Source organism: Phocoena sinus, chromosome 13, assembly GCF_008692025.1.
Source record: "Phocoena sinus isolate mPhoSin1 chromosome 13, mPhoSin1.pri, whole genome shotgun sequence".
NCBI classification, from domain to species: domain Eukaryota; kingdom Metazoa; phylum Chordata; class Mammalia; order Artiodactyla; family Phocoenidae; genus Phocoena; species Phocoena sinus.
The window spans coordinates 65,198,841-65,343,019 of record NC_045775.1 but is presented as its reverse complement, the minus strand read 5'-3'; the positions used below and the strand labels follow the sequence as shown (position 1 = coordinate 65,343,019).

At 39.1% G+C, this 144,179-nt stretch overlaps 1 protein-coding gene across 1 annotated transcript; it reads left to right on the top strand.

Annotated features, from left to right (window-relative positions):
* Positions 1 to 32,738: 32,738 nt before the first annotated feature.
* Positions 32,739 to 133,731, top strand: TACR1 (tachykinin receptor 1). The gene is made up of 5 exons (XM_032653077.1): positions 32,739 to 33,127; positions 54,859 to 55,053; positions 124,500 to 124,650; positions 131,693 to 131,889; positions 133,440 to 133,731. The coding sequence occupies exons 1-5, from the start codon at positions 32,739 to 32,741 to the stop codon at positions 133,729 to 133,731; spliced, it is 1,224 nt and encodes a 407-aa protein (XP_032508968.1).
* The last annotated feature ends 10,448 nt before the right edge of the window (positions 133,732 to 144,179 follow it).

Genomic DNA, 144,179 nt, shown 5'->3' with positions numbered 1-144,179 from the left:
ACGTTGGGCCCTCCAGCCCAAGGATCCTGCACCAGGAAGATGAGCCCCCAGAGCATTTGGCTTTGAAGGCAAGCTGGGCTTGATTTCATGAGTCCCACATGACTGGGGCAAATAGAGACTTCACTCTTAAAGGGTACACACAAAACCTCACTTGTTCTGGAAACCCAGGGCAAAAGCAGTAATTTAATAGGAGCCAGGGCTAGACTGACCTGTCTTGGAGATTCTTCTGGAGAGGCATGGTGTGGCTATGACTCACCCTGCTGAAATAGATGCTAGCAGCCATTCTTGAGAGATTCATTTACTGAATAAATGCTGGTGCTGGTGGGTGTCACTGTGGAACCCTCACTCTAGCTTATTTGTTCCAAGACCTGGCCCCACTCAATAGCCTGTAGGATCCAGTGCTGAAATGCCTCAAGCTAAGCAACTAATTGGATGAGGACACAGCCACCCACCCCCCCCCCCACCACCAAACCACATTAGCAGACAAGCTGCCTAAAATCCTCCTGAGCACACATCCACCTCTGGACATGGCCCAGCTCACCAGAGGGCCCAGAACCAGCTCCACCCACTAGTGGGCAGGTACCAGCCCCAGACTACCCTGGGCTCAAGCCCTGCACTCAGGAAGCTTGCTCTAAGCTCTGGACCAGGCTTACCCACCAAGGCTCAGACACCAGATGCAAGAAAACCACAAATTCACAGCCTGCAGACTCAGCCTGCCTATAACATGTGAGAACCTGCCATGGGATCACCTGGGCCACGCCCTGCCCACTAGCAAGCCAATACAAGCTTTGGGACACACTGGACCTCACACAAGATGTGTCAGGAACAGGTGCACCCCCCACCAGTGATCTAAAACAAGCTCTTGGATTTCTGGGCCATGTAAACAGACTCCAGGACTTGGCTCTGCCTGTCAGTAGTCCAGCACTAACCTCAGAATCTGACTTCACATACCAGTGGATGGGAAACAGCCCCAGAATCTTTGGACTCTGACTCTACCACCAGTGAGCAAGCATTAGCCCTGGGGCCCCCAGGGGTTCTGCAGTCAGCCACCTTGTGAACTTGCCCACCAACCAGCAGCCTCCACACAAAACCAGCCTTGGAAACCAACCAGAATGGGGGCCAACCAAGCCTACCAAACTGCCCATATAGTCAGCATGCCACAACAGAAAGACCCATGTCACCCTCATGGGGGAACCCCCTAGAGCATATAGTTTGGGTTACAAGAAGTGAGTGCACTGCAAGGACGCATAGGACATCTCCTACAGAAGGAACACTTCTCCAAAGTTGGAAAGCATAACTAGCCTACGAGACACACAAAAATAAAAGCAACAACTTAAGCAAACTGAGGAGACAGAGGAACATGTTCCTGATGAAGGAACAAGATAAAACCCCAGAAGAAGAACAAAGTGAAGTGGAGATAGGCAATCTACCCAAGAAAGAGTACAGGGTAGTGATCATAAAGATGTTCAAAAACTTGGGTGAAGAATGGGTGTACAGACTGAGAAGTTAGAAGTTTTTAATGAAGAGTTAGAAAATATAAAGAACAACCAAACAGAGATGAAGAATACAATAATTGAAGTGAAAAATACACTAGGAGAAATCAGCAGTAGACTAAATGATACAGAGGAATGGATCAGTGAGCTGGAAGGTGGAGTAGTGGAAATCACTCAAGCTGAACAGAAAAAAGAATGAAAGGAAATGAGGACAGTTTAAGAGACCTCTGGGACAACATTAAGTGCACTAATATTTGAATTATATAGGTCCCAGAAGGAGAAGAGAGAAAGGAGCTAAGAACAAAAAAACCAAAAAACCCAATCCAAAAATGGGCAGAAGATCTAAATAGACATTTCTCCAAAGAAGATATACAGACTGTCAACAAACACATGAAAGAATGCTCAACAGCATTAATCATTAGAGATATGCAAATCAAAACTACAATGAGATATCATCTCACACCAGTCAGAATGGCCATCATCAAAAAATCTAAAAAAATAAATGCTGGAGAGGGTGTGGAGAAAAGGGAACACTCTTGCACTGCTGGTGGGAATGTGAATTGGTACAGCCACTATGGAGAACAGTGTGGAGGTTCCTTAAAAAACTACAAATAGAACTACCATATGACCCAGCAATCCCACTACTAGGCATATAACCTGATAAAACCATAATTTAAAAAGAGTCATGTACCAAAATGTTCATTGCAGCTCTATTTATGATAGCCCAGAGATGGAAACAACCTAACTGTCCATCATCAGATGAATGGATAAAGAAGATGTGGCACATATATACAATAGAATATTACTCAGCCATAAAAAGAAATGAAATTGAGCTATTTGTAATGAGGTGGATGGACCTAGAGTCTGTCATACAGAGTGAAGTAAGTCAGAAAGAGAAGGACAAATACCGTATGCTAACACGTATATATGGAATTTAAGGAAAAAAATGTCATGAAGAACCTAGGGGTAAGACAGGAATAAAGACACAGACCTACTAGAAAATGGACTTGAAGATATGGGGAGGGGGAAGGGTAAGCTGTGACAAAGCGAGAGAGTGGCATGGACATATATACACTACCAAACATAAAATAGATAGCTAATGGGAAGCAGCCACATAGCACAGGGAGATCAACTCAGTGTTTTGTGACCACCTAGAGGGGTGGGATAGGGAGGGTGGGAGAGAGGGAGATGCAAGATGGAAGAGATATGGGAACATATGTATAACTGATTCACTTTGTTATAAAGCAGAAACTAACACACCATTGTAAAGCAATTATACTCCAATAAAGGTGTAAAAAAAAAAAAAAAGACATAATAAATGAAAAATTCCCTAACGTGCAAAAGGAAACAGTCATGCAAGTCCAGGAAGCCCAAAGTCCTATACAAGATTAACCCAAAGAGGAACATACCAAGACATATTGTAATTAAAAAGGCAAAAATTAAAGATAAAGAGAGAATATTAAAAGCAGCAAGGGAAAAGGAACAAATAATATACAAAGTAACTCCCTTAAGGCTATCAGCTGACTTTTTAGCAGAAACTTTGCAGGCCAGAAGGGAGAGGCATGATATATTTAAAGTGATGAAAGGGGAAAACATACAATCAAGGATATTCTACCCAGCAAGGCTATCTTTCAGAATTGATAGAGACAATTCACAGAGCTCTTCATTGGGGTTTAGGTTCAGGACATCTGACTCCAGAGTCTGTGTGTTTAACCATCCTTCTCTTTTGCCAAACAGTCAAAACTGCAAACAAACAAACAAAAATGCAGATTTGATAGAGAGATTAAAAGCTTTATACACAAGCAAAAGCTAAAAGGGTTCAGTATCACAAAACCAGCTTTATAATACATGTTAAAGAAATATCTCTAAACAACAAAGAAAAGGCCACAACTAGAAACATGAAAATTATGAAATGGAAAACCTCATTGCTAAAGGCAAAAATACAGTAAGGTAGGAAATCATCCACACACAAAGCTAGTAGGAAGAATAAAAGACAAAATTAGTAAAATCATCTATATCCCCAACAAGCTGTTAAACAGTACACAAAACAATTAGATGTAAAATATGATATCAAAAACAGTTACCATGAGGGGAGGAGAGTACAAATTCAGGGTTGTTAAAATCCATATGAAATTAAGAGATCAGCAACTTAAAACAATCATGTATGTAAATAGATTGCTATATAAAAACCTGATGGTAACCACAAACCAAAAATCTGTGATAAATATATACAAAAAAAAGACAAAGGAATCTAAACATAAAAATTAAAATAGTCATAAAAGCACAAAAGAAGTAAACAAAAGAAAAAGGGGAAAAGATACCTGAAAAAATAATCAAAGAACAATTAACAAAATGTCAGTAAGAACATATATATCAAAAATTACCTTAAATGTAAAAAGACTAAATGCTCCCATCAAAAGACAGGGAGTGGCTGAATGGATACAAAAATGAGACCTATATATATATATATATATATGCTGATATATCCCTATAGAAGTTTCACTTCAGATCTAAAGACACACAGATTGGAAGTGAGGAGATGGAAAAAGGTATTCCATGCAAATGGAAATCAAAAGAAAGCTGGGGTAGTAATACTTACATTAGGCAAAATAGACTTTAAAATAAGGACTGTTAAAAGAGACAAAGAAAGACACTATATGATGATCAAGGGATCAATCTAAGAAGAAAATAAGACAATAATAAGTATATATACACCCAACATAGGAGCCCCTACTTACATAATGCAAATATTAACAGACATAAAGGGAGAAATGGACAGTAACACAATAATAGTAAGGGACTTTAACAGCCCATTTACATCAATGGATAGATCATCCAGACAGAAAGTCAATAAGGAAACACAGACTTTAAATGACACATTAGACAGGATGGATTTAATTGATGTTTATAGAGCATTCCATCAGAAAGCAGCAGAATACACATCTCTTCAAGTGCACATGAAACATTCTACAGAATATATCACGTGCTGGGCCACAAAGCAAGCCTTGGTAAATTTAAGAAAATTGAAATCATATCAAGCATCTTTTCTGACCACAGTGCTATGAGATTAGAAATCAACTACAAGAAAGAAACTGTAAAAAAAACTCAAACACGTAGAGGCTAAACAATATGCTACTAAACATCCAATGGATCACTGAAGAAATGAAAGAAGAAATTAAAAGATACTTAGAGACAAATGAAGAAAACATGAGTTCCAAAACCTATGGGTTGCAACAAGACAGTTCTAAGAAGGAAGTTTATAGCAATACATGCTTACCTCAGGAAACAAGGAAAAGCTCAAATAAACAACCTAAACTTATACCTAAAAGAATGAGAGAAAAACAAGCAAAACCCAAAGCTAATAGAAGAAAAGAAATCATAAAGATCAGAGCAGAAATAAATGAAATAGAAACTAAAAAATCAATAGAAAAGATCAATGAAACAAAAAACTGGTTCTCTGAAAAGGTAAATAACACTGATAAACTTTTAGCCAGATTCATCAAGAAAACAAAAGAGAGCAGGCCCAAATCAATAAAATCAGTAATGAAAACTGAGAAGTTATAACCAACACCACAGAAATACAAAAGATTATAATAGAGTACTATGAACAACTATATATCAATGAAACATAAAACCTAGATGATATGGACATATTCTTAGAAAATCTACAGGCTCCCAAGACTGAACCAGGAAGAAACAGAATATTGAACAGACAAATGATATTGAACAAATGGTATTGAAAAAATGGTATTGAACAGACTAATGGAATTGAATCAGATATTGAAAAATTCCTCAGAAACAGAAGTCCAGGGCAAGATGGCTTCATAGGTGAATTCTACCAAACAGTTAGAGAATATCCTGAAACTATTCCAAAAAGATTGCAGAGAAAGGAATGCTACTAAACTCATCTTATGAGGCCTGCATCACCCTGACACAAAAACCAGAGAAAGATATCACAAAAAAAGAAAGTTATAGGCCAATATCACTGATGAATATAAATGCAAAAATTCCCAACAAAATACTAGCAAACTGAATCCAACAATACATTACAAGAATCATACACCATGATCAAGTGAGATTTATCCCAGGGATGCAAGGATTTTTCAATATCCACAAATCAATCAATGTGATACACCATATTAACAAATTAAATAATAAAAATCATAAAATAATCTCAAATAGATGCAGAAAAAGCATTTGACAAAATTCAACATTCATTTATGATAAAAAAAAAATCTCCAGAATGGGCATAGAGGAAACATATCTCAACATAGTAAAGACTGTAGAAGACAAACCCACAGTTAACATCACACTCTTATGAATAGTTGGAAACATTTCCTCTGAGATCAGAACAAGTTAAGGATACCCACTATTGCCACTTTTATTCAGCATAGAATTGGAAGTTCTAGTCACAGCAATCAGACTAGAAAAATAAAGAAAAAAATCTAAATTAAATAGGAAGAAGTATAATTGTTGCTGTTTGCAGGTAACATGATACTATACATAGAAAATCCTAAAGATGCCACCAGAAAACTACTAGAGCTCATCAGTGAATTCAATAAAGATGCAGAATATAAAATTAATATAGAGAACTCTTGTATTTATATACACTAACAATGAACTATCAGAAAGAGTAATTAAGGTAAAAATCCAATTTACCATCATGTCAAAAATAACAGAATACTTAGGAATAAACCTACCTAAGGAGATAAAAGAGCTGTATTCAGAAAGTTATAAGATACTGATGAAAGACAATGAAGAGGACACAAACAGATATACTGTGCTCTTGTATAGGAAGAATTAATATTGTTAAAATGACCATACTACCCAAACCAATCTACAGATTCAATGCAATTTCTATCAAGATACCAATTACATTTTCACAGAAGAACAAGTAATTTAAAAATCTTTATGGAAACACAAAAGACCTTGAATAGCAAAAACAATCTTGAGAAAGAAGAAGAGAGCCAGAGTAAACATGCTCTCTGACTTCAAACTATACTACAAAGATACAATAATCAAAAGAGTATGATAATGGCACAAAATCAGACACAAAGAACAATGGAACAAAAGAGTGAGCCCAGAAATAAACTCACAAAATTATGGTCAGTTAATCTATGACAAAGGAGGCCAGGGTATACAATGGAGAAAGACAGACTGTTCAATAAGGTTTGCTGAGAAGATTGGACAACTACATGTAAAAGAACGAAATTAGAACATTCTCTAACACCATATATGAAAATATGCTCAATAAAATAACAGTGACCCTGCGATTCCACTCTTGGATACATATCAAAAAATATATATATTCAAAAACATTCAAGCAGAGACCTTCAAGATGGCAGAAGAGTGAGACTTGGAAATTGCCTTCCTCCCCACAAATACATCAGAAATACATCTACTTGTGGAACAACTCCTACAGAACATCTACTGAACGCTGGCAGAAAACCTGACTTCCCAAAAGGCAAGAAACCCCCATGTACCTGCGTAGGGCAAAAGAATAAAGAAAGAACAGAGACAAAAGAATAGGGGCGGGACCTGCACCACTGGGAGGGAGCTGTGAAAGAGGAAAAGTTTCCACACACTAGGAAACCCCTTCACTGGCGGAGATGGGAGGTTGCGAAGGGGAAGCTTCGGAGCCACAGAGGAGACCACAGCAACAGTGGTGCAGAGGGCAAAGCGAAAAGATTCCCGTTCAGAGTATAAGTGTCAACCAGCACTCACCAGCCCAAGATGCTTGTCTGCTCACCCACCGGCCAAGATGGGTGGGTGCTGGGAGCTGAGGCTCAGGCTTCAGAGGTCAGATCCCAGGGATAGGACTGGGGTTGGCTGAGTGAACACAGTCTGAAGGGGGCTAGTGAGCCATAGCTAGCTGGGAGGGAGTCTGGCAAAAAGACTGCACCTGACTACAAGGCAAGAGACCATTGTTTCGGGGTGCATGAGGAGAGGGGATTCAGAGCACTACCTCAACGAGCTCCAGAGACAAGCACTAGCCATGGCTATCAGTGCAGGAACCAGACAGGGGCATGAAACACTAAGGCTGCTGCTGCAACTACCAAGAAGCCTGTGTGCAACACAGGTCACTATCCACATGTCCCTTTCTGGGAGCCTAGGCAGCCCGGCACTGCCAGGGTCCCAGGATCCAGGGACAACTTCCCAGGGAGAACACACGGCACAAATCAGGCTGTTGTAACATCACACTTCTGCTGCCACAGACAGGCCCCACATTCCATACCACTCCCTTCCCCCGGCCTGAGTGAGCAAGAACCCCCTAATCAGCTGCTACTTTAACCCCATGCTGTCTGAGAGAAGAATAGACGTCCTCAGGCAACCTACACACAGAAGCAAGGCCAAATCCAAAGCTAAACCCAGAGCAGTGCGAACGAGAAAGGGAAATCTCTCCCAGAAGCCTCTGGAACAGAGGATTAAATCTCCACAATCAACTTGATGTACCCTGAATCTGTGGAATACCTTAATAGACAACGATTTATTCCAAAATTGAGGCGGTGGATTTTGGGAGCAACAATATTTTTATTTCTCTTTTTGTGAGTTTGTATGTGGATGCTTCTTTGTGTGCTTTTGTCTGTATAGCTTTGCTTTTAGCATTTGTCCTAGGTTTCTGTCTGTCCATTTTATTTTTTGGTTTTTTTTGGAGGGGAGGGGTTAGTATAGTTTATAGCACTTGTTATCATTGGTTGGATTTGCTTTTTGGATTGGTTGCCCTCTACTTTCTTTCTTTTTTTTTTTCCTTACTTTTTAATTTTTTTTATTTCTAATAATTATTTTTTTTTATTTAGTTTATATTTTTCTTTCTTTCTTTCATTCTTTCTCCCTTCTCTTCTGAGCCGTGTGGCTGACAGGATCTTGGTGCACTGGCCGGGTGTCAGGTCTGTGCCTCTTTGGTGGGAGAGGTGAGTTTAGGACCTTGGTCCAACAGAGACCTTCCAGCTCCATGTAATATTGAATGGTGAAAGCTCTCCAAGAGATCTCCATCTCAATGCTAAAACCCAGCTTCACTCAACGACCAGCAAGCTACTGTGCTGGACACCCTATGCCAAACAACTAGCAAGACAGGAATACAAACCCACCCATTAGCAGAGAGGTTGCCTCAAATAATAATAAGGTCACAAAACACAGCACCAGATGCAGTCCTGTCCACCAGAAAGACACGATCCAGCCTTATCCTCCAGAACACAGGCACAAGTCCCGTCCACCAGGAATGCTACACAACCCACTGAACCAACCTTCACCACTGGGGGCAGACACCAAAAACAAGGGGAACTATGAAGCTGCAGCCTGTGAAAAGGACACCCCACACACAGTAAGTTAAGCAAAATGAGAAGAAAGAGAAACACAAGGCAGATGAGGAAGCAAGGAAAACCCGACCAGACCAAAAAAATTAAGAGGAAATAGGCAGTCTACCTGAAAAAGAACTCAGAATAATGATAGTAAAGATGATCCAAAATTTTGTAAATAGAATGGAGAAAATACAAGAAATGTATAACAAGGACCTAGAAAAAGGAAAGAGAAAACAACAATGATGAACAAAACAATAAAAGAAATTAAAAATTCTCTAGAAGGAATCATTGGCAGAATGACTGAGGCAGAAGAACTGATAAGGGACCTGGATGATAAAATAGTGGAAATAACTACCGCAGAGCAGAATAAAGAAAAAAACATGAAGAGAATTGAGGACAGTCTCAGAGACAACTGGGACAGCATTAAATGCACCAACATTTGAATTATAAGGGTCCCAGAAGAAGAAGAGAAAATGAAAGGGACTGAGAAAATATTTGAAGAGATTATAGTTGAAAACTTCCCTAATATGGGAAAGGAAATAGTTAATCAAGTCCAGGAAGCACAGAGAGTCCCAAACAGGATAAATCCAAAGAAAAACATGGCAAGACACATATTAATCAATCTATCAAAAATTAAATACCAAGAAAAAAATATTTAAAACAGCAAGGGAAAAACAACAAATAATATACAAGGGAATCTCCGTTTTCAGCAGAAACTCTGCAAGCCAGAAGGGAGCGGCAGAACATTTTAAAAGTAATGAAAGGGAAAAACCTACAACCAAGATTACCCTACCCAGCAAGGATCTCATTTAGATTCGATGGAGAAATTAAAATATTTACAGACAAACAAAAGCTAAGAGAAATCAGCACTACCAAACCAGCTTTACAACAAATGCTAAAGGAAATTCTCTAGGCAGGAAACACAAGAGAAGGAAAAGACATTCAACGACAAATCCAAAACAATTAAGAAAATGGTAATAGTAACATACATATTGATAATTAATGTAAATGTAAATGGATTAAATGCTCCAACAAAAAAGACACAGACTGGCAGAATGGATAGAAAAACTAGACCCATATATAGGCTATCTAAAAGAGACCAACTTCAGACCTAGGGACACATACAGACTGAAAGTGAGGGAATGGAAAAATATATTCCATGCAAATGGAAATCAAAAGAAACCTGGAGTAGCAATTCTCATATCAGACAAAACCGATTTTAAAACAATGACTATTACAGGAGACAAAGAAGGACACTACATAATGATCAAGGGATCCATCCAAGAAGATATAACAATTGTAAATACTTATACACCCAGCATAGGAGCACCCCAATACATAAGGCAAATGCTAACAGCCATAAAAGGGGAAATTGACAGTAACACGTTCATGCTAGGGGACATTAACACCCCACTTTCACCAATGGACAGATCATCCAAAATGAAAATAAATAAGGAAGCACAAACTTTAAATGACACATTAAACAAGATGTATTTAATTGATACATATGGGACATTGGATCCAAAAACAAGAGAATACACTTTCTTTTCAAGTGCTTGTGGAACATTCTCCAGGATAGATCATATCCTGGGTTACAAATCAAGCCTTGGTAAATTTAAGAAAATTGAAATAGTATCAAGTATCTTTTCTGACCACAATGCTGTGAGTCTAGATAACAATTACAGAAAAATAACAGTAAAAATACAAACACATGGAGGCTAAAATATACACGAGTAAAATAACCAAGAGACCACCGAAGAAATCAAGAGGAAATTTAAAAATACCTAGAAACAAATGAGAAGGAAAACACAATGACTCAAAACCTATGGGATACAGCAAAAGCAGTTCTAAGAAGGAAGTTTATAGCAATACAATCCTACCTCAAGAAACTAGAAACATCTCAAAAAAACAACCTAACCTTACACCTAAAGTAATTAGAGAAAGAAGAACAAAAATCCCCACAGTTAGCAGAAGGAAAGAAATCATAAAGATCAGATCAGAAATAAATGAAAAAGAAATGAAGGAGACAATAACAAAGATCAATAAAACTAAAGCTGGTTCTTTGAGAAGATAAACAAAATTGATAAACCATTAGCCAGACTCATCAGGAAAGAAAGAGAGAAGACTCAAATCAATAGAATTAGAAATGAAAAAGGAGAAGTAACAACTGACACTGCAGAAATACAAAGGATCATGAGGGATTACTACAAGCAACTATATCCCAATAAAATGGACAGCCTGGAAGAAATGGACAAAATCTTATAATAGCACAACCTTCCAAGACTGAACCAGGAAGAAATAGAAAATATAAACAGACCAAACACAAGCACTGGTATTGAGACTGTGATTAAAAATCTTCCAACAGGGCTTCCCTGGTGGCGCAGTGGTTGAGAGCCCGCCTGCCGATGCAGGGGACACGGGTTCATGCCCCGGCCCAGGAAGATCCCACATGCAGCAGAGCAGCTGGGCCCATGAGCCATGACCGCTGAGCCTGCACGTCCGGAGCCTGTGCTCCGCAATGGGAGAGGCCATGACAGTGAGAGGCTCGCTTACCGCAAAAAAAAAAAAAAAAACCTCCAACAAACAAAAGCCCAGGATCAGATAGCTTCACAGGCAGAGTCTATCAAACATTTAGAGAAGAACTAACACCTATCCTTCTCAAACTCTTCCAAAATATAGAAGAGGGAGGAACACTCCCAATCACATTCTATGAGGCCACCCTCACCATGATAACAAAACCAGACAAAGATGTCACAAAGAAAGAAAACTACAGGCCAATTTCACTGAGGAACATAGATGAAAAAATTCTGAACAAAATCCTACCAAATAGAATCCAACACCACATTAGAAGGATCATACACCATGATCAAGTGGGGTTTACCCCAGGAATGCAAAGGATTCTTCAATATGTGCAAATCAATCAGTGTGATACACCATATTAACAAATTGAAGGATACAAAACATATGACCATCTCAATAGATGCAGAGAAAGCTTTCAACAAAATTCAACACCAATTTATAATAAAAATGCTCCAATAAGTAGGCATAGGGGGAAATTACCTCAAGATAATAAAGGCCATATATGACAAACCCACAGCCATCATCATTCTCAGTGGTGAGAAACTGAAAGCATTTCCACTAAGATCAGGAAGAAGACTAGGTTGCCCACTCTCACCACTATTTTGCAACATATTTTTGGAAGTTTTAGCCACACCAATCAGAAAAGAAAAAGAAATAAAAAGTCCAAATCAGAAAAGAAGTAAAGCTGTCACTGTTTGCAGATGATATGATAATATACATATAGAATCCTAAAGATGCCACCAGAAAACTACTAAAGGTAATCAATGAATTTGGTAAAGTAGCAGGATTTAAAATTAATGCACAGAAATCTCTTGCATTCCTATATAGTAATGATGAAAAATCTGCAAGAGAAATTAATGAAACACTCCCATTTACCATTGCAACAAAAAGAATAAAATACCTAGGAATAAACCTACCTAAAGACGCAAAAAACATTTATGCAACAAACTGTAAGACACTGATGAAAAAAATTAAAGATGATACCAACAGATGGAGAGATATACATCATTCTTGGATTGGAAGAATCAACATTGTGAAATGCCTATACTACCCAATGCAATCTACAGATTCAATACAATCCCTATCAAACTACCAATGGCATTTTTCACAAAACTAGAAAAAAAATTTCACAATGTGTATGGAAACACAAAAGACCCCTAGTAGCCAAAGCAATCTTGAGAAAGAAAAAGGGAGTTAGAGGAATGAAGCTCCCTGACTTCAGACTATACTACAAAACTACAGTAATCAAGACAGTATGGTACAGGCACATAAGCAGAGATATAGATCAATGGAACAGGATAGAAAGCCCAGAGATAAAGCCATGCACATATGATTACCTTATTTTTGATAAAGGAGGCAAGAATATACAAGGGAGAAAAACAGCCTCTTCAATAAGTGGTGCTGGGAACACTGGATAGCTACATGTAAAGGAATGAACACTCCCTATCTCCATACACAAAAAGAAACTCAAAATGTATTAAAGACCTAAATGTAAGACTGTATACTATAGAACTTTTAGAGGAAAACATAGGTAGAACATAGGCAGAATCACAGCAAGATCCTTTTTGACCCACCTCCTAGAGAAATGGAAATAAAAACAAAAATTTTAAAAATGAGACCTAATGAAGCTTAAAAGCTTTTGCACAGCAAAGGAAACCATAAACAAGATGAAAAGACAAACCTCAGAATGGAAGAAAAAATTTGCAAATGAAGCAACTGATAAAGGATTAATCTCCAAAATTTACAAGCAGTTCATGCAGCTCAATATGAAAAACACAAACAACCCAATCCAAAAATGGGAAGAAGACCTATAGAGACATTTCTCCAAAGAAGATATACAGATTGCCAACAAACACATGAAAGAATGCTCAACATCATTAATCATTAGAGAAATGCAAATCAAAACTACCATGAGTTATCACCTCACACCAGTCAGAATGGCCATCATCAAAAAATCTACAAGCAATAAATGCTGGAGAGGGTGTGGAGAAAAGGGAACCCTCTTACACTGTTGGTGGGAATGCAAACTGATACAGCCACTATGGAGAACAGTATGGAGGGTCCTTAGAAAACTAAAAATAGAACTACCATATGACCCAGCAATCCCACTACTGGGTATATACCCGGAGAAAACCATAATTCAAAAAGAGTCTTATACCACAATGTTCATTTCAGCTCTATTTACAATAACCAGGACATGGAATCAACCTAAGTGTCCATTGACAGATGAATTGGTAAAGATGTGGCACATATATACCATGGAATATTACTCAGCTATAAAAAGAAACCAAACTGAGTTATTTGTAGTGAGGTGGATGGACCTAGAGTCTGTCATACAGAGTGAAGTAAGTCAGAAAGAGAAAACACATACCGTATGCTAACACATATATATGGAATCAAAAAAAATGGTTATGAAGAACCTAGGGGCAGGACAGGAATAAAGACACAGATGTAGAGAATGGACTTGAGGACATAGGGAAGGGGAAGTGTAAGCTGGGATGAAGTGAGAGAGTGGCATGGACTAACATATACTGCCAAATGTAAGATAGCTAGTTGGAAGCAGCCACATAGAACAGGGAGATCTGCTTGGTGCTTTGTGATTAGCTAGAGGGGTAGGATATGGAGTGTGGGAGGGAGACGCAAGAGGGAGGCAATATGGGGATATATGTATATGTATAGCTGATTCACTTTGTCATAAAGCAGAAACTAACACACCATTGTAAAGCAATTATACTCCCATAAAGACGTTTAAAAAAAAATTAAAGCATCTCAATGTTCATAGCAGCATTATTTACAATTGCCAAGATATGGAAGCAGTCTAATTGTCCATCAACAGAAGAATGGATTAAGAAGTTGTGGTGTATACACACACACACACACACACACACACACACACACACACACACAATGGATTATTAGCCATAAAAAAGAATGAAATTTTGCCATTTGAAGCAACATGGATGGACTTTGATGGTATTATGCTAAGTGAAATAAGTCAGACAGAGAAATACAAAAACTGAATGATATCACTTATGTGTGGAATCTAAAAATTAAAACACACTAATGAATATAACAAAAAAGAAAGAGACTCATGGATATAGGGAACAAATTAGTGGTTATCAGTGTGGAGAAGGGAGTGGGAACAGGTGAGATAGTGGTAGGGGATAAAGAGGTAAAATCTATTATGTATAATATAAGCTACAAGTGTATATTATACAACACAAGGGATATAGCCAATATTTTATAATACTATAAGTGGAGTATAACACTTAAAAATTATGAATCACTGTATTGGATATCTGTAACTTATATATTATTGTTTTTCAACTATACTTCACTTTATAAAAAAAAACACTCTAGAAACAATGTATAGTAGACTAAAAGAGAAGAATGCATAAGTGATCTGGAATATAGAGTAATGGAAATAAGCTAATCAGAACAACAGACAGAAATACAAAGGAAACAAACAAATAAAAGCAACATACAAGATCTATGGGATAATATCAAGCATACCAACATTTGCATTATAGGGGTTCCAGAACGAGAAGAGAAGAGAAGGGAATTAAAAAATGCATTTGAAAAAAAAAATGCATTTGAAGAAATTATGGCTGAAAACTTCCCAAACCTAAAGAAGGAAACAGCCAGGTACAGGAAGCACAGAGGGTCTCAAACAAATGAACACAATAGACCCACACCAAGACATATCATAATTAAAGGGGCATAAGTTAACGATAAAGAGAGAGTTCTAAAGGCATCAAGAGAAAGACAAAGAGTCATATACCAGGGAATCCCCACAAGGCTATCAGCTTCTTTCTCTGCAAAACTTTGCTGGTGAGATGGGAGTGGCATGATATATTCAAAGTACTGAAAGGAATAAACCTGCCACCTAGTATACTGTACACAGCTAGATCATAATTTATAATGGAAGGAGAGATAAAGAGCTTCTCAAACAGGTAAAAAATAAAATAATACAGCAATATTGCATTTACGCTAAAAGAAACATCGAAGGGTCTTCTCTAAATTGAAGAAACCTAAGAATCTATAGGAAAGGGAAAATCCTGTTAGGAAAGGTAAATATATAGTAAAGATAGAAGATCACTTAAATAAGCCTACACATCCATTAAAAGACAAAAAATTGTAAACCAAATGAAATCTCAGTAAATAGTAAATGGATAAGCTATGACATCAAAAACACAAAATGTGGGGGAGAGGAATACAATATCTTTTAAAATGTGTTTGAAACTTAAATGACAATCAGTTTAAAGCAAGTAGATACAATTATGGGCCAACATATATGAACTCCTTGGTAACCACAAATCAAAAACCTACAATAGATAAACAAAAACTAGCAAGAAAGGAACCCAAACACACTATTAAAGAAAATAATCAAACCATAATGGTATAAACAATAAAAGGGAATGAATAGAGAACAACTACAAAAACGACTGGAAACAAGGAATAAAAAGGCAATAAAGACATACCTTTCAATAATTATTTCAAATGTCGATGTATGAAATGCTCCAATCAAGAGACACAAGTTGAATGCACCTACGGTCACCTTATCTATGAAAAAGGAGGCAAAAATACACAATGAAGAAAAGACAGCCTCTTCAATAAGTGGTGTTGGGAAAACTGGATAGCTACATGTAAAAGAATGAAATTAGAACACTCTCTAACACCATATACAAAAATAAACTCAAAATGAACTAAAGACCTAAATGTAAGGTCAGACACTATAAAACTCTTAAAGGAAAACATAGGCAGAACACTCTTTGACATAAATTGCAGCAAGATCTTTTTTGACCCACCTCCTAGAGTAATGAAAATAAAAACAAAAATAAACAAATAGCACCTAATGAAACTTAAAAGCTTTGGCACATCAAAGGAAACTATAAGCAAGACAAAAAGACAACCTTCAGAATGGGTGAATATATTTGCAAATGAAGCAACTGACAAAGGATTAATCTCCAAAATATACAAGCAGTTTGTGCAGCTCAATATCATAAAAACAAACAACCCAATCAAAAAATGGGCAGAAGACCTAAATAGACATTTCTCCAAAGAAGACATACAGACAGCCAAGAGGCACACGAAAAGATGCTCAACATCAGTAACTACTAGAGAAATACAAATCAAAACTACAATGAGGTATCGCCTCACACTGGTCAGAATCGCCATCATCAAAAAAATCTACTAACACTAAATGCTAGAGAGGGTGTGGAGAAAAAGGAACACTCATGCACTGTTGGTGGGAATGTAAATTGATGCAGCCATTATAGAAAACAGTATGGAGGTTCCTTAAAAAACTAGAAATAGAATTACCATATGTCCCAGCAATCCCACTACTGGGCCTATACCCTGAGGAAACCATAATTCAAGAAGACAGAGGCACCCTAGTGTTAATTGTAGCACTATTTACAATAGCCAGGACATGGAAGCAACCTAAGTATCCATCAATAGATGAATGGATACAGAAGATGTGGTACATATATACAATGGAATATTACTCAGCCATTAAAAAGAAAGAAATTGGGTCATTTGTAGAGATGTGGATGGACTTAGTGACGGTCATGCAGAGTGAAATACGTCAGAAAGAGAAAAACAAATGTCATATATTAACACATATATGTGGAATCTAGAAAAATGGTATAGATGATATTATTTGCAAAGCAGAAATAGAGACACAGACATAGAGAACAAATGTATGGGTATCAAGGAGGAAAGAGGGGGGCAGTGGGAGGAATTGGGAGATTGGGATTGACACATATACACTACTGATACTATGTATAAAATAGACAACAAATGAGAACATACTGTATAGCACAGGGAACTCTACTTAATGCACTGTGGTGACCTAAATGGGAAAGAAGTCCAAAAAGAGGGGACATATGTATATTCATAGCTGATTCATTTGGCTGCACAGTAGAAACTAACACAACATTGTAAAGCAACTATACTCCAATAAAAATTAATTTAAAAAAAAGACACAAGGTGACTGATTGGATTTAAAAAAAGCACAAGACCCTTCAATATGCTGCTTCCAATAGACTGACTTCAGGGCTAAAGAAACACACAGACTGAAGGTGTGGGGATGGAAAAAGATATGCAGATGGAAAAGAAAAGAAAGTGAAAACAACATTGCCCATACCAGAAAAAAAAATAGACTTTAAAACAAAGTTTATAACAAATAAAGGCATTGTATATTAATAAAGGGAATGATAAAGGGATAAATACCAGAAGAGGATATTACACTCGTTCACATGTACACATTCAATACAGAAGCACCGGGCTTCCCTGGTGGCGCGGTGGTTGGGAGTCCGCCTGCCAATGCAGGGGACACGGGTTCGTGCCCCGGTCTGGGAAGATCCCACATGCTGCGGAGTGGCTGGGTCCGTGAGCCATGGCCGCTGGGCCTATGCGTCCGGAGCCTGTGCTCCACGACAGGAGAGGCCACCAGCAGTGAGAGGCCTGCATACCACCAAAAAAAAAAAAAAAAAAAGTCAGAAGCACCTAAATATATAAAGGGACAAATTGACTATAACATAATAATAGTAGGGAAATTTAACATCCCATTGACATCAATGGACATATCATTCAGGCAAAAAATAAATAAGGCAAGAGCGGTCTTAAATGACACAATAGACCAATAGTATTTAATAGATATCTACATGACATTACATCCAAAAATAGCAGAATAAAAATTCTTTTCAACTCTACATGGGAGTTTCTCCAGAATAGATCACATACTATGCCACAAAATAAGCCTCAACAAAATTAAGAGGATAGAAATTATATCAAGCATTTTCTCCAACCACAATGGTATGAAACTAGAAATCAACTACCAAGAAAAATGGGGGAAAAAAACAAGCAAGTGGAGACTAAACAGCATGCTTCTAAAAAATACCAATTGGTCAATGATTAAATCAAAGAGAAAATTTAAAAATGCCTCAAGATGAATGAAAATGGAAATATCACTTTCCAAAATCTATGGAATGCAGCAAAAGAAGTTCTAAGAGGGAGGTTCATAGCAATATAGGTCTTCCTCAAGAAACAGGAAAAATCTCAATCAGTCTTACCTACCACCTAAAAAAACTAGAAAAAGGAAACTAACAAAGCCCAAAGTCAGCAAAATGAAGGAAATAATAAAGGTCACATAGGAAATAAAATAGAGATTGAAAAAACAATAGAAAAATCAATGAAACAAAGAGCTGATGTTTTGGAAAGATAAACAAAACTAATAAAACTTTAGCCAGAAGAAAAGAGAGAGGACACAAATAAACAAAAAAAGAAATGAAGCAGGAGAAATAACCAATACCACAAAGATACAAAAAATCATGAGAAAACATACAGATGGCCAACAGGCACATGATATGATGCTCAACCTGGCTAATCATCAGAGAACTGCAAATCAAAACCACCATGAGATAGCACCCTACACATATCATAATAGCTATCCTCACAAGGTCTACAGATAACCAATATTGACAAGGATATGGAGAAAACATAACCCTTGTACACTGTTAATGGGAATGTAAATTGGTGCAGCCACTATGGAAAACAGTATGGAGGTTCCTCAAAAAACTAAAACTAGAACTACCATATGATCCAGCAATTCCACTCTTTGGTATATATCTGAGAATAAAGAAAACATCAATTCGAAAAGATACATGAACCACAAATTTCAGAGCAGCATTATTTACAAGAGCCAAGATATGGAAGCAACCTGTGTCTATCAACAAATGAATGGATAATGAAGATGTGGTTTATATATATATATATATATATATATATATATATATATATATATATATATATATACACACACACAATGGAATATTAGCCATAAAAATGAAATTCTATCTCTTGCAACAATATGGATGGACCTAGTTTTATTATGCTTAGTGAAATAAATCAAAGATAACACTATGTTATTATTTATATATAGAATCTAAAAAATGAAACAAAGAAATCAATATAACAAAACAGAAACAGACTCACATATATAAAGAACAATCTAGTGATTACTAGTAGGGAGAGAAAAGGGGGAAGGGGAAAATTAGCAGTGAGGATTAAGAGGCACCAACTACTATGTATAAAATAAATAAGCTACAAGGATATGTTATACAGCACAGGGAATATAGCCAATATCTTATAATAACTTTAAATGGAATGTAATCTGTAATAATATTGAATTACTATGTTATATGCCTGAAACTAATATAAATTTGTAAATCAACTATACTTCAATTTTTAAAAAGACACAGTATGTGCCATAAGGGAGTGTAGATACTAAAAGTAAGACGTTTAGGTAAGCAGTGTTACATTGCTATTACCATCATTTACGTAATCAATGCAATGTTAAAGACATACACATTATTTTCTTTAGTTCTCAAACTGCCCTTGAGGAAGGTAATACGCATATCATTTTATTGTTGGACATCTTTATGATCATTGCCTTGATCTCTTTATTGGGTAAATTGCTTATCTCTACCTCATTTAGATCTTTTCTGAGTTTATGTGTTGTTCGTTTGTTTGAAGCATACTCCTCTGTTTCCTCATTTTGCCCAATCTCTGAGTTTATTTCTATGTATTAGGTAGGTTGATTACATTTTCCTCTTTTAGAGAAATGGCCTTATGTAGGCTACATCCTGAGGGACCCAGCAGCATGCTCCCCTCTGGTCACCAGAGTCTGTGTTGGTAGGTGGGGTTGACCCCTGTCCTGATTGTCTGTGAAGCTGTGCTTCATGCAGTGGCTGCAGGCACAGTGGATGGTGGGGTGGTCTTCCCATGCAGTTGGCTGCATGGCCCAGGGGGCTCGGAGTTGGTGCTGGCCCACTGGTGGGTGGGGCGGGGTCCCTGGTACTAATATACTAAAGGGGGGGTTCCAAAATGGCACTTGCCAGTGATAGCTCCTCATAAGGAGCTCCCCAGAAAGGCTGCCACCAATGACTCTATCCCCAGCACAAGTCCCAGTTGCCTCCTGCCTCTCTGGGAGGCTCTCCAAGAAAGCAGGAAGGGGGTCTGACCCAGGTCACTTCTAATTATTGCCTCTGCACTGGGACTCCAAGCATGTGAGATTTTGCATGCACAATTTAAGAAAGGATTCCCCATTTCCTATAGGCCTCAGACTCTCCCAAATGCAAGTTCCACCGGCCTCCAAAGCCAAATGTTCTGAGGACTCGTCTTCCTGGTGCAGGACTCCCTGGCTGAGGAGTCTGATGTGGGGCTTGGACCTCTCTTTCCCTGGGGAGGGCCTCTGCGATTGTGATTATCCTCGCATTTCTAGGTCACCTTCCCAGGGGAGTGAGTCTTGACTATACCATGTCTCCACACTTCCTACCCATCTTGTTGTGGTTCCTTCTTTATACCTTTAGTTGTAGAAAATCTTTTCTGCTAGTCTTCAGGTTGTTCTTATAGTTGCTCTGTAAATAATTGTAATTTTGGTGTGTCCATGGGAAGAGATGAGTTCAGGGTCTTCCTACTTGGCCACCTCCTCTAATACCCTATACTTTAGAAAGAGGTGACAGCAAATGAAAATATTGATCAAGCCTGAGATTTTTTCTGTTAAATGTGATATGTGTCACAGATGACACATTTTTATATATTCACATCACTTATCCCAAGAGGACATCACACAGAAGCCATAAATCCTGGCAAATAGAAGTAAAAGCAGAACCATAATTGATAATGTATTAATTTTTCATCTACCCTGTATATTAGCTAGAATTTTACTCTTTAGAGAGGAATGACTATTTTTTATTTTAGTCCTTCTTTCTCTTCCACTTTGCAAAGAAACATTCAGACTCTCATAATCACTCTGCATCTACTTCAGCTGTTCATATACACTATCCTTAAAAAATTTCCCAGATAGATACACTAAAATTACTATCAGCCCTTGACCATGCTAATTTTTGTTTCCATCTCAGTAACTCACAATTATATTCTGTTCCCACGGATGTCAGTACATCCATTGTGTGTTCTTGCTCTTTCTCGCAATACAGCATTTTTCTTGCAATCGTTAACTAAATAACAACTCTTGTCCAATTCATCTAAAATGAAATAACTTGTTTCAAGGCTTTTTGTGACCAATCATCCTTTAAAACTACTTTGGATGACCTTTAGGTCATTACCTCTAAAGACATGGTGTTGCCTGCCTCTCTTTAAAAAATAAAATCAGTAAGGTTAATATCCTCATAAAGTTCCTATATTTGTGACTTCCAAGCTTGGGGAATGTTAGCTCATCAGGTCAGGGTCCCAAATGCAACACCTGCTCCTAGTGGTTGCCTCAATCACTCCTGGCGCTCTATAAACACTGGATCGTAAGAGTCTAGGGCCTTCAAGGTGGGTTGGTGGGAAGTGCAAACCAGAGGCATTTTATAGCAGGAGAAAGAGGTGCCAAAAAGCCTAAAGACTTCCCCACAGTCACCTGATGATTCAGGCTGAACCACAAACAGAGCCCAGGCACGCACTCCAGGCTTTGGAGAGGAACCAACTGGGCGGTGGTGGCCACAGGCCATTAAGAGATGCTTTGTAATAACAAGGACCATGTCCTGGAGCAGTTCTTGGGGCCTCCACAGTGCTGTGAAAGAGGACTAGCACCTCTTCCAAGCCACTGGAGTGAAAGGAAAGGGAAGAGACTGGATAGGACTTCACTGCACAAGTTAGGGATCAAAAATTCAGAGAAGAGCTTTCCTAAGGCAAGTGTTTACTAAGGTCCTACTGTGTGTGTGGCATCAGATATGGGGAGACAAAGGAGACAGTTGACCCCCTCAGGGAGCCCACCATTAGGTGGCAGCCCTGCTGGGTAAACAGCAGGCTCTGAACAAGGAAGAATGGAGTGAGTGTTATGACAGGCATGGAGGGGGTCTGCTCACTTTGGGCCATCTTCATCTGAGTCACCAGCACCTCCCATCTGACCTCTGCATTGGTCTATCAACTGCTTTCCTGCAGCCACCACACAACAACCAGAGAGTGAAAAAACACAACACTCCCCTGTGTCAATATCCTCATGGTTTCTCCCAGCACGAGTTAAAATCCTAACTCCTTATTGCAGCCTGCAGGGCTCCAGTCTGGCTCCTGCCTCTCTCCCAGACCTCTTCCCCTATCATTGCCTTTCTAATTCATTATTCCCCCAACAACATGCTTTTCTTTGCTCCAGGGAAACGTTGCCTCAACCCTCCCCACAGTCAGCATCTTCTAATCAATCAGATGTTGGCTTACCTCTCTCCTCCTCAGAAAGGCCTTCACTCCGCTTCTTGTATATAGTAGCCTGTGCAAGTCCCTCTCCATTATGTGAACCTGTCTTATTTCCTTCATGGCAGTTGTCCATATCTGAACTGCTTACTCTCCCTTATATATTTGTTCACTTACGTATTGCCAGTCTTCCTGCATTCGTTAGCTGTTGTATAACAAGCCACCTCAAAATTCAGTGGCTTAAAATAATGATTGACTGTTTTGTTCATGAGTCTGCAGGTCAATTGGATGATTCATCTGGTATTGCCTGGGCTCATGTGGCTCTGCAGATCTGGGTACCCACACGTGTTTGGAGATTGACGGGCTGTGATCTGGTCTAGGAGGTTCTTGGTTGGGACAACTGGGTTCTCCTGTACATGGCCTCTTATCTACCAGCAGGCTAGTCTGGGCTTGTTTTAATGTGGTTAGCAGAGTGTGTGTGTGAGAGAGAGAATGGGAAAAGAAGTTCACAAGGCCTCATAAGGTTTAGGCTCAGAACTGTGTCTGCCACCCTTTAAGAAACAAAGGCTTTGCACTGGAGTTTTTCAGATAGACCACAGTGTCTCTCCCTACCGTGACTGAGCAGACCACACTGCCTACTCCCACCACCTTCAGTTCAGTTCAGAGGCATCTCACTGTTCAGAACACTGTGAGGAACAAGGGTTTGTGTGGGAAATGGTTACTTTAAGAAAAATGTTTCACAAGTCTGGAGAAGTAGGAGGGGAATAACATCCACGTACAGTTATAATCACAGTACTCATGCTATTATATTAGAAGTGCTGACACAAGATAAAATAAAGTTATTATATGTAAAGCACATAGAATAGTGCCTGGCACATAGTAATCACTGTTTAAGTGCCAGGGATCCTCCTCTTCCTGCCCCTGCCTCCTGTTATTACTATTTTTTATTGTTGTTTTTTTGTTTGGAAGATTTACAGTTTAATGATTTCTGATCTGTTGCTGCCTCCTTGCCTTTCTAAATTCAACCATTTTTGTGTAATTCAATCCAATTTAATACATATGTATTGATCACTCACTCTGGGAAGAACACTGTATGGAAGGGAGTGCTAACAAATAACATTTTTCTTGCCTTCAGAGAGCTAACAATCTAATTTGAATGAGGTATAATGCACACCAGACAGTCTGTCTTGTGAAAGGATGGCTGAGGAAGGGAGCCAGTGACTAAGTAACACATCAACACTTGAAGCAGGGAAGGAGTTGCTTCCACACCAGTGGTTCCAGGGGACCAGGGTTTATGGGGACTGGAATGCAGCTTCCCTCCCTTTCTCAGCCAACTCCAATATCCTCTCTCAACATCCAAGTGGCTTCGGGCCTTAAGGGCAGCTGGACATAAAGTGATTCCTGGGATTCTGTTGGGGGTTGAACTAAGAGAACGATAGAATTCGGCAGAGCTTCCTCTAGCAGACTGGGCTTTGTTGGGAGATCAGAGTGAAAACTTGGAGAACCAAAACGGAGGAAAATGGGTACTCAGATCTTAAAATAGGGGCAAGTGTCTGCCCTGGGTTGGTGTACCAGGGAGTCTCCATGATGCTCAAAATGTCTAGAGGAAATAGAAAGGAAGAGGTAGGTCTCCCTGCCCCTGGGGCAGAAAAAGGCTAGGAGAATGAAGGCAGGTATGCTCCCTGGCATCACAGCAGGACTTTGATAGCCTGTATGTTGGGGGAGAGAGTGGATAACCCTAACCCTAATACCACAGCTTTTTTCATGACCTGGGTAATCACTAAATGTCCACTGTTTAGAGTGCTTCAACCTGAGTCCTGGTAATGTAAGGAAGAAAAGAGCAATCTATGCAATGGTACCTAGCAGTCAGAAAAAGAATGAAGCTAGACGACCAGAAAACATGTTCAGGTAAGACAGCTGCTGAAAGAGTTACATGAACACCTCAATAAAACATTACAATAACAGTAAGTATCCTTAAGGAGATTCAAGAAACTAAACAAAAACATTTTGGCTAAAATACTCTACATCTGTATTAAAAGACCCAAGAGAAAGGTTGAGAAAAATCAAGTGCAAGAAATATATTTGATCACAAATCAGAAATATAAAAAAGATGGAAACCATGAGGAAATTTTAAAGAAACTTTCAGAATCACGTTCAAATTTTTTTTTTTTACTGCAATTCACACAAGGCTGTAATGGAAATAAAAATTTCACAAAACAATACTTACCCTTACTCTATGTGTTATGCACTCTGACATTTTCTATTCTGTTATTTCATCTTTTAGATACTAGTTACCACCAAGGGGTGAAGCATAGTTTTTAAAACATTCACAGAATGAATACAAGAGACATAGCATGCCAAAAATAAGAGTCCCAAAAGGAGAAAAAAGGATTAATGGAAAAGAGGTAATAATTTCAAAAAATACTAGAAGAAAATTTTCTTGAGATGAAGAAAGGAATCATCTAGTTTCATGCTTCATTTTAAATCACAGACCCCTTTATTTCCAAAACTTGCTTGAAGAGAAGACTGACCCAAAGTACTTGATAAAAGCACAGATCACTGAGCCTCAATCCAGTCCTACCAAATTAGAATTTTTAGGGGAAAATGATAACATGTTTATTTAACAAGCAACTCAAAATATTCTTATCATCTGAGAAATTTGGAAAACACTTAGACCTCTTTTAAGCTCCCCAAACTTTAATGTGCATACGAGTCACCTACAGTCTTTATTTTTAAACATCTTTATTGGAGTATAATTGCTTTACAATGTTGTGTTAGTTTCTGCTGTATAACAAAGTGAATCAGCTATATGTATACATATGTCCCCATATCCCCTCTTGCGTCTCCCTCCCACCCTCTCTATCCCACCCCTCTAGGTGGTCTCAAAGTACTGTGCTATGCAGTTGCTTCCCACTAGCTACCTGTTTTACATTTGGTAATATATATATGTCAATGCTACTCTCTCACTTCATCCCACTTTACCCTTCTCCCTCCCTGTGTCCTCAAGTACATTCTCTATATCTGCATTTTTATTCCTGTCCTGCCTCTAGGTTCATCAGAACCTTTTTTTTTTCTTTTAGATACCATATATATGTGTTAGCATACGGTATTTGTTTTTCTCTTTCTGACGTACTTCACTCTGTATGACAGACTCTAGGTCCATCCACCTCACTGCAAATAACTCAGTTTGGTTTCTTTTTATGGCTGAGTAATATTCCATTGTATATATGTGCCACATCTTCTTTATCCATTCATCTGTTGATGGACACTTAGGTTGCTTCTATGTTCTGGCTATTGTAAATAGTGCTGCAATGAACACTGTGTAATAAGACCTACAGTCTTATTAAAATGCCTACCTAGTTTGATAGTTCTGCATTGGCCCAAGCACTTACATGCCCAAGTAGCTTCCAGGTGATGCCAATGCTGCTGGTTCAGGGACCAGGAGTAATACTTTGGCCATAGTTAAAGATTAGCTGCTTCACAGTTCACTTTTTGATACATAACATTGATACCAAAACCTTATATTGCAATTTGCCTGTTTTCCTGAACATCTTTCTATTACTGTAAATAAATATATTTATTTCTGTAAATAAATGAGATAAAACCATGAAAAAAAAAGATAGAAAAGGAAAAGAGGAAAATAAGCCAGACATCAATCTCGCTTAGGCAAATAGATGCAAAAATGTTAAATAAAACACGAGCAATTTGATTCCAGCAATGTATCAAAGGAATGATATAGCCTCTGGCCAAGCAGAATTCGTGCCAGGAAGGTTAGGGTAGGTCAGTGTTTGGGTCAGTGTTGGGAAGTCTATCCATTTAATCCATTGTGTCAACAAGTTAGTGAAAAAAATTGCACATTCATATAAACAACTCCCGAAAAAGGCATTAATAAAAAGAAATGATATGACATTCCAATGAAAACTTCAAGGCAAAATATAGCAGAAGGAAGCTATTTAAACATAAAAGACTGTTTAGCAAATTTAACAACAAATATTATCCTAAACGGTAAAAAACCAAAGCCATCCTAATTAACCTTAGAAACTGTATGGAAATACTTGCTATCACTGTTTTGAATTCAACTTTGTTTTGGAAGGTAAAGGAAATTCAATGAGACAAGAAAATGCTAAAGATGTGATTGAAAACTACAGAAACTCAAGTGGAAAACACTAGAATTTTCTTGAATAAGAAATTTAGTAGGATGGCTAGGTCACACACACACTCACACAGACACATGTAAACAAATACATATACACAGAAGTCAATAGGCTTTCTTTGATCTAAGGTAAAAAAGGAAAATGCTTCATTTACAATAGAAACAAAACACATGGAAATACATTTAATCAAAAGACTGGATCTATTTTAACCAAAATTATAAAATCATTTTGAAAGGCATAAAACAAGACTTGAAGAAATGGAAAGGCATACCATGTTCTTGGAAGAAAAAATCTAGTATCAAAAATGTCAATTCTGTCAAAATTAAATAAATTACAGGCAGTTCCAATTAGAATAGTACTGCAGTCTATTTTATTTGGAATTTTTTAAATTGAATTAAAAATACTAAAATTTAAAGTCCCAAAATAGACAAGAAAATCATGAAATGAGCACTTATGTGAACTTGCCTTACCAGTATCAGAATATTTTATTTCTGTGTTAGTCAGGATAAGCTACTATATCACAGTGAGTAACAAATTAATCCCAAACCCTAGTGCTTTTTTTTTTTTTTTTTTTTGCGGTACGCGGGCCCCTCACCGCTATGGCCTCTCCCCCCGTGGAGCACAGGCTCCGGACACACAGGCCCAGCGGCCATGGCCCACGGGCCCAGCCGCTCCGCGGCATGCGGGATCCTCCCAGACCAGGGCACAAACCTGCGTCCCCTGCATCAGCAGGCTGACTCCCAACCACTGCGCCACCAGGGAAGCCCCCCTACTGCTTTAACACAAGAAGAATTCATTTCTTGCTCATGCTACATGTCCATAATGATTTGGCAGGGGCCTGTGTTATGCAGTCACTCCGGAATTCCAGATGATTGGGACCTGACCTCTTGTAGTTGCATCATTTGGGACTTGGCAGGAGACAATATATGGAGAAGTCTCTCTCTCTCTCACTCTCTTTCTTTTACTCCCTCCCCTGCCCCCCCCCCCAAACACACTTCTATGCTTTAGCCTGGAAGTGATACATATCATTTCATTTCCACTAACATCCTGTTGGCTGAATTAGTTGGCTCTGCCTCATTGCAAGTGGGCTAGGAAAAGTAGGAGCTCATATGAATTATATGTACAATGTTGCTATAGAAATAAATAAATAGATCAGTGGGAAAGACTGAAGAATATAAATATTAAATCACATATATTCAAAAATTTATTCTATGACAAGGATAATGATTTAATTCACGATGAAAGTGGATAGAGCTGTGAAAATGAGCAAACTATATGAAAAAAGTATTTTACATAATATAAAATAGCAAACTCGAGGTGAATTAAAGACCTAATTGTAAAAAAAAAAAAGAAACAGTAAAAAACTGAAAAGAAAATCTAGGAAACAATGTGAAAAAAGCCAGGATTTGGAGAGGTTCTTTTAAACCAGAACTTAAAAACCCCAAAAGCTATTAAAGCAAATATAGACTACTTTAAAATTGTTTACATTTTTATGGAAAATACATAAATTCAAGAGATAAATAATAACACTAGAAAAAATATTTGAAATATTTATGACATGCAAAGTGTTTATACCTATAACATACAAAGAGCACCTAGAAAAAAATGACCAGAAAGCAATCCAACAGAAAAAGGGACAAAGGGGTATGAATAGACAATTTATAGAAGGGAAAATCCACATAGCCAAAAAATATTAAAAGAAGTCCAAATTCTCTAGTTGTCAGGAAAATAAAAACTATGTATTAACAATGTTAACGTATTTTACATATTTTAGACTGACAAAACTAAAAAAACCCTTAATATCTATTACTGTAGGTGATGCGGGGAAAACGGTAAATTAATCACTACTGAAATGTTATAGTGTTATACCCTTTTAGAAGGCAATCTGGCAACATAAAATAGAAACATACAACACATATACATATATGCATATGAATATAAATACAATCCATTACCTAGCAATTCCACTTGGAATCTATCCCATTGAAATAAAGCATCGGACTGTGGAGACATAAAAATGTTTATAGTAGCATTGTCTTTAGCAGGAAAAACTGGAAGCAAAGTGAAGAGACTGTTTATAGTAGCATTGTCTTTAGCAGGAAAGTAGCAAAAATGTTTATAGTAGCATTGTCTTTAGCAGGAAAAACTGGAAGCAAATAGGGAAGAGAGTGTATAAATTATGATACATCTATACCACAAGAATAATATTTAGCCATTGAAAAGAATGAGTTAAATCTACCTGTTGTCTCTGAAGCATCCAAACAATATTTTGAGTGAGAAAAACAAAATTCAGATGATAGTGAAAATCCTATATGTGTAAATGTATGGCTATTGTGTTTGTATTTCTCCCTATACTATTAAAGGACCTGGACAAATAAGAAAGAATTTATACTTGGTTGTCAGAATTTTCTTTGAGCCTGGTGGGTCTGTGTTGTGTGCCAAGCAGGAAGTTCAGTAGAAAGGAGAGCTAAGGAAACAAATTTCAACTCTTGGAGAAAAAAAGCATATATAGGATCTTACTGATAAAATTTTGCAAACAAAGTTATTCCCTGTGTGGGGAAGGAGTGATGCCAGAGCAAGTCCCTGCTTATAAGGTGTGTGTGTGCGTGTGTGTGTGTGTGTGTGAATTAAGGACAACTTTTGCTACTGTATGGCTGAGTCATTTTATTAATGTGAAACTATCATGAATATGCTTTGTTTTTTTTGTGGGAAAGAAATTAACTTCAGCAAGTCATACATACTTAGGACATGGCTTACCAGCCATGAGGATCCAGGAACAGGAAGTAGCCACCTAAGCCAGCCTCACCTACTCTTCGGGGCCAGGAATGCAGACTCTTGAAGGCCAAAGAAATGTAGGTGTTCTTCTGAGTTAGCTGGACCTTTTGGGACTTTAAGCAGGGTGACATGATTTGACATATGAAATGTATATATGGGATATTCTCCTCCCTTTCACCCTCAGCCTCCTCTCATCCTTAACGTTCTTCAGGCTTAACATTCAAATCCACAGATATGATTTTCTACACTCTTCCCTGGTTCCCCTCATTGTATAGATTAATGCCTCCCTCTTCTCTTATCAGGCCTAATACCTTTGTTCATCATAATACTGCCCATTTTGTGTAGGTAATTGTCTCTTTCTCTGTCACTATACTGTAAATGTTTTCTAGGCTATATCCACAGCACAGTAGTACCTGGTTCAAATTATCATCTTGCCCCACTAATGGAGGATTAATAGATAAATCCTGATTTTTTTAGCATTTATTTTAAATTTATTTATATTTAGCTTTTATTATTTACTTAGGATTTATTCTCTTTCTCCCCACCCCACCCCCAAGCATTGAGTAAAATTCCTTTAGAAAAAGTCAGGCTGTCTCCACCAGACAGGGAGAAAGAGGGAAAGATAGCCTTAAGACAGCTTGGGAGGAAAAATTAAAGGTGGACACACACATACATACTCACACTCTCTGTCAGCTCTGCGAGGTGGTGGAAGCAGAAGTGAGAGATCCAGAGTGGAAGAGAAGGTGTTCCCTTCCACAAGAAGGCTCTCCTTTGCTGCCTCTCTAAATGGGGTGGGGTGGGGTGAGATGGGGCAGGGTGAGCACTGTTCTCTTCAAGGTATCACTGGAGTTTTCTTTTCAGGGTTTAAGGGTGCTTGGAGGACCAGGCAGTGCAACATGCGATTCATATAAACGCTGAAATTCCAGGATTCAACAAAAGCAGAGTGAACTAGCAGATTCCCCGAAAGTATCGGATTTTAGCCCGGCTTAAATCCAAGACAGGAATAAAGACACAGACCTACTAGAGAATGGACTTGAGAATATGGGAAGGGGGGAGGGTAAGCTGTGACAAAGCGAGAGAGAGGCATGGACATATATACACTACCAAACGTAAGGTAGATAGCTAGTGGGAAGCAGCCACATAGCACAGGGAGATCAGCTCGGTGCTTTGTGACCGCCTGGAGGGGTGGGATAGGGAGGGTGGCAGGAGGGGAGACGCAGGAGGGAAGAGGTGTGGGAACATGTGCATATGTATAACTGATTCACTTTGTTGTAAAGCAGAAACTAACACACCATTGTGGAGCAATTACACTCCAATAAAGATGTTAAAACAAACAAACAAACAAAAAACCTTTCTGAACATTAAAGCGCTTCCCGGGAGATACTTTGCTCCCTCGCACGAGAAGCGCTCAACCAGGCAGAACGAGTGCATAAACTCGGCTCCCAGTAGAGTGCCGGCTTACTCAAACCCGAGCTTCCGCGCCCATCTCAGCCCACATCCCACAGTTCCGAGTCCCCGCAGTGAAAGGTGTGGGATCGGGCAGAGGGGTAGATGGCCCCCAGAAAGGCTCGGAAGATTCGAGTGCCCACGGAATCTTATCTCCCAGGGCGTCTGGCTGGAACGCCCTCAGAATCTCAGTCCACCTCGGTTTCTGCGAAGCGGTTGGCACCTACTGGCGAGCCCCTCCCAGCTTCTCCCAGCGCCCTGTGCCAGCTTGGCCATTTGAAATGGTCTTGGACTAGGGGACGAGGCCTCAAAGCCCGCCAGGGGCGGGTCTGGGGTGGGGAGATAAGACGAGCAGACATGCCCTCCAGTATTTATGCAAACCTGGCAGCCGGGTGGGGAGAGGAGGAAGAGCCCCCGACGCCACCCCGGGACCGGCTCTGGCCCACAGGCCGGAGAGGCGCGGAGACAGAGGCTGCTGGTCTCGGGACAGCCAACGCGAGGCCGCAGTGGTTGCTGGCAGAGAGCCCAGAGATGCGTGCCTGGGAGACATACCCCTTCGCAGGGAGCTCAGCCCAGTCCCCACCGCCTGCGCGGGGGCCTCATCTGGAGAGCGCTACTGGAGCTTTTCACGGGACAAGGGTGGCTGGGGAAGGTGTCCCCAAAGCTTAGAACCTATCACTGCTTCCCAGGGGAATCGGCCTGCTAGGGAAAGGAACTAGGTATTTTGGGAGCGCTTCGGGCTGGAGCGAGCGCTGGCACGTCGCCCCCACACTTGGCCAACTCCGACCTCCAGAAGCAGGGGCCTCTGCAGAGCTATGGCAGCATTCCTGACCTCCCTGGATGTTGAGCGTCCATCGCTACAGCTCTTTCGCGAATCCTTCCTTTCTCCTTGGTTCATCTGGGGTTCCAGCTGCGGACCCCATCTGGCGCAGTTACTCCGAGGGGACCTCGCTAGCGCCCCCTCGAGGAGTGCGTGGGGAACCCGGCTTGCAGACTCTCACAGCAGGTAGCAGCAAAAGGCTTGGTGCCTGAGATGGTGCAGTGAGACAGTTGTTAACAGACGATGCAGCTGCAGCTCTGCGCAAGGGGACTGGCGAGCACGTAGCCAGGTACTGCCCCTTCCCAGTGACGTCTTTACAGTGGGTTATAAAGACCTCACGCGCAGCCTGCCAAGGTTCTGCTAACTCCCGAGCCGAGCAGGACCCGAGCCAGGAGGCGCCTGCAAAGCTGCAGACGGTGGCGGCGGCGGCGGCGGCTGTAGTGAAAGCAAAGGAAAAAATCTCCAGCTGGACGCAGGGCCCCAGAATTCCTGCCACAGGCTCTGAACTTTAACAGGTCGTGCTGTGACTAATACCTCCCACCCCCACCTTCGCCCCGAAGTCCTCACGCAGCACAGGGCTTTGCCTGTCCCGCTGCAGATAGGAGGAATAGCAGTTTCAAGCAGCAGCAGGTGCAGTAAGGTGGAGGATCTCTGCTTCCTGGAACCGCGACCCGTGGAATTTCTTTCTCTTTTCCAGCTCAACGCAGGAGAGACGCTGTCTCCAGATTACAGAACTCAAGTGCTTTCTGAAGCTCGAAAGTGGAGGAATTCAAAGCCGCCAAGGGCATACAGCACATCTAGAAGCTTTTATCTTAGCGTCAAGTCTTCTGCTTACAAGGAAAGAGTTCTGTCTAGAAAGAGCCTGCAGCCCTCCTGTCTTGGTTAAACAGGGCTCTGACCCCAGGCGCTGGCTCAGGACCCTGCTGCAAAGGATTTGTGTGTGTGTACAGAGAGGAAGGTTTAATCGCTTAGCAGAAGAATGGATAACGTCCTCCCTGTGGACTCAGACCTCTTCCCAAACATCTCCACCAACACCTCGGAGCCCAACCAGTTTGTGCAGCCAGCCTGGCAAATTGTCCTTTGGGCAGCTGCCTACACAGTCATTGTGGTGACCTCCGTGGTGGGCAACGTGGTGGTGATGTGGATCATCTTGGCTCACAAGAGAATGAGGACAGTTACTAACTATTTCCTGGTGAACCTGGCCTTCGCAGAGGCCTCCATGGCTGCATTCAATACAGTGGTGAACTTCACTTATGCTGTCCACAACGAGTGGTACTATGGCCTGTTCTACTGCAAATTCCACAACTTCTTCCCCATTGCTGCTGTCTTTGCCAGTATCTACTCCATGACAGCTGTGGCCTTCGATAGGTGAGCTTGCCCTTTGTGGAAAAGGGAAAAAAATCCTTAAAGGAAGATAGCATTGCTATGCAACTTCAGGCTTGGATAGTGCCTGGTTCAAGGTGGAGATTGGCCACCTGAACCCCTGGATTTATACTGACAGTTAGCTGAGTCAGTTGTTGATGGGGGATTTTATCTTATCTCACGATTTTCTTTTCTACTTCTCTTTCTTTTTCTACTCTTTTCCACCCATCACCAGTCTCCCTTCCTTTATGTATACATGCTATCTTTTTTCTCCATTTCTCTCTTTTATTTTTCCCTTCTCCACTCATCTTCCTGACATTTTCCATTCAACTCCTACTTTGCTTCTTTCCATATATTCCTTCTCTCTTTTGCCTTTAAAGCCTGAAGGAGATACCCAGGATGTGGCCAAGGGGCCAACCCCTGGCTAGGGCTTTGTGAATCCTTGCAGGCCTGCTATTCAGCTATACAGCCTTTTGATACCTTCCAGCTTTAAGTACACATAGGACAACTTTCTCATCTTCAATTTTTCCTGAATATTCAGGAACTTTCTGCTCCCAACACAACTCTCCAATATTATTTGGATGTGAAAAGCATTTTATTAGAATCATAAAATACTCAGGATTCTAATTCAGCTCTCTCTATGCTGCTAGGGGTTCTCATTCAGAAATGAGAGGCAGCTATGCTGTTCTTAAGGATCCAAGAGTTTTTCTAAACTTCTCTGGCCATGTGAGGTCAATGTTTTTAGCCTCTCTACATCTACAGATAAACATGCTTGGCAAAGGCAATTAAAGGCAATTGAAAGCTCTTTCTTTCCTGCACCCAACAGGCTAAGGTTTCAGAAGCTGATTAAAAGTGAAAGTGTTGGCATTTTCACACATTGGAGCTACAGTTCTGGAATGAAAGTGTCCTCAGGTGGCATGATGGAAAATTGATCATTAGAGCACAGCTCTATTTGTATTGACTTTTTTGTGGGTGTCCTAGGTCTCTAATGTGTATATCTCTGGGTGTACAAGTGTTAAATGTTTACCTAGGATGTGGAGGTATGTTTAAAACTCCTACCACTGTGATTTTAAAATGGGTTCTTTTGATGGCCTTGCTGAGATAAATGAATATGAGAAGCCCAAAGAAGGAGCTAAGAGAAAAACTTCAAAAAAAAAAATTCCCAAATTACTGAATTCTTTTGTATAGAGATTTGCAATTGATTTGAGGTCTTTTGCAGGTTCTGTAGTCAATGATCACTTTTAAAATCGGAGAAAACTATGTTTTCTTTGCAGTGACGTCCAAATGCTAATTTTTAAGTTCCCTTTATACAACTCTTAAGTGCTTAATATGTTGTGTGTAAAATAAGTTGTGGTGAATCAATTTATATTTTAAATGTAGAGGGGAAACCAATTACTCAAAGTGGTAGTGAAATGAATTCTTTTGTAAATTTATCTCTTATGCTATTCTGGTTTTTAGACATTTGGTTTGCTGAAAGTGAGGTACCTGTAATCTTTCTGCACTGACTTGCTCTTTTAACTTCACATCAGTCCTCTTAAACTTAGAAAACTCACAGCATGATGTATAACTGATTATATGTGCAGTGAAACCTGGTGCCTTTTCGGCCTTACACATGCTGTCTTGATTATCCCTAAATTAGAGGGGAAGTTGGTATTTTTACTGCATCAGGTACTTGTGTGAGCTCAAGGGAGACCTGACAGTCAGCATGAGCCCAAGCATTCAGTAGCTGATGGAACACCAGAGGACAGCTCTCTTGCTTTGGCTTACACAGAAATGACATGTTCCACAGCCCTTCTCTTTCCCTTTGAACTTAGAAGGTTAGGGGCAAGATTCAGGGTCAAACTCTTCAGTGGGTTGGGCAAGGAGCCAGATTTTGGCTGCCTTGTCTCTGGCATCACAGGCTCCACTGTTTCTTTCCAGGCAAACCATAGACCCTGACCCTCCATGACACCTGCTCAGTGAGGTCAGAGGATCTCTGGTGTCAGAGCTGAGAGCAATGACAACAAGAAATGTCATCTGTGCCTGATGTGCAGATTATCAATGGCATGCTCAGGGTTAGAGTTCAAGGTAGAGTTAGGGAGGATGCCTTAAGGCTGTGTCTCCAAGTCCTCCAAGTGCTCCTTCTGTTTTTCCTTGCTCGGCCTCATGAGCTGAGTAAATTAATCTCCTCAGGTCCTTTGATGAATCTAGCTCCACCACAGGCATGGTCATCCATTCTCTCCCAAGAATGCTTTAGAAAGGAAGAGACCTCGAGCTCTTTCCATATGAATGATTGCTTCTTTCTCTACCATGACAATGCAGACTTTGAGGAAATGTTAAATTAGCTTTTTGTATGCTCCTTGAATTTTTAACAGATAATCTTTGAATCATATTAAAAATGAAAGCAACATGGTTTTCCAGATTGTAAAATTAAACCTTGTTCATGAAGGACATAGAAACAAAAATACAAATCAACCACTAATTCACAATGTAAAAGTAACACCTGTTAACAGTTGAATTTCTTTTATGACTATTACACTACATAATTGAAGTCAGATTCTAGATAATTTTGTAGCTTACATTTCTCCATTGATATTAATGGAAAACATTAATAATATTTTCCTATATTATTAAAGTGTCTTCAGTCACATAATCATAGTGGCTTCCTATTATTCCATTTTATGAATGTGCCATTATTACTTTAACCATCTCCCTACTGCTGGGAGCCTAGGTGATGTCTAGATTTTTTTGCCATTATGATTAAGGTACTAATAAACATTTCTGTATGATAATTTTATTTTGCTTTCTTGATTATTTCTTTAGGGTAGATTTCCCAGAAGTAGAATTACTGGGTAAAATGAAATGAAATTTTTAAAAAATGTCATTGGTATTTTAATAGAAATTGCATTTAATCTGTAGATTTCCTTGGATAGTATGATCATTATAACAATATTAATTTTTCCAATTTGTGATCATGGTATATCTTTCCATCTGTTTGTGTCATCTTAAAGTTACTTCATCAGAGTTTTCTAGTTTTTGGAGTACAAAACTGTCTTAGCTTTATTCTTAGGGATTTTATTCTTTTTGATGTGATTTTAAATAGGATTGTTTTCTCAATTTCTCTTTATGATGGTTCATTGCTATAACATAGAAACAGAACAGATTATTGTATATTAATTTGGAGGCTGCACCTTTACTGAATTAATTTATTAATTTGAATATTTATTGGTGGTGTCTTTAGGATTCTCTATGTATAATATCATGTCATCAGCAAACATTGACAACTTTACTTGTTCCTTTCCATTTTTGATTCCTTTTATTTATTTTTCTTGTTTAATTGCTGTGACTAGGACTTCTAATACTATGTTGAATAAAAGGGGCAAAAGTGGACATCCTTGCCTTGTTCCTGATCTTAGAGGAAATGCTTTCAGCATTTCACCATTAAGTATGATGTTAGTGGTGGGCTTGTCATATATGGCCTTTATATGTTGAGGTACATTCCCTCTATATCCAATTGTTGAGAGTTTTGATCATAAATGGATGTTAAATTTTGCCAAAATTTTTTCTACATCTAATGAATGAACTTATAATTTTTATTCTTCATTTGTTAACTTGGGTGTCACATTGACTGATTTGCTGATATTGAACCACCCTTTCATCCCTGTGATAGATTCCATTAGATCATAATGAATGGTACTATTAATGTATTGTCTAATTCGGTTTGCTAGCATTTTGTTCAGGATTTTTGCATGAATGTTCATCAGTGATATTGACCTGTACTTTACTTTTTTGTGGTATCTTTGTCTGATGTTGGTATCAGGGTGATGCTGGCTTCATATAATGAATTTGGAAGTGTTCCTTCCTCTTGAGTATTTTGGAATAATTTGAGAAGGTTAGATGTTAACTCTTCTTTAAATGTTTTGTAAAGTTCACCTGTGAAGCTGCCTGATTCTTCACTTTTGTTAGTTGGGAGGTTTTTTTTTTGTTGTTTGTTTGTTTTGTTTTGCAGTACACGGGCCTCTCACTGTTGTGGCCTCTCCCGTTGCGGAGCAACAGGCTCCAGACGCACAGGCTCAGCGGCCATGGCTCACGGGCCCAGCCGCTCTGCGGCATGTGGGATCTTCCTGGACCAGGGCATGAACCCACGTCCCCTGCATTGGCAGATGGACTGTCAACCACTGCGCCACCAGGGAAACCCTAGTTGGGAGTTTTTAAATTACTGACTCAGCTTCTTTACTGTTAATTTGTCTATTCATACTTTTTTATTTCTTCCTGATTCAGTCTTGGGAGATCGTGCATTTCTAAGAATTTTCCATTTCTTCTAAGTTGTCCATTTTATTGGTGTATATTTTTCATAGTAATCTCTTATTATCCTTTGTATTTCTGAAGTATTGATCTGTAACTTCTCCTTTTTCATTTCTGATTTTGTTTATTTAGGTCCTCTCTCTTTTTCTCTTGATGAGTCTGGCTAAAGATTTATCAATTTTGTTTATCTTTTCAAAGAACCAGCTCTTAGTTTCATTGATCTTTCCTATTGTTTTTTCAGTCTCTATTTCATTTATTTCTGTTCTGATATTTTTTATTTTTTTCCTTCCACTACTTTGGATTTTGTTTTTTTTTTCTAGTTCCTTTAGGTTTAAGGTTAAATTATTTGTTCGAGATTTTTCTTGTTTCCTGATGTACACTTGTATAAACTTCCCTCTTGTAAATGTTTTTGCTGCACACCATAGATTTTGGATCCACTTTCAATTTCTCTCCAGGTATTTTTTATTTCCTCTTTGATTTCTTCAGTGACCCATTGGTTGTTTTCTAGCATATTGTTTAGACTCCATGTGTTTGTGTTTTTGCAGTTTTTTTCTTGTAGTTGATTTCTAGTCTCATACCATTGTGGTCAGAGTAGATGCTTGGGAACTTCCCTGGTGGTCCAGTGATTAAGAATTCACCTTCCAATGCAGGGACACAGGTTTAATCCCTGGTTGGAGAACTTATATCCCACATGCTGCAGCGCAACTAAGCCCCCATGCCACAAGTACTGAGCCCGCATACTCTGGAGCCCGTGAGCCACAGCTAGAGAGAAACCCACATGCTGCAAATAGAGAAGCCCGTGTGCTGCAACAAAGAGACCACACACCACAACTAAAGATCCCATATGTCACAACAAAGATCCTGCATGCTGCAACTAAGACCTGATGCAGCCAAATAAATAAATAAATAAATAAATAAAATATTAAAAAAGAATAGATGCTTGATATGTTTTCAATTTTTCTAAATTTATTGATTGTTTTGTGGATCAGTATGTGATCTATTTTTAGAGAATGTTCCATGTGCCCTTGAAAAGAATGTGTGTTCTGCTACTTTTGGATGGAATGTTCTATATATGTCTATTAAGTTCATCTGATCTAATGTATTGCTTCTCTAATGCATTGTTGCCAGTGTTTTCCTATTGATTTGTGTCTCAAAGATCATCCATTAATGTAAGTGGGGTGTTAAGGTCCCCTTCTATAATTGTATAAGTATCAGTCCTTTACTCAGTGCTTTGCTCTTCTCCACTTCACTTAGTCCTTCACCTGGAGTTTTATCTTGTTCCCTCATTTGGAATATATTTCTTTGTTGTCTCATTTTGCCCAAGACTCTGTGTTTATTTGTATATATTAGTTAGGTCAGTTATTTTTTCCAGTGTTGGAGAAAAGAACTTATGTAGCAGATTCCATTGGGTACCAGTAGCACATTCCCCTTTGGACACTAGAGATATATTATCTTGGTGTGCCCTCTGTGTGGGCTGAGTGGGCCCATCTGTTGTGGTGGGACCAACTACTGTGAGTGTGCTGGTTGGCAGGGCTATTTCCCAGCCCAGCTGGCTGCCAGTCCTGCCTTGTGTGTATGCTGCCAGTCACTGGTGGGCACATCCTGGTCCTGGGATGGCTGACTGCATGTGTTAGGGGGTCCCAGCCCTGATACTGGCCCACTAGTGGGCAGGGCTAGGGCCTTGGGTGTCCTGGAGCTACTGCAGTACTACTGGTGAGTAGTGCTAAATTCCAGCATGGCTGTGTGTGCCAGGAGGTCATGGGGCTGTTCCTAGTACATGGGTGGGTGGTATAGGGTCCAGCATGGCTGATTATGTGACCCAGGAAGTCACTGGGCTGATCCTATCCTACTGGTGGGCATTGCTGGTTCCTGACATAGTTGACTGCATAGCCCAGGGATTCCCAGAGCTGGTTCTGGACTACTGGTGCATGGGACCTGGCTCCAGTGTTAATAGGCTAGAGGGAAGATGTCAAAATTGTCCTTGCCAGAACCAGTGTCCTTGTGGTAGAGTGAGCTCTCAAAAATAGCTGCCTTTAGAGACTTGCCAGCAAGATGGCAGAGTAGAAGGATGAGAGCTTATCCCTTCTTACAAAAGCATCAAAATCAAAACTAACTGCTGAAAAAACATCTAAAAAAATAAAATGCTGGAACCTACCAAAAAAGGTACCTTAAGTCCAAAGACAAAAAAGAAGCCACAATGAGATAATAGGAGGGGTGCAATTGCAATAAAAGCAAATCCCATACCTGCCAGGTGGGTGGCCAACAAACCAGAAAACAATTATACCACAGAAGTTCTCTCACAGAAGTGAAAGTCCTGAGCCCCACATCAGGCTTCCCAGCCTGGGGGGTCTGGCAATGGGAGGAGGAGTCCCAGAGAATCTGACTTTGAGAGCCAGTGGGGTTTGATTGCAGGACTTCCACAGGACTGGAAGAAACAGAAGCTCTATTCTTGGAAGGGTCACCCAAGGTCTATTGTGCAGGAAGGCCCAGGGAAAAAAGCAGTGACATCGTAAGAGACTGGGCCAGAGCTACTTGTTAGTATTAGAAGGTCTCCTGCAGAGGCAGGGGGTGGCTGTGGCTCACTACAGGAAGAAAAACACTGGCAGCAGAAGCTCTGGTGAGTATTTATTGGTATTAGCCCTTCTGGAGGCCACCATTTTCCCCCAAGACCCAGCCCCACCCAACAGACTTTAGGCTCTGTTGCTGGGATACAACAGGCCAAACAACAAACAGGGCAGGAAAACAGCCCAATCCATCAGCAGACAGTCTGCTTAAAGTCTTCCTGAGCACATCCCTGACACCAGAGGGACAAGACCCAGCTCCACCCACCAGCAGACAGGAAAAGACCTAAAATAACAAATCCAAAACAATTCAGGAAATGGTAATAGAAATATACATATCGATAATTACCTTAAATGTAAATGGATTAGATGTTCCCACCGAAAGACATAGACTGGCTGATTGGATACAAAAACAAGACCCATATATATGCTGTCCACAAGAGACCCACTTCAGACCTAGGGACACATAAACACTGAAAGTGACATCATGGAAAAAGTTATTCCATTCAAATGGAAAACAAAGAAAGCTGGAGTAACAATTTTCATATCAGACAAAATAGACTTTAAAATAAAGACTATTAGAAGAAACAAAGAAGGACACTACAAAATGATCAAGGGATCAATCCAAGAAGAAGATATAACAATTGTAAATATTTACGCACCCACCATAGGTGAACTTCAATACCTAAGGAAAATACTAACAGCTATAAAAGGGGAAATCAACAGTAACACAATCATAGTAGGGGCTTCTAACACCCCACTTTCACCAATGGACAGATCATCAAAAATGAAAATAAATAGGGAAACAGAAGCTTTAAATGATACTTTAAACAAGATGGACTAATTGACATTTATAGGACATTCCATCAAAAAACAACAGAATACACTTTCTTCTCAAGGGCTCATGGAATATTCTCCATGATAGATCATACATTGGGTCATAAATCAAGCTTTGGTTAATTTAAGAAAATTGAAATCGTATCAAGTATCTTTTCCAACCACAGTGCTATGAGACTAGAAATCAATTACAGGAAAAATATCTATAAAAATACAAACACATGGATGGTAAACAATACACTACTTAATAACCAAGATATCATTGAAGAAATCAAAGAGTAAATCAAAAAATACCTAGAAACAAATGACAATGAAAACACCAAAACCTACTGAATGCAGCAAAAGCTGTTCTAAGATGGAAGTTTATAGCAATACAATCCTACCTTAATAAATAAGAAACATCTCAATTAAACAACATAAACTTACAACTAAAGCAATTAGAGAAAAAAGAACAAAAAAACCAAAGTTAGCAGAAAGAAAGAAATCATAAAGATCAGATCAGACATAAATGAAAAAGAAATGAAGGAAACAATAGCAAAGATCAATAAAACTGAAAGCTGGTTCATTGAGAAGATAAACAAAATTGATAAACCATTAGCCAGACTCATCAAGAAAAAAAGGGAGAAGACTCAAATCAATAGAATTAGAAATGAAAAAGGAGAAGTAACAACTGACAGTGCAGAAATACAAAGGATCATGAGGGATTACTACAAGCACCTATATGCCAATAAAATGGAAAACATGGAAGAAATGGACAAGTTCTTAGAAAAGCACAACCTTCCAAGACTGAACCAGGAAGAAATAGAAAATATAACCAGACAAATCACAAGCACTGAAATTGAGACTGTGATTAAAAATCTTCCAACAAACAAAAGCCCAGGACCAGAAGGCTCCACGGGAGAATTCTCTCAAGTATTTAGAGAAGAGCTAACACCTATCCTTCTAAAAATCTTCTAAAATATAGCAGCAGGAGGAACACTCCCAAACTCATTCTCTGAGGTCACCATCACCATGATAACAAAAACAGACAAAGATGTCACAAAGAAAGAAAACTACAGGTCAATATCACTGATGAACATAGATGAAAAATCCTGAACAAAATGCTAGCAAACAGAATCCAACAGAACATTAAAATGATCATACAGCATGATCAAGTGAGATTTATACCAGGAATGCAAGGATTCTTAAATACACGCAGATGAATCAATGTGATAAACAATATTAGCAGATTGAAGGAGAAAACCATATGATCATCTCAATAGATAAAGAAAAATCTTTTGACAAAGTTCAATACGCTTTTATGATAAAAAATCCTCCAGAAAGTAGGCATAGAGGGAACTTACCTCAACACAATAAAGACCATATATGACAAACACACAGCTAACATCATTCTCAATGGTGGAAAACTGAAACCATTTCCTCTAAGATGAGGAAAAAGACAAGGTTGTCCACTCTCACCACTATTATTCAACATAGTATTGGAAGTTTTAGCCACAGCAGTCAGAGAAGAAAAAGAAATAAAAGGAATCCAAATAGGAAAAAATGAAGTAAAGCTATCATTCTTTGCAGATGACATGATACTATATATAGACAATCCTAAAGATGCTACCAGAAAACTACTAGAGCTAATCAATGAATTTGGTAAAATAGCAGGATACAAATTAATGCACAGAAATCTCCTGCATTCCTACACACTAATAAGTGAAAAATCTGAAAGAGAAATTAAGGAAACAGTCTCATTTACCATTGCAACAAAAGGAATAAAATACCTAGGAATAAACCTACCTAAGGAGACAAAAGACCTGTATGCAGTAAACTATAAGACACTGACAAAAGAAATTAAAGATGATACAAATAGATGGAGAAATATACCATGTTATTGGATTGGAAGAGTCAATGTTGTGAAAATGACTATACTACCCATAGCAATTTACAGATTCAGTGCAATCCCTATCAAACTACCAATGGCATTTTTCACAGAACTAGAACAAAAAATTTCACAATTTGTATGCAAATGCAAAAGACCCCAAATAGCAAAAGACAACTTGAGGAAAAAGCGGAGCTGGGGCAAACAGGCTCCCAGGCTTCAGATTATACTACAAAGCTACAGTAATCAGGAGAGTATGGTACTGGCACAAAACCAGAAATATAGATCAATGGAACAGGATAGAAAGCACAGAGATAAACACATGTATATATGTTCACCTTATTTTTAATAAAGAAAGCAAGAGTATACAATGGGGAAAAGACTGTCTCTTCAGTAAGTGGTGCTGGGAAAACTGGACAGCTACCTGTAAAAGAATGAAATTAGAACACTCCTTAACACTATACACAAAAATAAACTCAAAATGGATTACAGACCTAAATGTAAGGCCAGACACTATAAAACTCTTAGAGGAAAACATAGGCAGAACACTCTATGACATGAATCACAGCAAGATGCTTTTGGACCCACTTCCTAGAGAAACGGAAATAAATCAAAAATAAACAAATGGGACCTTATGAAACTTAAAAGCTTTTACACAGCAAAGGAAACCATAAACAAGGCAAAAAGACAACCCTCATAATTGGAGAAAATATTTGCAAATGAAGCAACAGACAAAAGATTAATCTCCAAATTTACAAGCAGCTCATACAGCTCAATATAAAAAAAAAAAAAAAAACTACGCTGTTCAAAAATGTGCAGAAGACCTAAATAGACATTTCTCCAAAGAAGATATACAGATTGCCAACAAACATGAAAGGATGCTCAGCATCACTAATCATTAGAGAAATGCAAATCAAACTTCAATGAGGTATCACCTCACACCAGTCAGAATGGCCATCAGCAAAAAATCTACAAACAATAAATGCTGGAGAGGGTGTGGAGTAAATGGAACCCTCTTACACTGTTGGTGGGAATGGAAATTGATACAGCCAGTATGGAGAACAGTATGGACGTTCCCTAAGAAACTAAAATTATAACTACCGTATGACCCAGCAATCTCACTACTGGGCATATACCCTGAGAAAACCATAATTCCAAGTGAGTCATGTAACACAATGTCCATTGCAGCTCTATTTACATTAGCTTGGACATTAGCTTGGAAGCAACCTAAGTGTCCATCAAAAGATGAATGGAATAAGAAGATATGGCACATATGTACAATGCAATATTACTCAGCAATAAAATAAAATGAAACTGAGTTATTTGTAGTGAGGTGGAAGGACCTAGAGACTGTCATACAGAGTGAAGTAAGTCATAAAGAGTAAAATAAATACCGTATGGTAACACATATATATGGAATCTAAAAAAAGAGAAGAAAATGGTTCTGAAGAACCTAGGGGCAGGACAGGAATAAAGGCACAGATGTAGAGAATGGATTTGAGGACATGGGGAAGAGGAAGGGTAACCTGGGATGAAGTGAGAGAGTGGCATTGATTTCTTTATACTACCAAATGTAAAATAGATAGTTAGTTGGATGCAGCTGCAAAGCACAGGGAGTTCAGCTTGGTGGTTTGTGACCACCTAGAGGGGTGGGATAAGGAGGGTGTGAGGAAGACACAAGGTGGAGGAGATATGGGGATATATGTATATATATATATAGCTGATTCACTTTGTTATAAAGCAGAATGTAACCACCTTTGTAAAGCAATTATACTCCAATAACGTTGTTAAAAAAATTAAAAGATGAAAAGCTGGTTTTTGCAAAGATAAATAGAATTGATAAACCTTTATCCAAACTCATCAAGAAATAAAGGGAGAGAGCTCAAATCAATAAAATTAGAAATGAATAAGGAGAAGTTGCAACGGACACCACAGAAATACAAAGGATCATAAGAGACTATTACAAGCAACTATGTGCCAATAAAATGCACAGCCTGGAAGAAATGGCCAAATTCTTAGAAAGGTACAATCTCCCAAGTCTGAACCCAGAAGCAATAGAAAATATGAACAGACAAATCACAAGTACTGAAATTGAAACTGTGATTTAAAAACTCCCAATAAACAAAATTCCAGGACCCAATGGCTTCACAGGAGAATTCTATCAAACGTTTAGAGACAAGTTAACACCACTCTCAAGCTCCTCCGAAAACTTGCAGAGGAAGGAATAATTGCAAACTCATTCTATGAGGCCACCATCACACTGATACCAAAACCAGACAAAGATACCACAGAAAAAGAAAATTATAGGCCAATATCACTGATTAACATAGATGTAAAAAATCCTCAAGAAAACACTAGCAATCTAAATCCAACAATACATTATGATGTACTCCATGATCAAGTGAGATTTATCCCAGGGATGCAAGGATTTTTCAATATCCACAAATCAATCAGTGTGATACACCACATAACAAATTGAGGAATAAAACCCATATGATCATCTAAATAAATACAGAAAACCTTTTGACAAATTCAACACCCATTTATGATAAAAAAAAAAAAAAGCTCCAGAAAGTAGGCATAGAGGGAACTTACCTCAACATAATAAAGGCCATATATGACAAACCTACCACTAACATCATGCTCACTGGTGAAAAGGTGAAAGCATTTCCTCTAAGATCAGGAACAAGACAAGGATGTCCAATCTCACCGCTTTTATTCAACATAGTTTTGGAAGTCCTTGCCATGGCATTAAAGCAGAAAAAGAATAAGATAAATGCAAACTGGAAAGGAAGAAGTAAAACACTCACAGTTTGCAGATGACACAATACTATACGTAGATAATCCTAAAGATGCCACCAGTAAAATACTAGAGCTCATCAATGAATTTGGTAACGTTTCAGGATACAAAATTAATACACAGAAATCTCTTGCACTTCTCTACAGTAACAACAACAAAAGATCAGAAAGAGAAATTAAAGAAACAATCCCATTTACCATCGCATCAAAAAGAATAAAATACCTAGGAATATAACTACCTAAGGATACAAAGGACCTTTACTCCAAAAACTGTAAGATGCTGATGAAAGTAATTGAAGGTGGCACAAACAAATGGAAAGGTATACCATGTTCTAGATTGAAAGAATCAATAATGTCAAAAAGACTACTACCCAAGGCAATCTACAGAGTCAATGCCATCCCTATCAAATTACCAATGGCATTTTTCACAGAACTAGAACAAAGTATGTTAAAATTTGTATGGAGGCACAAAAGACACCGAATAGCCAAAGCAATCTTGAGGAAAAAAACGGAGCTAGAGGAATCAGGCTCCTTGACTTTAGACTATACTATGAAACTATAGTCATCAAAACAGTATGGTACTGGCACAAAACCAGAAATATAGATCAATGGGATAGGATAGAAAGCCCAGAAGTAAACCCATGCACCTATGGTCAATTAATCTCTGACAATGGAAGCAAGACTGTACAATGGAAGAAAGACAGTCTCTTCAATAAATGATGCTGGGAAAACTGGACATCCACATGTAAAAAAAATGAACATAGAACATTTTTAACACCATATACAAAAACAAACTCAAAATGGATTAAAGCCTAAATGTAAGACTGGTTACTATAAAACTCTTAGAGGAAAATTAGGCAGAACATACTTTGACATAAATCACAGCAATATCTTTTTTGATATGTTTCCTAGACAGATCAAAAATAAACAAATGGGACCTAATTAAACTCAAAACCTTTTGCACAGCAAAGAAAACCATGGACAAAACAAAAAGACAACCCACAGAATGGGAGAAAATATTTGCAAACAATGCAATGACAAGGGATCAGTCTCCAAAATTTACAAACAGCTCATGTAACTCAATATGAAAAAAACAAACAACCCAATCAAAAAATGGGCTGAAGACCTAAACAGACACTTCTCCAAAGAAGACATACAGATGTCCAAGAGGCACATGAAAAGATGTTCAATATCACTAAGTATTAGAGAAATAAAAATCAAAACTACAATGAGATATCACCTCACACTTGTCAGTATGGCCATCATCAAAAAATCTACAAACAGTAAATACTGGAGACGGTGTGGAGAAAAGGGAACCCTCCTACACTGTTGGTGGGAATGTAAATTGGTACAGCCACTGTGGAGAACAGTATGGAGGTTCCTTAAGAAACTAAAAATAGAGCTACCATATGATCCAGTAATCCCACTCTTCGGCATATATCCAGAGAAAAACATGGTTCAGAAAGATACATGCACCCCAATGTTCATTGTAGCACTGTTTACAATAGCCAGGACATGGAAGCAACCTAAATGTCCATCAACAAATGAATACATAAAGAAAATGTAGTATATATGAAATGGAATATTATTCAGTCATTACAAAGAATGAAATAATGTGATTTGCAAAAACATGGATGGACCTGGAGATTATCATAGTAAGTGAAGTCAGGGAAAGACAAATGCCATATGATATCGCTTATATGCAGAATTTTTTAAAAATGATACAAATGAACTTATTTACAAAACAGAAACAGAGAAGGAACTTATGGTTACCAGAGGTGAAGGGTGGGTGGGAGGGATAGATTGGGAGTTTGGAGTACACACTACTCTTGTATTTAAAATGGATAACCAACAAGTACCTACTGTATAGCACAGGGAACTCTGCTTAATGCTCTGTAATAATGTAAATGGGAAAAGAATTTTAAAAAAGAATAGACACATGCATATGTATAACTGAATCACTTTGCTATACACCTGAAACTAACAAAACATTGTTAATCAACTATGCTCCAATAGAGTAAAATAAAAATTAAAAAAAAAAACCACAGAGATTGATATCTGGATGTGAATGATCCAGAGCCTATTAAATGTTAACCTACCCATACCAGCTACCCCAGCTCCTTTGAAAGCTTCCATTATAGAAAGTGGGATTGCTTAAAAGCCTTCATTACAAACAGATTGGTAGGTTAAAATACCAGCATCCCTACTGACATCAGGTGGTGTGTGGTTTTAACTTGTTTGCCGTTCCTTTTGTTTGTTTTTAATATGGAATAAACATCTTTGCCCATTTTTTAAAAAATGGCTGCCTTGATTGTCTATGTCTCCAGTGGGAGTCCCAGTTCCCTCTTGCCTCTCTGAGGGTCTCTCTAAGATCAACAAGTGGGTCTGACCTGGTCTTCTTTCAAATTACTGCTTCTGCAGTGGGTCTCAGAGAGTGTGAAATTTTGCATGTACCCTTCAAGCCCAGAGTCTTTTTCCCAAAGGCCTCCAGCTCTCCCATATGCAAACTTGGTTAGCCTTCAAACCCCGATGTTTGGGGACTCACCTTCCAAGTAAAGGACCTCTGGGATTGGGAGCCCTCGGTGGGGCTTGGACCCCTCACTCCTTGGGAAAAACTTCTTCAATTGTGATTATCCTCCTATTTGTTGGTCACCTCGCCAGGATTGTGGGTCTTGACTATACTATGTCTTTGCCCCCATCCCACCTGTCTCCTTGTGGTTCCTTCTTTATATATTTAGATGTGGAAAATCTTTTTGGTTCAGCTTCATGTCATTCTCACTAATTTTGGTGTGTCCATGGGAGGAGTCAAGCTCAGGGTCTTCCTACTCTGTCATCTTGGCTGTTCCTCAAAACACTCAGGATATTATATTTGGTTTAGACCTTTACTGCATTTTACCCATAGTCCATTTCAGTCTTTAGTCATGTATACTTTTATGGTAACCCTGGCTGGAGACTCTACATCTGAATCATATTTGAACCACATGGGTCCACCTGAACAGGACAACTTGGACAACAGTCAGCCACATCCCCTCCTTCAATTCACTCTAAATTGTCACAGGCTCTTGGTTTCATCTGTCTTTGTACCCATTTCTTATGGTCTTGTTTACTGAAATCTTGTTGTTATTTGGTACTTTTTGAAATGAGTCCACCAACAGTGTTATGAATCTACTTGGGCTTGGAGGCAAAAAATTCATGCTATTTAGAGTTGTACATAACAGCAGTGAGAATGTGAGAGGCTCTGCCATTACCACAATGATTTAGTAGATGACTCTGTGTCATCTCTATTGGCTGCTCAAAGACCTCTTTGGTTATAAGTTGTGAGATTTGTCTTAGTTGAGTAGATAAAGTTGCTGGTCAAATGATCTGGCTAAATAAGTTCCCTGAATTTTGATGATTAAGGAAATGTCCTGGAAGAAAACCCCAACTGATGAAATGTTAGTGACCTCAGGTAGAAAGACTATGTGCTCCTTATAATGGAAGGAAGGGGAGTAGGAGAAAGGATGACGTGACCTCTTGTTCAGAGGAAGAGCCAAGGGGTGTTGCCATGTAGAAAGACTGAGTTTTGTTTTGTACAGTTCCCAACATGCTGGTCAATGCAGAATTTATTTGACAAATACTTATTGAGAATTTTAGGGCTTAACGTCAAGATCTAGGAAATTCTGAAGACCTGGGTCCAGTGAGATCACTCCTGCAGGATGATCCTGGATGTCTGTACAACAGAAAACACTGAGCAATAATTATTCTCACATATGTTCAGACTGGGAGAAACAAAGGTATAATATGCATGTACTTCTCCTGCTGCATGTATTTTTATTCAACAACCATTTACAGAGCCCCTGCCATGTGCCAAGAAATTTGTATATTCATTTATTAAATTAAGCTTTCATTGAGTATTTACTATATCCTAGGCACTGAGGAAGCCAAGGATACCAGCATGAATAAGTCACAGCAACTACCATCCTCAAAGAATCTGTGGAGGATAAAGAGAGAAGAGATAGCCATGCTCTCAGCTGTCACCCCTCCTGGTCATTTGAACCCAGGGAGATGCAGTCCCTCAAAGGAAACTTGTACCATCACAGGAAGAAGTGAGTGTGGATAAGGGAGAGCAAGGACTGGAATTGGAAGGGAAAGTGTAGAAGAAGGATGTGGTAAGACAGATCTCCTAGTAGAGGAAAGACATTCTGTTTGCCAAATGACTTAGGGCTGGTATAGGTGAAAGTTATGAGAATACTGCAGCTTGTCAGAAGACTGGAATTCTTTCTCACAATAGGATTGTTTCACTCTGTGTTTTTAAAAATGTGCAGGCTTATATTTTGCCAGACTTAAAGCACTATATGGAGAATTCATTTTATAAAGCAAAATTATGCAGGAGGAAGACAGTACCTCAAGTTTTCATCAGAGAGGCCACATACAATTCAAATCAGAGCTCATGGCCCACCATGGGACTGAAACAACCTGAAGTGGAGAACATAATCTACATCCCACACAGCCTCCAGACAGTCTCTCTGGTAGCCTGATGATTAATGCATAAACTAGAAAGACATTTCATTGACTGCCTTCTAGTCCCATGAGCACAATGTAGTCAATAAATATTTATTGAATGTAATTTCCTGGTGCTTGCAGCACTTACTCTGTGATAACTTACAAGCGAATAAGCAAGAATTGTTCAGGGTGGTTACAAATAAATATATAAATGTATGTTAATAGAATCCAAAATACAAATGGACAGTAAGAAAGGAAATATGTATCCTTCTGCAGACAAGTCATCCAAATGGTACTAGATTTAGGGTAAATAAGAAAGAAGTGCATTACACAAGCCCCAGAAGTGAGAATTGCAAGAGAGAGAAAGAAGAAAGAAAAAAAGGGAGGAAGGAGATTTATAAATAGCTCTATTTCATACAAATGAAAATATATACGTTTTTAAAGTCAATCTTTTTTAGTCTCTCTGGCTTTATGTGTACAATACTTTTATCTGTCACTGAAATAGCTCCTACACTCAGGAAATGGCAGAGTTAACTGAAATGGGCTTCCAAATTACAATTTTTGCAATAATAATAAAATATGGCTTTCCCCACCCATTTGGAGCTACAGCACTGATATGCTTATGCGATTCCCCCTTAAGCCCCAGTCACATTAGATTCTGAGCCAGGTATCACCAATTCGGCCATGAGGATGACTGTTAGGTTAAATTTATTAAAGTCTGAACATTTATTCTGAGTTAAAAGTAAATTAAAAATTTGCATTTGAAATAATATCCAAAAGGGACAGTGTAATCACCACATTCTCCCTTGTGCATCCTCTGTAAGCTCCTGTGAAGTCTGAGAATGCACAGACACAGTGAAAGCAGGAGCCTGGGAGGTGCTGAAGCTGAGACAGGCATCTTCACGGCTGCATGTCCAGCTTTGTAGGGGAAAGCTCTTGTCTCTGGGAAATGCTTCAGTAAGCAATTCTACAATTTTAATACAGACACTCAAAAGAGACTCTAGTCATGACCAACCAGGTCCAGCCCTTCAGCAAATTGGAAAGAAGACAATAGTGATTGCACAAATCCACATCCACTGGCTCTGATTCTAGGATTGCCACAACCACCCCATGACTAAAGAGGAAACAAAGGTTTCATTGCTGTCAGGCAGCAGGAAAGAGGCAGAACCAAGAGGGAACCAAGACTTCTCAGGATTCTTTTCAGGATACCACCCCAAGTATAGAAGGTCATCAGGTCTGCAGTATACTGGACCTCCGTTGGAAGTAGCCAGACAATGCTCGATTCACTGCAGGTTGAGAGTTGTCTTTGCCCTTTCTTTCTTTCTTTTTTTGCGGTACGCGGGCCTCTCACTGCTGTGGCCTCTCCCGTTGCGGAGCACAGGCTCCGGACGCTCAGGCTCAGCGGCCATGGCTCACGGGCCCAGCCGCTCCACGGCATGTGGGATCTTCCCGGACCGGGGCATGAACCCGTGTCCCCTGCATCGGCAGGCAGACTCTCAACCACTGCGCCACCAGGGAAGCCCTGCCCTTTCTTTTTTATATATAAATTTATTTATTTATTTTTGGCTGCGTTGGGTCTTCCTTGTTGCGTGCGGGCATACTCTAGTTGCGGCAGGCGGAGGCTACCCTTCGTTGGGGTGCGTGGGCTTATTACAGTGGCTCCTCTTGTTGCGGAGCACGGGCTCTAGGCACGCGGGCTTCAGTGGTTGTGGCGTGTGGGCTCAGTATTTGTGGTTCACGGGCTCTAGAGCACAGGCTCAGTAGTTGTGATGCACAGGTTTAGTTGCCCCGTGGCATGTGGCATCTTCCCGAACCAAGGCTCAAACCCGTGTCCCCTGCATTGGCAGGCAGATTCTTAACCACTGTGCCACCAGGGAAATCTGTCTTTGCCCTTTCAATGCTCTGTAGATGATAGTTGAGTTACAGACTTTATAGCCACCAAATCAACCAGGGAAATTTGCCCAGAGATTTATAGATTACTACTCACCTCCACCACAATATCTTTTGCAAATCTATTCCTAATTCCGCTCTCTCCTGACTTCAAGACTACCTACACTTAGTGTCTTTTTGTTAAAGCATAATTATATTTCCCAAATAGGTGATAACATTTTCAGAGTCATGCTGACACTTTTGTGTGTTTGACAAAGGAGGGGCACAGTGACTTGCTGATATGTCATGACTAAAATATTCAAATAAGAGTAGAGACATGGGTATGAAATGTACAGTGTGGGAAGTCAATAATTATGTAATATCTTTTTATGGTGACAGGTCATAACCAGACTTCTTATGGTGATCATTTTGAACTGCATAGAAATATCCAATCACTATGCTGTATACAAGGAACTAACATAGTGTTATACTTCAAAAACAAACAAACTTATAGAAAAAGAAGATCATATTTGTGGTTTTCAGAGGTGGGGGTTGGGGGAGTGAGAATTGGGTAAAAGTAGCCAAAAGGTACAAACTTTTCATTATAAGATAATAAAGTACTAAGGCTGTAATGTATAACATGATAAATATAATTGACACTGCTGTATGTTATATATGAAAGTTGTTAAGAGAATAAATCCTAAGAGCTCTCATCAGAAGGAAAAAAATTACTATCAATCCTTAGAATGTATATATATATATATATATATATATATAAAAACCACTTTGGTGTACAGTAGAAACTAACACTATATTATAAATCAACAATACTTGAATAAAATAAATTTTTAAAAAGACTACCTAACCACTTTCCAAAAGAGGGAGAAGGAAAAGATCCTGGGGATTTCCTTCCGGGCAGCTATCATCAGTTCTGATTACATGTGTAAAAGCTGACCTGAGGCATCCTAATATACTTTCATATACTGAACACTGTCAGTGCCATCACTCTTACAGACCAGAGAAGGAAAGCCTAAGTCCCTAGCAAGAAAATCTAGGAAAAGGTATTCTAAAAGGTATTCTATAAAAGGACAATCAGGAAAGCCTTCATGAAAACTGAGCCATCAAGCTTCTCAGACAGGGAAGATCTAACAAATCATAACATGGAGAAGGGAGGAAGTCTCTGAATGCTTCTTGCCCTTCAAGCCAGATGCTCAGCAGGCTCACCCCAAATCCAGCAAAGCACACCCCTTTAAGCCTCTTCAATAATCCACCTGCCATTCTGAATCTGCAGCCTCCCTAAGGCTCTGAGGTATTTATCAGATTACCGCTTGAGGTCACATATCCTACTGTCATGTTTTGTGGCTGTTTATTTATATGCGTTTTCTCCTTGGAGAAATTAGAAGCTCGGAGTTCACAAGGAAACACAGTGCTCTGCGTGTGGCAGGTGCACAGTGTGAATTTGTAGTGCACATACTGAATGAAATTACTTTCCTTGTAAGCCTGGCCCCAGTTCCAGCCTAGAGATCTTAGAGTCCAAAGACTATAAAAAAGAATTATGTGGAATTATTTGGAGCCAGCTGACAGCTGTTCTATTTGTCTGCTCATTTCTGAAGTCTCCATTGACTATTCAGTCCCATGGAAGCCAGAAACACCTGCCTGTCAGAGAATCAAATGCATGATTCGGAGATTTTGTCAGATACTTAAACCCCAAAGGCGGTATAAGACATAATTCCGACTGTGAAAAAAAAATGCATATTTTAAGGGATGGATCCATGAACTCTGCAAAAAATAATTGTTTTCAGTGTAGACAATATTTACTGGCAGGTGTTAAGAGTGCAAAATAGTAACAAAGGGATGAGAAAAGAGGTTGGCATGGCTCCCCTTCCCCAAGTGAGGACCCTGTAACCAGGCCAGTGAGGTGGGAGTACTTGACTTCAGCCACTTTGAGTCCAGCATCCACTGGAGAACAAGATTCCAGACAGGAGGGGTCCTCACAACATGGGGGAAGGGAGCAGTACCCTAGAAGGGGCGTGAGCTGTGTTCCGTCCCAAGCTGCTTTGTTCCTGTCCACCACACACCTCAAAAGCTCGGGGCAGGGGTGTTAGGGGACTGGGCTAAACCTATCCCTTTAAAAGGTAGATGATTTTTTCAAGGCAGGAGGCAGAATTGATGTGACTATAACTGGTATTAAATGCTGATTGGAATATTTGTTAATTCTAAAATCTCTGCTGAATCTCAAAGTCTATACACAAATTCAGACGTGGACACTCATTCAGATGACACCACTCAGTGCTTGATCCCAAGTAAGAGATGGAGAAATGGCTCCAGACCTAAAGTCATCATTCACTTTGCTTCCCTCTTCCTGCAGAGAGGTTTCATCTACCCTGGGCTTTGATATGCTCAAGTGTGTCTGTCTCAGGAGGTGGAGGGTCTCTTTCTCTTCATGAAGCATACTTTGTTAGCCATACACTGACTTCTAGATGTTCAAAGAGTTGGTGAAGATTTCTCCAGGAGCTATTGGTTTTTTGTTGGCTTTAGGCCACTGCTTTCTCATTCGTACACATTCACTTCCCTTCAAATTGTATGGACCTGTACAGGATTGCTAGCCTTTTAAATTGCTACACCAGGACTTTAAAAACTACTATTTCTATCACCACTATTCCTTAATCCCAAAAAGGTAAAGATAGGCTTTACATTGGCTAAATTCACAAAGTTGTTCTTATTTTTCTTATTTCACTGTAAGCCACTGACATATACTTAGGCATCATGTCCCTAGCATAAGGACAAGAATGAAAATTTCTCTCCTGTAATGTTGCTCGATGGGTTCTAAAATATTAAAAATATATGGCTGAGTTTAGCATTTATGTCATAAAAGTCATAAAACTTAAGGATAGAATATGAAAAAGAAAATAATTGTAAAAATCACCAGGACTCAAAGGGCTTCTGGAGAATTTTTCACTGGGCAGGAGCAATGCATAATCACTAATGCAGATTTTGGTGACCAAATTGGAATGTTTGTCCTTTCTTCTCTGTTCCAGGTACATGGCCATCATCCACCCCCTCCAGCCCCGACTGTCGGCCACAGCCACCAAGGTGGTCATCTGTGTCATCTGGGTCCTGGCTCTCCTCCTGGCCTTCCCCCAGGGCTACTACTCAACCACTGAGACCATGCCCAACCGAGTGGTGTGCATGATTGAATGGCCGGAGCATCCCAACAAGATTTATGAGAAAGTGTGAGTAGAGATGAATTTCAGTGCCTTCTTTGTCCTTTCTTGTTCCTTCTTTCTTTTGTTCTTCTGGTGGTTAGGATTTAATTTGTATGTTAGGATTTAATTTGTAAACATTTCTCACAACCACTCTGTGTCAGGTTGATGTGTCCATAATTATCAGGAGACTATTATGTCCCAAATACTATTCTGGACTTTGAATGAAAAGTTTTAAAATATAAGACCTGGATCCTGATATAGCATACCCTTTGGGCACACTACCGTGTCCCTCTTACCAGTGACTTTGCCCTGCCAGTGTCTGCATTTCTTTGCCTGGGAACTTTTTCCTACTCTATAGAATGCCATTTTGCCCTCTTGCACAGCATGCCAGAGGGTAAGGGAATTATCCTTCCCTCCACACTCCCAGCAGCTCTCAAAAACAACTGATGGGGGAACTTCCCTGGTGGTGCAGTGGTTAAGAATCCGCCTGCCAATGCAGGGGACAGGGGTTCAAGCCCTGGTCTGGGAAGGTCCCACATACCATTGAGCAACTAAGCCAGTGCACCACAACTACTGAGCTTGTGCTCTAAAGCCTGCGAGCTACATCTATTGAAACCCACACGCCTAGATCCTGTGCTCCGCAAGTGATGCCACCACAATGAGAAGCCTGCGCACTGCAATGAAGAGTAGCCCCCGCTCACTGCAACTAGAGAGAGCCTGCACACAGCAACAATGATCCAACTCAACCAAAAAAAAACACACACACAAACTGATGGGAGTTGGCATATGAACACCCCAGCTCCCTCCCCCTTCAGGTGGGAGGTCTCTGAGGTGTGTGTTTTACTGTGTTCAGGGTTTCCTCTTGGGATTAATCTCCAGTCACCCTGGTAGCAGCTAGCTCAATGACACACGCTTTGTTAGCCCCACTCCCTACTGGTGTTTCTTTCTCCTTCCAAATAAGTCATTTGCACCTGAATCTTTATCTCAGGATGTGTCTCTGGGGAAAACTAAACCAAAACACCTACCTTCTAGGATTTTGCAGCTGGAAAAATACCTATACATGTGAAATGCATGAGAAGGCAAGGCCAGAACATTGGGACCTTATGAGTAACAGGTTCCCCACAGGACAAGCCTGTTTCTCTTCCAGCGGCCTGACCGATCACATTTAGGGCTTTTTAAAGCTATCTTGGCACATTTTCCAAAATTTCTTATCTTAGAGGCAACATTAAAATGGCTTATTCTTTGTTTTGTTCTATTCAAGTGAGCAGCAATTTGACATTTATATTATCATCAGTTTTCTGGATTCAAAGCACATTGATAATATGGCTCCTTTTGAAAGTCCTCTATAATTTTCCAATCTTGGGTTTATTAAGTGAATTGAAAAAGAAAGACCACTTGTATTAGAATCAGAAGATCTGGATGTTAATTACAAGATTGCCAGTTTCTAGCTATGTGACCCTGGGCAAGAGCACAGTCTCTCCTCGTTGTTAAATGGAATATGATAAAGCACTGCCTCACATAAAAAACTGCTTTGAAGAGCAAACAAGATAATGTATTCTCACCTTGTAAGCTATTAAATGCCATACGAAAGATAAGATACTGTTATTGAACTAAATTCATTAGATAGTATAATATAATCATTATAGACCTTTGAACTTATTAAATGGTAAAATGAGACACTGTACCTGTTGGCCCTCTAGATTTGAGGGTCCAAAATCCTGTTGCACACAGAGTTACACTACTGCATCTGTTCCATGGAGCATGGAAATGGAGCTTGTCAGAAAGCAATACATAAAGCTCAGACTTTGCCTTCCAGACACAGACAGTGGGATTTAATTGATCAAGCAGTGGGAGGATTAATGCTTAGCCTAGGAGATGTTGAACATTTTTCTTTCAAGTGAAACTACAAGCCTGAGCAGAGTCATAGCGGGAGAAAGAACATAGATTTACAAGCTGTATGGGACCCATGAACATGTTCAAGCCAGAAGCTTCCCTCAAAAGGGGGAAAAACAAACCCTCTGAATTAAAGTTCATTATATAAACTGCTTCAGAAACTGCCGTCAACTTCATGGACCTTAGCTCAGTTCTTAGTTCTTGTGAGCTTTTCAAAGTCTGATCACCTTTCTGCAACTTTTTGCTTCAAATAAGCACAGTTCTTTTATCTTCCAACAAATTCAAATTTTAACTTGGAAATAAAGGTTTATTTTCTCACAGATCTCTGGGATCTCATGCAAGAAACAGTAGTGTTTTACTTTTAAACATTTTTCTATTTTATGCTTACTAATGATTAGAAAGTCCCTTTGAGACTCAATGTTTTGGACTGTCCTTTCAAGTTACCTTTAAAGAATTTTGGGTAACTGCTCCTGGATGCATGGTTAGGTTTGCCATTATTGTTTATTTCATGATTTTAACCTCAAAAAAAATGGGCCTGGAATAAGAGCTCCTGATTTTATCTATTCAAGATGTATAAAATGTTTATAGATGCAGTAGTAAGTTGAAAGCGTCCACATTTGCCATTCACATATTGTCTGTGATACAAACATAAGTGTAAGCTTTATGCAAACCTATTTTATTTTTGTCAGTATCTGTCATAATGCATCATGATATGTTTTTTAGGGAATTTAAATTCCATCAGTTCTAAACTACGTACTTTATTATATTCTCTTTTATTAGAACTAATGATTGCCATTTCCACAGTACACAGTGATTCCAAATTTGAAACCATAAGGAAATTTTATTTTGAGACAGGGTAAGAGCATAGGCTTGAGAGTTAAATGAGTGATCAACTCCCAGCTACATCTCTCTCTAGTTGAGTCGTAATAGTCGTTATTCAAGCTCCTCAGCCTAATAGTACAGTCCATATAGAGGTGCTGAGAGAAGTAAATAAGGTACTTGCTTAGCTCAGTGCCATGCACATTGGAAAGAATCTAGTGAATGTTACCTACTGTTGTTAGCATCGTTCATTGATCTGGGTACATACATGGGCAGAAAACTGGCAGCAGGGAGTGAGATGGGCAAATGCTTAGGCCCAATTTATCTGATGAATAATTTATGCAAGATAATTACACTAAAAGGTTTTGTGAAAATCTGGGTCTTTTGAAAATCTTTGAAAATCTGGCATTTGCCTTCTGGCTACATGGTTAACCTCTAACCCTGATCATTTATCATTTAGATTCTTATAAATACATGTATTAAAGTAAACACTTTTAAAGAAATGCAATCCAATAAAAGGACAGGCAAAAGATATCCTTATATATTAAATGGCCAATTAATATATAAGGAGGCACACAACTTCATTCATCAACAGTGAAATGAAAATTAAAACCATAATGAGATCTTACTATCTACCTATTAGACTAGCAAATGTTCAGAAGTCTGACTAAACTAAGCATTTAGAACTTCTGGTGAAGAACCTTAGTAGACTGCTAAAAGTATACATTGATAAAACCACATTGGAAAACATTTTGTAGTATCTAGAAAAGAAGAAACTATTCATAACCCTGCAATTTCACTCAGGGACAATTAATTACCCTAGAAAAACTCATGCTATGAACCCACATACATCTAGATATTGTTTATATCAGCATCATTCTTAAAGCCCTAAACTGGAGATATTCCAAATGTCCATCTTCAGTTAGATGGATATTTTAAAGGTGGTGCAAGCATGCAATGGAATATTATGTAGTTGGCAGAATGAACAAAATGTAGCTCCATGCAGCATAAATGGCTCTTGTAAATAAGGTTTTAAAACAAGCAAAATGAAAGGGGGTAATACTACAACTGCAAGCAAAGAAGTAGTTACCATGAAAGTGAAGACTGTGATTATCTTTCAAGGGAGAGAAAGGGATGTGATCAAGAAGGGACACTAGGAGTTGCTTCTGAGGATATGGCATTATATTTCTCCAGCACAATGGTAGTAGCATGAGTGTTTGCTTTAAAATTACTCATAATACCAAGTAGTTTGACTTAGGCACTTTTTCTGGAATTTATGTTTCATTTTTATTTTACTTAAAATTAAATGCTATCCAAAGGTTTTTGCTTTTGCAAGCTCTCAAGATACTGCTTCCATTGGGATAACCCCAAATTTCCTCCATAAGAAATTATCTTCTGAAGTGTGGGCTGTGCCTGGGGTGACATTCATAAGTACTCATCTCTGAATTAGCCGAAGTATGGATGGGCCCTGTTTCATTCTCATGTTTACTTGCATTTTACCTTGCTAACTCCTATGTGTCAGCCCATTTGGAATTTTTCCAATTGGTCTAAGGGGGGTTAGGACAAATTATTGTCCCTGGAAGGATGTGACAAATGTTAACCAGAGAACAAGCCCATAGACTCTCCACAGCACTCATCCCTTACTGCTATTATTCATAAGCACGTACATCTGGGCTACAAAATGCTACAGATAGACTTGGTTCATCTTCCTGGAAAACCATTTAAAACTTCATTTTGCATTTAAAAATATAAATAAATTATGGGGTATAATGAAAGTTCTTATAATTTCTTTAATCACCCATATTCCCATCATTTACAAAGGCTCTAACATTTTGATGAATTTCCATCCAGGGAAATATTGTTCTTAGTTTCTTTTGAAGTGTCTTGTGTACCTACAGGTCAACACAAATATAGATTGTTTCCCTTTTTGTAACACAAAATGTAGCTTATTATGCACATTGTTCTGCTTTTTATTTAACTTAATAAGTCTTAGAGATCTTTTCATATCAGTTCATGAAGAGCTTCTCTATTCTTTTTTTCAGCTACACAGTACTCCATGTTATAAATGTACAATATTATTTAACCGGTCACTTTTAGTGGACTTGGGATTGTCTCCAGCCTTTTGCTATTGGATTGCTGTCATGAATAACCTTTACATTTATCATGTAAGGCTATGTGGAGCATAAAAATCCCCAAAATGGAATTGCTGGGTCAAATTTTTATATTTGCCCTCCATACTAATTTACATTCCCACCAGAAATGTGTGAAAGTCTCTGTTTCTCCACAGCCTCGTCAACAGACGGTATTGTCAAGATTTTAGATTTTTACCCACTAAAGTTAAAAATGCATTTCTCTTATTGGAATGGGGTTGAATTTTTTTCAGTTTGAATCATTTGTATTTACATTTTATAATCCGCCATTTACCGTATCATAAAGAATTTCTTATGTCATTAAACATGTTTGTACAATTGGATGTGAACATATATGTGTGTATCCATATGTAAATAATAGTTTTTTTAACTAACTCCTTCTTTGAAAATTGATTAGTGATTTCCCTTAGCTGACTAGTAAGATAAAACAGCAAACTTCATAAGCAGGCTGCTTCTAGCTACATCCCTAGATCTCTGCAGGGACAGGTTCAATGTCTTCTGTCATCCACTGTTTATGTCTACAATCTGCAGTTATGGAATGTTATTCTAAAATTATTCATGCAACTGGAGACTTGAGTTCATTATTAATATAGTATTGTCATAGCTTGTGATTGAGTCCTGCCATAATTTTAGCAACTTGGCAGCTGTGACTGCTCTTGTGAAACTGTGACACTACCTAGGAAGTCCTATAATGGTAGAGTGATTGACTGGTGAGGAAGAAAAATTTCACGGGTACGGGTAACCAAAAGTAACTCTTCCCGATGGAGAAAAAAAGCACAGTAAAAGAAAAATTAAAGTATAAAGAAGAAATATTTGGCTTTGCAAAATGCAAATTCAGTAGCTTTCAAAATTATCTGGATCCAAGCCCACTCTTGAGGATGCTATCCAGGGTGTCAAGTTGCTGTGGCCCTGGAAGGTTATGGGGTAATACCCCTGAGGGCAAGGAAGATGAATGAGTCAATATTTCTTTATCAGAGGGCTCATCAATATGGCCAAAAAAAAGTCTGTAATAAGGATGAAAAATGAGAAATACATCCCAAAGAATGAGATTTAGGCAGCCTGGGGAATTTCAGCTTCCCTGAATCATTTATTAATATTGGTCATATGTCATTTTCTGTTAATTAAACTTCTCTGTACATAACTTCGGGGTAAAGTTTTAGCATGAAGTAAGATGTGCTTATCTGAATTACAAATATTACCAATAGTCCTGGGAAAGGAAACTATGTCAGAAAACAGCATCACTCATGACTATAATTACCTGGAGATTTTGTGAAAATGTACGTGAATGTGGATATATTAACTCTAATATAATTCTTTTATTTTTTTATAAATTTATTCATTTTATTTATTTATTTTTGGCTGCATTGGGTCTTCGTTGCTGCCCTCAGGCTTTCTCTAGTTGTGGCGACTGGGGGCTACTCTTCGCTGCAGTGCACGGGCTTCTCATTGTGTAGCTTCTCTTCTTGCAGAGCATGGGCTCTAGGTGCATGGGCTTCAGTAGTTTTGGCATGCAGGCTCAGTAGTTGTGGCACACGGGCTTAGTTGCTCTGTGGCATGTGGGATCTTCTAAGACTAGGGCTCCAAGCCCTAGTCCCCTGCATCGGCAGGCAGATTCTTTTTTTTTTTTAACATCTTTATTGGAGTATAATTGTTTTACAATGTTGTGTTAGTTTCTGCTGTATAGCAAAGTGAATCAGCTATACATAAACATATATCCCCATATCCCTTCCCTCTTGCGTCTTCCTCCCATCTTCCCTATCCCACCCCTATAGGTGGTCACAAAGCTCTGAGCTGATATCCCTGTGCTATGCAGCTGCTTCCCACTAGTTATCTATCTTACATTTCATAGTGTATATATGTCACTGCCACTCTCACTCTTTGTCCCAGCTTACCCTTCCCCCTCCTTGTGTCCTCAAGTCCATTCTCTACGTCTGGCAGGTGGATTTTTAACCACTGCACCACCAGGGAGGTCCTCTAATATAATTCTTTATTAGTACCAATTGTAACAGAAGACTGTCTTTATTTATAGCATTTTGTCTTTTGTATGTCATATCCCGTCATCTTAGCTGAAATATTTACATTTATACATATCCTTTAGTTTCATTAATAATAATGAAAATTAAAAATCAACTAATTGGTGGAGAATAAGAAGGAAAAAAGAATATTAGAAAAAGTATCTGCAGTTTACTTCCCCAATTTTCCACATTCTTGATTATTTCACAAATAAAAAACAAGTGTGGATCCTTTACCAAGCTGCTCCAGGCTTTGCCAAAAGGGTGTCAGCATATTAGTGGTTCCAGGACTGTTTATGCTAGCTTGTATGATTAATCTCCTCCCTGACGCCCACTACATTTATATAGCCCAGCACTCCTAGTATTGTCACTGCTGTTGATGGAAAGCAGTTAAACTGATAATGAAAAGTGCATTGATATTTCAGGGGAAAATGGTTGCACAAAAGCAAGTCTTTAACCCTGACACTCAGACAAAAAGTTACAGTAAATAAAATTTAAAAAAAAGAAGGAGAAAGAGAAGAAGCCTACATTAATGCAGAAACTAGGAAGGTTGCCATAAAAATGCCATAAATTTCACTACCTTTCTGGTAGATATTACACAGATAGAGACAAAGAGGAGGCAGTAGCCACCATGGGAAGTCATGTGCAATACATATGGCAACCCCTAATTTGGAGGTGAAAGTGTAAGCCTGAAAAAGATGAGACTACCAAATTTGGGATTCCTTTGTGCTGTCTTGTTAAATTTCCAGAGATAGCTGACCTTACTGAAAGAGAAAACACAACCAGGCCTGAAAGTGTAATTGAATGTAAGATTAAATGGACAATTTTCTACAAAACTGTAAATCACATTAATGCAGCTTGAGAGGCGAAGAATGAAAATACTGTTCGAGAGTTACAATTATAAAAGGCAATGGAATCAAAATTTGTGCAGAAAATTTCTTTCAAATACCTTATAAGCTCTTAATGAGTTCAGAACCATATGGAGAACTTGCTAATTTATTATATGCATTTGGTATGACCTAAATGTAAAAAGTTGACAAACTAAGCTCCAAAAACAAACATTTAGGCCAATTCCATTTCCAACTATAGATAAGAGATCCACACAAAAGAATTCAAAATTATATTAAAATAGCAATTTTTATTTTTTGAGCATGACTTCTTCCAACAATAACGTTAGTAAGTTATCAGTAAATTGTTATTTTATTTTATCAAATGAATTGGTCAAAGGGAAGTATATATTTGTCTCAATAAATGTCAAAAATAAAATTTTTAAAAGGTAATATGTATTAAAGAAAAAAATAGTTTATATCAATAATAATCCTTGAGAAAATAAAGTGAATAACACATCTTCTTTACAACAGAAACAAACAAAGAAAACCCCAGAAAATTAAGAAATAGGCATTATATGAAGAAAAACAAAAAAATCATGCTATTTTAGACTTTACTGAATGGCATAACAGAATACTTGAGAAACATTTCACATGATCCAAAACCTGGAAATTATCTAAGGGTATATAGGAAACAGTCTCCCTTCTATATACATTTTTTTTTTGTACACCAATGTTCATAGCAACATTATTCACAATAGCCAAAAAGGTGGAAACGCCCTTCTGTCTTTATGTAATTCCATGAAGATATCAGTTCTTCTCAAACCATTCCAACAAGTATGTTTAGGTGGCTGATAAAGAAAATCATCTGAAAGAATAAATGGATAAAAATAGTTCAAGAAAATGTTGAAAAAGAAGAATTAATTTTGATATCAGCAAAATAACAAAAAAGAAATATAAGAAGTGGCTTGTTCTTTCAGAGATGAAAATACTCAGTACTGAGGATAGAATTGGTCAATAAAAAACAGAATAGAAATCACACACACAGACACACACACACACATACATACACACACACACAGAAACCCAAGAATATAAAACTTTGTATATAGTATATGCTACAGATAACATGTGAATTCTGAAATGATTTTTCCATAATTTTTTTTGGAAATGTGAGAACCCCAAATTCTGTAGGATTTTGTAACTTGAATGAGTTTATAAGTAACCATTGTGGGTAACCACATAACTCACAGCTACCCACAACTTAGAGAGTCAAAATTACATTAGTATACTGAAGCCTCTAAGAGGCTTTCCATTTTTTAATTTTTTATTTACTTTTTTAATATAATATATTCATGTGGTTTAAAAACCAGTAAGTTTCAAAAGTAATCAGAAAAAAGATTTCTTCCTCTAACCACTGTTCTTAGTTTCTTTTGAATTTTTAAATTTTAATTACTTTTTTATACAGCAGGTTCTTATTAGTTATACATTTTATACATATTAATGTATATATGTCAATCCCAATCTCCCAATTCATCACAGCACAACCCCTACCCCGCCACTTTCCCCCCTTGGTGTCCATATGTTTGTTCTCTATATCTGTGTCTCTATTTCTGCCCTGCAAACCGGTTCATCTGTACCATTTTTCTAGGTTCCACATATATGTGTTAATATTTGACATTTGTTTTTCTCTTTCTGACTTACTTCACTCTATATGACAGTCTCTAGATCCATCCACATTTCTACAAATGACCCAAATTCATTCCTTTTTATGGCTGAGTAATATTCCATTGTATATATGTACCACATCTTATTTATCCATTCCTCTGTCAATGGGCATTTAGGTTGTTCTATGACCTGGCTATTGTAAACAGTGCTGCAATGAACATAGGGGGGCATGTGTCTTTTTGAATTATGGTTTTCTCAGGGTATATGCCCAGTAGTGGGATTGCTGAGTCATATGGTAATTCTATTTTTAGTTTTTAAAGGAACCTCCATACTGTTCTCCATAGTGGCTGTATCATTTTACATTCCCACCAACAGTGCAAGAGGGTTCCCTTTTCCCCACACCCTCTCCAGCATTTCTTGTTTTTAGATTTTCTGATGATGTCCATTCTAACTGGTGTGAGGTGATACCTCATTGTAATTTTGATTTGCATTTCTCTAATAATTAGTGATGTTGAGCAGCTTTTCGTGTGTTTCTTGGCCATCTGTATGTCTTCTTTGGAGAAATGTCTATTTAGGTCTTCTGCCCATTTTTTGATTGGGTTATTTGTTTTTTTTAATATTGAGCTGCATGAGCTGTTTATATATTTTGGAGATTAATCCTGTGTCCATTGATTCATTTTCACATATTTTCTCCCATTCTGAGGGTTGTCTTTTCATCTTGTTTGTAGTTTCCTTTTCTGTGCAAAAGCTTTTAAGTTTCATTAGGTCCCATGTGTTTATTTTGGTTTTTATTTCCATTAGTCTAGGAGGTGGATCAAAAAGGATTTTGCTGTGATTTATGTCAAAGAGTATTCTGCCTATGTTTTCCTCTAAGAGTTTTACAGTGTCTGGTCTTACACTTAGGTCTCTAATCCATTTTGAGTTTAATTTTGTGTATGGTGTTAGGGAGGGTTGTAATTTCATTCTTTTACATGTAGCTGTCCAGTTTTCCCAGCACCACTTATTGAAGAGATTGTCTTTTCTCCATTGTATATCTTTGCCTCCTTTCTCATAGTTTAGTTGACCATATGTGTGTGGGTTTATCTCTGGGCTTTCTATCCTATTTCATTCATCTATGCTTCTCTTTTTGTGCCAGTACCATATTGTCTTGATTACTGTAGCTTCGTAGTATAGTCTGAAGTCAGGGAGTCTGATTCCTCCAGCTCCATTTGTTTCCCGGAAGACTGCTTTGGCTATTTGGGGTCTTTTTTGTCTCCATACAAATTTTAAGATTTTTTGTTCTAGTTCTTTAAAAAAAAATGCCATTGGTAATTTGATAGGGATTGCATTGAATCTGTAGATTGCTTTAGGTAGTATAGTCATTTTCACAATATTGATTCTTTCAATCCAAGAGCATGGTATATCTCTCCATCTGTTTTGTTCTTAGTTTCTTGTGAGCTTTCCAAAATTCCTCTCTGCTTATCAAAAAGGGTTTGACTATATATTCTAATTGTCTCCTTTCTTAACACAAAGTGTCATATATGACATACCATATTCTTGTTTTTTCCACTTACAGTTTAACTCAGATATTCTTTCCCCTTAGTATTAAGCAAATAGTCTCATTTTTTTCTTTACAGCTGCATAGTATTACTTTGTATTGAAAAATCATAACTTATTTATCTGGCATGATATTGATTTATATTTGGATTGCTCCTAGTGCTTTGCTACTTCAAATAATATTGTAATGAATAGGCTCCACTTTGATAATTTTTCAGCAAAGAAACCTGATGGTTTTGTTTAAACCTTGTGTTTACCAAATTTACTTGATCATAGAATCCTTCTTTTGACTAACCCTGGTAACATCCCACAGAAATATTGTCCATAATATATATTCTGGTGAAACTCTGCACTAATCAAAAAAATGTGTTTCTTTCTCACATCTTAAAATGAATATAAATTCCAAATATATTGGAAAGGAGTGAAAACTTTCAAAAAATAACACTCAAGACAAAACTAAAATGAAGAGATGGTTGGTTTGAGTATAAACATAGATATAGATACAGGTATAGATATATTTGTTAAATACTGTATGCCAGGAAACTCCATGAGAGAGTTTGGCAAATGACAAAGTGAGGGAAAAACCTACAATGTATGAGACAAACCATTGACAAAATTAACATAGAGGAGACCTGAGCACCTGTGGTTGGAGGACCAAGTCCAAACCACTGGACTAACAGAGATCTTCAGGTACCAGGAATATTAGTCAGTGTGAGCTCTCCCAGAGGCCCTCATCTCAGCGATGAGACCTGCCTCCAACCAACTGCCTGCAAACTTCAGTGGTGGATGCCTCAGGCCAAACAATCAGCAAGACAGGAACACAGCTGCACCCATCAAAAAAATGAGATGACCAAAAAATATGTTACAGATGAAGGATTAAGGTAAAAACCTACAAGAGCAAATTAGTGAAGAGGAAATAGGCAACATAACTGAAAAAGTATTCAGAGTAACAATAGTAAAGATGATCCAAATAGTAATAGAAATGGAGGCATGGATTGAGAAAATAAAAGAAATGTTTAACAAGGACATACAAGACCTAAAGAACAAACAAACAGTGATGAACAGCACAATTACTGAAATGAAAAATACACTAGAAGGAATCAATAGCAGAATAACTGAGGCAGAAGAACAGATAAGTGAACTGGAAGATAGAATGGTGAAAATAACTGCCATGGAATGGAATAAAGAAAAAAGACTGAAAAGAAATGAGGACACCGTCAGAGACCTCTGGGACAAATTAAATTCACCAAAATTCGAATTATAGGAGTCCCAGAAGAGGAAGAGACAAAGATAGGGTCTGAGAAAATATTTGAAGAGATTATAGTCAAAAACTTCCCTGACATGGGAAAGGAAATAGCCACACAGGTCCAGGAAACACAGAGTCCCATACAGCATAAACCCAAGAAGAAACACACTAAGACACATATTAATCAAAGTAAAAAACATAAATTCAAGGAAAAAATATTAAAAGCATCAAGGGAAAAGCAACAAATAATATAAAAGAGAATTCCCATAAGGTTATCAGCTGGTTTTTAAGCAGAAACTCTGTAGGATAGAAGGGAGTGCCAGGATATATTTAAAGTGATGAAAGGGAAAATCCTACAACCAAGATTACTCTACCCAGCAAGGATCTCACTCAGATTCAACAGAGAAATGAAAAGCTTTACAGACAAGCAAAAGCTAAGGGAATTCAGCACCACCAAACCAACTTTCCAACAAATGCTAAAGGAGCTTCTCTAAGTGGCTTCTCTTCTCTAAGCTTCTCTTCTCAAGAAAAGAAAGAGACCCACATAAACAAACACAAAACAATTAAGAAAATAGCAATAGGAACATACATATCAATAATTATCTTGAATGTAAATAGATTAAGTGCTCCAACCAAAAGACACAGATTGGCTGAATGGATACAAAAACAAGATCCATATATAAGCTGTCTACAACAGACCCATTTCAGTCCTAGGGACACATACAGACAGCAAGCGAGGGGATGGGAAAAGATATTCCATGCAAATGGAAATCAAAAGAAAGATGGAGTAGCAATATTCATATCAGAAAAAATAGACTTTAAAATAAAGACTGTTGCAAGAGACAAGAAAGGACACCACATAATGATCAAGGGATCAATCAAAAAAGAAGATATAACAATTTTAAATATACATGCACCCAACATAGGAACACCTCGATATATAAGACAAATGCTAATAGTCATGAAAGGGGAAATCGCCAGTAACACAATAATAGTGGCGGACTTTAACACCCCACTTACATCAATAGACAGATCATCCAGAGAGAAAATAAACAAAGAAACACAAGCTTTAAATGATACAATAGACCACATAGATTTAATTGATATTTATAGAACATTCCACCTGAAAGTGGCAGAATACACTTTCTTCTCAAGTGCACATGGAACATTCTCCAGGATATATCACATCTTGGGTCCCAAATCAAGACTTAGTAGATTTAAAACAATTGAAATCATATCAAGAATCTTTTCTGACCACAACAATATGAGATTAGAAATCAATTACAGGGAAAAAAACTGTACAAAACGCAAAAAAATGGAGGCTAAACATTATGCTACTAAATAACTAAGAGATCACAGAAGAAATCAAAAAGTACATAGAAACAAATGACAATGAAAACATGAAAACCCAAAACCTATGGGACACAGCAAAAGCAGTTCTAAGAGGGAAGTTTATAGCAATTCAATCTCACCTCAAGAAACCAGAAAAGTCTCAAATAAAAAATCTAACCTTATACCTAAAGCAACTAGAGAAAGAAGAATGAAACCCCCAAAGTTAATAAAAGGAAAGAAATCATAAAGAGCAGAGTAGAAATACATGAAATAGGAATGAAGAAAACAATAGCAAATATCAATAAAACTAAAAGTTGATTCCTTGAGAACATAAAAAAAATTGATAAACCTTTAACCAGACTCATCAAGAAAAAAGGATAGAATTCAAATCAATAAAATTAGAAATGAAATGGAGAAATTATAACTGACAATGCAGGAATACAAAGGATCATAAGAGACTACACAAGCAACACTATGCCAATAGAATGGACAACGTGGAAGAAATGGAAAAATTCTTAGAAATGTACAACCTTCCAAAAATGAACCAAGAAGAATTAGAAGACATGAACATACCAATCACAAGTAATGAAATTGAAACTGTAATTAAAATCTTCCAGTAGGGCTTCCCTGGTGGTGCAGTGGTTAAGAATCTGCCTGCCAATGCAGGGGACACAGGTTCAAGCCCTGGTCTGGGAAGATCTCACATGCCGCGGAGCAACTAAGCACATGTGGTGCAACTATGGGGACTGTGCTCTAGGGCACGTGAGCCACAAGCAGTGAGCCTGCATGCTGCAACTACTGAAGCCCACACACCTAGAGCCCATGCTCAACAACAAAGAGAAGCCACCACAATGAGAAGCCTATACACTGTAACCAAGATTACTCCTCACTCACCACAATTGGAGAAAGCCCATGCACAGCAACAAAAACCCAATGCAGCCAAAAATAAATAAAATAAATTAAAAAAAATTTTTTTTCAGTAAACAAAACTCCAGGACCAGAGGGCTTCACAGGCGAATTCTATCAAACATTTAGAGAAGATCTAACACCTTTGCTTCTCAAACTCTTCCAAAAAATTGCAGAGGGAGGAACACACCTGAACTCATTCTATGAGGCCACGATCACGCTGTTACCAAAACCAAATAAATATATCACAAAAAAAGAAAATTACAGACCAATATCACTGAAGAATATAGATGCAAAAATCCTCAAAAAAATAATAGCAAACAGAATCCAGCAACACATTAAAAGGATCATACACCATGATAAAGTTGGATTTATCCCAGGGATGCAAGGATTCTTCAATACACACAAATTAATCAGTGTTATTAACAAATTAATATTAACAAATTAAGAATAAAAAGCATACGATCATCTCAATAGATGCAAAAAAAAAGCTTTTGACAAAATTCAACACCCATTTATGATAAAAACTCTCCAGAAAGTGGGCATAGAGGTAATCTACCTCAACATAAAAAAGGCCATATATGACAAACCCACAGCAAACATCATTCATAATGTTGATAAACTGAAAGCTTTCCTCCAAGATGAGGAACAAGACAAGGTTGTCCACTCTCTCCACTTTTATTTAACATAGTTTTGGAAGTCCTAGCCATGGCAATCAGAAAAAAAAAAAAAGGAAAACAAATTGGAAAAGAAGAAATAAAACAGTCACTGTTCACAGATGACATAATACTATATATATAGAAAATCCTAAAGATGCTACCAGAAAACTACTAGAGCTAATCAATGAATTTAGTAAAGTTGCAGGATATAAAGTTAATGCACAGAAATCTCTTGCATTCCTATACTCTAATGATGAAAGATCAGAAAGAGAAATTAAGGAAACACTCCCAATTACCATTGCAACAAATAGAATAAAATACCTAGGAATAAACCTACCTAAGGAGACAAAAGACCTGTACTCACAAAACTATAAAACACTGATGATAGAAATCAAAGATAATGTAAACAGATGGAGAGATATACCATGTATTGGAAAAATCAATATTATCAACATGGCTGTACTACCCCAAGTAATCCACAGATTCAATGCAATCCCTACAAATTACCAATGGCATTTTTCAAAGAATTAGAAAAAAAAAAAATTTACAATTTGCGTGGAAACAGAAAAGCTGTAAATAGCCAAAACAATCTGGAGAGAGTAAAACAGAGCTAGAGGAATCAGACTCCCTGACTTCAGACTATACTACAAAGCTACAGTAATCAAAACAGTATTGTACTGGCACAAAAACAGAAATATAGATCAATAGTACAGGATACAAAGCCCAGAGATAAACCCACACATATATGTCATCCAATCTATGACAAAGGAGGCAATGATATGCAATGGAGAAAAGACAATCTCTAGGTCCATCCATGTTGATGCAAAAGGCATTATTTAGTTCTTTTTTATGGCTGAGTAATATTCCATTGTATATATGTACCACATCTTCTTTGTCCATTCCTCTGTTAGACATTAAGGTTGTTTCCATGTCCTGGCTATTGTAAATAATACTGCAATGAACACTGGGGTGCACATATCTTTTTGAATTATGGTTTTCTCTGGGTAACTGCCTAGGTGTAGGACTACTGGGTCATATGGTAGTTCTATTTTAAAATTTTTAAGGAACCTCCATACTGTTCTCCATAGTGGCTGAACCAATTTACATTCCCACCAACAGTGAGGAGGATCCCCTTTTCTCCACACCCTCTTCAGCATTTATTGTTTGTAGATTTCTTGATGATAGTCATTCTCACCAGTGTGAGGTGATACCTCATTGTAGTTTTGATTTACATTTCTCTAATAATTAGCAATGTTGAGGATCTTTTCATGTGCTTTTCAGACACCTGTATGTCTTCTTTGGAGAAATGTCTATTTAGATCTTCCCCCCATTTTTTGATTGGGTTTTTTGGTTTTTTTTTGATATTGAGCTACATGAGCTCTTTGTATATTTTGGAGATAAAGTCCTTGTCGGCTGCTTCATTTGCAAATATTTTCTGCCATTCTGAGGGTCGTCTTTTCGTTTTGTTTGTGATTTCCTCTGCTGTGTAAAAGTTTTAAGTTTCATTAGGTCCCATTTGCTTATTATTATTTTTTAATTTTTGTTACACTAGGAGGTGAATCAAAAAATATCTTCCTGCGATATATGTCAAAGAGTGTTCTGCCTATGTTTTCCTCAAATAGTTTTATAGTGTCTGGTCTTATGTTTAGGTCTTTCACCCATTTTGAGGTTTTTGTTTTTTTTTTTTAACATCTTCATTAGAGTATAATTGCTTTACAATGGTGTGTCAGTTTCTGCTTTATAACAAAATGAATCAGTTATACATATACCTATGTCCCCATATATCTTCCCCCCTGCATCTCCCTCTCTCCCACTCCCCCATCCCACCCCTCCTGGTGGTCACAATATACCAAGCTGATCTCCTGTGCTATGCAGCTTCTTCCCACCAGCTATCTACTTTATGTTTGGTAGTGCATATATGTCCATGCCATGCTCTCACTTTGTCCAAGCTTACCCTTCCCCCTCCCCATATCCTCAAGTCCATTCTCTAGTAGGTCTGCATCTTTATTCCAGTCTTACCCCTAGGTTCTTCTGACCGTTTTCTATTTTCTTTTTTTCTTTTTTTTTAGATTCCATATATATGTGTTAGCATATGGTATTTGTTTTTCTCTTTCTGACTTACTTCACTCTGTATGACAGTCTCTAGGTCCATCCACCTCACTACAAATAATTCAGTTTCATTCCTTTTTATGGTTTAGTAATATTCCATTGTATATGTGTGCCACATCTTCTTTTTTTTTTTTTTTACATCTTTATTGGAGTATAATTGCTTTACAATGGTGTGTTAGTTTCTGCTTTATAACAAAGTGAATCAGTTAAACATATACATATGTTCCCATATGTCTTCCCTCTTGTGTCTCCCTCCCTCCCACCCTCCCTATACCACCCCTCCAGGCAGTCACAAACAACCGAGCTGATCTCCCTGTGCTATGCAGCTGCGTCCCATTAGCCATCTACCGTTTGGTAGTGTATATATGTCCATTTGGTAGTGTATATATGTCCATGCCTTACGTTTGGTAGTGTATATATGTCCATACCTCTCTCTCGCTTTGTCACAACTTACTCTTCCCCCTCCCCATACCCTCAAGTCCGTTCTATAGTAGGTCTGTGTCTTTATTCCTGTCTTACCCCTTGGTTCTTCATGACATATTTTTTTCTTAAATTCCATATATATGTGTTAGCATACGGTATTTGTCTTTCTCTCTCTGACTTATTTCACTCTGTATGACAGACTCTAGGTCTATCCACCTCATTACAAATAGCTCAATTTTGTTTCTTTTTATGGCTGAGTAATATTCCATTGTATATATGTGCCACATCTTCTTTATCAATTCATCTATTGATGGACACTTAGGTTGCTTCCATGTCCTGGCTATTGTAAATAGAGCTGCAATGAACATTTTGGTACATGACTCTTTTTGAGTTATGGTTTTCTCAGGTTATATGCCCAGTAGTGGGATTGCTGGGCCATATGGTAGTTCTATTTGTAGTTTTTAAAGGAAAATCCGTACTGTTCTCTATAGTGGCTGTATCAGTTCACATGCCCACCAACAGTGCAAGAGGGTTCCCTTTTCTCCACACTCTTTCCAGCATTTATTGTTTCTAGATTTTTTGATGATGGACATTTTGACTGGTGTGAGATGATATCTCATTGTAGTTTTGATTTGCATTTCTCTAATGATTAATGATGTTGAGCATTCTTTCATGTGTTTGTTGGCAATCTGTATATCTTCTTTGGATAAATGTCTTTTTAGGTCTTCTGCCCATTTTTGGATTGGGTTGTTTGTTTCTTTGTTATTGAGCTTCATGAGTTGCTTGTATGTTTTGGAGATTAATCCTTTGTCAGTTGCTTCATTTGCAAATATTTTCTCCCATTCTGAGGATTATCTTTTCATCTTGTTTATGGTTTCCTTTGCTGTGCAAACGTTTTAAGTTTCATTAGGTCCCATTTGTTTATTTTTGGTTTTATTTCCATTTCTTTAGGAGGTGGGTCTAAAAAGATCTTGCTGTGATTTATGTCGTAGAGTGTTCTGCCTATGTTTTCCTCTAACCATTTGATGGTGTCTGACCTTACATTTAGGTCTTTAATCCATTTTGAGTTTATTTGTGTGTATGGTGTTAAGGAGTGTTCTAATTTCATTCTTTTACATGTAGCTCTCCTGTTTTCCCAGCACCACTTATTGAAGAGACTGTCTTTTCTCCATTGTATATTCTTGCCTCCTTTGTCATAGATTAGGTAATCATGGTGCATGGGTTTATTTCTGGGCTTTCTATTCTGTTCCATTTATCTCTATTTCTGTTTTTATGTCAGTAACATACAATTTTGATGACTGTAGCTTTGCAGTATGGTCTGAAGTCAAGGAGTTGATTCTTCCGGCTCTGATTTTTTTTTCCCCTCAGGTTTGCTTTGGCTATTTGGAGGTTTTTGTGTTTCCATACAAATTGTAAACATTTTTTGTTCTAATTCTGTGAAAATTGCTATTGGTAATTTGATAGGGATTGCACTGAATCTGTAGACCTCTTTGGGTAGTTCAGTCATTTTGACAATGTTGATTCTTCCAATCCAAGAACATGGTATATCTCTCCATTTGTCTGTGTCATATTTTATTCATTTCATTAGTATCTTATAGTTTTCTGAGTACAGGTCTTTTGCCTCCTTAGCTAGGTTGAATCCTAGGTATTTTATACGTTTTGTTCCAATGGTAAATGAGATTGTTTCCTTAATTTATCTTTCGTATCTTTTGTTGTTAGTGTATAAGAATGAGAGATATTTCTTGTATTAATTTTGTATCCTGCAACTTTACCAAATTCATTGATGAGCTGTAGTAGTTTTCTGGTAGCATCTTTAGAATTTTTTATGTATAGTATCCTCATCTGCAAGCAGTGACACTTTAGCTTCTTCCTTTCCAATTTCTATACAGTTTATTTCTTTTTCTTCTCTGATTGCCATGGCTAAGACTTCCAAAACTATGTTGAATAAAAGTGGCGAGAGTGGACATCCTTCTCTTGTTTCTGATCTCTGAGGAAATGCTTTCAGTTTTGCACCATTGAAAGTGATGTTTGCTGTGGGTTTGTCGTATATGGCCTTTATTATGTTGAGGTAGGTTCCCTCTATGCCTACTTTCTGGAGAGTTTTTTTTTTTATCATAAATCGGTGTTGAATTTTGTCAAAAGCTTTTTCTTCATCTATTGAGATGATCATATAGTTTTTATTCTTCAATTTGTTAATATGGTGTATCACACTGATTGATTTGTATATATTGAAGTATCCTTGCATCCCTGGAATAAATCCCACTTGATCATGGTGTATAATCTTTTTAATGTGTTGTTGGATTCTGTTTGCTGGTATTTTGTTGAGGATTTTTACAACTATGTTCATCAATGATATTGGTCTGTAATTTTTGTGTGTGATATCTTTGTCTGGTTTTAGTATCAGGGTGATGGTGCCCTCCTAGTATGAGCTTGGGAGTGTTCTTTCCTCTGCAATTTTCTGAGGAGTTTCAGAAGGGTAGGTGTTAACTCTTCTCCAAATGTTGGATAGAATTTTCATGTGAAGCCATCTCATCCTGGACTTTATTTTCTTGGAAGATTTTTAATTACAGTTTGAATTTCAGTACTAGTGACTGGCCTCTTCATAATTTCTGTTTCTTCGTGGTTCTATCATGGAAGGTTGTACCTTTCAAAGAATTTTTCCATTTCTTCCAGGTTGTCCACTTTATTGGCACATAGTTCTTCACAGCAGTCTCTTATGATCCTTTGTATTTCTGTGGTGTCTGTTTTAACTTCTTTTCATTTCAAATTTTATTGATTTGAGTCCTCTCTCTTTTTTCTTCATGAGTCTGGCTAAAGGTATATCAATTTTTTATATCTTCTCAAAGAACCAGCTTTTAGTTTCATTGATTGTTGCTATCGTTTTCTTCATCTCTATTTCATTTACTTCTGCTCTGATCTTTATGATTCCTTTCCTTCTACTAACTTTTGATTTTGTTTGTTCTTCCTTCTCTAGTTGCTTTAGATGTAAGGTTAGGTTGTTTATTTGAGATTTTGCTTCTCTCTTGAGGTGAGATTGTATTGCTGTAAACTTCCCTCTTAGAACTGCTTTTGCTGCATTCCATAGGTTTTGGATCATCGTTGTCATTTATCTCCAGGTACTTTTTGATTTCCTCTTTGACTTCTTCAGTGATCCATTTGTTATTTAGTTACATATTGTTTAGCCTCCATATGTTTGTGTTTTTTATGGTTTTTTTCCCCCTGTAATTGATTTCTAGTCTCATAGCATTGTGGTCAGAAAAGATGCTTAAATTTACTGAGGCTTGATTTGTGATGCAAGATGTGATCTATCCTGGAGAATATTCTGTGTGCATTTGAGAAGAAAGTGTAATCTGTTGTTTTTGGATGGAATGTCCTATAAACATCAATTAAGTTTATCGGGTCTAGTTTGTCATTTAAGGCTTATGTTTTCTCATTAATTATCTGTCTGGATTTTCTGTCCATTGGTGTAAGTGGGGTGTTAAAGTCCCCCACTATTATTGTGTTACTGTCAATTTCCTCTTTTATGACTATTAGCATTTGCCTTATATATTGAGGTGCTTCTATATTGGGTGTACATATATTTACAATTGTTATATCTTCTTTTTAGATTGATGCCTTGATCATTACATCGTGTCCTTCCTTGTCTCTTGCAACAGTCATTATTTTAAAGTCTATTTTGTCTAATATGAGTATTGCTACTCCAGCTTTCTTTTGATTTCCATTTGCATGGAATATATTTTTCCATCCCATTGCTTTCAGTCTGTATGTTTCCCTAGGTCTGAAGTGGGTCTCTTGTAGACGGCATATATACAGGTCTTGTTTTTGTACCCATTCAGCCAGTCTGTGCTTTTTGGTTGGAGCATTTAATCCTTTTACATTTAAGGTAATTACTGATATGTATGTTCTTATTGCCATTTTATTAATTGTTTTGGGTTTGTTTTCATAGGTCTTTTTTCTTCCCTTCCTCTTTTGTTCTCTTCTCTTGTGGTTTGATGACCATCTTTAGTGTTGTGTTTGGGTTGCTTTTTCTTTTTTGTGTGTGTAGCTATCGTAGTTTTTTGGTTTGCATTTCCCATGATGTTTTGATAAAGCAGTCTATATATGTACAAGGTTGTTTAAGTTGCTAGTCTCTTAATTTCAAATGCAATTCCCATTTCCTACCTTTGTTCTCTCTTCTCATCATGGTTACTGGTTTTGATATCACATTTGTGTGTGGATGATTTCCTGCTTTTATTGTATGTTTGCCTTTACCAGTGGGCTTTCCCATTTGTGATTTTCTTATTTCTAGCTGTGACTTCTCTCCCCAACCCCTCTGATTAGAGAAGATCCTTTGGTATTTGTTGTAAAGATGGTTTGGTGGTGCTGAATTCTCTTAGCTTTTGCTTGTCTCTAAAGCTTTTGATTTCTCCTTCAAATCTGAATGAGAGCCTTGCTGGGTAGAGTATTCTTGGTTGTAGGTTTTTCCCTTTCATCACTTTGAATTTATCGTGTCACTCCCTTCTGACCTGCAGTTTCTGCTGAAAAATCAGCTGATAACCTTCTGGGAATTCCCTTGTATGTTATTTGCTGCTTTTCCCTTGTTGCTTTCAGTATTTTTTCATTATATTTAATTTTTGTTAGTTTGATTAATGTGTGTCTTGGTGTGTTCTTCCTTGGGTTTATCCTATATGGGACTCTCTGAACTTCCTGGACTTTGGTGACTATTCCCTTTCCCATGTTAGGTAAGTTTTCAACTAGAATCTCTTCAAATATTTTCTTAGGCTCTTTCTTTTTCTCTTCCTCTCCTGGGACCCCTATAATGTGAATGTTGGTGCATTTAATGTTGTCCCAGGTGTCTCTGAGACTGCCCTTATTTCTTTTTATTCTTTTTTCTTTGTTCTATTCTGCAGCAGTGATTGCCATCATTCTGTCTTCCAGCTCACTTACCCATTCTTCTGCCTAATTTATTCTGCTGTTCGTTCCTTCTAGTGTATTTTTCATTTCAGTGATTGTATTGTTCATCTCTGTTTGTTTGTTCTTTAGTTCTTCTAGGTCTTTGTTAAACATTTCTTATATCTTCTCAATTTGTGCCTCCATTCTTTTTTCGAGATCTTGGATATCTTTAATATCATTACTCTGAATTCTTTTTCAGGTAGATTGCCCATCTCTTCAAAGGAAGAAGTTTTCTTTTAAGTTTTTATCTTTCTCCTTTGTCTGCAACATGTTTCTTTGTCATCTCATTTTGTGAAACTTACTGTGTTTGTGGTCGCCTTTCCACAGGCTGCAATATCATAGTTCTTCTTGCTTCTGGTGTCTGCCCCCTGTTGGGTGAGGTTGGTCCAGAGGCTTGTGCCATTATCGCCTTGATATGGGTTTTGACTGGTGTGGAGACCAGAGCCTGCCCTAGATATTGAGCAGGGTCTCCTCTTTGCTCTGTGGTTCTCACTGCCCTTCAGGGCCAGTGGCTGCTCCCTCATCGTTGGAGTAGAGGCCCCCAGATCTGTTTCTTAGCTGTGTTTCTGACCTGTGGTGTGAGGTAGATGGAATTGTAACACCCTCACTGGGAGAGAAGCCACTGACTATTCCTCCTCTGGAGCTGTTCACCTGTGAATGTGTTCTGTTGTGTCACTTTTCACCCATTGTATGGGCTCACAAAGTACACTCTTGTTGACACTTCTCTCAGTCCCACCTTAACTGTGCATGTGCCAATAATTGGCCCTGGTGACTTTCGTTTTCACCAGGCCACTAGCACAGATCCACTGAGATCAGGTCCCACGACTGCAGTTGTCATACACCTGGACCCACTGTGAGAGCTATGGAAGCAGCTCAGACTCTGGCTTTGCCCAACCCCCACATGTACATGCCCACAAAGCCCATAGCTGCTAAATCCAGCCCCGTCCCAGCTGCCAGAGCACTTGTTGTCCTTTTGGATGTTCCACAGGTGCTGCATTTAGGGAGCTGTCACCAGAGTTGTAACTCCATAGTTCATGAAGCCATGAGGAGAGACTTCAGCTCTTCTTCCTTAGACATATGGCCCCTGTGGTTCTGCTGTGGTTTCAGCCCCCCTCTGGGCAGATTTCTTAGTGGGGGGAGCTATCTATGCCCTCTCAAGAGAACAGGGCGGGTCGCAGTGCCCACTGACAGATTTCCTAGTTTCAGAAGCTATCCCTGACCTTCTGGGTCAGCAGGGGCATGTCCTGGTGTCTGCCCATGGGTTTGGAAGAGGTGGCCAGTGTCCACCTCTGGAGCCCAAGATGGCAGCTGCGACTTGCGCCTGCCCCCAGAGCTCCTGTCGGTGGTGTCCTGTTGCCTGGGAACACTCGCAGGAAAAGAAGTTCTTATGGTGGTCCCACCCCTCTCCATGTGCCTTCCAATAACTGTGACTTGCCTCTCTGTTGGGTCAAAGTTTCTTCCTAGTACACCCTCAGTTGCCACTGTCCAACCTCTTAAGGCTGTTTCCACACCTAACCCTAGTCCTCTCCTTGGGACTAACCTTCAGAGCCTGAGTTTCATTCCCTGACACCCCCCCACATTGAGAGAGGAATGTCTCAGGTTGGGGAGTGCAGGGTGGTGGTGCCAACCCTCTGTGCAGGTTACTCTTACTTTTGCCTTCCACAAACTGATTGCTGCTCTCTCCTCTTAGGCTTTGAAGCTCCCCCTCCTTCCAGGCTGATCTCCCCACCAGTGAGGAGACTTCCCAAGGTGCGGGAACATTTCCTCCTTCACAGCTCCCTCCATGGGGCACAGGTCCCATCCTGATTCGTTCTTTTTCCTTTTCTTTTTTTCCTACCCAGTTACATGGAGATTTTCTTCCCTTTTTGGATGTCTGAGGTCTTCTGTCAGCACTCAGTAGCTGTTCTGTGTGAATCATTCCACTTGTAAAAATACAATTGTTCCACTTGTATTTTCCATGTTTCTGTGGAAGAAGGTGAACTCTGCTTCCTACTCCTCTGTCATCTTGGTCTCTTCTTCACAACAGAAGTTTTTGATGATGTAGGTGATGATGATAATGTACAAGGAAAATAATCTTTATTATTTAGAACCCCAACAACTGCCATGTTAACTGGCAAGGACTTTGTTTTCTGAGCACCATAATAAGTTGGAAACATGAATTTGGAAAAGAAAGCTGGTGGTATTGCATTCTGCACAATCAATGGAGGAGGCATTTGAAGTTGGGGGAGGGATGAGAAGGATGGGAACCAGAGGATTGGCATTATATCGGGAAAGGTGACTCAGAATATGTGAATATGGAATTGTTTACTACAGTGTGTGTGATGAAAACCCTCCCTCCTATCACCCCGTCAGATTATCAGGGAGGTCTTTGCTGCTCATTGATGTGAGTGTATGTTTGGTGTTTGTGTATTCTTTTGAGAGAATTGGAAGGTGTGCTGAGTTCTGCATCCAGGTTAAGTTGTAATAAAAAAAACCCCCACCATATATAGAGTTTCAGTTTTGCAAGATGAAAAGAGTTTTGGAGGTGGAGAGTGGTAGTGGTTGTATAACAAAATGAATGTATTTAATACCAATGAACTGTACATTAAAAATGGTTAAGATGGTAAATATTTTTAAAATGATGGTAAATATTATATATATTTTACCACAATTAAAAAAATCTTTAAAGCATCACATGGTGATGTTACAATCATTCCTTATTTAAATTTCTCCTAAAAATCCCAGGAGGTAGGTGTTATTATCCTTATTTAATGAATGAAAACAATTTGTAAACTGAGGCATAAAAAACTTATGTAACCTGCCCACAGTCATACATCAGTGGGTGGGAGAGCAACTTCTTCACCAGGTGGGCTGCCTTCTGTCCAACTGCCAGGATCAAGGAGCCTCTGAGGGTAAGCCCCAGCCCAAACAGCAGGCAGGTGTCAGAGCCACGCAAGAAAATGCAAACAGATTCCTCTTTTTGAGCTTTGAAATACAATTCAAATTTCACCTCAGATCATTTATTGTACCCGGGTATGTCATCCATGGTCAAGAGTAATATAAAAGAAATATAAGGCAAGAAGCCATTTAGAAGTGGGAAATGGACACAGCCTTTGAAGTTAGACAGACTTAAGATAGAGTTCCAGCCTATCAGTCACTGCTGTTAGTGACTGTCTCACTAACAGTCACTTAAGTAAGTTTTTTTTAACAGTTCTGAGTATTAGTTTCCTAATCTGTAAAATGGGTATAATAGTACCTCCCTAATAGGATTGAGAGGATTGGAAACAATGTAGCAAGCAGGAAATTGTGAATGAGAACTGTCATTATTATTATTGGCCATGGACCCTGCTGTCAAACTACTTATCATGTCTTAGAACATAAAATCTGAGGAGAACTTGAATATCATGTAATTGAGCCCCTTATTGTAAAATGGAGAGAATGAGGTCTAGACTGGTTGGGTAATTTTTCAAGGCCATCATTAACTTATGACTAAATTAAGAGTAATAGCCCAGTGTGAAATTATTTTTTACCTCCAAGCACATAAGAAATAGAAGATTACAAAAAGGAATTCTGTCAAACACTGAGATGTGAAATAAAAAATTTACTCCATGAGTAACCAAGGGAGGCAGAATCAGTGCAAACCAGAGCCAGGAAAGAAGGCTGGGACTTGACTGGAACTTGAAGGGAGAGTGGAATGCTAATGGGCAGAGCAGATACCCATGCTTAGTTTACATTCTAGCGGGGTGGGGGGAGAAATTAAGCAATAGATAAACAAAAATAAGTAAATTGTATAGCATGTTAGAAGGTGAAAAGCAATATGGGGGAAAAAATAAAATCAGAGTGGAGATGGAAGTTCAGAGGACAGGAAAGGAATGGGTTGTACTTTGCAGTAGGATGGTCATGTCATTGAGAAGTGATCTTTGAGCAGACCTGAGGAGGCAATAATATATTTGTTTCAACAAATGCTGTGATAAGTCCTCACACTGTACTTATGGAAAAAACAGTGCAATATAGATAATTAGATGAATGGTGTTGATAATGATTTTGATGAAATGATGAGTTACCATATTTGGTGCATTCATTTTAAGACAGGCAGTATGCTGTGATTTCCAGAAATTTATTTCTTTTAGTATTGATAAAACCCTTGTAATGCACTATGGTTGGATGGGGGGAAGGTAGGACATGGAGTGGTGGTGGTGACAAAGCCAAGCCGTCTCCACTCAGGCTCCCTTAACTGCTTCCAGCTTCTACATTAAGAATTTAGCCTCTCGGCACCACTTTCCCAATCTGTCAGCTAAGAGAGTGACACCTCAGCCCCTACCAACATGTTCACATGGTTATACATTTCATTTCTATGAAATGAAATTTAAAGAATTTAGGTGTACAACATAATGGTGTGATATATGTATATACTGTGAAATGATTACCACAGTAAGTTTAGTTAACATTCATCACTTCACACAGTTACAATTTTTTTTCTTGAGGTGAGAACTTTTAAGCAACTTTCAAATACAATACAATATTTTTAACTATAGCCACATTTTGTATATCACGTCCCTAGGAGTTATGTTACAATTGGAAATATGTACCTTTTGGCCACCTTCACCCATTTTCTCCACTCTCTATCCCTTATTTCTGGCAATCACCAATCTGTACTCTGTGAGTTTGGTTTTATTCAGATTCCACATATAAGTGAGATCATACAGCATTTGCCTTTCTTTGTCTGACTTATTTCACCTAGCAATATATGCTCAAAGTCCGTCCATGTTGTTTCAAATGGCAGGATTTCCTTCCATTGGAGGACATTAAGCAGAGGAGCAGCATGATTGAATTACAATGTCAATAAGATCACTCAGAATGCAGTGTTGAAATAGGGACTTACGGCAGAAGCAGGGAGACCATGGCAGTAATTCTGGAGAAAGATGGCAGTGGCTTAGGTCAAAATGCTGCAAGTGGAGGTGGTGAAAAGTGGTCTGATTCTTGATATATCTTTGAAAGGAGAGCTAGTAGATTTTGCTGATGAAAAATCTTACATTTATGCAAAAGATGAGTCATGTGTACTTCCTATGTAAAATTGTGGCAGACGTGATCTCTGGAACATGAAGAACTCTCTAACCAGTGGCCTCATCTGAAACTCTGTACCTGGCCCCCAGTCCTGTGTTCTAGGCCAAAGAGAGGAACATGTGATAAGCCTCCATGGCATCTAATTGAGCCTGGGCTATCTTACGTGGGTGTGTTAAAACTGGAAACCACTATAATCAGATGGAAAATTGCCACAGGCTGAGAGCTTAATATTCTCTAAGGGAATCTATCAGACTAGCAAGAAGATGGGGGCAGCACATGGAAAGGGGGGAGAAGGAGTTGTGAGCAGCTAAAGCAGAAGAGCTTTGGGGAAGAGGGAGAAGATTTGAAATCCAGAGATAAGGATTCTCAAGAAGTGAGAATAGGTAGCTCACGTCAAGGGAATTAAGAAGGGAGACGTGATTTAAGGTTTGTGGGTTGGGAGGATACCATAAGTCATTTTGCTTCCATGTTCCTTGTAAATGACCCATCTAACCCACCATTGCCATACACATGGTAGCTATTGTCTAAAGTACAAGGGTCTCCACCTTATGGAAGAAGAAGGGAAGAGGAGGGAGACACACACACACACACACCACACATACATGCACGTGCACATACACCTTAGCACTCTCACCAATACAATTTCATCAGAAGATGAAGCGAGGCTTCACATAAATGTCTAAGCTTGACATGCATAGCTTAGGGCTATGCCCTCAGATTCTCCAGAGGATACATGTCCCCAGTTCCTCTGCTGCAAGAAGTAACTTTCATCAAAAAGTCTGAGAGGACCAGTAATTGCCTCCCGCCCGCTTTCATTTTCTCTCTCCTCAACCTGAACAACACAGAACTATCAGAATGACCATGTCACAAAGCAAACACATTTATGAATTCATTCAGCAAATATTTATTGAGTCTCTACCCCTGGATATACAACAGTGAACAAACCAAAGATTATCCCTATCTTCCATGTGCTTAATATCAAGTGGCAAAGACACACATCAAATAATCATCTAACAATGTAATACCATCAACTGTGACAAGCATTTGAAAGACAGTCTACCTTGAGAACAAATTAAAAGGCTGGAGGTTTCGAGGAAGATGCCCAGCGGGGCTAAGCCTTGAGGAGTTTGTGAATGAAAAAGGAGAGTAGGGGGACTTATTCCAAGCAGAGAGGCTGCAAGGAATGGTCCTGAGGCTGAAAGCAGTAGGACCTGATCAAGAACAAGGACAAAGTCCAGCCAGGATGGCTGGAACAAGGTTCATGGGAGAGTGGCTTGAGAAGTGGCTGCAGAAAGGGGCAGGGCCAGGTCAGACAATGCATTGCTGGCCAGTTGAGCGTCTAGGTCTTTATCCATCACCAAAAGGGATAGGTGGAACTTCAGGCTGCAGGATCAAACCAAGGATCAAGCAAAGACTCAGGTGTGGCAGGACTGCAGATGAGAGAAGTTCATTCTGCCACAGAGGAGAGCTTCCCTTGGAAGGATTCCAAAAACAATAACTAAATGCCTGCCTCTGGGGGTCAAGTTCCTTATCAATGAGTAGGTCTCTATGTAACTGCATGTAGCACTTTGCCTCATGAAAATACCACAAATAGCAACTAGGTAATTAGAATCCTGACCCTGCTAGAGCTGCAGATAGACTTGGTAACAGTATCAAAAATGCTTCAATTCCTCCAGGTGAACAGACAACTTAGTTTAAAGGACCAGGTCTCAGCAGGGGAGAAGTGATTAGGAATGGTAAGGAGATAAACAGGTGTCCAATTATTTGTTTAAAATGGAAAGGGGTGGGGAAATCAGTGACAACCTGGAGATATAGCTGGAGAAGTACTGACTAGCACAAAAGTGACTTTAATCAAAGGTCTCTACTTGAAGTTGTTTGGGACTGATGGGGCTTCTTTAGGCAAGGGTTTTAATTAGTTTCCATTTGAATTTACACTTATACAGCTTTTCTCAACAGTAAACCCTATCAAATATGTGTAGTGAATGATAATTGTTCTTTGTAGCCACCTAGTACAAGTTCCCCCAGAAGGGCTTTTGTTTCTTTAAGGTCAGAATTCTGAAAAGATGTTCCATCAAGACAGATTCTCTAACTTAATGTGTATGCAATGAAAGAGCCCCATATTGGCTATTTTCATGGGGAGATTTCCTTTAACACCCAATTAAGTAAGTACTTGTTAAGTATAAGTTTTGTACATACATAAATCTAGCTGGAGTGTTAGTTGGAGGTCGGCTCTCTGGTGCCCCTCATTTAAGCCAGCCTCTCAAATAATCACCCAGTCCAGAGTGCTCAGTGTCTCTCAAATGAGCAACTCCCAGTGTCTTTCAACCAGATTCCTGCAGTATCTTTCAACTGGGGAGTCAGGTACCTGTTATACACCACCACATAAAATTCAGGATCATCTGCCAATAATCTGAAAATCCAAGAACTGGAAGAGACTCACCCAAATTTGTCTGGACTCTCTGAGAAGGCAGATGGGCACAAGAGGCCTCTGTTGATACTGTCGACTTAAAAAACATTCACAACCTAAAAGTTGAGAGTTATGTTTTATTCGGCGGGAATTTTTAGGACTTCAAGGCTGGGAGGCAGCATCTCAAGTAACCCTGAGAGAACTGTTCCCGACGAGGTGAAGGGGGAGCTAGTATATACAGGAGTTTTGCAACAAAGGGCAGATAGTTGAGAACATCAAAAGATTCCTGTTAATTAAAGGAAACCAGATATGCCAGGTTAAGGAATTTAGCACTTTTCTATGTATGGGAAGATGCAAGAGTCTGAGCTCACTGAAATCATTCCTTTGATAGGCACCTCAGCTATCTGGGGCCAGTATCCTCTGTTTTCATATCCTGAGTTTCCTCAGGGCTCACCGTAGGAAGTGGCTGAAGTCTGTTTGTTGCTAGATGGCAGGTATTCTTTACTTCCTGAGTTCCCTCAGGGCTCACCAGTTCACCATAGGCTGTGGCTGCAATCCCTGATGACTGTGACATCCTTTGCTTACTGATATGGCAGGAAATATTCCATTTCTCAATGCCAAGGTTCCAGGTCCTCATAGAGTTCAGGCAAAGGAGAGAAGTCTGCTCTGGGTCCCTTCATTGGTTGCTAAAACTGTCAACTGAAAAAAATGCACAACCTAAAAGTTAAAAATTGTGTTTTATTTGGGGTATTACTGAGGACTTAAGCCTGGGATACAGCCTCTCAAAAAGCTCTGAGGGACTCTTCCAACGAGGTAAGGGAGGAGACAGGATATATAGGAATTTTTGCAAAGAAACCAAAACAAAAACAGGTAAGCCAACATCAAAACATTACTGCTAATTAAAGAAAAACCAGACATCTCAAGTTAATGAATTTAGCACTTTTCTATGTATGGGAAGATGCAAGAGTCTGGGCTTAATGAAGTTATTCCTTTGATATGCACCCTAACTATCTAGGGCCAGTATCCTGTTTTTCTCCATCCTGAATCCCCTCAGGGTGCACCGTAATGGCTGATAGGTTGATGGCCGCAACATCTTTTGTTTACTGAAATGGCAGGCAACATTCTTTGTTCACACCTGATATGACCATTGAAATAGTGATCTAACCTCCAGCTGCTCAAATGCAGCCATGCTTCCTCCTGGAAATATAGTGCAATGGACTGGGCGTATGAGACTCCCCAATGTGATTCATTCATTCAACAAATATTTATCAATTGTTCACTATGTGTCAAGTGCTGTGCTTGGCCCTGAGAATAATTCATGTTTTATAAAACTGGCATGATAAATATTCCAGGAGAGTTGGTTTTACTCAGTGATAAGTAATTTAAAACTTAATTTTAACAGATTCAAAAATGTATCATGGCATAAAATATAAAATCTGCATGAAGTTTTAAGATAAAGCAAGAGGCTTTATACATAAATGTCTGAGCTTGACATGCATAGCTTAGGGCTATGCCCTCAGATTCCCCAGAGGATACACATGTCCCCAGTTCCTCTGCTGCAAGAAGCAACTTTGATCAAAAAGTCTGAGAAGACTGATAATTGCTCCCCCTCCTTCGTTTTCCCTCTCCTCAACCCAAACAACTTAGAACTGTCAGAATGACCTTGCCACAGACCAGTTTTATTGTCATTCTCTAACTGAAGGCTCTTGATCCCCACGAGTTCTAGTTTTTGGAGCCAAAATAACACTCCCAAAAGTATTAGTTCATAATTAAATTCTAAACTGGTTAGTGCCAACTAGTAGTGCCCATGTACAGTAGATTTTCTAAACATGCTTGTACATGCTGATGGTGTAGATAAAGTATTCCAATGGAAGCAGAAAAGAAAGGTGACTATGAAATGAGGAAATCCAAGTAAGCTCCATGGAAGAAGAGGAACTTCAGTAAGATTTGAAGAAAGGTCAGGAATTTAGCCACATGGGGGACTATAAAGAGTGGTTGGGGCTGGAAGAAATCAACAATGACTGACTCCAGCCAGGTCACCCTCATTACCTCCAGGACTTTGCTCAATAATTTGTGTGCCTTTGAATTCCTTCCCAATATTGACAAATACTGCAAGGCAAAATTCAAACCTTATCTCCTAGGGGAGGTCCTTCCTTCCTTATGCTTGCAGTTAATTTCAGTAAGAATTACTTTCCTCACAATCTTAATATCCTGAAGTATAAGTAATAAACATGTAACAACCATTTGCAAAATTAGAGAGTAACTGCTTCCGCTAATGCTGTGATCTGTGGTCAGATCCACTTAATTGCTTCAAAACCAGCCTCTGAAAACCTTCTCTGCATCTTCTGATGCCTCAGGTGATGCAGCTGCTTAGCAAATGTTTGTCTCTTCCTTCTCCAAACTACTGTAGCACGCAGGCCTGCCAAAACAAGAGTGCATCTCGCATAATATGTCTAAATATTTAAAAGTTATAAATCAAGCTAATAAACCATTCATTAACATCTTTATCCTTTATCTTGAAAAAAAATATGCCTTAATGTTGACCTGAAGCCCAGGTTTGAACATTTTACTCCTTGACGTTCTCTGTGAGAAAATGATCTTGCAGGACAACCTAGCCTCTAGCTCGCAGACTGGTCTCCTTTCCTTCTCACCACTGCTTCTGCCCCTACCCAGAGATGGGGTCTCACACAGTGACACCCCAATCGCTGCATCCAAGTTCTTTCTAAATCCAGTCCCTATAAGCAGTTGTCCCTTGGCCACCCCACAGGCAACACAAGCAGCATTGTCTACCCTTGGGGAGACTGACCCAAAGGAAGAGACTTACACAGGCCCTAGAAATAGGGTCTAGGGAATTCCAGGGTTCCAAGTACAACATGATGAGGGTGGAGGGGTCACCTACAGGCATGTCTACTTGACCCCAGGAAGGGCACAGACTCCTTGCTTTATGGGGTTGTCCTGGTCATGAAAGGGCCTGACAGGGGCTCCTATAGCAAAGGACATGGAATAATGACCCCCTCTTGCCTAGGTATAAGGTGGGGCTGGGAGCACTAATGTACTATCTCTGGAAGAGAGACTAGACACAGAAAGATATGCTAAGGAGACTTATTATAATAGCCCCTTCAACTGTGATGGACAACACTACAGTCCTACGGCCCTTTTACATGAAAGAGGTATGGGACTTACTTTGGGTTGTTCCAGAGAACAAATTAGGACCAATGAATGGAAGTGGCAGGAAGGCATGTTATGTGGCATCCATGTAAAGACAACTTTGGGAATAATTACTACTGAGAAGTAATGGTATAGACTGCCGCCTTGTGAAGTGTGAGCTCCCTGACATTGGTAAGGCCTCAAGCACAGACAGGATTTTGATGCTTTAATACATTTGTCAGAGAGCTTGTGGGTGCATGATTCAATGTCTGTGTTCACTTTACATGAACTTTAGAATTATTTTATCATATTTTCCCATTAATAATTCTGAGAATCTTCAGGATTTGTTACTAAATAGATTTTAAAATATATATGGTGGGTAGTGGAAGAACTACCAAAAAAGAGAAACTCTCATTTACTAAGAGCCTATAGGAGACAAGTCATGGTGCTAAACATTTTGCACACAGTGTGACTTTGTTCCTATCAGAAAAGGAACAAAGGCAGACAAGAATATGCATGGTTTGAAAACCACTTAGAGTTACTATTTGCTTTTTTGGTGCCCAAAGAGGATCCTTAGTTCCTCTGAATATATCACTTCCAGGACCCTGGTTGCATCTCTGTGCTACCTCCACAATGTTGGAAGTGGCATAGATGGTGTAATTGGAACATATTAGAGTGGAACGTGGAAAAGCAAACCAAGATGCCATTTGACATTTTGCCTAGAAGCAGAGGGTCTTCATAGAAAGGAGAAATAATAAAATGGAAGCAAAGGGGAACTAATAGAAATGAAATTATTATTTTGAATGACATTAATTTTTTGTCAAGCTCTTATATGAGCCAGGTACTATGCCAAGTACTTTAAATGAATAACCCCTGTTCTTTCCTCCCTGCTGATGGTCAGAGGCCCTACCTGGGTGATCTAGGGGAGCCCATCTCACTCCCAGTCTGGAACATTTCCCTGCTCTAATAATAGAAGTCACACCAATAGAGAATTGGTTCGTTTGATATCAGGAGTCCCAAATCAAAATGTAGATTCTCCAGAAGGGGCAACACAATAGATGTGGATGAGCTTTCCAACCTGAGTTAGTTGATGTGAGTCTGATTATTGGAGGAAAGAGAGAACAGCACAGAGCTGAGACCAAGAAAAACGGGAAGATTGAAGGATAAAGAGAAGAGGACAAGATCATTAATTGGTTATGTTCCTAGGAGCCTTCCCTGAACCCTCTTGTCTGGAGGAGCAGGCACCAGCCAAAAGCTCCCATGATACATGTACTCTCCCATCACAGCACTTTCACACCATATTGAAATGCATTATCCAGTGACTGAATTCTCAGTAGACCTGAGCTACTGAGAATTTAGCAGAACTAAAGAGAGCAGGGACTGGGTCTATGTTGCTCATCACTGTACCCTCGGCATTCCAGCCCTGTCCCACAATAAATGCTGAGAAAGTATTTGAAAAGTGGATGTAAGAATGAATGAATGCATGTGCTGCCTTGTTGACTACAAGGCTCTGCCTCAGGATGACCTCCTACACATCCCTTGCCAGAATGTTTGTGTATTTGAGTTGTTCCCATGTGAATCATCAGATATTTGTGGAATTTTTGTAGTCCTGTGTCAGCAATTTACCAAAAACCTCTCTTTTCTTTTAGCTTCTTCGGGAAGAATTCTACCTTATAGGAAGAAAAATTCACAGCAGAACAATCTGAACAATCTTTTACTGGAGATGAATTAGCTACTGTAGGTTGGTTGGCATAGAAAAATCACACTCTGTGGTGTCAAAAGACCTGAGTTTGAATCCTGTCAATATTACTGTATTTTTTCTCTGAGCCTCAGTTCTCACAAGTAAAACTAAAATAACAATAGGTATATGGTGAGAATTATATGAAATTACTTGTGTAAAGCATCTGGAACCTCGTAGCACCTAGTAAATGCTAGTACACTCCCCTTTTCCTACTGAGTAAAAACGTCAATTAACAAAAGAGCTATCTTGCCAAGACTTAGAGTTCTCAGTCTCTTCCAGAGCTGGGAAGGCCTTGGAGGTTAGAACCCAGTCCAATCACTTTAGAGAAGAGAAAGAGATACAGAGATAAGCGGCAGTCAGCCCAACGTTGCACCAGTGATTGTCAAGGCCAGCAAAACCAACCTCTATTACACACCAGCACTGTCCAACTAGTCCCTTTATGCTGCACTTGGAATTGCCACTGAAGGAAGCTGTACTCCCAACTTTCACAGATGGCTGCTTCCAGGTTTGCAGGTGCATTTGTCCTGTGTTAATGCCAACCTTCCAGTGGAGGTGGCTTGGACTGCCTTCCTCACTCTAATTAGCTTCAAGAGGCAAACCACAAGTACAGCTCCCAGAAGCTGGATCGACTGGACTGTGTTTTCACTCTCTTAGCCTTTCAGCTAACACATATAAGCTTCTGTATTTGTAAAGCTTCCTGGGATGGGGGTGAGAGGCAGTGGGGTGTTGGGAGGTGACATTGTCAGGGAAAACAGTACGTGGTAGATTCTTAAAAGCATCCATCATATGACAAGGTCTTTTTCCAAACACTGCCTGGCCTAGGATTGTGGGTATTTCATGGAATTCCTGTCCATATGGTCCAGTCTCTTCTTTTCAGATATGAGAAACTAAGGTTTAACAAGAGGAAGAGACTTGCTCACGGTCACATAAAAATTAGTAGGGACAGAATAGCAGAGGCATATTGAAGTACAAACCTGCATCTCCCATTCACTTGTGTTAAAATCTCCCACCCAGTGTTGTTGTGAATTTATCCATTTCTCCTAGTACTTATGTTGTGTATTGCTTTATACCTTTCTAACATAGTAAAGCTATGTTATACAGATTGAAATAAGTTTTAACTTTCTGGTGATTTTACAGAGACTCGATTCCTAATATTGGATATTAGGATATTGGATATTCCTAAATTTTGGCTTAACATCTATTTGTCTGATGTTAACATAGTTACCTCTTGCTTGTAATATCTTCTTCTGCCCTTTTACTGTCAATTTTTCTGTGTTCTTTTGTTTTGTGTGTCACTTTCATAAAGAGCACTTACCTGGATTTCTCATAATTGTTGTTGTTTAAAATATAATCTTACTGGCCTTTTAGCCAGTGAATTTAGTCTCTTTATGTTTATTGTATTCATTGACAATATTTTGATTTATTTCCACATTTTATTTTCCTAAAACATTTGTTATGTATTTTTTATTTTTACAAATAAATGTATGTAACATATATGTAAATAATTGGGCATATTAATAATTTATAATATAAGAATCTAACACTCATCTTGTGAACTAGAACATTATTAAGCTATAGAAACCATCTCTGCTTCCTTCCCATAGGTAGTCTGTATGGATTCCTAAAAAATAGGAATTTTCTTGATTTTCACCTTTATGGAAAAGGCTGCATTTAGTTTTCATAATTAGTTTAACATTTTTGCTTGACATGTAGCTGTGGTTCATTAGTGTTAACTGCTCCATATTGTCTCCTGTATAAGTACTCCATAATTCATTTATCCATTGTATTACTTGTCATCACTTAGGTGGTTTCCAATTTTTTGCTACTATGAAATACTTGTGTATGATTCCTGAGATCCAAGTAGAAGAGTTTCTCTAGGGCATATATCTTAAAGTGAAATTAACTTGAGTTCGCACATGTTCAACCTTATAAGAGAATGTCTATATGATGACTGTTTTCCAAAGTGGGTGTACCAACCTACATACCTGCCAGCAGCAAATAAGAGTTCCTGGTGTTCTGTGTCCTTGTCAACACTTGGTGTTGCCAGACTTCTTTATTTTTTGCCTACATAGTAAATGTAAAATGCTATCTTAATTTGCATCTTTATGAGGAAGAAGATATTTGTTTCAAGAAGAGGGAGTGATCAGCTGCATAGAATGCTGCTTCCAGGTATAATGGTTCACCCCTCTCAAAGATGCCTACATTTTAATATGGACAGTGTTTTAACTCAAAAGAATGGATTTTAGGGCTTCCCTGGTGGCTCAGTTGTTGCGAGTCCGCCTGCCGATGCAGGGGACGCGGGTTCGTGCCCCGGTCTGGGAGGATACCACATGCCGCGGAGCGGCTGGGCCCGTGAGTCGTGGCCACTGAGCCTGCGCGTCCGGAGCCTGTGCTCCGCAACGGGAGAGGCCACAACAGTGAGAGGCCTGCGTACTGCAAAAAAAAAAAAAAAAAAGAATGGATTTTAAATAGTGTACAATCACCCCTATTATAGCCATTGAAAGAGGGGACAGCTGGGAAGAGGAGCAGGCTCACAACAACTCCACATCTAGGGTAAACAACGATACTGATTTGTCTGGAACTGAGGGGTTTCCCTGAATGTAGGACTTTTCATTTTAAAATCAGGAAAATCCCGGGCAAGCCAAGACAATTTGGTCACCTACTCACACTGCATATATAGATGCTCTCCAACCCTATTAGGACTAAAACATTTTATTCCATGAAGGAAGACTAATCCTCATGCACACACACCCCAAATTAGCCTGGCCTCTGTATGGCAGATGGCAGCATATAGACAACAATTCGAAGCTACCGTCTTGCCTGAAAATACTGTTGTTATTAGTGAATAAGGTGAATAAAATAATTTTACTTCTCATTTTAAAAGAGAAATCTGTAAAAAAAAGTTTTAAAGAGAAATCTGGATCATATTGCATTTCATGTCAGTATATTCTTCAGTAGCTATTTTTATAAAAATTCTTATTTCTCCATAGTGGGGAAAGACATCTCGAAAATGATGCAGGATCCAGGGCCAGTCTACCTGGAAAAATCAGCCACATTCTATAGAGCCATGTTACTTGGACATGAAGTTTGAGTTTTGCCTCCCCCACAAGGCACAGTATGCCCAAGAGCTCCTGATGGACTGTTAACAGGGCTTAACAGTTAAGAGATTTAATAGGGCTCTTGCTAGAGGCTGGAGTTTCAGGGAACAAAAATGACAAAACCCCCATTGTCAATTTTTTTCCTTTGCAGCAAGTTACGACAGCACCAGCCAACACTTGTGTCAGTCGTTTCTTACCTTGCAGATAAGTTGGGTGCTGCCCATGAGCTGGGCTGGCATTCAGCAGAAACAAACAGGCACAGCTGCACCAGTTGTGAAAATATTTTGACACTTCCTTCCATTTAGTAGATAGTATATTACATAGTAGGTGTTTTTTTAAAAAACACACTACTTAATAATATACACTAATATAAACTCTAATATGTGTGGTTCATCTCAGACACTATACATGTCATATAATTCCAAGATGTGTTTTGGGTTTGGGCAGAACACAAAATGGGAGGGGTGGTGCAGGTATCCTTTATTTCAGGGCTTGTCAAGTTGCTCTTGGGTAGGAAAGGGCCTCAAAGCTGAGCTGAGGAAACCTATTCTGTAAATGTCTCACTCTGCCCAGCAGAAATGGTCCTCCAGGTGGGTTTGGGGAGCCTTGCTTTATTTGGCCTTATGTCTCTTGGTAAGAGGTGGCCATTCCTATGTGAGGCTGTGGGAAATTCCATTAAATGGAAGTGGGAGAGATTCCTTTCTCTGTTCTCCTAGTTCCTCCGTGACTGGTCTCCAGACAGAGGAGCGTCGTTACCCACTGGTTGACTGCTCCCTCCTCCCAGGCCAGCCCCAGTGGGTGCCCACCTGACTCCAGGCAGGGAAAGCTGCAAGCTGCCCTCTCCCCTGTGAGCAACCACCATGCGCTTATCCTTTATTCCTTTTGTTTCTTTATTTCTTCTGTCTTGGTCCCACTTAGAAACTGGACTCAAACCAGTTACTGTCTTCCCAGCCAACACCACCATCGTGTGGCCCCCTTATCACACACCCTCCCTAAGAGGGAGATCAGAGTGAAGATGCAGGCTCCAAGCCCTGGTGACCAGCGCCAGGCAGTCATCACACTTCTCCTCAAATGCCTCCTCTTGGAAATAAAATCACCCTCTGAGACTTTCACTGGGAGCTTCCACACACAGAGGATGCCAAAGCTGTGTTTACATCAGAAGCTTGTCTGTGAAAGTGACACTGCCCAGTTTGAGAACACATAAAACCCCAATCAGGGTGATCTCAGAGGTTGGGCTGGACTGTGATTGTGAGTAGATGGAAATAAAATGAATCCGATTGTAGCTTGTCTGGAGGGTGACTGTAGGCAAAGAAAGAGACTGATTGCCCAGAGTGTCAGGTGTTTCCAAATACCCAGTCTGTATACCTGTGGGTAATGAGGTTTTTTTCATTTAAAGGTCTGGTTTTCATGCTGAAATTATACCCACCCTTCTTTTCTGTTATTAAAATATACTTTGCCAAATGGAATGATGAAGACAATCATCAGTAGCTTAGTTTAGCTTACCTTAGTTTAGCTTAGGTTAATTTTGTTGTTCCATCCTTACTTGGAACAATAAGAAACTGAAAACAAAACCTACATCAGTTCCCAAATTTTATTTAAAATTTTTCCATGAAATGCAGAAGTCTGGGAACCATAGATCTTGAGATTTTAGATGAAAGAGATCTGAAGCTGGTCTCACCCTGCTAAGTCACCTTCAGGACACCAACTGTGTGCCAGGCACTATGCAAGGGCAGGTGTCCCCTCAGGAACAGGTGTGTCCATCCCTCTGACAAATAGATTCTCACTGTGGAAGGGGGTGCACCTGCCTTTCAGGCTCTCAGAGTCTGATGCCAGGGAGGCCCTGGGTTCAGCCAGCCAACGCTCCTGGTGCTGAATCTGGTTACATGATCTGCAGCCTTTTGATTTGGCCAGCACCAACACCCAGTTTACTTAGCGGTCATATTTCTCCCTTAAAAATGGTTTACAAATCAGATTCCTGAGAGTGTGGTTAGTATGTCCATGCCTGTGAGGCTATGCATGCTGACAAATGAGGGTTCTGAGGCTCAAAGACTGGAGCAAGCCCCTGCACTACAGAAAACTTATTAAGGAAAATGCCTTTGAGGGTCTCTTGGTGCCTGGCCAACCAGCCATCCCCTGAAACACCATTGTGTACGACAGACACAATGTCCCTCTCTGAGCACCGTTTTTTCACATGTAGGAAGAGCTACCTGCCTCAGAATCACTGAGGCACTTGTTAAAATTCGTACTCCCAGGACTTCCCTCAGAATCCCTAGGGTAGGGCCCAGAAATCATTATTTTTAAAGCTGGCTCACAGTGATATTTTTTAAAACATTCTGTTGAGACTAACTGCCATGAAGATGGAAGAAATGAGTTTAAATATGATGGGAAAGTCTCTTGTCTTTCTGCTTCTAGACCCATGAAACTGCCTTCTTATCTTTAAAAACACTTTTTATTGTTATTGTCAAGATGGCACCAAAACAGGTTTTCACCAGAGAATTGTGCTCAGAGATCTGAGTCTGGAATAAACTGGGGTTATCTTAATTTGGGCTGCTGCAACAAAATACCATAGGCTAGGTGGCTTAAACAGCAAACATTTATTTCTTACAGTTTTGAAGGCTGGTAAATTCAAGATCAAGATGCTGGCCCACTCTTTTCCTGGTGAGAACCCTCTTCCTGGTTTGTGGAGGGACACCTTCTTGCTCTATCCTCAGTTGTGGAGAAAGAGAGATCATTTCTCTCTTCTTATAAGAGCTCCACCCTCTAAGACAGGAACAAAGACGCAGACCTACTGGAGAACGGACTTGAGGATATGGGGAGGGGGAAGGGTGAGTTTTGACAGGGCGAGAGAGTGTCATGGACATATACACACTAACAAACGTAGTAAGGTAGATAGCTAGGGGGAAGCACCTGCAAGGCACAGGGATATAAGCTCGGTGCTTTGTGACAGCCTGGAGGGGTGGGATGGGGAGAGTGGGAGGGAGGGAGACGCAAGAGGGAAGACATATGGGAACATATGTATATGTATAGCTGATTCATTTTGTTATAAAGCAGAAACTAACACACCATTGTAAAGCAATTATACCCCAATAAAGATGTTTAAAAAAAAAAAAAGAGCTCCACCCTCATGACCTAATTACCTCCCAAAGACTCCCGTCTCCTAATACCATCCCTCTGGGAGTTAGCATTTCAACAGGTCCATTTGGGGAACACAGACATTCAGTCCCTAACAGAGGTCTTTCTTGGAGAGTCATAGTAAAGAGCAAAGGGGTCTTGGGGTTGGACACTTGCTGGTCCCCTTTCCACTCCTGATTTTCTTCTACTGGAGAGAGGGTAAAGCAAGGAGTGACCTGTGCTACCCATGGTTCCCCCAGATGGACACTGGTACCCTCAGGACTCCACTTTTCACAGACAAATTCAGCAGAGAACAAACACCACGCATGTGACTGGATGGACCAGGAGGGGTTAGATGAATGGTGTCACAATGAGGAAGGATATATGATTTGATAGAAATGAAGGTGCTAAAGAATCTTAACCTTTCAAGGCTTCACTTACCCCCCCACCCAATCTGTAGTATCCTGGGGCCTCTTGGCACACCATTTCTATAGTACGAAGGTACAATGATAGAGTGGAAAAAGAAATAAATATCTGGATTAAAGTTTCAGCTCAAACCACATCAGTCAAGGAACATCTTTGAACCTCAAATTAAATTGAAAAATTAGGATGATGAACCCCAATCTTAACAGAATTGGTTAAACAGGGTAAGACATGGTAATTTTCTGGACTGCAGTTGGTGCTAAATCAAAGGTAGCTCAATCCAATGTGTTCACCTAGGCACTGTTCCCAAGGTTTTCCATGGTTTCTATGGTCATCCCCAACTTCAACTCTCCCACCTTATATTTTCTCCTGATATTTTCTCCCCTATCAGACTCAGATCTCCCAGGAATGCTAGCAAAAGCCAGGAAATGAGGCTAATCGTGTCCATATTAATTCATGCTACTTGGCAATCTTCTCTTACTGATGTCAGCAGCTGCCTTCCTGTGGCCAGTCTCCTCAGATCTCTAATCCTGTCCTACATATTTGACTCAGTAGATGGTTCATGTCAACCACACTGAGAAGACAGAAACTGGACCTCCCTTCTCTTCTCTCTCCCTCTCTGCAATTGAGCCCTCTTTCTGCTCCTTCTGAGCTATTCCTAGCTAACTTCCTCTTCATATTGCCGTTGACTCCTGTCATTCACCCACAAATCCATGCAGTACTCACCCTAGACTAAACATTGGTCTTCTGGCTGCCTCACCACCTCTTCCTTCTCAGCACAAACATCTACACTATGCCTGCTACAGTTATTTTTTTCATTGACATATTCCTTTGTTCCTGCTTTCTGGCTTTTGTCCCCATCCTAACACTAAAATTGCTCATGACTGACCTCATCATTATCAAATCCAGAATTGTTCTCAGGCCTCTTCCAATGAAGTAAGAGCATAAGAGAAAGCAAAGTAAGGGAAAGCAGAAAAGACCATTCCTGAGCAGCCACTCTGGGCACTAGTTAGCTAGTAAGAATGGGGGCTGAAGATTATAGAGAGCTTTAAATGTTGTGCTAAGGAGTTCATGCTTAATCTGGTAGGTAATAGGGAGCCTAAACAGGGAGGACATTTGTATCAACAATCAGAGCTGAGTAGTAGAAAACTTAATCCATGGTTGATAATGTAGGGAGAAGAAAGATACCCATGGTCTGTGCTTTCACAGAGTTTACAGGTAACTTGGAAGACAAAGCTAAGCTGCCTGAAATGAAGAACTGTACAAGGCATCAAGTAATCAAAAACTTAGTAGATGTTAAGTGGTCTTGGAGATCAAAGGAACAGGAGGAATTGTGAAGACTAGACTCGTCCAGAGAAGTTCTCAGCATCAGGAGATGGACCTTGAAGAAGGGTAGGAGTTGGGTTGGTGCCAGAAGAAGAGAGAGCATCACAATAGCACTAATAAGACCAGTGAAGGCACAGTGTTGATCTATACTACTTTCTTCTTTTTTTTTAATACATCTTTATTGGAGTACAATTGTTTCACAATACTGTGTTAGTTTCTGTTGTACAACAAAGTGAATCAGCCATATGCATATATATATCCCCATATCCCCACCCTCTTGAGTCTCCCCCCCAATCCCACCCTTCTAAGTGGTCACAAAGCACCGAGCTAATCTCCCTGTGCTATGCTGCTGCTTCCCACTAGCTATTTATTTTACATTGGGTAGTGTATATATGTCGATGCTACTCTCATTTCGCCCCAGCTTCTCCACTAGGTTCATCAGAACCTTTTTTTTTTTTTTAGATTCCATATATATGCATTAGCATATGGTATTTGTTTTTCTCTTTCTGACTTATTTCACTCTGTATGAGGGACTCAAGGTCCATTCACCTCACCACAAATAACTCAATTTCAGTTCTTTTTATGGCTGAGAAATATTCCATTCCATTCCATATGTTGCACATCTTCTTTATCCATTCATCTCTTGATGGATATTTGGGTTGCTTCCATGTTCTGGCTATTGTAAATAGTGCTGCAATGAACATTGTGGTACATGTCTCTTTTTGAATTATGGTTTTCTCAGGGTATATGCCCAGCAGTGGGATTGCTGGGTCATACAGTACTTCTATTTTTAGTTTTTTAAGGAACCTCCATACTGTTCTCCATAGTGGTTGTATCAAATTACATTCCCACCAACAGTGCAAGAGGGTTCCCTTTTCTCCACACCCTCCCCAGCACTTATTGTTTGTAGATTTTTTGATAATGACTATTCTGACCAGTGTGAGGTGATACCGCATTGTAGTTTTGATTTGCATTTCTCTAATAATTAGTGATGTTGAGCATCTTTTCATGTGCCTCTTGGCCATCTGTATGTCTTCTTTGGTGAAATGTCTATTAAGGTCTTCTGCCCATTTTTTAATTGGGTTGTTTGTTTTTTTTGATATTGAGCTCCATGGGCTATTTGTATATTTTGGACATTAATCCTTTGTCCGTTTTTTCATTTGCAAATATTTTCTCCCACTGTACCATTGATCTATAATTCTGTTTTTGTGCCAGTACCATAATGTCTTGATTACTGTAGCTTTATAGTATAGTTTGAAGTTGGGAAGCCTGATTACTCCAGCTCAGTTTTTCTTTCTCAAGATTGCTTTGGCTACTTGAGGTCTTTTGTGTTTCCATACAAATTGTAAAATTGTTTGTCTAATTCTGTGAAGAATGCCATTGGTAGTTTGACAGGGATTACATTGAATCTGTAGATTGCTTTGGGTAATTTTCACAATATTGATTCTTCCAATCCAAGATCATGGTATATTTCTCCGTCTGTTTATGTCATCTTTGATTTCTTTCCTCAGTGTTTTATGGTTTTCTGAGTACAAGTCTTTCGCCTCCTTAGGCAGGTTTATTCCTAGGTACTTTATTCTTTTTGTTGCAGTGGTAAATGGAATTGTTTCCTTAATTTCTTTTTCTGATTTTTTCATTGTTAATGTATAGGAATGTCAGAGATTTCTGTGCATTAATTTTGTATCCTGCAAACTTACCAAATTCATTGATTAGTTCTAGTAGTTTTCTGGTGGCATCTTTAGGATTTTCTATGTATAGTATCATGTCATCTGCAAGCAGTGACAGCTTTACTTCTTCTTTTCCAATTTGTATACAGTTTATTTCTTTTTCTTCTCTGATTGCTATGGCTAGGACTTCCAAACCCATGATGAATAAAATTGGTGAGAGTGGATATCTTGTCTTGTTCCTGATCTTAGTGGAAATGTTTTCAGTTTTTCACCATTGAGAAAGATGTTTGCTGTGGGTTAGTCATATATGGCCTTTATTATGTTGAGATGGGTTCCCTCTGTGCCCATTTTCTGGAGAGTTTTATTTTTTATCATAAAAGGTGTTGAATTTTGTCAAAAGCTTTTTCTGCATCTATTGAGATGATCATATGGTTTTTATTCCTTAATTTGTTAATATAGTATATCACACTGATTCATTTGTGGATATTGATAAATCCTTGCATCCCTGGGATAAATCCCACTTGATCATAGTGCATGATCCTTTTAATATGTTGTTGGATTCAGTTTGCTAGTATTTTGTTCATCCATGTTCATCAGTGATATTGGTTTGTAATTTTCTTTTTTTGTGATATCTTTTTCTGGTTTTGGCATCAGGGTGACGGTGGCTTTGTAAAATGAATTTTGGAGTGTTCCTCCCTCTGCAATTTTTTTGCAAGAGTTTGAGAAGAATCAGTGTTAGCTCTTCTCTAAATGTTTGATGGAATTCACCTGGTAAGCCATCTGGTCCTGGACTTTGTTGGAAAATTTTTAATTACAGTTTCAATTACATTACTTGTGATAGAGCTGTTTATATTTTCTAATTCTTCCTGGTTCCGTCTTGGAAAACTGTACCTTTCCAAGAAGTTGTCCATTTATTCAAGGTTGTCCATTTTATTGGCATATTGTTCCTAGTAGTAGTCTCATAATCCTTTGTATTTCTGTGGTATCAGTTGTGATTTCTCCTTTTTCATTTCTAATTTTATTGATTTGCATACTCTCCCTTTTTTTTCTGTACTAGTAATAGCCTCTTCTCTTTGCAGTACAGTGGAACAGAGTGAGCAAAGTTTAAGAGGCCAGGTAGTAAATATTTTAGGTTTTGAAGGCCCTATGATCTCTGTCACAACTATTCCCCTCAGCCACAGAAGCATGAAAGCATCTATTGACTAGATTCTCTTCGGCCAGCTTGAGGAGGTATGAAAAGCTGTCAACACTCCTTCATTAAAAATGTTTGTCCTCTCACATATAACTCACAGCAGACTTCAAACTGATTAATGTAGTCTCCTTGACAATTTCTTGTGAAACACACAAATTGCATTGCTCAATTTGTTAATGAAAACTATAGACTAGCAGCTTGTGTGGTTCACAGCATAACGGTCTATTGTCTATGCTGAGAAATTTTAGCTGAGGTACCGAAAGTAAAGTGTTTGTCTTTCCCACATATTTCAGCCAACTGAGAGTCTTTGGGCTCAGGGTTCAAGACAGGAAAAGGCTGTGGAAATACAAAAAGGAATCCAGATGTAAGCTGAAATCCAAGACTTGGCCACATTCCAAGTCACCCATGTAGATGGAATTGAATTCTGTGTCTGATATTTTAAGCTATGATATTTTTCAGTGAATTATCTGCATTATTAAATGCTGTGAATAATTTTTGTGCTTAATATACGTGCTTATTCTTGAAAACTGTGTTTTCCCTGCTCTAAGACACATTTATCCATCCTTCTTTCAAGCTCATCTAAACAGAAATAATAGAAATGCAAAGGGTTGAAATGAGAAAAGAACATATCTGTTTTCTATTCCCATTTCAACCCTGAGTGACTTGAACAAAGCAGTTATCTTCCTTGTACCTTTATTTTTCAATTTAAAATGGGGTTAGCAATATCTGTCCCTTACCCCAAGTCCCAGAAGTAATAGATGAAGTCGAATCCACTTTTCAGAAACACCTTTACAATGAAACTACTGCACATAGAAAATGTAAAATTTTTACATCTTCTACAAGCAAATGGCTGTTTATGTTGTACCACACTTGATAAACTAAATTTCATCAGACTTTATCAAAAGAAAAATGGCCACTACCTGGCCATTTGTTAGTGGTTGTTATGCCAAGATTTTCCTTGTGGAGAGAAAATACTATCAGGGCATAGCAAGGAAAGTGGGCACTCTGCATGAAGGCCATGAGTCTGAGCACTTAGTCCAGACCTGGGGACATGAATGGTTATTAGTTGCAGGCTCTTGTGACTACGATTGTTTTGATTATTTTGTATTTTTCAGATGCCAGGGACTAGGGTATAAAAACACCCACATTTATAGGCAACTTACTTATATAAGGGAATGTTTACTAATACCAGTTAGCATCAATCAAATTTTAAACAATGCCCTACCAAAAATAACAGTATTTTAAATGCTCAACAGAATGGTAAAGTACAAGCTTCAGTTCTGCTACATTTATCTGAGTCCTCTTTGGCTCAGCATTCATCACAAGCTTCAGCAGCCAAGGCATAAGCTCATCCCAGATCTGTCCCTGCTTGCTTATACAGCAAGGAATATTCCACTGCAGTGATAGTCAGTGAAGCCAACCTCGAGGTGAGCAAAACACATAGAGTTAAGCACTATCTAGAGAGGTTGAAAGTGGGTAAGTTATATAAACAAAACATTTATCAAGGTCCACTGACACTCAGAAAAAACAAATTACAGATAAAATTCAATCTTGTTCTCAATGGGCTTGTAATTATCCGAGAAGGTTTGCAAAGCCCAAGCCATGTTGGTAAAGACCAGGCCAAGGTACATACCGGAAAATGACATGACATGGTAAGGGATTGGGAGGAGGGGTATGCAGTTTACAATTAATTCAAGCACATAAAATGCATGCTATTTTATTAATAGGTTACAGAAATACCAGTCACCTAAATGAAATACTGAATGGTCCAGGTGCCAGCTGCAGTTTGGCGCCACGTGGTGGCAATGTCTGTTCAGACGTCAATTATCTGAGCCCTGTGGCTGGTTGGGGTTTCCAGAACTACCATGGGGATTCAAGGAATATCTACATGATTTGATGTCATCTGCCAGACTGGGAAGATTGACCAGGGAGCATAATACAGATTCAGGAAATCTGTCTCTGTCTCCCTGCTTCCTGAGACAGAGACTTCCTCTCCACCACATCTCCTACCCCACACAAGGTAATGGGAACTTTGTGGCCACCACTATTTCTGGCCAGCCCACTTGGCTCCACTCTGGAAACCAGTCCTCCTCATTCACATCTCGAAGTCCCACTGACATGGAGTTGTTGGGTGAGGCATATTTTACAGAAGATTTTGGGAGTGGTTAGAGAAATCAGAGATTTACAGTATAGGACAGGATTGTACTTTCTTGAATTGACTTTCAGATACCACGGTTCCTGCAGTATACTGAGCAGTCCTTACCATAGAAAATTTCTTGCTAGATGTGTCCTTTTACAAGTCCCTGTTACCAACCAAGGGTTCTCAATGTCTTTCTCTCTCTCTCTCTCTCTCTCTCTCTCTCTCTCTCTCTCTCTCTCTCTCTCTCAATCTCTCCTTTTCCCTCTCCTTCTTGTTACTGGTACTCTTGATAGTTTTCTTCCTCACAAACAGTAGTTTGGCATTTTTCACCCCACCTTAAGTTAAGTTATTGGCCTATCTTTTCTTATCGCAAAACACAATAAGATCCTCAGCCAAACAAACTACCAACTACCAACAACCAACAAACCAACTACTAATTTGTTCCTCTTTCTCAGATATATGAAGCCTGCAGAAGCTTTGTAATTTATGGTTTGTTTTTTTCTTTAACATATCCACCAAATAAAAATTTCAGGCAGGGTTACTAGCCACCTGCCTCCACACAAATCCCTGCCCTGCCCCTAAGCAGGCTAGAAGGAGGAGGGGTGTGGATAAGGGAACTGAGTTTATTTCTGCTGGAGTCCAGTATTTAAATATTTCTTGTTAGAGCATTTCCAAACTCTGGAGCCATTCCTGGCAACACATCCTTATAGAACCTTTCTGTTTGCCTGAAAGAGCTGACCAAGAAAGAATCTGAAACAAGGACATAAGACCCTGGGCAGATCAACAGCATCCACCACTGAACTTCATCATGAGAATCAGTGCTGGGATGGGCCAGTGAACTGACCATAAGATATCTTTTGTGAAGCTGCAAACCTGGCTGCAAATAACTAAAACCATCCCTTGACCCTCTTCTTAAGAAATGTGCAGGAATGGAGATACTTTATTTTTTGGAGCTTAGTAAAATAGTACGAGATTTGTACTGCCATAGGATTAAAAAAATGTACTACAAAGCCACAGAAATTGAGATGGTGTGAAGCTGATACCAGAAAGGAGGGATAGATCCAGGAAACAGCAAAAGCCCAGAAACAGAACCATGTGAGTGTATAAGACAGAAGTGCAATTTTAAATCATCAAGGAAAGGATGGAGTATCCAATAATGGTACTTGGGAAACTATTAACAATTGTTGGAGAAAGCAAATTTGGAGCCTTTTCTCATAATACCAAAGTAGATCCCTGAGAGACTGAATAGTTAAATGCAAATAAATAAATAAGCTAGGAGAAAGCATAAGTGAATGTTTTCATGATTTTTATATGGAAAAGACATTTTAACTATGATATGATAGAATCCATAAAGAGTTCTTACAAATTAGCAAAGACAATATGAACACCCCAATGTAAAATTAAGTAAATTATGCAAGTGGTCAATTCACAAAAAAGAAATGACAATAACTAAATAGCATAATTGTAAAATTTCAACTTACAATGAATCCACTCCTGTGGTGGATACCATCAGGAGGGATTTCTTGCTGTACCGAATGGATGAGGTGAGAATTCTAATGTCCTTTGAAGCCTAAGATTATACCTTTCTGTGAAGTATTGGGTTGGCCAAAAAGTTCATTCGGGCCAACCCAATATTTCCTTGGTGCCTGTGTTGTAAAAGGAATTAAAGAGAAATAACACTGGGCCCTCCCTCTAAGGACCATATCATCCAATCAAGCAGATATGGGGAGGGAGATCAAGATTGCATAGTAAGAGAACACAGAGTTTACTTCTCCCCATAAACAGATCAAAAATACATCTACGGGTGGAGCAATTCTCACTGGAAACTATCTGGAAACTGGCAGAGTCTAGACTCCTGTACAATCAAAGCTGTAAGAAAGATACACATGGACTTGGGTTAGAAGGGAAGAGAAGCGATCAGGTGAGTACCCTTCGGAGGGGACCAGGAGGAAAAGGGCAATTACACAGGCAGAGATCCTCCCTGGGGAGTGAGTAGTTTGAGCCACATATTGGCCACCCCAACCCTGGAGTCTGATGCCAGCAAGATGAACACCCTTGGCTGGTTGGAGGGCTGGTGGCGCTAACAGGAGAGCAGAGGGAAGCCTGAACTTCAGTCATGAGGAATACATAAACACTTGCTTGCTCCTGAGCAGGGCAGAGAGGGAGAATTTAAATCACACTGGTGGCTGACTGGTTTTCCGCCACCTCCCCGGCATGCACCCCAGCTTGAACTGAGAAAATGCTCCAACACTGCTTGCCTTGCATTGCATCTCCAAACTGGAGCAAGGACTGCTACAACCAAGGGAAAAGCTGGGCTGTGAGATGCTGAAGAAGCTCAAACCCTAAGTAGCGTCTGAGCAGGGAAAAGGCAGCCATTATTGGCAATTGTACAGGTGGCACATCAGAGGCAGTCTGGATTTCTGACAGCAGCCAGACTGCCACAACGCACATCCCAAACCTTGCTGACTACCCTCAACAGTCCCTCTTGTACCAGTACTGCTGGGTGCAGGAGCTGAGAGGGAGAAGAACACACACTTAAAGGGAACAGAGCCAACTCGGACCCAACCTTCAGGATTTCTTCTGCTCCAGCAACTTGGGACCTGACCCCACAACTGATAGGGCAGAAACAGCCATTGAGCATAGGGGAAGCCCTGCGTCACACTTGGCTCTGGCTCTAGTCTTTCCATCTCCAGCCCCAGCTCTTTACAAGATGATAGCTGCCAGCACACCCTGAAGAAGATGTGACTTGTGTTCACATCAAATCCAGCTCTCTGACCAAAGCCACTGGACATAGGGAGACTGTATAGGGACACTCCCACACAAGGACACATCTTCAAGACTACAATAGGTAACTGTTTCACTTAATTGCATAGAGACAGAGAAAGATAAGCAAAATGAGAAGACAGAGGAATTTGTCACAATTGAGAGTACAAGAGAAAATCCATGGAAAAACAACTAATAAAACGGAAATAAACCAGATAAAGAATTCAAAGCATTAGTAATAAGAATGCTAACTGAATTAGAAAAAAGAACAGATGAACACAGTGAGAAATTTAACAAGGAACTAGAATATATCAATAAGAATGAGTCAGAAGTAAAGAATACAATAAATGAAAGGACAAGCACACTAGAGGAATGAACAGCAGACTTGATGATACAGAAGAATGCATATGTGATCTAGATGATAGAATAATGGAAATCACCCAATCAAAATAGCAAAAAAAAAAAATTTTTTTCAATGAGAATAGTTTAAGGGATCTTTAGGACAATAGCAAACATACCAACATTTACATTATAGGGGTCCCAGAAGGAGGAAAGAGAGAGAAGGGGGTTAAAAATATATTTAATGAAATTATGGCTGAAAACTTCCCAAGCCTGAAGAGGGAAACAGATATCTAGGTACAGGAAGCACAGAGAATCCCAAACAAGATAAACTTAAATAGACCCACACCAAGACATATCATAATTAAAATGGCAAAATTAAAGAGAGAATTCTAAAAGTAGCAAAATAAAAACCAAGAATTATATACAAGGGAACCCCCATAAGGTTAACAGCTGCTTTTTCTGTAGAAACTATGCAGACCAGAAGGGAGTAGCATGATATATTTAAAGTACTGAAAGGGAAAAGCCTGCAACCAAGGATAATCTACCCAGAAAGATTATCATTTAAAATAGAAGGAGAGGTAAAGAAATTTTCATATAAGCAAAAACTAAAAGAGTCAATCAATACTAAACCTTCCCTAAAAGAAATGTTAAAGGGTCTTCTCTAAAGGGAAAAGAAAAGGCTAAAACATGAAGATTCTATAGGAAAGGGGAAAATCCCACTAGAAAGGCTGAAAGTCTGAGGATCAATAACTTAAATAAGCTAATCCAAAGATTAAAGGACAAAAAAGTGTAAAATCAAGTATAACTAGAATAATCAGTAAAAGGATAAATATGAAGGTGTAAAATGTGACATCAAAAGCACAATGTATGGGGGAAGGGAATAAAAAATGTAGATCTTTTAGAATATGTTTGAACTTAAAGGACTACCTGCTTAAAACAAATAGATATAGTTATAAGTGAACATATATGAACCCCATGGTAACCATAAATCAAAAAGCTACAGTAAATACTCAAAAACAAGAGAGAGAGGAAGACAAGCATACCACTAAGGAAATCATCAAACCACAAGTGGAGAGACTAAGAGAAAAAGAAGAGAACAGGGAAAAACTACAAAAACAACTTGAAAATGAGTAATAAAATGTCAATAAGTGCATATCTATCAATAGTTACTTTAAATGTCAATGGACTGAATGCTCCAACCAAAAGATATAGAATGGCTGAATGGATAAAGAAAAAAACAAGACCTATCTATATGCTACTTACAAGAGATGCACTGCAGAACCAAAGACACACAGAATGAAATTAAGCGGATAGAAATAGATATTTCATGCAAATGGAAATGACAAGGAAGCAGATAGCAATACTCATATCAGACAAAATAGAATTTAAAACAAATTCTATAACAAAAGACAAATAAGGGCATTATATAGTGATAAAGTGATCAGTGCAAGAGGAGGGTACTACACATATTAACATATATGCACTCTATACAGGACCACTTATATATATAAAGCAAATATTAAGAGATATTAAAAAAAGAAATCAGCAATACAATAATAGTAGGGGACTTTAACACCCCACTTACAACAGGGTGCCTTAAAACCCCCTGAGCTCACAGCCACCACTGGACACAGTCCGGCCCACCAAAATGTCCAGGACCTGGCCCCACACACCAGAGTGCAAGAACGAAAACTGGGACCCCCAGGGCCTTGCACTCAGAGACCTCAGGACTCAGCTTCACCCACCAGTAGGCAAACCCATTCCCCAGAATCCCTGGCCTCACCAACCCTGCTCTAGCCTTGAGACCAGCCTCACTCACTAACAGGTAGACATGAGCCACAGAACATACACAGCCCCATAGCCTGAGGACCCAGTCCACACAATAGCAGGCCAGATCCTGCCCTGGGACAAGATGGGCCCCAGCTTTGCCCACCAGTGAGAATATTCTCCTCAGGACAAGCATAACCCACCGCAGGTGGAGCCCAGCCATAGGACAACTGCAACCCCACAGCCTGAAGACCTAGCCCACTCACCACCAGTCCAGCACCTGCTTGGACTGACTGAACCCAGGCCCTTGGTCTGACTGAACCCAGGCCCTGCCCACTAGCAGGCCAACAGACGCTTTGGGACACACCCGACAAAACAGCCTACTGTGTCAGAAACTGACCCCACCCACCAGCAGTCTGACACAAGCTCTGGGACCCCTGGGTCTTGAAGATAGATCCCAGGACCCAACTCTGCCTGCCAGTGGACCAGCATTAGCCCCAGAGCATGGCTTCACCCACCAGTGGGCAGGTAACAATGCTGGAGTCTCCTGGACCCCAACTCCATCCACCAGTGCATCAGCACTAGCCCTTGGTCCTCCTTGGGTTCTGAAGCCAAATGCCTTGTAACCCAGCCTCACCAACTAGTGTCCAGCAACCTTCACACAAGGCAGGGCCTAGCAACCAACCAGACCAGGGCCAACCAAGCCTACCAGACCACTCACAGTAGTCAACCTGCCACAACAGAAGAACACACAAAGCCCACATAGGGGAGCATATAGCTCTAGTGATGAGAGAGGAGTGTGCTGTCAGACACACAGGACATCACCTATGAAAGGCTACCTTTCCACAGTCAGGAAATATAACCAAACTTCCAGATACATAGGAATTAAAAACAGCAAGTTGGGAAAAATAAGGCAACAGAGGAACTTGTTCAAAATGAAGGAACAAGATAAAACCCCAGAAGAGGAGCTAAGTGAAGTGGAGATATGCACTATACCCAAGAAAGAGTTCAGGATAATGAACTCGGGAGAAGAATAGATGTACAGAGTCAGAAGTTATAAGTTTTTAACAAAGAGTTAGAAAATATAAAGAATAACCAAATAGAGATGAAGAACACAATAACTGAAATGAAAAATACACTAGAAGGAATCAAAAGTAGACTAAATGATACAGAGGAATGAATCAGTGAGCTGGAAGACAGGGTAGTGGAAATCACTGCCACTGAACAGAAAAAAAAAGAAAAGAATGTAAAGAAATGAGGACAGTTTAAAAGGCCTCTGGGAAAACACCAAGTGCACTAATATTTGCTTTATAGAGATTCCAGGAGAAGAGAGAAAGAGAAAGGGGCTGATAATATATTTGAAAACATAATAGCTGAAAACTTCCCTAACCTGGGAAAGGAACAGTCATCCAAATCCAGGAAGTGCAGAGAGTCCCATACAGGATTAACCCAAAGAGGAACACACCAAGACACATTCTAATTAAAATGACAAAAATTAAAGATAAAGAAAGAATATTAAAAGTAGCAAGGGAAAAGCAACAAATAACATACAAGAAAACTCCCATAAGGCCATCAGCTGACTTTTCAGTAGAAACTCTGCAGGCCAGAAGTGAGTGGCATGATATATTTAAAGTGATAAAAGAGGAGAAGCCTACAACCAAAAACACAGTACCCAGCAAGGCTCTCCTTCAGATTTGATGAAGGGGTCAAAAATTTTAGAGACAAGCAAAAGCTAAAATAGTTCAGCAACCACACCAGCTTTAATAGAAATACTAAAGGGACTTCTCTAAGTAAAAAAAGGAAAGGCCACAACTAGAAACATGGAAATTATGAAAGGAAAAGACTCATTAGTAAAGGCAAATATACAGTAAAGGTAGGAAATGATCCATGCATAAAGCTAGTAGGAAGGTTAAAAGACAGAAGTAGTAAAAATCACCTATATCAACAATAAGCAGCTAAGGGATACCCCAAACAATTAGACGTAAAATGTGAAGTCAAAAACAGTAATCGAGAGGAGAGGAGAGTACAAAGGCAGGGTTGTTAAAGTGTGTTTGAATTAAGAGATCAGCAACTTAAAACAATCATATATAGACATAGATAATTATATATATATAAACTTTATGGTAATCACAAACCAAAACTCTATAATAGATACACACACAAAAGAGAAAGGAATCCAAACATAACACTAAGATAGACATAAAATCACAGTAGAAGAGAAAAAAAGAAGAAACAAAAAGAACTACAAAAACAATGCAAAAACAATAAACAAAATAGCAGTAAGAAAGTACATAACAATAATTACTTTAAATGTAAATGGACTAAATTCTCCTATCAAAAGACATAGAGTGGCTGAAAGAATATAAAACAAGACCTGTATATAATGCTGCCTACAAGATACTCACCTCAGATCTAAAGACACAGACTGAAAGTAGAGGATGGAAGAAGGTAATCCATGCAAATGGAAATCAAAAGAAAGCTGGGGTAATTTTTCACAGAACTAGAACAAATAATTTTAAAATTTGTATGGAAATGCAAAAGACCCTGAATAGCCAAAATAATCTTGAAAAAGAAGAGAGCTGGAGGATCATGCTTCTGGACATCAGACTATACTACAAAACTATTATAGTAAAAACAGTATGGTACTGGCACAAAAACAGACACATAGATCAATGGAACAGAATTGAGAGCCCAGAAATAAACCCATGCACTTATGGTCAATTAATCTATGACAAATGAGGCAAGAATATACAATTGGAAAAAGACAGCTTCTTCAATAAGTGATGCTGGAAAAATTGGACAACTACATATAAGAAAATGATATTAGGGTTAAAGACCTAAATACAAGGCTTGAAATCATAAAACTCCTAGAAGAAAGCATAGGCAGAACACTCTTTGACATAAATCATAACAATATTGTTTTGGATCTGTCTCCTAAGGCAAAGGAAATAAAATCAAAAATAAACAAAAGGGACCTAATTGAACTTAAAAGCTTTTGTACTGCAAAGGGAACCATGGACAAAATGAAAAGACAACCTACTGAATGGGAGAAAATATTTACAAATGATATAACCAATAAGGGCTTAATATCTAAAATATATGAACAGTTCATACAGCTCAATATCAAGAAACAACCCAATTAAAAATGGACAGAAGACCTGATTAGACATATTTCCAAAGAAGACATATAGATGGTTAACAGGCACATGAAAACATGCTTAGTATCACTAATCATCAGAGAAATGCAAATCAAAACCACAATGAGATATCACCTCACACTTGTCAGAATGGCTATCTTCAAAAAGTCTACAGATAACAAATGTTGGTGAGGATGTGAAGAAACCTACACTGTTGGTGGGAATGTAAATTGGTGCAGCCACTATGGAAATCAGAAAGGAGGTTCCTCAAAAAACTAAAAATAGAATTAGCCATATGACCCAGCAATTCCATTCCTGGATGTATATACAAAAAAACAAGATGTTATGCCCTCCGTCTGCTTCTCTGGGTGGGGTGCTGTGTCAGGACCTTGCTTCAGAGAGCTGTGTGGATGAAAGGCTCTTGGTGCTCCAGCCAGGAGTCAGGGCTCTGCCTCTGAGGTAGGAGAGCCAACTTCAGGACACTGGTCAACAAGAGACCTCCCAGCTCCACATAATATTAAACGGTGGAAATATCCCAGAGACCTCCATCTTAACACCAGCACCCAGCTTCACTCAACGACCAGCAAGCCACAGTGCTGGACAACCTATGCCAAACAACTAGCAAAACAGGAACACAACCCCACCCATTAGCAGAGAGGCTGCCTAAAATCATAATAAGGCCACAGACACCCCAAAACACACTACCAGACGTGAACCTGCCCACTAGAGAGACAAGATCCAGCCTCATCCAGCACAACACAGGCACTAGTCCCCTCCACCAGGAAGCCTACACAACCCACTGAAACAACCGTAGCCACTGGAGACAGACATCAAAAACAACGGGAACTACGAAAGTGCAGCCTGCAAAAAGGAGACCCCAAACACAGTAAGATAAGCAAAATGAGAAGACAGAAAAACACACAGCAGTTGAAGGAGCAAGATAAAAACCCACCAGACCTAACAAATGAAGAGGAAATAGGCAATCTACCTGAAAAAGAATTCAGAATAATGATAGTAAGGATGATCCGAAATCTTGGAAGTAGAATGGACAAAATGCAAGAAACAGTTAACAAGGACCTACAAGAACTAAAGATGAAACAAGCAACGATGAACAATGCAATAAATGAAATTAAAATCACTCTAGATAGGATCAATAGCAGAATAACTGAGGCAGAAGAACGGATAAGTGACCTGGAAGATAAAGTAGTGGAAATAACTACTGCAGAGCAGAATAAAGAAAAAAGAATGAAAAGAACTGAGGACAGTCTCAGAGACCTCTGGGACAACATGAAACTCACCAACATTCGAATTATAGGGGTTCCAGAAGAAGAAGAAAGAAAGAAAGGGACTGAGAAAATATTTGAAGAGATTATAGTTGAAAACTTCCCTAATATGGGAAAGGAAATAGTTAATCAAGTCCAGGAAGCACAGAGGGTCCCATACAGGATAAATACAAGGAGAAACACGCCAAGACACATATTAATCAAACTGTCAAAAATTAAATACAAAGAAAGCATATTAAAAGCAGCAAGGGAAAAACAACAAATAACACACAAGGGAATCCCCATAAGGTTAACAGCTGATCTCTCAGCAGAAACCCTACAAGCCAGAAGGGAGTGGCAGGACATACTGAAAGTGATGAAGGAGAATAGCCTGCAACCAAGACTACTCTACCCAGCAAGGATCTCATTCACATTTGATGGAGAAATTAAAACCTTTACAGACAAGCAAAAGCTGAGAGAGTTCAGCACCACCAAACCAGCTTTACAACAAATGCTAAAGGAACTTCTCTAGACACGAAACACAAGAGAAGGAAATGACCTATAGTAGCGAACCCAAAACAATATATAAAATGGAAATAGGAACATACATATCGATAATTACCTTAAATGTAAATGGACTAAATGCTCCCACCAAAAGACACAGATTGGCTGAATGGATACAAAAACAAGACCCTTATATATGCTGTCTACAAGAGACCCACTTCAGAACTAGAGACACATACAGACTGAAAGTAAGGGGATGGAAAAAGATATTCCATGCAAATGGAAACCAAAAGAAAGCTGGAGTAGCAATTCTCATATCAGACAAAATAGACTTTAAAATGAGGACTATTAAAAGGGACAAAGAAGGACACTACATAATGATCAAGGGATCGATCCAAGAAGAAGATATAACAATTGTAAATATTTATGCACCCAACATAGGAGCACCTCAATACATAAGGCAAATACTAACAACCATAAAAGGGGAGATCAACAGTAACACATTCATAGTAGGGGACTTTAACACCCCACTTTCACCCATGGACAGATCATCCAAAATGAAAATAAATAGGGAAACACAAGCTTTAAATGATACATTAAACAAGATGGACTTAATTGATATTTATAGGACACTCCATCCAAAAACAACAGAATACACATTTTTCTCAAGTGCTCATGGAACATTCTCCAGGATAGATCATATCTTGGGTCACAAATCAAGCCTTGGTAAATTTAAGAAAACTGAAATTGTATCAAGTATCTTTTCCGACCACAACGCCATGAGACTAGATATCAATTACAGGAAAAGATCTTTAAAAAATACAAACACATGGAGGCTAAACAATACACTACTTAATAATGAAGTGATCACTGAAGAAATCAAAGAGGAAATAAAAAAATACCTAGAAACAAATGACAATGGAGACACAACGACCCAAAACCTATGGGATGCAGCAAAAGCAGTTCTAAGGGGGAAGTTTATAGCAATACAAGCCCACCTTAAGAAGCAGGAAACATCTTGAATAAACAACCTAACCTTGCACCTCAAGCAATTAGAGAAAGAAGAACAAAAAAACCCCAAAGCTAGCAGAAGGAAAGAAATCATAAAAATCAGATCAGAAATAAATGAAAAAGAAATGAAGGAAACAATAGCAAAGATCAATAAAACTAAAAGCTGGTTCTTTGAGAAGATAAACAAAATAGATAAACCACTAGCCAGACTCATCAAGAAAAAAAGGGAGAAGACTCAAATCAATAGAATTAGAAATGAAAAAGGAGAAGTAACAACTGACACTGCAGAAATAAAAAAAATCATGAGAGATTACTACAAGCAACTCTATGCCAATAAAATGGACAATCTGGAAGAAATGGACAAATTCTTAGAAATGCACAACCTGCCAAGACTGAATCAGGAAGAAATAGAAAATATGAACAGACCAATCACAAGCACTGAAATTGAAACTGTGATTAAAAACCTTCCAACAAACAAAAGCCCAGGACCAGATGGCTTCACAGGTGAATTCTATCAAACGTTTAGAGAAGAGCTAACACCTATCCTTCTCAAACTCTTCCAAAATATAGCAGAGGGAGGAACACTCCCAAATTCCTTCTACGAAGCCACCATCACCTTGATACCAAAACCAGACAAGGATGTCACAAAGAAAGAAAACTACAGGCCAATATCACTGATGAATATAGATGCAAAAATCCTCAACAAAATACTAGCAAACAGAATCCAACAGCACATTAAAAGGATCATACACCATGATCAAGTGGGGTTTATTCCAGGAATGCAAGGATTCTTCAATATACGCAAATCTATCAATGTGATAAACCATATTAACAAATTGAAGGAGAAAAACCATATGATCATCTCAGTAGATGCAGAGAAAGCTTTCGACAAAATTCAACACCCATTTATGATAAAAACCCTCCAGAAAGTAGGCATAGAGGGAACTTTCCTAAACATAATAAAAGCCATATATGACAAGCCCACAGCAAACATCATCCTCAATGGTGAAAAACTGAAAGCATTTCCACTAAGATCAGGAACAAGACAAGGTTGCCCACTCTCACCACTCTTATTCAACATAGTTTTGGAAGTTTTAGCCACAGCAATCAGAGAAGAAAAGGAAATAAAAGGAATCCAAATCGGAAAAGAAGAAGTAAAGCTGTCACTGTTTGCAGATGACATGATACTATACATAGAGAATCCTAAAGATGCTACCAGAAAACTACTAGAGCTAATCAATGAATTTGGTAAAGTAGCAGGATACAAAATTAATGCACAGAAATCTCTGGCATTCCTATATACTAATGATGAAAAATCTGAAAGTGAAATCAAGAAAACACTCCCATTTACCATTGCAACAAAAAGAATAAAATATCTAGGAATAAACCTACCTAAGGATACGAAAGACCTGTATGCAGAAAATTATAAGACACTGATGAAAGAAATTAAAGATGATACAAATAGATGGAGAGATATACCATGTTCTTGGATGGGAAGAATCAACATTGTGAAAATGACTCTACTACCCAAAGCAATCTACAGATTCAATGCAATCCCTATCAAACTACCACTGGCATTTTTCACAGAACTAGAACAAAAAATTTCGCAATTTGTATGGAAACACAAAAGACCCCGAATAGCCAAAGCAATCTTGAGAACGAAAAAAGGAGCTGGAGGAATAAGGCTCCCTGACTTCAGACTATATTACAAAGCAACAGTAATCAAGACAGTATGGTACTGGCACAAAAACAGAAAGATAGATCAGTGGAACAGGATAGAAAGCCCAGAGATAAACCCACGCACATATGGACACCTTATCTTTGATAAAGGAGGCAGGAATGTACAGTGGAGAAAGGACAGCCTCTTCAATAAATGGTGCTGGGAAAACTGGACAGGTACATGTAAAAGTATGAGATTAGATCACTCCCTAACACCATACACAAAAATAAGCTCAAAATGGATTAAAGACCTAAATGTAAGGCCAGAAACTATCAAACTCTTAGAAGAAAACATAGGAAGAACACTCTATGACATAAATCACAGCAAGATCCTTTCTGACCCACCTCCTAGAGTAATGGAAATAAAAACAAAAATAAACAAATGGGACCTAATGAAACTTGAAAGCTTTTGCACAGCAAAGGAAACCATAACCAAGACCAAAAGACAACCCTCAGAATGGGAGAAAACATTTGCAAATGAAGCAACTGACAAAGGATTAATCTCCAAAATTTACAAGCAGCTCATGCAGCTCAATAACAAAAAAACAAACAACCCCATCCAAAAATGGGCAGAAGACCTAAATAGACATTTCTCCAAAGAAGATATACAGAATGCCAACAAACACATGAAAGAATGCTCAACATCATTAATCATTAGAGAAACGCAAATCAAAACTACAATGAGATATCATCTCACACCAGTCAGAATGGCCATCATCAAAAAATCTATAAACAATAAATGCTGGAGAGGGTGTGGAGAAAAGGGGACACTCTTGCACTGCTGGTGGGAATGTGAATTGGTTCAGCCACTGTGGAGAACAGTATGGAGGTTCCTTAAAAAACTACAGATAGAATTACCATATGACCCAGCAATCCCACTACTTGGCATATACCCTGAGAAAACCAAAATTCAAAAAGAGTCATGTACCAAAATGTTCATTGCAGCTCTATTTACAATAGCCAGGACATGGAAACAACCTAAGCGCCCATCATCGAATGAATGGATAAAGAAGATGTGGCACATATACACAATGGAATATTACTCAGCCTTAAAAAGAAATGAAATTGAGCTATTTGTAATGAGATGGATAGACCTAGAGTCTGTCATACAGAGTGAAGTAAGTCAGAAAGAAAAAGACAAATACCGTATGCTAACACATATATATGGAATTTAAGGGAAAAAAATGTCATGAAGAACCTAGGGGTAAGATAGGAATAAAGACGCAGACCTACTGGAGAACGGACTTGAGGGTATGGGGAGGGGGAGGGGTGAGTTTTGATAGGGCGAGAGAGAGTCATGGACATATACACACTAACAAACGTAGTAAGGTAGATAGCTGGGGGGAAGCAGCCGCAAGGCACAGGGATATTAGCTCGGTGCTTTGTGATAGCCTGGAAGGGTGGGATGGGGAGAGCGGGAGGGAGGGAGACGCAAGAGGGAAGACATATGGGAACATATGTATATGTATAGCTGATTCACTTTGTTATAAAGCAGAAACTAACACACCATTGTAAAGCAATTATACCCCAATAAAGATGTTTAAAAAAAAAAAAAAAAAAAAAGACAACCCTCAGAATGGGAGAAAACATTTGCAAATGAAGCAACTGACAAAGGATTAATCTCCAAAATTTACAAGCAGCTCATGCAGCTCAATAACAAAAAAACAAACAACCCCATCCAAAAAAAAAAAAAAAAAAAAAATTCACATTCAAACTTTTCTGAATGTCTTCAAAGCATTGTTTTAGAGTTGGATCATTCTAATCAGGATTCAAACCAGGTAGGCAGGAATAAAGAGGTAGACATAGAGAATGGACTTGACATGGGGTGGGAGGGCGAAGCTGGGGCGAAGTGAGAGTAGCACTGACATATGTACACTACTGAATGTAAAATAGTTGGCTGGTGGGAAGCAGCAGCATAGCACAGGGAGATCAGCTCTGTGCTTTGAGATAACCTAGAGGGGTTGGGATAGGATGGGAGGGAGGCTCAAAAGGGAGGGGACATGGGCACATGTGTATGCATACGGCTGATTCTCTTTGTTGTGCAACAGAAACTAACACAGTACTGTGAAGCAATTGTACTCCAATAAAGATCTATTTAAAAAAAAAAAAAAAAAAAACACTAATTCAAAAATCAAAAAGATACATGCATCCCAGTGTTCATAGTAGCATAATTGACAATAGCTAGGACAAGCAACCTAAGTTTCCATCACCAGATGAATGACTAAAGAAGATGTGGTATATAAATATTAATACAATGAACTATTACTCAGCCATAAAAAGGAATGAAATTTTGCCACTTGCAACAACATGGATGGACTTGGAACGTACTTAATGAAATAAGTCAGACAGAGAAAGACAAAATACTGTATGCTATCACTTATATGTGGAATCTAAAAAATAAAACAAACTAGTGAATATAACAAAAGAGAAACAGATTCATAGATATAGTGACAAACTAGTGCTTACCAGTGGTGAGAGGCAAGGGTGGAGGGGCAAGATAGGAGTATGGGATTAAGAGGTACAAACTACTATGTATAAAATAAATAAGTTACAAGGATATATTGTACAGTATAGGGGATATAGTCAATATTTTATAATAACTATAAATGGAGTATAGCCTCTAAAATTGTGAATCACTATGTTGCACTGAAACATATAATTTTATAAATCAATTATGCCTCAGTTTTTAAAAAGACTTAATAAAAAACACAAAAAATCAATGCACATGTCTCATGTATCTCATCATGTGGGAACCAAGCTGTCCTTTCAGTCACAGTCTATTGCAGTCACTCCTGATTCTTTCCCTGGCTCACATTTGGCACATCCCTGATCACTGATCCCTGATCTCTTCTCCCAAGGCAGATATTAATTCTGAGAGCTATCAGATTCAAGAGCCAAAAAAACCCATGAAGCTGTACAAAATAAGATTATACTAGGTCCTATTGACCAGTTCTCTAAAATAATGATTTTGGCAAAATATTAAAATGCAGGTTTATCTCCAATTAACTGCAAGAATAGGTAAAACTTCTCCAAGAATATGTCAAGATGGAAGAAATATATTTATTTTCATATTTTCTAGTGATTAAATTTCATTCATTTGACCTAAATTCATTTAGAATTTTTGATAACTTGGACATTGGATTGAGCACTTGCAACTTCCATGTGAAAAGGGTGTATATGAGCAAGATTTACTTACCTTTTGATCACAGTGGAGGATTTTTATTATTTTGGAGGTTTTTGAGGAGTACCTGAGGGGAATAGAAGGCTGAAAATCTGGAGACCCGGGACCCCAGGTCAGATTAAATGTTCTTATGGTTTTTTATTATATTATGTAATATATATGTGTATGTATGACATTTACATATGTGATAAAATATTCATAATGTAAAATTTATCATTTTACATTCACAATGTTATGCAACTGTCACCACTATCCATTTCAAGAACTTTTTATCATCCCAGATTCTGTACCTATTAAACAGTAACTCCCATCCCCATATCCCAGCTCCTGGTAACCTCTGTTCTATTTTCTGTCTCTATGAATTTGCCTATTCTAAATATTTCATGTAAGTGGGGTCATGCAATATTTGTCCTTTTGTGTCTGGCTTATTCACTTAGCATAATGTTTGCAAGGTTCATCCAGTTGTAGCATGTATCAGAACTTCATTCTTTTTAAGGCTAAATAATATTCTATTTTATGTATATACCACATTTTGATTATCCATTCATCTAGTGAGGGGGATTTGGGTTGTTTCCACCCTTTGGTTATTGTGAATAATGCTGCTATGAACATTGGTGTACAAGTATTTGTTTGAGTCCCTGCATTCAATTCTGGGTATGTATCTAGAACTGGAATTGCTGGGGCATATTCCTGTTATTCTTAATTATCCCTGTTAGAGCATGGACCTGTCTATAACTCATTTTAGTTGAAATTAAGTCCATACTTTTTCTTTCTTACAAATGAATAACAAAATAACTTTTCCTTCTTAAAAAAAAAAAGAGGCTGATAATTTATGTTTACTGATTTAGCTTAGCATTTTCCTAATGGTCTGATCTGTGATTTTCCAAAGAGCACTTTGTGGGGGTTTTTTTTGTTTTTTGTTTTTAACATCTTTATTGGAGTATAATTGCTTTACAATGGTGTGTTAGTTTGCTTTATAACATAGTGAATCAGCTATACATATACATATATCCCCATACCTCCTCCCTCTTGCGTCTCCCTCCCACCCTCCCTATCCCACCCCTCTAGGTGGTCACAAAGCATCAAGCTGATCTCCCTGGAGCACTTTGTTTTAAAGTATAGATTTCATTTTTTTAATTCACGTATAGTGAGACCAACAGATCAGGACATGATTTCCATTGAAAATATAGTTTATTACTCATAGTTCCCAAGAGGAAGGTGCACACCACCCCACAGAGGGTCACAGGCAGAGAGCATGGGGAAACTGTAGGAAAGTCTTTTACTATGTTTTTGAGGGAAGCAACCAGTGAGGCAGGGTAAACAGGCCTAGCATTTTCTTGTTTGAATCATTTCAGTGGGCTCCAGTGTAGGGGCTGCCCATAGATGTCTGAAGTGGCCCTGGGGTGATTAGGGCAGGAGGATAGTATCCTGTAGTGTAAGAGCCCCGAAAAAGCAGATAGACGGCAGGTAGGGGCCTTGGGTTGTTTAGTTTGAATATGAAGTCACACTAGCAGGAGTTATCTCTAGGAGTTAGCTAGCTCTGGACATGCAGTCCCTCCTAGATTCATCAGCAAGACCCAAGATGTCAAAGCATCAGATACAGAAACTAGAAAATATGGTTAATACGTACTTTACTGATGTCATTAAATCTCCAACAACAATATAGTAGTTCCAACAGGCTTGTAGGCCTTGGATCTGAAAAGGTGATTCTCAATGTCAGCTGTATTCCAGAATGGCTTGGGGAATTTTCTAAACTGTGGTTTTCTGCTCCCACACTCATGACCAATTACATGAGTATCTCTGGACACTGATCATTTAAAAATCTCCCCCGATGTTTCTCATGTGATTCTGAGCTTGAGAACCAGTGGTCTAAATGTTTCTCAAAGTCTGAACCAGAACCAGCATCAGCGTCACCTGGGAACTTGTTATAAATTCAGATTCTCAGACTTACCTCAGACATGCTAAGTTGGAAACTGGGTGGGGCCCAGAGTGGGGCCTAGTCCTCCATATTTGTACAAGCCCTCTAGGTGATTCTGAGGCTGGTTTAAGTTTGAGAACCACTGGTCCAAGTTAAGAAGCATCTGTGACTTGACTGCAGTGTTCTCCCATCACATCCCTGACTCCAAAAAGATGCTCAGCGCTCTGAGGGAAAGACCCCACAAAGCTCAGTTAACATGTTTTTATCGCCAAGTAAGTATTGGTCTTCAAAAGGGAGGGCTGTTCTTACAGATAGAAGAAGTAGGTGCAACCTGCAGGTTCCCAGGGTCTCCCTGACACCATAGTCTCCAAACATTTTGATTTCAAGCAGTATCTATACAGCAATCAGGAAGAGGGACTGAGATCAGGTAGGAAACAAGTATGCAGTCACTGCTGCGGTGACTAGAGAACTGAGGCTCCCAAGAAGTCTTCTGGAGGAGACAATCAAAGTGAACATTGAAAGTCTGGTAAGACTGGAACAGCCTGTCTGCATGGAACAGGCTGTCTGCACAGAACAGCCTGTCTGCATGGAACAGCCAGTCTGTACATAACAGCTTGCACTAAACACCTTGCTTTGCTGAATCTGTGGCTTGTTACTTTAAGAACTCTTCCAAGTTTCTTCAAGTTTCAAATTTTAGCATTCAGAGGAGGCAGAATAAGTGGTAAAACTGTGGGGCTTTGCAAAGAAGTGATTGAAAACAAACTATTGATAAAGGAGAAATTGTGAGTGAGTAAGTGGGTTTTCCTTTTTGGAAAAAAAATATTGCAGAAAATAAGCATAAATAGTGGAAGAAAATATCATTGGGTGACTAGAGCTAATCAATGAATTTGGTAAAGTTGCAGGATACAAAATTAATGCACAGAAATCACTTGCATTCCTATACACTAAGAATGAAAGATCAGAAAGAGAAATTAAGGAAATAATCCCATTCACCATTTCAACAAAAAGAATAAAATACCTAGGAATAAACCTACCTAAGGAGGTAAAAGACCTGTACTCAGAAAACTATAAGACACTGATGAAAGAAATCAAAGATGACACAAACAGATGGAGAGATATACCATGCTCTTGGATTGGAAGAATCAATATTGTGAAAATGACTCTACTACCCAAAGCAATCTACACATTCAATTCAATCCCTATTGAATTACCAGTGGCATTTTTTACAGAACTAGAACAAAAAACTCTTAAAATTTGTATAGAGACAAAAAACCCTGAATAGCCAAAGCAGTCTTGAGGGGAAAAAAAAAACGGAGGTGGAGGAGTCAGACTCCCTGACTTCAGACTATACTACAAAGCTACAGTAATCAAGAGAATATGGTACTGTCACAAAAACAGAAATATAGATCAATGTAACAGGATAGAAAGACCAGAGGTAAACCCACGCACCTATGGTAAACTAATCTATGGCAAAGGAGGCAAGGATACACAATGGAGAAAAGACAGTCTCTTCAATAAGTGGTGTTGGGAAAACTGGACAGCTACATGTTAAAGAATGAAATTAGAACCCTCCCTAACACCACACACAAAAATAAACTCAAAATGGATGTAAATGTAAGACCAGACACTATAAAAATCTTAGAGGAAAACATAGGCAGAACACTCTTTGACATAAATCACAGCAAGATCTTTTTTGATCCACCTCCTAGAGTAATGGAAATAAAAACAAAAATAAACAAATGGGACCTAATGAAGCTTAAAAGTTTTTGCACAGCCAAGGAAACAATGAACAAGATGAAAAGAAAACCCTCAGAATGGGAGAATGTATTTGCAAATGAATCAATGGACAAAGGATTAATCTCCAAAATATATAAATAGCTCATGCAGCTCAATATTAATAAAACAAATAACCCAATCAAAAAATGGGCAGAAGACTTAAATAGACATTTCTCCAAAGAAGACATACAGATGGGCAAGAAGCACACGAAAAGCTGCTCAACATCACTAATTATTAGAGAAATGCAAATCAAAACCACAATGAGGTATTACCTTACACCAGTTAGAATGGGCATCATCAGAAAATCTACGAACAACAAATGCTGGAGAGGGTGTGGAGTAAAGGGAACCCTCTTGCACTGTTGGTGGGAATATAAATTGATACAGCCACTACGGAGAACAGTATGGAGGTTCCTTTGAAAACTAAAAATAGAATTACCATGTGACCCAGCAATCCCACTACTGGGCATACACCCAGAGAAAACCATAATTCAAAAAGACACATGCACCCTGATGTTCCTTGCAGCACTATTTACAATAGCCAGGTCATGGAAGCAACCTAAATGCCCATCAACAGATGAATGGATAAATAAGATGTGGTACATATATACAATGGAATATTACTCAGCCATAAAAAAGAATGAAATTAGGTCACTGGTAGAGACGTGGATGGTTCTAGAGACTGTCATACAGAGTGAAGTGAGCCAGAAAGAGAAAAACAAATATCGTATATTAACGTATATATGTGGAGCCTAGAAAAATGGTACAGATGAACCAGTTTGCAGGGCGGAAATAGAGACACAGTGTAGAGAAGAAACGTATGGACACCAAGGGGGGAAAGTGGTGGTGCTGATGGTGGTGGTTGGGTGAATTGGGAGATTGGGATTGACATGTATACACTAATATGTGTAAAATAGATAACTAATAAGAACCTACTGTATAAAAAAATAAATTAAATTAAATTAAAATATTAAAATATATATATATCACTGGGTGACTTTTCTCCAGTGAAAAGAAGCTGGCTCTGTGGTCACAGTCTTGCGTTCTAATCTCAGTTCCTCATTTTACCAGCTGTGAATTTCGGAAAGTTAATTAAATTCTAAGCTTTGGTTTCCTTATCTACAAAATGGGATTATGATAGTGTCTACCTAATCATTTGTTTTGAGGATTAAAGAAGATAATGCCAGTAAAGTGCATGGCACTGTGCTATTCACTCAATAAAATCTAACTTCCAGTTCAGCTATTAATACTATCATTAATGTTATTATGAACACAGTGACCTAGAGTAAAACCCACAAAATATTAGCTGTTCTTCTTATTATTATTATTATTATTATCAGGAATGCTGAGGCTTTGCATTAAACTCACATCAGGGGGAAAGGCCTATAACTAGCCAGACATGCCAAGGACCATCTGAGAAAAAATACTCTTTCTCCAAATTCAAATAACTTATTAAAATGTCCAACTTACAATGAGCTTCATCTTAAACAGAATAGGATAAGTTGTGCTGTTGTAAGAAACCTCAAAATCTGTGGTTTAACACTGCAAAGGTTTGTTTCTTTCTCATATTCCAATCAGACTCAAATCATTTGGTATCTGTCCTCCAAGTGGTAACTCAGAGACCCAGACAGCTTCCATCTGGACATATATATTTAAGGACCAGGCCTAGAAGTAGCTTAAACTTTGTGGCTCTCACCTACTGATCTTAATTCTAGGATAAGTCTTATCTCTCTCCAAGATAATTATGCTTATATCTGTGAAGCCATTTGTCATTTAGGATAGATTGTCTCATTAACCATGATGATGGTTCTCATCTGAATGTACTAGTTGGTCTATGTCCCTGCACCAAAACTGACCCTAAGTTTAAATCTGACAAGTATGTATTGAGCAGTAAAATCATCTCCTTTATTCTAGAGAATATACTTCCATTAATGCAGCCTAAGATTTCATTTTCTCTTTGGAGGGAGAGGTAAGCAATATTGAACTTAACATCAACTAAAATTGCTGTAGGTATACAACAGATTCAGTTCCCTCTGATCAGTGTTTGTTCTTCTCTTTTCATTCTGAATAGGAATCTCCATTATGGAAAAAGTCCATAAGAAAAACATAAGTTGAAGAGATTTGCTTTCTCTACTTTATCCATTAACATATCACCCATCCATCCAATGCAGGTGGCTAGCCTTATCATCAAAGCTTATTAATGGCAAATGCTGAGAAATGTAACCGTCAAAGCTTGACCAACTCTATTATTTCTTGAACTGACCCCTTCCATCCACCTTGTTGCAGGTACCACATCTGTGTGACTGTGTTGATCTACTTCCTCCCCCTGCTGGTGATAGGCTATGCGTACACTGTAGTGGGTATCACACTGTGGGCCAGCGAGATCCCTGGGGACTCCTCTGACCGTTACCACGAGCAAGTCTCTGCCAAGCGCAAGGTGAGCAAAGGGAAGGCAGCACTTAACCCACCCTGGCATAGGTGACAGACCGGCAAGCTTATGAGCCCCAGAGCCTCAGGAGACCCAGAGGCAGCAGGCACAAAACATCCCTGGGTCCTGGGAACAATAGAAGGGAGTGGAGGAAAGGGGAAGGGAGGGGAGGGAAGAGATCTTTCTTCAATGTTTTCGTAACCTAGGCCTGCCTGTACAGGCATAAGCCACCTCACTCTCGCCTTAAGGCTAATTGAAAACTGTCAAGTCATTAAAACACAAACACACATATTTAACTACAAAAGCATGAAGAGTTATTCAGTTCTCTTTTATTATTAAAATTTGACAAAATAGTACATTTACTTGGTTCAAACATCAAAAAGTACTAAAAGAAACAAAATTATGGTGATGGAGAATAGACTAGGAGTTGCCAGGATTAGTACTGGGGGAAGAGTCTGTCTACAAAGGGACAGCATGAGTGAATTTCTTTGTGATGATGGAGCAGCTATGTATCCTGATTGCTGTGGGTTTTTCACTTATCTCTGCATATGATAAAATTTCATAGAACTATACACCCCCAAAAAAATGCATGTAAAAACTGGCAAAATCCAAATGCAGTCCATTAATAGTACCGCACTATCATCAGTTTCCTGATTTTGATCATGTGGCATAATTATCTAAGATGATATCATTGGGAGAAGCTGTGTGATGGGTACCTGGGAACTCTCTGACCTATTTTTGCAACTTCTTGGGAGTCTTAAATTATTCGGAAATTAAAAGTCAAAAAATATATTGAGTCTTACCATGAAAGGTCTCTCTCCTTTCTAGGTCCTCCATCTACACAGTTCCCAAATGTGTATGCACACACACACACACACACACACACACACAGTATGATAACCACAGTTGTTGTTAATCCTTTCAGATATTGTAATGCATTTATAAGCCAAATAAATATACATTCTTTTCTTTCTTACACAAATAGTAAATACACGCTGTTCTTCCTCTTATTTTTAAATTTAACAACATCCACAAAATCTTCAAAAATCAATATAGAAAGAAATTTCTCATTCTTTATTTTTCTCTTTTGGTACTTCTTTGCATAGTATTTCATTGTGTGGATGCTAGATAGCTTTTCTTTTTTATTGAAATACAGTTGACTTACAATAGTATATTAATTTCAGATGTATTACATAATGATTTGACATTTGCATCCACTAGCACCACAATAATTCTAGTAACGATCTGTCCCCATACAAAGTTATTAAAATGTTACTGACCATATTCTTTATGCTGCTTATTACATCCCCATGACTTATTTAAGGTTTGTACCCCTTAATCCTCTTCACCCATTTCACCCACCTACCCATCTGCCTTCTTTCTGGCAACCACCCTTTTATTCTCTACATCTTTATGAGTCTGCTTTTGTTTTGTTTGTTTCTTTGTTTTGTTTTTTAGATTCCACATATAAGTGAGATGATGTGATATTTGACTTTCTCTTAGGATAATACCCTCTATATTCATCCATGTTGTCCCAAATGACAAGATTTCATTTTTTAATGTCTGGGTAATATTCCATTGTATGTGTGTGTGTATATATATATACATAAAATATATTTTTATACCCATTCCTCTATCAATGGACACTTAGGTTGCTTCCATATCTTGGCTATTGTAAATAATGCTCCTATAAACATCAGGGTACTTGTATCTTTTCAAAGTGTTTTTGTTTCCTTTGGATAAATACCCAGGGGTGTAGATGCTGGATCGTATGGTAGTTCTCTTTTCAATTTGTTGAGGAATCTCCATACTGTTTTCCAGAATGGCTGCACCAATTTACATTTCCACAAACAGTTTACAAAGGCTCATTTTTCTCCACATCCTTGCCAATGCTTGTTATCTGCTGTCTTTGTGATATAGCCATTCTGACACATGTGAAGTGATATCTCATTGTGGTTTTGGTTTGATGTGTGATGTTGGGTATCTTTACATGTGCCTTTTTGCCATCTGTATGCCTTATTTGGAAAAACATCTCTTCAGGTCCCTGCCATTTTTTAATGCAGTTGTTTGGTTTTTTTGATGTTGAGTGATATTAGTTCTTTGTATATTTTAGATATTAATCCCCTATCAGATATATTATTTGCAAATATTCAGTAAGCTGCCTTTTTGTTTTGTTTATAGTTTCCTTCACTGTGCAAAAGCTTTTCACTTTGATGTAGTCCCATTTGTTAATTTTTGCTCTTGTTTCCCTTGCCTGAGGAGACACATTTTTTTTAAAAAATGCTAATACCAGTGTCAAAAAGGGTGCTTCCTGTTTTCTTCTAGAAGTTTTGTGGTTTCAGGTCTTCCATTTAAGTTTTTAATCCAGTTTGAATTTATTTTTATATATGATGTGAGAATGTAATCCTGTTTTATTTTTTTGCATGTAGCAGTCAACTTTTCCCAACATGTTTTTTTGAAGAGGCTGTATTTTCCCCACTATAATTCTTGCCTCCTTTGTCATAGATTAATTGACCATATGGGTGTGGGTTTATTTCTGGGATCTCTATTCTGTTCTTTTGAGCTCTGTGTCTGTTTTGTGCCAGTACCATATTGTTTTGATTACTGTAGCTTTTAGTATGATTTTGAAATCAAGAGCATAATGCCTCCAGCTTTGTTCTTCTTTCTCAAGATTGTTATGGCTACTTGGGGTTTTTTGTGTTTCTGTATAAGTTTTAGAATTATTTGTTGTAGTTCTGTGAAATTGCCTTTGGTATTTTGATAGATTGCATTGAATCTGTAGGTTGCCTTGGGTAGTATGGTCATTTTAACAATATTAATTCTTCCAATATGTGAGCATGCTATATTTTGGTTTTTGCTTGTGTCCCCTTCAAGTTATTTTATCAGTGCCTTATAGTTTTCCAAGTACAAGTTGTCTACCTCCTTGGTTAGGTTTATTCTTAGGTATTTTATTCTTTTTGATGCAGTTGTAAATGGGACTGTTTTCTTAATTTCTCATTCTGATATTTCAGTGTTAGTATATAGAAATGCAACAGATTTCTGTATATTAATTTTGTATCCTGAAACTTTATTGAATTTGTTTATTAGTTCTAATAGTTTTTTGGTGGCTTCTTTAGGATATTCAATGTATAGTATCTTGTCATCTGCAAACAGTGACAGTTTGAATTCTTCCTTTCTAATTTGGATATCTTTTTCTTGTCTGATTGCTTTGAATAGAACTCCCAATACTACATTGAATAAAAAGGGTGAGAGTGGGCAACCTTTTCTTGTTTCTGATCTTAGAGGAAATGCTTTCACCTTTTCACCACTGAATATGATGTTAGCTATGGGTTTGTCACATATGGCCTTTATATGTTGAGGTATGTTCCCTCTATACCCACTTTGTTGAGAGTTTTTGTCATAAAAGGATACTGAATTCTGTCAAAAGTTTTTTCTATATTTATGAAAATGATCATATGATTTTTATTCTTCAATTTGTTAGTGTGATGTAACACATTGACTAATTTGCTGATGTTGAAACATCCTTGCATCCCAGGCACAAATTCCACTCAATCATGGTGTATGATCCTTTTAAGGTATTGTTGAATTCTGTTTGCTAATATTTTGTTGAGGATTTTGCATCCATGTTCATCAGTTATATTGGTCTGTAATGTACTTATTGCCATTTTGTTGTTTTCTGGTTGTTTTTATAGTTCTTTTTTCTTCTCTTTTTTGCTCTCTTCCCTTGTGGTTTAATGTCTGCCTTTAATGTTATGTTTGGATTCCTTTCTCTTTTTTCATGTGTATCTATTAGAGATTTTTTTGGTTTGTGGTTACCATGATGTTTATATATAGCAAACTATATATACATACACATGTGATTTTTTTTTTTTTTGGCTGCGTTGGGTCTTCATTGCTACATGCAGACTTTCTCTAGTTGTGGGTTGTGGGGACTACTCTTCGTTGCGATGTGAGGGCTTCTCACTGCAGTGGCTTCTCTTGTTGTGGATCATGGGCTCTAGGTGCGCAGGCTTCAGTAGTTGTGGCATGCAACCTCAGTAGTTGTGGCTCACAGGCTCTAGAGTGCAGGCTCAGTAATTGTGGTGCGTGGGCTCTGTGGCATGTGGGATCTTCCCAGACCAGGGCTCGAACCTGTGTCCCCCACATTGGCAGGCAGATTCTTAACCACTGCACCAAAGGGAAGTCCCACATGTGATTATTTTTAAGTTGGTGACCAGTTAAGTCTGAACACATTCTAACCACCCTTCATTTTTATTTGCCCCCCCCCACATTTAATGTTTTTGACATCATATTTTACATCTTTTTGTTTTGTGTATCCCTTAACTACTTATTGTGGATATAGATGATTTTACGACTTTTGTCTTTAATCTTCCTACTAGCTTTATAAGTGGTTGATTTACTATCTTTATTGTATGTTTGCTTTAACCAATGAGATTTTTCCTCTCATAATTTTCATATTTCTGGTTGTGGTCTTTTCTTTTCCCCTTAGAGAAGTCCCTTTAACATTTCTTGTTAAGCCAGTTTAGTGGTGCTGAATTCTTTTAGCTGTTGCTTGTCTTAAAATTTGTATCTCTCCTTCAAATCTGAATGATAATCTTGCCAGATAGAGTATTCTTGGTTGCATGTTTTATCCTTTCATCACTTTGAATATATGGTGCCACTCCCTTCTGGCCTGCAAAATTTCTACTGAAAAGTCAGCTGACAGTCTTATGGGAGTTCCCATGTGTGTAACTATTTGTTTCCTCTTGCTGCTCTTAATATTCTCTCTTTATCTTTAATATATGCCATATTAATATAATGTGTATTGGTGTGGGCTGCTTTGGGTTCATCTTGTTTGGGACTCTTTGTGCTTCTTGGACATGGATGTCTGTTTCCTTTCCCAGATTGGGGAACTTTTCAGCTATTATTCCTTCAAATAAGTTCTTTGATGCTTTCTCTCTCTCTTATCCTTCTTGGACCCCTATGATGCAAATATTTGTATACTTTGGTTGTCCCAGAGGTCTCTTAAACTACACTCAGTTTTTTGTTAATTATTTTCTTTTTTAATTTTTTGTTCAACTTGGGTGTCTTGCAGTTTGCTGATCCACTCCTCTGTATCACCTAATCCACGGTTGATTCCTTCTAGTGAATTTTTTATTTCAGTTATTCTTCAGCTCTGTTTGGTTCTTCTTTATATTTTCTAATTTTATTTAAATTCTCATTGGGTTTATCCATTCTTCTCTCAAGTTCTTTGAGCATATTTATTATCATTACTTTGAAATCTTTTTCAAGTAGATTGCTTATCTCCATCTCATTTAGTTCTTTTTCTGAGGTTTTGTCTTGTGCCTTTGTTGAAAACATATTCCTCTGTCTCCTCAAATTGTGTGTATTTATTTCTCTGTGCTTATTTCTATGCATTAGGTAAGTTGGTTACATGTTCTGATCTTGGAGAAGTGGCCTTGTGTTGGAGCTGTCCTGTGGGGCCCAGCAGCACACTCTCCTCTGATCAACAGAGCTATATGCTCTAGGGGTGCCCCCTATGTGTGCTGTGTGGGCCGTTCAGTTGTGGTGGGACTGACTACTGTGGGCATGTTGGTAGGTGGGGCTGGGCCCCAGCCCAGTTCACTGCCGACTCTGCCTTGTGACTGTTGGCGCACTTGTGCACAGGGCCAGGTCCTGGGGCAAATGGCTGTGGGTCTATGAGGGCCCTGGGGCTGGTACCAGCCCACTGATGGGTGGGTAACCTCCCAGAGCTAATAGACTAAAAGAAGAACTCCAAAATGGCATTTGCCAAAACCAGTGTCCTCATGGTAGAATGAGGTCCCCAAAACAGCTGCCACTGGTGTTTTTGTCCCCAGGGATGTTCCCAATAGCCTCCTTCTTCTCCAGGAGGCTCTTCAAGGTCAGCAAGTGGGTCTGGCTCAGGCTCCTCTCAAATCACTGCCTCTGTGCTGAGACTCAGAGCATGTGAGACTTTTTGTGCACTCTTTAAGAGCAGAATCTCTGTTTCCTACAGCTCTCTAGCCCTCCTGTGTGCAAGCCCTGCTTGCCTTCAAAGCAAGAGATTCTGAGGGTTTGTCTTCCCAGTGCATACCCCGCTGATGTGGGGCTCAGACCTCTTGCTCCTTGGGGAGGACCTCTGCAATTGTGATCATCCTTCCATTTGGGGGTGACCTCCCCAGGGTTATGGGTCTTCACTATACTGCATCTCTGTCCCTCCTATCCATCTCATTGTGATTCCTTATTTATATCTTTAGTTCAAGAAAATCTTTTCTGCTAGTCTTCAGGTCGTTCTCATTAATAGTTTCTCTGTAACTAGTTGGTGTGCCCATGGGAGGAGGTGAGCTCAGTGTCTTCCTACTCCACTATCTTGGCCACACCTCTCTTAGGTCATTTTTTCTCTGAAGGTTTCTTGGGAATAAAAAGGAATGGGTTATATCACCCAGTATTCATAAAACCATTTTATTAATATCCCCTTTAAACATCTGACACTCCCTTGCTGCAGCTGTCCAAATCCTACCCCTTCTCTTTCCCTCTCCCTGAGTCTTCACACCTAGAAGCCTGCTCTGGCTCATGGCGCCTTTCCCCCTGCTGCTTCCCCCCCATTCCTGGGTCTTTTCCTCCTGAACACCCATTCCCCTTTGCTCATTAATCTGGTCTTCCTTGGCTTCTCCAGTCATTGTCCAGAAGTATGGTATAACACAGAAATTCTCAAACATGAGTGCACATCAGAACAATCAGAAGGGCTTGTCAAAGTCCGAATTCTGGGTTCCACACTCAAACTTTTTGATTCAGTTAGCCTAGAATGGGGTCCAAGAATTTGCATTTCTGACAAGTACTCAAGTTATGGCCATGTTGCTGGTTCTGGGGCCACCCTCTGAGAATCACTGACATAACCAAAGTCCTTTGGTACTACATATAAATGGTCCTTCCTCCACCTTGAAAGGTGTTATTATAATTACTTTACACTCCGTATCACACTGTGCACAGTCAGGGGGCAGGATAAGAGAGAAAATAACCATGAGAAAGGGAGGATGTGCTGGTGGTCTCACCTGTCTCACCCTCTTGCCAGGTGGTTAAGATGATGATTATTGTTGTATGCACCTTTGCCATCTGCTGGCTGCCCTTCCACATCTTCTTCCTCCTGCCTTACATCAACCCTGATCTCTACCTGGAGAAGTTTATTCAGCAGGTTTACCTGGCCATCATGTGGCTGGCCATGAGCTCTACAATGTACAACCCCATCATCTACTGCTGCCTCAATGACAGGTAAGAACCCCATCCCCCATACTCTCTCCAGGACAAGAAACTAATCATCACACTGTTCAATCCCTGCTGACTGAACCATGTGATGATTAGTTCGCTGTAGTCTTTACCACTCCCTCTTGTCTCACAGCTGGCTTTCCTCACTTAGGTTGGCTACTTGGGGACTACAAAGACAAATGGTCTTCTTGTCACCATGCAGGAATATGAGCCCTGAGGAGACTTTTTTTTCTTTTCCAAGATGAACCAGAAATCCATGTTTTTATGTGAAATCTTCTGACTTTTAAACACTTGTTACTAAATCAGTAGTAGAGGGTGGGGTGCAGGGGCAGATTTAAAAAACCTCTGTGATTAATGTATATAAAGCAGGTTGCAAGCTGGATCATGTTCATGAATTTCTCAATCTGCTCTATGGATTCCATGCACAGAGGGTTGTCCATGCAGACAGAGAGAAAGAGAATCAGAGAGAGAGAGAGAGTCAGAGAGTGAATGAGTCAGAGAGTGATAGTGAGAGAGAGAGAACAAGAGAGAAAGAGAGAGATTGATTCCCCTAGAATAATTATCCACCACATGGCATCTTTTCCCTTCTCTGGTCTCTCATTTTCTTCTTCCCATCCCATCATAAAATCTGGGCAGCTTTGTCCAGTTTCTTCCAGCACTTCCAGCAGGACAGGGTAAGCAAAAAGAAGTCAGAGCCTCAAAGGCCTGATTCTGTCTTTACTTGGCCACAGGGGCCAGGAGAGCCTTCCCTGAAGTGGAAGCCAACCTCAGACAAGTAACAGAAGGGAGAGCCATCTAGAATGATGTTCAGTAATAGGGAATTCATCACTGTGTGCAGAGTCCCCAAGAGGCAGCTGGTATGCCATGGTGGCAGCTCACTCATCTGGAGCACCATCTCAGCCTCTGTGAAAAAGAAGGCAGGAGAAGGAGGGGGAAGGAAAAAAGGCTTGTCACATTTATAGCCAACAGTTATCAGTCTATAACGTGCCTTCTCTGAATGAGACACTCAGGTGCTATGAATTTGGGGACAGATATTCCCTGGGACTTGTCCAAATGGTCTTGCTTGTCTAACTCATGGATTTATCTTTCTTCTAGGAGCCTCACAACATACCTAAACACTTCTAAGTTTAATCTCCCAAAAGCTGATTCTGAAGGGACATGATTGGCAGAAAGTCAGTGGGCTACTTGAAGGAAAGGACTGAGTCTTGACACAGTATTGTGCATATAGTAAACACTTGGTGAATGTTTTTACTGATGTTGAATTGACCCAAAATCAGCTGACACTGAACCAGTGGAGGCAGTATATTTCAACAGCCACGCTAAGTACAGACATGCATTTCACATGAACTTGGGTTCTAGTCCTGGATTTAACCTTGATCACTGACCTTTGAATCTTTTTGCCCTTAGCATCTTCAGCTGTCAATTAATTAAAAAAAATAATAACACAGTGTCTCATTTGGGTATGTCCACGTATTAAAGAGCTACCACAATGATGGGAACACCCTCTGAAAGCAGGCCATACTCAAGGATTATCTCTCCTTCTACTCTCTCTTCAGGTTCCGTCTGGGCTTCAAGCAAGCCTTTCGGTGCTGCCCTTTCATCAGTGCTGGTGACTATGAGGGGCTTGAAATGAAATCCACTAGGTACCTCCAGACGCAGGGCAGTGTGTATAAAGTCAGCCGCCTGGAGACCACTGTCTCCACAGTGGTGGGGGCCCATGAGGAAGACCTGGAGGAAGGCCCCAAGGCCATGCCCTCATCCCTGGACAAGACCTCCAATGACTCCTCTCGCAGCGACTCTAAGACCACGATGGAGAACTTCAGCTTCTACTCCAACATGCTCTCCTAGACTATGGGGCGTTCAGTAGGCGCAGTCACCTTTGTCTTTGTCTTGCTTCATTTCATGCATGGATAAATCCTCAATATAGAGACCATAAGAAACACTTTTGCGGCTTGTGAAAAGGTCAGAATAGTTTAGGAAAAACATTCCATTCTGGAGTCAAAAACCTGCATTCTTCTATGTCTTTGCCACCCACATGCTGTGTGACCCAAAACAAATCATCGAACTTCTCTGAGCCTGTACAATGGGAAGGTTAGACTCGATTTTCTCTACAGTCCATTCCAAGATTCTAGAATTAACTTTAATTGCATGTTGGCACTCATTTCAGGGTAATTCCTGCAATGCAGCAAAAGATCCAACTGATCTGTTTGCCTAGAGCTGCTATCTTATTTCAATAAAGGTGTTCTCAGTCTTGCTTAGATTATTTTCCTTTAGCTGGTGGCTCATACTGCATCAGCCTCTGCTTGATAAGGTGAACAAAAGGAGGAACCACATAAAATCTGAATGAAAGATGTAACACTCTCTTCTAAGGACCGATGAAAAGAAGGCATACTTCTGCCCCTTTTTGGCATCTCAATAATTCAGTGCAGTATGGGATTGAGAGCCTCAAGTTTATCTGCATTATGTCCCCAGTGACTGTCCTGAGCAATCAATGCTGATAGAATATGTCCACTGATACTAGCTAATGTCTGTTATGAACCAAGACTCAGGAGAACTGTGCAATACTTAATCTATCTGATCCTCTCTTTCCTTATTTGTAAAATTATGAGCTGAACTACATCTAGGTGTCCTTTTGAATGTTAACATTCATTGGTTCAATGATTGTATGTCTTTTTTTACTGTTCAACAAAAAATTTGTAGTCTCAGGAAGAATAGAAGGAGTAAGTCCAGCGAATTAATACCTAGAGATGTAGCAACTGCTAAGACCATGTATCAGTATCCATATATGACATTCTCTGATTTATCCTAAAACTGTGAGCACTTTCCTTCTCCTGAAGATTTTGGCCTTTGACAGAGCAGAGGACTTCATGTCAAATCCTACATCTCTCTATAAGGATTTAACAGGCTAAGTCTCCCAGCTGGAGAATGCCACCAGGGAAGAAAAACATGTAGGCTCCCTGCTCTGGACTTTTGGGTATCTTAGGGCAGGGGCACTCACCTAGATTTTTAGCTTTATACTAGCATAAGGCATGAGTTCAGATGCCCAGTGACTGAGGAGGCTGCACCCTGCAACAACACTTGTGGGAAGAGGCCACCTTGCATCTTCCCTTTAGACTCTCTGAATCTCCCCTTCCTGCCACCAGCTTTGCTGGCCTCCTGTCTAAAAGAGGTGGGATGATTGATCAACCCTACAGAAGAGTCAGTTGACAGAGAGTCACAAACTTAAAGCTTCGTGTCCTGACAGTTTTGGGGTTATAGCAGGTGAGTGTACAGTTTCTTTCTGTCTCCCAGATCTGTGCTTTGTCCAGATGTGGCTGAAAGCAGAAACCTCATGTAACTACCATAAATGCCTTCTTCGTGGTTTGAAGAATGCATGCACATATTCTGCATCCATCATGTTCAGGGAGAACTGTGCTGCACATAGGGTTTACAGTCGTTACCAGCTGTGCTGGCCCTAACCCTACCAGGGCATTGACAGGCCAGGAAGAAGCTATATAGCAACAGTATAAGCCAGAAAGATATCCTCCAAAGCAGCATGAGAAGGATTAAATAAACTAAGAAAACCAGCTCAGTGCAAATATATGAATGGAACACATAATTTAGGGGCAACAAAAGTCAGTGCCCAAAGCATTAGTCTTACTTCTGATAAAGAATCATGCCATGTATGGATTATTCACTTCAGAGGGATGTAAAGAACTGGCATGATTATGAGAAGTACCTAAGAAGAAAGTGTTAATGAGTAGGGGACATCCCCTCTATGGAAGAGGTTAGAGTTGAATTCAACAAGGTTTATTGAGCACTTGCTCTGGACTTGGCCCTGAGCTGGGGACACACAGCTCCTTCTGTTCTTGAGGAGCCTACCAACAGGACATTGTTAACTCACCAGTCTTAGTGGGTCTAGGCTGCCCAGCAGGCATGGAGGAAGTTGAGAAGCAGATTTTCCACAGGATTCTAAAGACCCACACTCAACGTGGGTAATCGGGCCAAAGACCTTAAGATAGCCTTTTGCAATGAGAGCTCTCTGAGATAATTCCAAAGAGAGCACCAGCCAATCCAGGGGAACTGAAGGGCTGTGTTTGGACAGCATCATCACTGCACGTAATAGGAGTGTACAGTTTCAAATATGGCAGAACGTTTCCTCTGAGAGAGCCCAGCAAGTCTTCCTCTGACCCACTCTCCAATACCCATTTAACTTATAAAATTGTTGTCTCCTCCCATGTGTGAGAAACACCATGATCTGCACTGTGCATTGGTCTCATTCTTATAGAAATCTGTCATGCTGTGTTATCTCCTAAGTGTTTTTCCTTGATATTCTGTTCAGTAGTAATAGAATATAAGGCATCATGGGGCTATCACTGTTATGTTACTTCTAAAATGTGGGATCCAGTTGCTGTCAATGAGCTATATGTATTGTGCTGATTCCTCCTCATTCTTTCAGAGAAGCTGATGTATATAATGGACTCACAGTAGTACCATAGCAACTGAGGGTTGGGGAGGGACACTACATGGCAAGAACTAAAGGATAGGGGTCCTTGTCTTCCTCACCTCCCACTGGAGTGCTAAGACATACTGGAATGTCCTTTCTCTTGGAAGGACTGAGTGGAACCCTTGGAAAAGGGGACTTGGGAGCTAACCTTATTGACCTGGTTTCAGGAAGAATCATGTAAGTGGAGAGGGCTAGTTCTTGAAGTTTCTATGTTTTCCAACCTGAGATCATAGAAAGAATCTCCATATAGAAATAAAGTATGTTTTTAACTGTCTCATGCCTCTGTCTCATCTCCAGGGAAACTAAGCAACCTACAAGACACTGAATGGGGTGGTACTATGAATCTTAATAAATTGCAAAGACCAAAGAATGGAACCCAACACCCAGAAAACTCCTAACTCTGTGACAAAATGGGTTGGCAAGATGTGGGAACTGTTTCCAGGTGGGAATCTGGGAAGGTAATATGGGATTGTATGAAGTGACCAACAGTGTCACCTATGAGTAGAGCTGTGTCAGTTCAGGTCCTCCTAGAAGCAGACACCAAGACAGAGTCAGAAGTGCAAGAGATTTATTGAGGGAACACTTGGGAAAGATAAGGGGTGAGGAAGGTAAGCAGGGGAGGCCTTGAGATCACTATGCAGATCTGACACCTGTGAAAAAAGGGGGAGGGTAAGATTGGGCAGGAGGAGCTTCCATATGAGAAGCAGCCCTGAGAAAGTCTCAGCTGGCCCACCAGTGTGCAAAGGGTGCCCAGAGAAAAGCCCCAGTGGGCAGAAATGGCCAGGCCTGGTACCCTCAACACGCTGGGTCACTGACTGGGAGCTCTCCTGGGAGAGGGTGGTCTGCTCTTGAACCCTGTGGTGGTCCCTGAAATCACAGCAGCTGGAGGCAGGCAGCTGATGGCACACCCACTGCCGGGCCTCTCCTGAAGGGAGATCTGTACCATCACTTCCACAGCTTCCACCAGAGCTTTGGTCCAGCCCCCTCTGTTTGAAAACACATATCAGGAAACCCTTGGCAGTATTAGAAACGTCAATGGTTAATCTCTGTAAGCCCAGCAAACCCGAACGGAAGCCCAGGAAGTAGGGGCCACCCTGTACCACCTCACCCCTCAGGCATGCATCCTCAAAAGAGTGATGAGCAGCTGTCAGCAAACTTGCGATGACAAAGATTGGAAAGCCTTTACAATAGGGAGTTTGGGTTTTTTTTTTTAACATCTTTATTGGAGTATAATTGCTTTACAATGGTGTGTTAGTTTATGCTTTATAACAAAGTGAATCAGCTATACATATACATATATCCCCATATCTCCTCCCTCTTGTGTCTCCCTCCCTCCCACACTCCCTAGCCCACCCCTCTATGTGGTCACAAAGCACTGAGTTGATCTCCTTGTGCTATGTGGCTGCTTCCCACTAGCTATCTATTTTACATTTGGTAGTGTATATATGTCCTTGCCACTCTCTCACTTCGTCCCAGCTTACCCTTCCCCCTCCGCGTGTCCTCAAGTCCATTCTCTATGTCTGTATTAAAAGAGGGAGGTTTGAGGAGAATCTAGATAGCTTCGCAACACGATGAGTATCAGAAACGAATAATAAAGATGTCTCTGTTTAAACTAAGGCATCTTAAATTGAGGTGCCTGGATAAGCTTCAAGAAATCCACAACTTCCCTTCAAGGTCTCCACAAATCATATGTAAAACACTGTGTGTGTGTGTGTGTGTGTGTGTGTGTGTGTGTGTGTGTGTGTAATAAAGGGTGCAAAAACTGAATCTTTTCAGAAGAAATCATTCATCCTCCACTCTCTAGAGAAGGAGAGAAAATAAATTGTTTATGGGAGAGGGGTGAGGAGCCCTGAGGCCTTCAGAGCACACTGGGAGGTAGGTGAGCCCTGGGAGAATCAGAGTGGCTGCCATGAAACTTGAAATAACTTTGGAACAAAATCATAATTCACCTCAGGCGCCCAGATGTGTTAAAGCTGTAGAACATCCTTAAAGATGTTTGTGGCAGTAAAAACACCAAATTCATGATTAAGGGGTGTGCTTACTCTTCCATGGAAATATGAATATTTGTTAGCTGAAGAAAGACTAACCTTAGTTACAGGTCAACAAATAATATCAGCTGTGGAGTACTGACATTCTTGTGGAAATGCAAGCACGTTTTCATTTAGTCCTGTGTAGGCACATGTGACCTCATACGCGCTCAAGGTGCTTAGCTTTAGGAGCCAGCCTGGCTTTGGTAATTCTCTCTGCATAGCTGCCTCAGATTCTTTTCATGAGTAAATGGATTTCCTCAGCTCTGGAACCCAAGAGGGGGTTTCAGTCAAGGCCTCAAACAGAGGCAGGCAAGGTAGGGACACACCGAAAGCATTCCTCCCCATTTTCAGAAGTGAAGGGAGCACTTGACTGCAGAAACTGCTTTCCTTAACTCCACAGGCAATGTTCTGAGACACCCTCATTTATCTTTACCAGTTAGGAAAACAGGGAGGAAGTGGAATGAGGCATGGAAGGGCACATCTCATGAACACCAAATTCAACATAAAATTCAACCTTTGGTTCTGGCTTCTTTCTCAAGCAGTGCAGCTAGCAAGGAGAAAAGGCTGCTAATTAGAGACAAGTGACCAAGTGTATCAACAATGACATAAGCCCCACCGGGGGTGCTGCCCTTGCCTCACCACTGCCTGCTGGCATGTTAGCATCTACTTCACGAGCTTCAGAGATTTTCACACAGACAGATTCAAACCCAAGTCCTCTGCATTGTGTTCACATGTCCTTTGTCTCTTTCCTCTTCTTTTTATGTCCAGTATCCTTTTGTACTCCACTCTTCAGTCCAAAATTATTTTCATCCCTAGAAACTCTCTCCTCCTAACATACTCCCTGCTGAAATCTCTAGGTTTTAATCCCACTACTCTGGATGCCTTCTTAGTACACATTTTAATAAAGAGCATACTTGGTGGAATAGTGAAAACCCACCATCCCTAACAAATTCTCGTTTCCTATCTCTAGTACCCTCTTGCCCACTTCATGTACCCACTCACCCACTCTTTTCTTTCACCCCCTAACCTCACCTCCCACTCACCCATTTTCTGAAATTAAGAAGATTTTCAGAGCAGGGCTCCTGAATTAGTGCCAACACTCAAAAGAAGCAGCTGAAGCAAGAGATCCAGCCACTAGGCTGGGCTGGGAGAACAGCAGACTCCAGAGGGATGCCAGGTTCCAGTGCTGTCATCTCCTAACCATGCCAATCATGAATTTAAAGAAGAATGTTAGTGCATGCTCACTGCCCAGAAAGCTCCTTCTGGATTTGGCCGTGCTCCTCTGCCCTTTTCTGACTCATTGACCCATGCCCATTGCCCTCTTGTTCCATAACCACCGCCTGGAGGAGTACCTGGTTTGGCAAAAGTGTCCTACGGGACAATAACTATTCCTGAAACATGGCAGCCACCTGGGCTGGTCCAGATAGTCAAAAAGAGATGTTGTTATGGATGATTATGAACATGATTCTGGGTTCACCTCAGAAATTTGGGGACAACCCAAACACTATCTCAAAAAGAGAGGCAGCACTTTTCTGCTTATTTTATACCTATAAGGTCTTGACAGCTGGTAATTCAACTTCATCCACTGAAGATTTGCCATGATGTAGCAGTCAGTCTGTGCGGGGTCGGAAATATAAATTTCAATAGCACATGGTCCCTGCCCTCAAAAAACTTACAGTCCAGAGGGGTAGACAGTTTCACCACAGTCCAGTGGGAGGAATATCAAAGTAGAGATGCTGGAAAGAAACCTTGATGTTCTCCCACACCAAATGTTGTCGAAAGACAACAAAATCTTAAGCCCAAGGTTTTCCTCAGGCAACGCACATACAATCACTCACAGAAAATGTTTTCCTGTCTCACTGACTGACTTCCACAAACTCCTAAGTTTTCTCATATCAGATAGACATCCTTACTTTTTTAGGTTGTGAAGTTCCAAATTCTTTAACCCTCTTTCAATTGTGGATTTTTCAATTGGGTTTATTGTTGTTGTTTTTTTTTCTAGTCTCCCTTCTTGCCTTTTCATAACCCTCCTCTCTTCTTTTTTTTTTTTAACATCTTTATTGGAGTATAATTGCTTTACAATGGTGTGTTAGTTTCTGCTTTATAACAAAGTGAATCAGTTATACATATACACATGTTCCCATATCTCTTCCCTCTTACGTCTCCCTCCCTCCCTATCCCACCACTCCAGGCGGTCACAAAGCACCGAGCTGATCTCCCTGTGCTATGTGGCTGCTTCCCACTAGCTATCTACTTTACGTTTGGTAGTGTATATATGTCCATGCCTCTCTCTCGCTTTGTCACAGCTCACCCTTCCCCCTCTCCATATCCTCAGGTCCGTTCTCTAGTAGGTCTGTGTCTTTATTCTTGTCTTACCCCTAGGTTCTTCATGACATTTTTTTTCTTAAATTCCATATATGTGTGTTAGCATAAGGTATTTGTCTTTCTCTTTCTGACTAACTTCACTCTGTATGACAGACTCTAAGTCTATCCACATCATTACAAAAAGCAAAATTTCATTTCTTTTTATGGCTGAGTAATATTCCATTGTATATATGTGCCACATCTTCTTTATCCATTCATCCGATGATGGGCACTTAGGTTGTTTCCATCTCTGGGCTATTGTAAATAGAGCTGCAATGAATATTTTGGTACATGACTTTTTGAATTATGGTTTTCTCAGGGTATATGCCCAGTAGTGGGATTGCTGGGTCATATGGTAGTTCTATTTGTAGTTTTTTAATGAACCTACATACTGTTCTCCATAGTGGCTGTACCAATTCACATTCCCACCAGCAGTGCAAGAGTGTTCCCTTTTCTCCACACCCTCTCCAGCATTTATTGTTTCTAGATATTTTGATGATGGACATTCTGACTGGTGTGAGATGACATCTCATTGTAGTTTTGATTTGCAATTCTCTAATGATTAGTGATGTTGAGCATTCTTTCAGGTGTTTCTTGGCAATCTGTATATATTCTGTGGAGAAATGTCTATTTAGGTCTTCTGCCCATTTTTGGATTGGGTTGTTTGTTTTTTTGTTATTGAGCTGCCTGAGCTGCTTATAAATTTTGGAAATTAATCCTTTGTCAGTTGCTTCATTGGCAAATATTTTCTCCCATTCTGAGGGTTGTTTTTTGGTCTTGTTAATGGTTTCCTTTGCTGTGCAAAAGCTTTGAAGTTTCATTAGGTCCCATTTGTTTATTTTTGTTTTTATTTCCATTTCTCAAGGAGGTGGGTCAAAAAGGATCTTGCTGTGATTTATATCATAGAGTATTCTGCCTATGTTTTCCCCTAAGAGATTGAGAGTTTCTGGCCTTACATTTAGGTCTTTAATCCATTCTGGGCTTATTTTTGTGTATGGTCTTAGGAAGTGATCTAATCTCATACTTTTACATGTAGCTGTCCAGTTTTCCCAGCACCACTTACTGAAGAGGCTGTCATTTCTCCACTGTACATTCCTGCCTCCTTTATCAAAGATAAGGTGACCATATGTGCATGGGTTTATCTCTGGGCTTTCTATCCTGTTCCATTGATCTTTCTGTTTTTGTGCCAGTACCACACTGTCTTGATTACTGTAGCTTTGTAGTATAGTCTGAAGTCAGGGAGCCTGATTCCTCCAGCTGCGTTTTTCGTTCTCAAGATTACTTTGGCTATTCGGGGTCTTTTGTGTTTCCACACAAATTGTGAAATTTTTTGTTCTAGTTCTGTGAAAAATGCCAGTGGTAGTTTGATAGGGATTGCATTGAATCTGTAGATTGTTTTGGGTAGTAGAGTCATTTTCACAATGTTAATTCTTCCAATCCAAGAACATGGTATATCTCTCCATCTATTTGTTTCATCTTTAATTTCTTTCATCAGTGTCTTATAATTTTCTGCATACAGGTGTTTTGTCTCCTTAGGTAGGTTTATTCCTAGATATTTTATTCATTTTGTTGCAATGGTAAATGGGAGTGTTTTCTTGATTTCACTTTCAGATTTTTCATCATTAGTGTAAAGAATGCCAGATTACTGTGCATTGATTTTGTATCCTACAACTTTACCAAATTCATTGATTAGTTCTAGAAGTTTTCTGGTAGCATCTTTAGGATTCTCTGTGTATAGTATCATGTCATCTGCAAACAGTGACAGCTTTACTTCTTCTTTTCCGATTTGAATTCATTTTATTTCCTTTTCTTCTCTGATTGCTATTGGTAAAACTTCTAAAACTATATTGAATAATAGTGGTGAGAGTGGGCAACCTTGTCTTGTTCCTGATCTTAGTGGAAATGCTTTCAGTTTTTCACCATTGAGGATGATGTTGGCTGTGAGTTTGTCATACATGGCCTTTATTATGTTGAGGAAAGTTCCCTCTATGCCTACTTTCTGCAGGGTTTTTATCATAAATGGGTGTTGAATTTTGTCAAAAGCTTTCTCTGCATCAATTGAGATGATCATATGGTTTTTCTCCTTCAATTTGTTAATATGTTATATCACATTGATTGATTTGCATATATTGAAGAATCCTTGCATTCCCAGAATAAACCCCACTTGATCATGGTGTATGATCCTTTCAATGTGCTGTTAGATTCTGTTTGCTAGTATTTTGTTGAGGATATTTGCATCTATGTTCTTCAGTGATATTGGCCTGTAATTTTCTTTCTTTGTGACATCCTTGTCTGGTTTTGGTATCAAGGTGATGTTGGCCTCCTAGAATGAATTTGGGTGTGCTCCTCCCTCTGCTATATTTTGGAAGAGTTTGAGAAGGATAGGTGTTAGCTCTTCTCTAACTGTTTGATAGAATTCGCCTGTGAAGCCGTCTGGTCCTGGGCTTTTGTTTGTTGGAAGATTTTTAATCACAGTTTCAATTTCAGTGCTTGTATTTGGTCTGTTCATATTTTCTATTTCTTCCTGATTCAGTCTTGGCACGTTGTGCCTTTCTAAGAATTTCTCCATTTCTTCCAGGTTGTCCAGTTTATTGGCATAGAGTTGCTTGAAGTAATCTCTCATGATCTTTTGTATTTCTGCAGTGTCAGTTGTTACTTCTTTTTAATTTCAAATTCTATTGATTTGAGTCTTCTTCCTTTTTTTCTTGATGAATCTGGCTAATGGTTTATCTATTTTTTTTATCTTCTCAAAGAACCACCTTTTACTTTTATTGATCTTTGCTATTGTTTCCTTCATTTCTTCTTCATTTATTTCTGATCTGATTTTTATGATTTCTTTCCTTCAGCTAACTTTGGGGTTTTTATGTTCTTCTTTCTCTAATTGCTTTAGGTGCAAGTTTAGGTTGTTTATTCGAGATGTTTCCTGTTTCCTAAGGTGGGCTTGTATTGCTATAAACTTCCCTCTTAGAACTGCTTTAGCTGCATCCCATAGGTTTTGGGTCATTGTGTATCCATTGTCATTTGTTTCCAGGTGTTTTTTTATTTCCTCTTTGATTTCTTCAGTGATCACTTCGTTATTAAGTAGTGTATTGTTTAGCCTCCATGTGTTTGTATTTTTTACAGATCTTTTCCTTTAATTGATATCTAGTCTCATAGCATTGTGGTCGGAAAAGATACTGGATACAATTTCAAATTTCTTAAATTTACCAAGGCTTGATTTGTGACCCAAGATATGATCTATCCTGGAGAATGTCCCATGTGCACTTGAGAAGAAAGTGTATTCTGTTGTTTTTGGATGGAATGTCCTATAAATATCAATTAAGTCCATCTTGTTTAATGTATCATTTAAAGCTTGAGTTTCCTTATTTATTTTCATTTTGGATGATCTGTCCATTGGTGAAAGTGGAATGTTAAAG

Coding starts and splice junctions, on each gene's coding strand:
- TACR1 (XM_032653077.1), top strand. CDS start 32,739: ATGGATAACGTCCTCCCTGTGGACTCAGACCTCTTCCCAAACATCTCC. Junction 124,651..131,692: donor AAGTCTCTGCCAAGCGCAAG/GTGAGCAAAGGG, acceptor CCCTCTTGCCAG/GTGGTTAAGATGATGATTAT. Junction 131,890..133,439: donor TACTGCTGCCTCAATGACAG/GTAAGAACCCCA, acceptor CTCTCTCTTCAG/GTTCCGTCTGGGCTTCAAGC.